General features: G+C 46.9%; 3 protein-coding genes, 1 non-coding gene and 1 pseudogene across 8 annotated transcripts; all 5 read right to left on the bottom strand.

Annotated features, from left to right (window-relative positions):
- Positions 1–1,462: 1,462 nt before the first annotated feature.
- Positions 1,463–36,889, bottom strand: Nap1l4 (nucleosome assembly protein 1 like 4). Of its 2 annotated transcripts, XM_041666593.1 has the most exons (16): positions 36,814–36,889; positions 26,694–26,724; positions 25,046–25,104; positions 24,052–24,151; positions 21,445–21,586; positions 21,199–21,285; positions 19,311–19,442; positions 17,976–18,047; positions 16,084–16,223; positions 12,800–12,945; positions 10,819–10,841; positions 10,313–10,432; positions 9,533–9,562; positions 8,630–8,686; positions 6,888–6,923; positions 1,463–2,527 (listed from the first exon to the last, which is right to left on the bottom strand). In XM_041666593.1, the coding sequence occupies exons 2-15, from the start codon at positions 26,705–26,707 to the stop codon at positions 6,918–6,920; spliced, it is 1,128 nt and encodes a 375-aa protein (XP_041522527.1). In that variant the 5' UTR covers positions 26,708–26,724; positions 36,814–36,889; the 3' UTR covers positions 1,463–2,527; positions 6,888–6,917. The 2 variants fall into 2 exon arrangements, with proteins under 2 accessions (XP_041522527.1, XP_041522526.1); XM_041666592.1 differs by lacking the exon at positions 6,888–6,923.
- LOC121458186 lies at positions 17,226–17,352 on the bottom strand. Its single transcript, XR_005975824.1, has one exon. It is a non-coding gene; the product is annotated as a small nucleolar RNA SNORA54 (small nucleolar RNA).
- Positions 36,890–44,849: 7,960 nt separating the features above from the next.
- Cars1 (cysteinyl-tRNA synthetase 1) lies at positions 44,850–98,284 on the bottom strand. Of its 4 annotated transcripts, XM_041667071.1 has the most exons (23): positions 98,172–98,275; positions 83,620–83,868; positions 79,789–79,880; positions 78,393–78,481; positions 77,695–77,791; positions 77,012–77,110; positions 75,617–75,766; positions 64,576–64,716; positions 63,469–63,557; positions 61,997–62,118; positions 58,797–58,909; positions 58,116–58,244; positions 57,569–57,698; positions 57,382–57,485; positions 56,945–57,042; positions 56,517–56,706; positions 55,887–55,955; positions 53,066–53,147; positions 50,001–50,081; positions 48,720–48,787; positions 46,598–46,657; positions 46,080–46,163; positions 44,850–45,154 (listed from the first exon to the last, which is right to left on the bottom strand). In XM_041667071.1, exons 1-23 carry the CDS (start codon positions 98,194–98,196, stop codon positions 45,020–45,022), a joined length of 2,496 nt encoding a protein of 831 aa, XP_041523005.1. In that variant the 5' UTR covers positions 98,197–98,275; the 3' UTR covers positions 44,850–45,019. The 4 variants fall into 4 exon arrangements, 3 of the variants coding, with proteins under 3 accessions (XP_041523005.1, XP_041523007.1, XP_041523008.1); XM_041667073.1 differs by lacking the exon at positions 83,620–83,868 and having other exon boundaries at positions 98,172–98,284; XM_041667074.1 differs by lacking the exon at positions 83,620–83,868 and having other exon boundaries at positions 78,393–78,462; positions 98,172–98,212.
- An 11,801-nt stretch (positions 98,285–110,085) lies between these two features.
- LOC121457841 (tumor necrosis factor receptor superfamily member 26-like) lies at positions 110,086–141,823 on the bottom strand. The gene is made up of 8 exons (XM_041666873.1): positions 141,736–141,823; positions 122,063–122,150; positions 120,123–120,251; positions 119,555–119,666; positions 116,867–116,943; positions 113,652–113,786; positions 112,869–112,913; positions 110,086–110,147 (listed from the first exon to the last, which is right to left on the bottom strand). The coding sequence occupies exons 1-8, from the start codon at positions 141,781–141,783 to the stop codon at positions 110,116–110,118; spliced, it is 666 nt and encodes a 221-aa protein (XP_041522807.1). The 5' UTR covers positions 141,784–141,823; the 3' UTR covers positions 110,086–110,115.
- On the bottom strand, positions 120,922–121,405 carry LOC121457842 (annotated as a pseudogene).
- Positions 141,824–143,396: the final 1,573 nt, after the last annotated feature.

Raw genomic sequence — 143,396 nt, 5'->3', positions numbered from 1 at the left:
CTCTAGGCCTATTACCCATGGGTGGCAAATTAGGAGGCAGAGACAAGGCCAGCACAAAGAGCACCCCTTATTTGCTGCTGTGACACCAGCTGGATCACCAGGCTAACACACCTGGAAATTACCCAAGCACATCATTTTGTGCAGTTACCTGATCTTTAAATGGCATGTGAAATGGAGGATTTTAAGTGAATTTAAATGGCTCAGGTGGAGACTCAGTAAGTGGCCTTTGCTCATTGACTCCCATCACACTAGGTTGGGAGTAAGGGGCAGCATGCAAGACTGCCATCACAAATGAGGATTCCCTAGAGAATGACACAGGATGAAGAAAGCATATCATTGTCAAAGCATCTAATGCATGCCCACCTCCAAGACTGATTCTCCCACTATTTTCTGTGGCTTTGATGAGGCAAAGGACAGAGCAGTCATGCAGGCAGGCCAGGGGGACACTAGACTTGTAGGGAGAGTAAGACACTTTGTTGTTTTTTAAATAGGTTTTCTCTGTGGAATAGCCATGGCTGTCCTAATGTCCCTTTGTAGACCAGGTTGGCCTCAAACTCAAGAGATCTGCCTGCCTCTGCCTCCCAAGTGCTGGAAGTAAAGGCATGTGCCACCATAACCAGTGTAAGCCTTCTGTAACTAACTGAGCACATAAGGTAGGCATCCCAGGGATAAGCTCTTCCCCATTAGGTTCAGTCAGAAAAGGCCACCAAACTGACCTCCTAGCACGTGGGGGTCTAAGGCAGTGAAGGCGTTGCAGGTTAGAGGCAAGACAGGTCTATAGCAACATCATCTCAGTCACCCCCCTCCCCACCAAACTTTAATAAAAACAAAAACATCATACAATCCTGTGAGGTTCGCATCTCTCCTGGATCCCGATCCACAGGACACAGCCTGATTCAGGTGTTTTCTTAAGTTATATCTTAAGACGGGCAGTGATGGCACATGCCTTTAATCCCAGCACTGGGGAGGCAGAGGTAGGTGGATCTCTGTTTGTAGGCCAGCCTGGTCTAACATAGTAAGTTCCAGGCTAGCCAGGGCTACAAAGAGAAATCTTGTCTCAAAAAGTAAAACCACAATTCATCTTATTGTATGAATGTGCACGGGCATATAGACTTGTGCACTACATGCCAACAGTGCCCAAAGGCTAGAAAAGGGCATCAGATACCCTGGAATTGGAGTTACACATGATTGTTAGCCAGCATGTGGGTTCTGTTCCTCTGGAAGCCAGTGTTCTGTAAAGCTATGGCTCAAGAGCACCCTTGCCCCAATTTCTTAGGCCTTTCCTATAGTAGCATGATATTCCCAGGGTCCCAGGATGACTCCACAATCAAACAGCTCCAAGAATTAGTTTTTTACAGCTAAGCTTTTACAGAGCCAAGAGTGAAGTCTGCAGCCACTCAGTTCAGTCCATCAGGGTGGGCAGTCAGGAGGGTCAGGTGGGTTGTCAGGAAAACAGTGCTCCTTTCATGTTTCACAACTTTAATAGAATATTCTAACTATTCTGTACAAATTGAAAACACCGTATTCAGTTACAAATGTGTTATCAGGTAAGGCTGAGCACGCTCTACATGGCTGGTCACTGTGGACATGGCTGTCCTGGCTACCAAAGACCACAACGACACACACACCAACCACCAACTGGTCACCAAACCCAGGTGTGGCCCTGGTGTGCAAGCTGAAGCTGTGCTCTACAGGCCAGCCATCCCTAGTGAGGAAGGACTTTTGCCCCCTGGCTACAAGCCTAGCACACTCCGGAGGCAACAACAACACGTGGTCTGCATGGCACAGAACAGCTAGTGGCAGGAGGCAGCAGGGCTTCCTCCAAGGGCCTCACTCCATTTGATGCCACATCCTTCTGGTCAAGTCAGCAACATGGTCTCGTAAGTGGGAGGAGGAGGACAGTGAAGTTCAAAGCCCCCCAAGCACAAGTGAATAAATAAGTACAGGATGAACCAGACAGTTCTGGTCTCAGAGGCGTGTGCCACAACCCACCCAGTCCTGAAACCAAAACTCAAGGGAGGAGGGTGAGGAGAAAAAAAAAGAAAACAAAAGAAAACAAAACAAAAAACCCACACGCTCTAAGGCGAGCACAGCCTCTTCTATAGTGCTTGGGAGATAACTAGGTACAGCAGCTGGAGCAGCTTCCCACAAAGTTCAGTGGCTGGAAACCACGAGCCTCTTCAGTAGCGTACACAGAATCACCAGGCTCTGCCAATCCCAGGCACAACCCCAGCCCACCCTACATGGTCTTCAGGCACCAAGGCTGCAGGTTCTACAACTAAATCTCCTATTCTGAACTGCAGCCTAGTCTCCATTGTACAAGTTAAGCAAAGTAAGAAGGGAAGGGGGAGAGGAATCATGCACTTGGAAATGGTTAGATGTCACAGCACTGTCAACAAAATTCTGCTTTGGCAGGGACTGAGGACCCTGCCTGCGGCCTGGGGTCCTGACATCCGTCCACAAGATGGCCCCTCAGGGTCGCTGCTTCTTACTGCTGCTTGCACTCCGCCGGCTGGCTGGGTTCTTTCTGCAAAGAGAATACAAAATTTGAAGGAAATAAAACCAGCATCACTCAGCAAATCTCCCCATCCCACAAGAACCAATATTCAAGGAGCTTTTCCTTCTTACCAAAAAGATGACTCCGGCAAACAGACTTTAAGAGCTGACATGGGAATAAGTCAACTCCCCAGAAAAAGTTCCAGGAGCTTGCTCTTCTGTTCTAATACAAAGTCTAACTCAGAATGTGCTAGGGGCCACAGAAATGAACTACACAAGAGGCTATTGGTACAGACCACCCCATCTCTACCAGAAACCTCCTCTCCCAAGGTCAGTTCTGTCCTTGGTATTCAGGGAATGCTGTCCTTCCCAGCGGGCTGGTTCTCTCCAGACAGAGAACACCACCCTAACAGATTCAACTCCAATAGCTTTTGGTGCTGGAGAAAATAGCCAGGGGCTAACTCCTGTGAAGAGCCACCCACGTCCATCAGTCTCACAAAGCAGGTGTCCAAATCATGCCTGTTTTCAATCTAACACAAAAACCTGGTGCCTTTAAAACACATTCAGGATCTGGGGAGCTTTATATGGAGGCCATTTAAAGCCCGAGGCTAGACAAGTACTTCAATGTTACCTCAGAGCTAAGACATGTACTCAACTTATCTGCTGCCCAGAATCCCAGGGGATTATGACTAGAAATCACTGTGACTGTGGAGTATGGTGAGAAAAGTCTGTAATTCCAGGATAAGACAGAGAAATACCATGCTCAGGTCCAGCCTGACTCACAAACTGAGACTCTTGTGTCTCCAAGTAACAAGAGCTGGTGATGAAGCCCAGTGTTGGAGCACTTGTCTGGCATGCCCAAGGCCCTAGGTTTTATCTTCAGCACCCATCGAAAATTAATTATTTTTAGACAAGGACTATGTACGTAGTTCTGGCTGCCCTCGAACTCACAGTTCCTTAGCCTCTCAAGTGCTTAAAACAAACAAACAAACAAACCTTTTTTGTCTTTGTTTTCAGAACTCACTATGTAGACCAGGATGGCTTTGAACTCAGATTCACCTGCCTCTGGTTGTCAAGTGCTAAGATTAAAGGCATGCACCACACCACTATGCTGTTATTCTTTTTTTTTTTTAAAGATTTATTTATTTATTATGTATACAACATTCTGCCTTGATGTATGCCCGCACGCCAGAGGAGGGCGCCAGATCTCAGTACAGATGGTTGTGAGCCACCATGTGGTTGCTGGGAATTGAACTCAGGACCTCTGGAAGAGCAGCCAGTGCTCTTAACCTCTGAGCCATCTCTCCAACCCCTATGCTGTTATTCTTAAAAAAAAAAAAAAAGATTTATTTATTTATTATGTATACAGTGTTCTGCAGGTCAGAAGAGGGCACCAGATCTTACTACAGATGGTTCTGAGTCATCATGTGGTTGCTGGGAATTGAACTCAGGACCTCTGGAACAGCAGGCAGTGCTCTTAACCGCTGAGCCATCTCTCCAGCTGTTATTTTATTATGTGCATGGGTGTTTTGGCTCCATGTATGTCTGTGTATCACATATGCTCCTAGTGCCAGCAGAAGTCAGAAGAGGGGGTGGTCAGATTCCCTGGATTAGAGTTATAGAGCACTGTGAGTTGCTCCTAACTGCTTAGCCATCATCTTTCTATCCCCAATAAAATAAATTTATTAAAAGCAATTCTGACTATTAGTTGGCATGGCTATGGGGATCTAATAAGAAAAGTCTGCATTGTGTGAACATTTAAGGTTAACACCAGAAGTATTTATGGTATGACACGCCCTACCCCCAGACTACCTTGAGACACCACACTTCAGAGGAAAAATATATACACAGTGTCAAAACATGCAAGGGGGAACCTTGGCCTGGTCTGACCTTTACTTTTTTTCAATTAAAAAATTGTGTGTGTGTGTGTGTGTGTGTGTGTGTGTGTGTGTGTGCGTGTGTATGTAAGGGTAGGCATTGGATACTCTATAACTGGAATCACAGGTAGTTGTTAGCTACTGTGTGGTTGTTGGGAATTGAACCTAGGTCCTCTGTGCAAGAGCAGCCAGTGCTCTTAACAGCTGAGCCATCCATCTCTCCAGCCTCTGAACTGACTGTGACAAGAACACAGGGACATACTGAGCTCTCCAGGTTGGGACTCCCATCTCTACCTGTGTCTCATGACTTACAAGAAACCCAAGCCCCGAGATGCTACGCTATTCTTAGGTGTCAACTTGACTACACCTGGAATTAATCCAAGCCCAAGCTGTTAGGCACTCCTGTGAGGGATTTTTCTTGATTATATTATTTGAGGTAAGAAGACCCACTTTAAATACAGGCCACACTATGTAAAGAACTCTGCTTGCCCTCACTCTAGCAAATCCATTCCTTCTCTGGCATTAGTCTACCTCTTTGCAAATCTGACACATGTATAGGATCAGCTGAAGACAAGCAGCCTTGTGGACTGAACAAGGATCAGATTTTTCAGCTTTCCTTTGGGAGATAGCCATTGTTGGAATGAGTTGTTTTTCTAGAAAACCCCAATACAGATGTGTCTCAAGCAAGAGCTGTCAGAAGATAGCCAAGGCTAGACCTAGAGGCAGTCAACACAGTGGCCAAGGTCACTTACCTACTGACCTAGAGAGCATCAGGAAGGCAAGGTGTCCCAGGCGAGTACAGCAGGGACAGCAGAGAGGAAGGCAAGCGATGCACACACAGGAAGGGGTGTGAGCTCCATGGGCTGGGGTACAACTGGGGTCCACTCCCAGCACAGAGGGAAATAAAAAACGCAAATGGAACAAGAGGCATTGCAGGTGGAAAACTGGTGGAGCAGGAGTAGGTACCTCCTACCTGCTACAGAATACAGGCATCCTGTACTGTTCCTAAAATGAAGTGGCATTTTTTGACAAGAACCTAACATTTGTGTCTTCAATAAAACCAAAAGTGAGGGTGTAAAATCCAAAACACAGACCACAGCAATGTAGGATGAAGCTGCTAGGGAGCACAACCCTTACTAAGGTGGAAGAGGCCATCGGCAAGACAAGAGTGATGAGGCAGCAGGCTTAAACAGGGATGCTAAAGCTCCAAAACCCACCCCTGCCAGGCAGCGGACAGCAGTGTCCACTGGTGCTCTCGCTGAGGCAACAAGATTTTGAAGGAGATTTTGCAAATAGGATACTTACTGGCTTTGGCCTGTGACATAGTCAGAAACTAAACTGTAACTGTACTGTAACACCTGCCACATCACAAATCTTAATGACAATATGACCACTCAAGGCTAGCCTGCGTATCAATTGAGGGAGCTAGAACTTAAAATGCACAAGCAAGCAGAAACCTTGCCCACAGGACATAAGGTGCAGCTGTCAAGAGCACAGTGGAGCTGAGACTACTATGCCAGCTGGGAGCAAGGCCCATACCAAAGCTACCTGAAGGTGGATACCTCCCATGGTCTGCTGCTACTATGGCCTTTATAAACAGGTTATCTTTAATACTGCCATCAACTGCACTTAACTGCTGGAGTAAAGATGGCTCCACAGTGAGCCCACCTCTGTAGGACTGTGCTGTCATTCCGGACAATTCCTTATCAACTGTTGTCTTCACAATAAAGACAGGGGCCTACCCAGGAGGTGGGATGTGAGATTCTTACGGCCCCTCCCAGTCTTCTTCCTTCCTTCTCCTACTGCAGCATTAGTTAAACTGTGAGCACCCACAGGAAGGCCTTGTCACTGGCAAGGGTCTCTCCTCCCTGCTAGTTGTCTAAGGGTCAAGGACGCTCTCCAGACTACACAGGGAAGAAAAGGTGCCTCATACCATCATGTCCACAACTGGCTGTCACCCTCCAAACAATCTTGAAGTGGGGCTTTATAGTCTCCACACTGGCAGGGACTCCCGCCAATCTGACCTAATCTTCTGTTCACTCACTTGTCTACACAATGCCTACTTCAGTGTATAAACCCAGCAGACATACACAAATCCAGGGTAACTATAGCCAAAAGGTGTCTGAGTCAGCATAGTCATCAGGTAACTCCCCTACTAGGGCTGTGTGCCCAAAGTGGCTCCAGTGGCCATCCTGCCAGCTGCTGACCCCCCAGAACCTCTTATTTGGTCATGAGTGACAATGTTCCTTCCCACCCCCAAAGTACAACTCATTGCCTAGTTAACAAAAAACCACCAGGCCCTGAAAACAGGAGCTAAGCCTCACTGGTCTGCTGGTTTTACAAATGCATTTAGCTGTGGAGCCCTGTACAAATGCTGCTCACAAGGCCTGAGGAATCATAGCTCCTGCACAATGTGATAGACTTCATCTGTCTATGACCCAGAAGTCAAAATAATGCAAAGAATCAAGTACAGACAGCAGTTTGGAAGTTAGGTATGAACAGATTCCACCTTACCTAGAAATGCATGAATGATTAACACAAAAATTACACCTAAATGGGGAAAAAAATTGAAAGGAACTGTCAGCATGAAAGAAATGAAATGTACAGAATTATACAGGAAGCAACAGCCACATTCTCATGATACAAAAGGCTTCCAGTAGGGGCAGGAGCAGCTCCAGCACAGCAGAGCTGCACTCCTTCCCAAGGTCAGAACCTCATTCCCTCTTACAACAAACAACTCCCAGACAACAGTTTCAATGCAATTTTTGTGTGCAGATTCTAGTAACCCTTCACTTTGGAAGATGCACGTGAAGCCACAGAACCACATCTTGACCCAAGGACAGCAGGACATCCCTTGGACTGCTCACAACAACAGCTCACCATTGTGCCCCATTACTTTTGTAGCTTCTCTCCACACCCAGATAATGCAAGAGGCCGGGTGTCCAAAGGGCTTTTTACTAATCACATGATCACCCGGGTGAGAGGCTCTCTTCAAAACCAGGGACTGAGAAGAGACAGAAGGCTCTGCAGGGTGACAAAGGGGAAACAACAGGAAAAAGAAAAGGGGGAGAGGGGATACACCAGAGGCTAAGTGAGACAAGCACAGCACAAAGGCCAAGGTACACCACGTTGAAGTGTGCATGTGACAAGCTGCCCTGGTCCCTGCTAAGCTAACTGACGGTGAATGTGTCCAATCAGTGCCTACAAGGCATGAAACACGCCTCCCCATCCATCCCCAGGCTCACCAGCATAGTCTCTGTGACCCAAAGGAGATCTTAAGGAGAATAGCATCCTGGCTATGTCAACAGCCCACACCTCATTTCTCCTCAAGAACCTCCTAGTGGGTGCATGCATTTCCAGTAGGACAGCAGCCACAGCACAAAGTCATTGCAATGGCAGTTGTTAGCACACACTCCACACAGGGAAAACAAGGACAACAGACAAACATAGCCCAGAGACGCAGAGCACAGGGACACCAGGCAGGGGTGCATTCTACAGACCCCACATACTGTCAAACACAAGGCAGTATGACTGCACTAGAGGTGTTCAGGGAATTCTGTCATCAGGTGCCCACAGTCCCTTAACAGTCTCCTGAGGCCACAGAGGAAAACCACAAACTTAACAGATAAAATTGGAAACACAGCCTGTCCATTTTTTTGTTTTCTTTAGCCAATCTTCCTGTTCTGTTTTCAATCATAATCACTTGCTGAATCTTCTCAGCAAGTGTGAATGTGAAGTTCTGACCACAGTCTAATGCTCTTTACTACAGCACACAATTCCTGCCAGGTCCTCTATAGACAAACATGGGTACTTCCTGTTATAGCATTCTTCTAAGGAAGAGCTGGAAGCCGCAGGTACATACTCAAGTCTATAGAGCAGAACAACACCTCGTTGAATCAGACACCTAATGCTTCAGGCACATGAGGTGTCTTTCCTCAACTGCAGATTTTTTTAAAAAATATTTATTTACTTATTATGTATACAATATTCTGTCTGCAGACCAGAAGAGGGCACCAGACCTCATTGTTGTGAGATCTGGTGAGATGGTTGTGACCACCATGTGGTTGCCGGGAATTGAACTCAGGACCTTTGGAAGAGCAGGCAATGCTCTTAACCGCTGAGCCATCTCTCCAGCCCTCAACTGCAGATTTTTTTTTTTTTTTTGGACATAAGTATTACTAGCATCACTGCCTCAAAATGGGAACAGTTTCAAAAGTCCCACTGTGCAGTACTCAGGAAGTCCTCAAATAACTAACCTTGGGGTTAACCTCAGCATCATCCTCCTCTTCTCCCTCCTCATCTCCTTCCAATTCCTGTATTAAAAGGAGACAAAAGTAAAAGGTGACTAGGGATGTGATATGACCAAAGGGCATCACCTGAACATGTAGAAAAGTGACACACAGCTTATTCTCTACAACTAACTCAAACCAATCTTACCAAAGGAATCAGAGATAGATACTCGGTAGTTAAGCACACTTATTGTCCTCGTAGAGGGACTGAATTCAGTTCACAGGACCTATGCTCATAATCACTGGAAATTTCTCCTCAAATCTGACGCCTTCTGCACTAAACAGGAACCAGCAGCACGCAAGTGCACATATATGTATGAGTATATACACATGAGCATAAATAAAAATTTCTTTAAACCTTAGAAAATTATTTCTTTAAAAATAAAGGGGGATTATGACAGATTTAGCTGAATAGATTGATCCAGAGGCTCAGTTTCCTGTGGTTTCTGCTTTCCAAAAGCAAATCACAGTGGAGACCTGCTTTTGGGCCAGTCACTAACAATTACTCTGCATATCTTTTTGTTTTCAGAGATAATTTGGAAACACTTATGAAAACTTAAGATACTGCTTATAAATGCTTACTAAGGTACTTTGGGGGTTGGGTACTTTGAGACAAGGTTTCTCTGAGTAGTTGTTCTTGGCAGTCCTGGAACTCACGTTAGATCAGGCTGGCCTAGAACTCACAAAGATCCTTTTGTCTCTCCCTCACAAGAGCTGGGATTAAAGGCCTGTGACACCACCACCCAGCTAAGATACATTTTTATAAGTAACAAGGTCAAAATCAGAGCAAGGCCCTTTGACCTCTTCAAACAAAGACGTCAAAGCCACACAAGGCTGAGGGGAGAACACTATATATAACTTCCTCCTTACCTCCTCTTCTCCCTCCTCGCCTTCTTCAAACTGCAGGGGAAAACAGAAACAACTTAAATTTCTAGAACCATGATATAGCCCCAATACCAAACTTATAAGCACCCTGCTATGCTAAAGGTAGCATGAAGCTTGGTGCTGCTGCTACAGAAGCAGTGATGGCTCGCTCCATCCAGGTGTCCGAGAGGCACATGCTGTAGTTGCAGGCCCAGCTCAGCCCAGCAGAGCAGCACTGTGCTGTATGATGAGGGACTTTCCAGTATTGAAAGCTGCTCAAAACAAGAGTTAAGGATGGGGAGGAGTAACAGAGTTTGTGGTTGGAGCATGCTGGATAAGCTCCCTTTCTATCTTCAGACTAAAACAGAGGCAATTAGAGCCATTTGGACTCAGTTGAGAAAATGCTTCCATGAGATGTGCCTATAGGCATACCAGAGGTATATTTTCTTGATTAATGATCAATGTGGGAGGGTCCAGCTCACTGAATGTGGTACCACCCCTGAGCTGGTGGGTCATTTATTTTAAATAAGGCTGAGCAAGTCAGTAAGCAGCAATCCTTTATGGTGTCTGCACCAGTTCCTGCCTCCAGGCTCCTAAGCTTACTTCCTTGGATGATGAACTACAAGCTTTAAAATGAAACAAACCCTTCCTCCCCAAGTTGCTTTTGGTCATGATTTTTCATCACAGCAACAAATACCCCAACTAAGACTAAGGCTAAACTAAGTAAATCAGCTGCCTAGTTGCATACAGGAATTTAGGCATTTCATACCCCCCCAGCCCACATACATTGTCATCGTCCTCTATGGCTTCCCCAGTGAAGTAGAGGACAGCCCGTGGCACGATTCGCTCACGGAAAAAATGCCCAATTTCAAAGTCAGAGGCTAAGGTGAACTCGGAATCTTCATCCTGAGAGGGAAAACCAACACATTAACTCATTTCAGTAAAGACATGCTTAGCACCCTTACCCTACCTTCAGCCCTTACTCTGAATCATCTACACTGCTGGGTAACAGTCCCCACATTCAAAGCCACTTAAAATGACCTTATTAAAGTCAATGTTGAAATTATACTATGAAACAACATGAAGGCAAAACAAAAGAGCAGATGGGCTGCAGCTTTGCCATTTGTCTACGTTTCAGAGTAGGGACACTGGGGTCTCTAGTGAAGAGTAAAGGACAAGCATGAAAAAAACCAAACATTTCTCTCCCCAGGCCCAAGGTATAATGACTTCACTTTAACTACAGAAACAAATAGAGCAGGAAGGGATCGGAGTGCCTATTCAGGAAATCTTACCAGAGATTCTCCATCTCCAGACGCTAGAAAAAGAAAAGACAACACACATTACAAAGGCAACCAATGTCTTAACATCCACACTGAAGGGAACCTAGCTGGCAGACCCCAATGAGGCACCATGGCACCTTGCAAATAATTTTATAAGCCCTATGGGTTATACTACTTCAGCTAGAGAAGGCTGTGGGTCAAAAAAGTCTGCGTTTGAAGGATGAGTAGGAAGTAGGTGAACCAGCTGTCGTAGGCTGGCAGTCTGTGAACTGCTGCCATGTAGGCTGACCCTGTGCATCGTACAAATGCTGAATTGTACATGCCTATCTGTTATGGAGGAAAAATTTGTGCAGTCGGCTGACAACCCTGCAGAGAGAGTACAGCTTGTCAAGGCTGATTCATCCATGAGGGTCAGTCTACACACAAGACCATCAGAGTGGTGCTGACATTCACCAGCCCAAAAGGAGACGTGGGCTTCTTGTCATACATACTTTATGAAGCTAAAGGAACCATCACCTGACAGATGATTTAGATCTTGACTAGCAATGTGCTGAGTTAATCCAATCCTCTCTGTTCAAACCTGTGGTGCCAGCACTTCTCACACGGCTCACACCATTTTGTGTCACAGCCTGGCATCATTCATTGTTGCAATGACAGTGTTGGTTGGATGAGCACTATGCACAAGAGACTGCTGCCATGTGGGCAAGGCACAGGGTCTGAGGGCTAGAACCCCAACTCTCCAGGGACAAGCACCCCAGCACTTGCCTTCTAGACCAATCCACCCCCGCCACCATCCTTCGTTCTTGATCCTGTTATGTGCAGCCTGACGAAAATGCAGACTGGAAACTGAATGGGCTAACTTCAGAGCTGTGCTACTGTCAATCACCACCCCTAACATCATGTCTGCTTATCAATCCCACTTTCACTGATGCTTTAAAACAGGTTTAAGAAAATTCCCAAAGAAGCCAACTTCTCCCTCTCTTTCTCTCCCTCTCTCATCTTTCTTCAAGACAGGGTCTCACTATGTAGCCCTGGCTGTCCTGGAACTATGTAGATCAGGCAGACCTTGAACTCACAGAAATCCTCCTGTCTCTGCTTCCAAATGCTGGTAAGAAAGGTGTGCAGATCACCACTATGCTCAGCGAACTGACTCTTGAAGGCTCAAGAATCCTTTACCTGAGCTCCAGAGAGCCAGCCTGGTTCAACACGTCAGTGTCCTCAAAAGGGACTTCCTTACACAGGAAACTTGAGCACTGAGCTTATGGGCGTTTTTATTTACGAAATCAATATACTTTGTATTTTCTGGGCTCAAAGAAATCATAAAAATGGCCATTACAATAGTAACACCCTAATGTCCCATGAGGGGCATTTTAGTAGATAACAGCAGTGAGTTCTGGGACAAAACCAAGTCAAGTGCCCAGATCCAGCGAGGGACCCACCAAATGTTGCACACATAACTCTGTATGTGCTGACCTTGGCTACAGGGATGGACATTTATATCCAATGACGGTCCCTTCATACCCATGCTCTAATACTGAAAAAGGGTCTGTCAAAAAACTTTCTCAGAACTGCCAAAAGTGCAATAATTATTACAAGGCTCAAGGTTTCATCTTCATTGTATAGCTCAAAAACAAAAAGCTTCAGTGTTGCGGTTTTGCTCCCAGCTTTTAAAAACTGTAAATCTATGTACTTGTGTTTATCACACAGAAATTATAAATAAATCCCTGTGCTCTATTAAATTGTGTAAAACTAAGAAAAACTGAATTCACAGGAAAAAGAAGCTGTACAGGTGATTCTGAAGCTTTGCACTCTGACTGGTTTGAGCCAAGAAGGGTCCTAAAGACTGTACCTGCCTCTTGCCTAGGAAGCTGGCCTGTTCCCCTCCATGTTCAGGAAAGGGATCATCCTCTCCTGAGGTGCATACACAACTCCTGAGAACTAAGCCAAGATGAAGAAACAACTTCACATAACACACTGAGCTGACCCTGCCCACCTTTTAGGGGGCTGAAGAAGTTGAAGAAGGACTCATTGGGCACTTGCTTGGTGATGGTTCGCACGGTGCCCCGGCCCTTGTGCTTCTGCTTTTTCTTGATGGTTTTGACTGTGACATTTTTTCCCTTCTTCCAGTCAATTGTACACCTGCAGGGACAAGGCATCTGTTATAGACACTTGCTCCAAGAGAAATCCCACTACTATCCAGGAAGGAAACCACAGCCCTGTGGAACTTGACACCACTAATCTGGAAACCAAGAAAAATAACCCAAAGCCCATCTGTATGACAGTTCACAAAAGCTAGCTCAGTCCCATCATCCTGGAGTAACCAATGCTCAAAAACCTTACAGCTCCAAAATGACAACAGCATTCTCTCCACTGGGATTCTGAAATGTATCTTTGGTGCAAGACCCTGCCAAGTGTGTATAATGTTCAAGAGTGCATCACCTGCAATCTCTGAACAAACTGAGGATTACCACACTAACTTGCTATGGGACAATGGTCTTGTACTTTGTAAAGACTTGTCACTTGTACTTTCGTTGCCAAGATGAAAAGAAAGCAAGATGAGAACACCTCACTGATAAAGGTACCAAGCCACGTGGCTAACATAGACAAGAATAATGGGCCAATTTATGAGATAAAAATTAGTTAATAAAAATCCGAGCAAATGGGTCAACCAGTTATAATTAAGGTAGATCTCTGTGTGTTTCTTTGAGACCAAATGGCTGCAGGACAAAAATATCTGTCAACACTCAAGTACTCAACTCAAAAGTCAACTAAGTAAATAGGACATGAGGCGCCACTTTCTCACGTATGGTGGTATCTGAATGATGTCTGCTCAGGAACACATGATAAAGCCAAGTCCTCTCTGATGTGGGAAGTCCTTCTGTATATGTGTTGCTTTTATTGGTTAATGAATAAAGAAACTGCTTTGAGCCTATAGCAGGGTATAACAAAGTTAGGTGGAGAAAACTAAACTGAATGCTGAGAGAAGGAAGAAGAGTCAGAGAGAAGCCATGTAGCCCCAGAGACAGATGCTGGATAGAATCTTGCCGGTAAGCCACAGCCACGTAGCAATACACGCATGAATGGAAGTGGGTTAAATTAAGATGTAAGAGCTAGCCAATAAGAAGTTAGAGCTAATAGGCCAAGCAGTGATTTGATTAATACAGTTTCTGAGTGATTATTTTGGGAGTCTGGGCAGGTGAGAGCAAACAAGTAGTCTCTACACCACCTCTCCCACAAGACAAGACTGTCCTCAGGAAAATATGTTCGCTAGCCCTAATTACTCCAAGCCTTTGAATTGGGATTTTAATGAAGCCCAAATCATTTAATGACAGTAACAACACTGAGCTGGCTCTTCAACAGTCAATTTACCAAACAGTGAGACATAGCCATAGGAGTCAAATTTAAGCTGCATTTCTACCAAGTGACCTAGAAACTAAAACTGACAGGCATCAGGTGGCAGATGCAGTGCCAAATTCCAAAGCTGTCACTGGGCTGTGACCTGCATCAAATTTCATCATTTAACAAATATTAATGCTCTTAGGAATTTGGGGCTTTCATGGGCATGATGGTGGCAAAGCCTTTAATCCCAGCACTTGGGATACAGAGGCATGTGGAACTCTAAGCTCAGCCTAGTCTACAAAACAAGTTTGAGGCCAGCCAGAGGTACATGAGACCCTGTCTCAAAAACAATCAAAAACAAAACAAAACAAAAAAACAAACAAAAAAAAACACTTCAAAGTGGGCTAAACAAAAGACCAGGATTTGCTCCCCAGTACCCACATGGCAGCTCACAACCATCTTTAACTCTAATTTCAGAGCATCTGATGCCCTTTTCCGACCTCTGTGGGTAAGACACACATGTAGTACAGATACACATGCAGACACAACACTCACACAAAGTAAAAATAAATCTTAAAACTTGGGGCTGAAGCCGGGCGGTGGTGGCGCATGCCTTTAATCCCAGCACTTGGGAGGCAGAGGCAGGCGGATCTCTGTGAGTTCGAGACCAGCCTGGTCTACAAGAGCTAGTTCCAGGACAGGCTCCAAAGCCACAGAGAAACCCTGTGATGGAGGAAGGTCATTGGCTAATAAAGGAACTGCCTTGGCCCATTTTATTGGTTAGAGGATAGGTGGGAGGAGTAAACAGAACAGAACGCTGGAAGGAAGAGGAAGTGAGGTCAGAGTCTCGACAGCTCTCCTCTCGGGAGCAGACGCCTGAGACGCCATGCCCCGCTCCAGGGATGAAGCTCCGACCCAGGATGGACATAGGCTAGAATCTTCCTGGTAAGCGCACCTTGGGGTGCCATACAAAGATGATTAGAAATGGGCTAAATTAATATGTGAGAATTAGCCTAGAAGAGAATGGGCCAAGCAGTGTTTAAATGAATACAGTTTGTGTGTTGTTATTTCGGGCATAAGCTAGCCGTGCGGCCGGCTGGGGTGCTGGGGACGCAGCTCCGCTGCCCCAATTACTACAACCCTGTCTCAAAAAACCAAAATAAATAAATAAATAAAAATAAAAAAACTTGGGGCTGAGGACACAATCCAGTGGTAGAGCAATTGGTCTTACGTGTAAAGGTCCTGTGCTAAATCTCTAGTGCCAGAGTGCCACAGAATATAAACAAATAAGTCTGGCAGTGGCAGCATCTACCTTTAATCCCAGCACTTGGGATGCAGACGCAAGAGGATCTCTGTGAATCTGAGGGTTTGAAGCTAGCCTGGTCTACAGAGTGAGTTCTAGACAGCCAAGAAAGGCTACAGAGAAAAACCTGCCTTGTAAACAACAAAATCCCTTCCATCATGGTGTCTAGAGAACTCAAGACCTGGGCCCTTTCAAACAGAAACTGAGCACAAGCCTGAAAGTACATCTGAACTTCAAGACAGACTTTTTAAGTATATATGTATGCATGTATGTGTGTGTGTGTGTGTGTGTGTATAATATATATATTATTGCATATGCCTTTAATCTCTTTGAAGCAGGGTATCCTAGAATGTGGGGCTCATGTTTTCTTGACTAAGCTGGAAGCTCACAAGTCCCAGCAATTTTTCTGTTATATGAGCACTAAGGTCTGAACTCCTGATTGCATGGTCATCTCTCCAACCCCTAAGACTTTTTAATTTTTAATATCATTCTCATTTTCTATCTTTTTTCGTTGTTGTACACAGATCTTGCTGTACAGCTTAGACTGACCTTGAACATGGACCCCCTACACCCGAATCTTCACTTTGAAATTCTAAAAGCATTACTGCTTTTGTTTTAAAAAGACATGTTCTTACCCATCACAGTCCACAATTTCAGGACCTTCAAAAGAAAACGGGTCAGCCTTGTCTGGTTCTGATTTCATCTTGTATGTTTTCGTCAGGACAGGATTGGTGAAGTAGTCGTTGGGTTCAAAGTGAAACTCTAGTACAAAAGACTGAAACAAAGATGCAGAGTCAGAACTACCTAATGTCTGCAAACAGAACTTAAGGAACCATCTCATGGCTACAGACCTTCCTACTGAAATCGGCACTGGCAGCCCCACCCTTCTCCTCCCTCTCTGCAGGATCCTTCATGGAAGGAGGTGAGAGGACAGAGTCAACTGCTCCCTTGAAGCTGCTCAGTACTCAAGAGAGCACACAGGAAACAATACTTGCAGAAAAATAGGTATTCCAAAGCCACATGGCAGCAAGAAAAAAAAGACAACTCACAAGTATGCAAAAAAAAAATAAGCAAAACTGGGAGTGGTGGCACACGTCTTTAATCCCAGTACTCGGGAGGCAGAGACAGGCAGATCTCTGAGTTCAAGTCCAGCTTAGTCTACAGAGCACGCAAGTTCCAAGACAGGTTCCAAAGCTACACAGATAAACCTTGTCTGGAAAAAACAACAACAAAAGACAAACAAATGAAAACCAGCCAATCAAGGTTGGGCATATGCCTGTAATCCCAAGGACATGGGTAGTAGAGGCAAGAGGGGGCCACAAATTTGAAGCTAGCTTACTCCATATTCTGGGTTAGCCCAGGCTACACAACGAGACCCTATCTCACAATAATAAAAAGATTTACATGAAAGCAAAAGTATAACAATTGAATTTGGATGAACTGAAAGTAAAAAAAAAAAAACCACAGAGAACCTCAACACTGCCTATTCAGGAAAGACAAGAGCTTAGAGCCTTGGGTAGGAAGGGACCTTCTCCAGCCACTTGAGTAAGAGGGCAGCCCTTGACCAAGGGAGGCAGCAAGCATGCTAAGCTCCCACTACCCATGTGGGACTTCTCACAAAGCAAAGATAGATGTGCACGGCTGCCCCTGAAGGACCGCGGATAAAGAAATCCTACCCACATTGGCCTATCTCCATCTGTATACCAGGGCCTGGGGTAGAGATGAAAGGACAGATCTAGGTCCCTCTTAAGATCCTTTGCTTAGCCCCTCATAGCACGTGTGTCTCCAAGACCTGAAACTGAAAGCCACTAGCCAGCCAGTCAGTCATGTGTCACTGGAAATCCTGTAGCACTGGAATGGAACCCGCCAACCACAGCAAGACTGACAGGTTACGAACAGTGCTCCTGGGGAGAGGGTCAGACTCAGCAAGCACCAGCCCCCACACATTGTAGGTTAAGTCCATCTTCCCAGAGGCCAGACACCTCCCATATTTTAAGCCGTGTTAGAGTAGTTTTCAGTCATATCTACTAATGGTTATTTTAGGTTAAACCCACTCTCCTTAGTATCTAGATTTCTGTACTACTGTTGTTCATGTTTGTTTATGCTCTTCCTATTCTTTTAAAAAGGGATCTCACTGCTGTGATTCAGGCTAGTCCTGACCATATTCAAGTAATCTACCTCCCTTCTGGGATTATAAACTCATGCCACCACACCCTGCTACCTCCATGTGACACTTAGGAAAGTATGATGTGCTGATCATCTCAACCAAAGAAAATCTAGCAACTAAATTGGAGCCTGACAAGGTGATAACCACAGGCCAGCAGTCATCAGTCTGTATCCAGCTGACTCCTCGTCCCTGGGAAAGGATATAGTCTGTGTTATTAGCCAAAAGTCCAGCTCACACTGCCAACAGTAGCACCAAGAGAAGCCTGATGAGCACACATGCTCAAGACTGCCAACTCTGAATGACAAGAATCACACCTTTTTGCACCTTAGCCAATCAAGAAGGAGCTTGGTCAGTACTCACCATAGGCTGTCCAGGGTCTGAAAACTTGACTTTAATATCTTGCAGGTGTTTCAAGATTGGTTCATCATATTCCTAAAAGAGAGAGAACCTTGAACAACCACAATTCATGGCAGTCATAGTTGTAAGTGTCCCAGATGTTGGGCAACTGTCCTATTGGAATTCTGTCTTTGTCCAGTATTAACTTCTAGAAAGCAATGCAAATCTGTTCATTATGTATCTCTGGTGGCAGTAACAACATGTCAAGAATCAGCTGCCACCTGATTCTAGAATGGCACCATTGCTACCACCAATGCTGGCTGTAGGAAAGCCCCATGTTCTCCTGCTTGACACTAACGTTGGCACAGTGTTACCAAGATTTCTGGCATCTGAGATGACAAGGCAAAAGGCTTGGTGATAAAGAGATGGCTTAGTTTGTTGTGGGTCTTCCTGCACAATATCCATTAGTGACAATAAATATCCCAAATCTCATGCCACTTCTATAAAGATCGCAGATTATGTCGAAGCCTAACATATAGGAGCCAAGGACTTGCATGGCTCTATGCTTTCACAATGACTACTGCTTACACCTGTACTGTAAAGACCTGTGCTGTATAGTAAAGTCTAAGCAACAGTCACTGTGAAAGCACGAGAAGAAGCTAAAGGAATGGATTCTCAAAATGACATACACTTGTGACAGGTGTAGATTATTAATTTTTTACTCTGAGATTGGCGTTGAATAAAAGCTCTAGGAATTAAGCCCACTAAAGGTTATCTTCCTGATTTTAAGTTCTTTTGACATAACGGGTAAAACCAAACCAGCAAGAGGAGGTCATTTAGTAGTTATTTAAAAGAAGAAAAAAAACCCAAAGACAGTTCTGGAAGCAGGCTACACCAAAAGCTGTCACATCTCTGAGGCTGAGAGACGAAGCATGGAGCTCTCCACTGATAACGCCTCACACTACGCACCAGATCTGAACACCTAGCAGCCTATCAGCCATCTAACTGGCACAAATGAGAACCAACATGGAGGTGAGACTCTCCCCCAGCTCCCTGTTTTCACATAGGAAGAATCTCAACAAGGTCTTAGGTGCAGTGCTGGACTTTGCAGGAGACTGCCTCTCAAGCTTGGTGTGAACAGCCTTGCCAAGAACTACAAAAAGAGAATGCAGTCCCTACAGCAAAGACCACTCCCCTAGGGATCAACCCCCAAGAGGAGACTTTTCAACCTTCTAAAAGGACCTCTCAGCACCCAAGTAAGCAGTGTGTAATACTAAGGCAAGTCCCTCAACATACTGCAGGAGTTGTGCATCACCCCAATCTTTTCCCACTTGTACCCACCAAGCAGAAGCCCCTCACCTGCACCAGCTCACTAAGCATATCTACGTTTCTGAAGATGGTGAACCAGAACTCAGGGATGCCTTTGGGGGTCAGCTCTTCTGCTGTTGCTGCTTCTTTCTCAGCTATAACTACTTTATTCTTCATATCTCCCTACAAAACAGAGTCAAAACACAAACATCACTGAAAACACAAATTTACACACAGCTCAAAGTCTTACTGAAAGACATTATTTCAGGGTCCATCACACATTTCCTTTTCCTTCTGTGTGTCTCCAAACGACGGAGTTGGAAAAAGCATTCATGACACTATGTTCACATGTAATTTCACAATGAAATGTCCTATATCAAGGGGAGAAACGGAAAGGTGGCAAATTGCCACCAGACTTGTGAAAGAATGTCCAGTCTGTCTTGGTGAGCTTCCTGTCATCATACAATGAACACTACAATAGCTTCGAGCAGACACACACACGGAGTCATATCCATATGATTACTATAAGGGTGGAGAAAGCCCTCCTTCAAGCCAGGAGTGGTAGTACACACCTATTATCCCAGCACCTGAGAGGCAGAGGCATGAGGACTACCATAAATTTGAGAGCAGCCTTGTCTGCAGATCAAGTTCCAGTCAATCAAGGCTTTATAATGAGATCCTGTCACAAAACAAACCCCAAGAAAACCTGTCTGCTGCAGCAGCATTGTAATCAGAAAACTATTCAGTAATTTGGGCATGCAGTTCCCAGGAGAAAGAGCACATAAGTACTGGGCAAACACCAGCACTGTGACCACAAAGGCCACACAGCACCAGGGAAGAGAGACTTGTTTGTAACATAGCCTCAGGAAGAAAGTCGATCAAAGGAAGTTGAACCAAGTAAATTCTGATTGCTTGTTACAACAGTCTATGATGGAACAAAATGAAAAGACTGTTAAACCACCAAAATGGGCTTTTCATGGGTCATAGGGAGCAAACTAATACAGAACCACAGCTATGCTGAGTGCGGTAGCATATGCCATCTCTGAGCTTGAGGTCAGCTTGATATACACAGTGAGTTCCATGTCAGGCAGGGATACAAAACAAAACAAAAACAAAGCCATATAGCAGCAAAAATTAAACATATTTCAAACAGATCCCTAAGAAAGAATTCTACTAAACCAAAGCTACCTATTATCTAACCACAAAATTACACTGACAGGGGGCTTGGGTGTGACTCAGATATGGAGAACCTGCCTTTTGCTTATGAACCTCTGGGTTACATCCCTAGGACCTTTAAAAAAGCAAACAAACCAGGACAGAAGTTAAAATTAACTTTGCACCATGCTGGACCTTTACATGGCATTTGAATGAGACTGTCATAGAAAATGAATACAACATCATGATGCTGGTCACTCACCTACCTGCTGGTCTAGAGACAGAGTGAAGCTGAGCAGCCTGAAGTCTCCAGATGGTCCCCCTCCACGTGTGCCTACTCCTTAGTAAGGGGGAACATGTACAGTTCTCACCCATGCTAACTTCTACCTCCTCTGGGCTCAGACTTTCACTGGTGTTACAGATAGTTTTGTTCTGGAGATAGGGTCTCACTATGTAGACCAGGCTGGCCTGGAACTCAGATATTTATCTCTCTAGTGCTGGGATCAGAAGCATGTTCAATCATGTCTGGCTCACTACAAACAATTTTTGCCTGCCTAACCACTGAGAAAGGTCCACAACTCACTTTATGATAACCAACAGCACTGTCTCAGATGTCAGAGTGTCACCAAGGAACCATGCACCCAGTCAAAGAAAAGGGAACAACTGCAGGACTGCTCCACAAAGCTTTGCTGAGAGAAACAATGAGCAGAAGAACAAGGCCTTGAGTTCACCTTCCAATACCACAAAAGTAACTAGGATTAAACATTCCACAACAGAAACTCACAGCCAACTTGTCTTCTTCCTCATTCTCACTGTGCCATGCTGACTCTGCATCCGTGGGCTCCACGTCACCAGTGATGAATTCTCTTCTCTGCATTAAAAGCCAAAAGTCCATCAGCACTTTAGGCTCTCTGCAAACTCAAAAGCTAAGATATTTACACAGGACTCTGAAAAGACAAAGTCCCTGGGTGGTACTGTGTCTCACACCACAGGAACGACCACATGAGGCAAACACATCAATGGTACACACCTTGTCAAAGAGAGGTTGGTACAAGGCTGCATACTTCCTCTCCAGGTCATGAACTTCCTCGTAGAACTTGGCTTCTATGTGCGCACACCTCACCTGGAGCTGCTTCAGAGCATTAATTCTCCTTTTGACGGCTTTGGGTAAACTACAAGACAACAGGAAATAAAGCACTGAGTGCCAGCAAACAACCAGCACATAAACATACACCCTGACTATAAAGAGTTGCTAAAACTCTACATGCAAACAAGCCTAGAGAAAAGAACAGACTCGGTCAAACCAGGTGATACACGCCTTTAATTCCAGCAGAAGCAGGTGGATCTCTGTAAGCTCGAGGCCAGCCAGGTCTATTTAAGAAGTTCCAAGACAGCCAGGGATACATATAAAGACCCTGTGAGATATTGAGGGGGGAAGAGGAAGGGAAAAGAGAGAGAGGGAAGGAAGGGGGAGAAAGGGGGGGGGAAGGAGGGACGGAGGGATTAAGGAAGCCAGAAAAGACACAAACTGCCAGATGGAAAAACAGGGTCATCTCATATCAAAAGCAGAAACAGGGAATCAGTTTGTAAAACTGCTCTTTTGTCCCAACCTAACTGGTGATGAAAACAGACCAAAGGAAGCTGGGCACACTTGCAATCCCACCATGTAGAAGGACACAGCAGTAAGAGTAGCAGGAGCAGAAGGTTATTCTGGGCTACACAGAGACCAAGGAGGAAGAGTGTAGTTACAGGTAGAGCACTAACCTAACATGCAAATGGTCCTTGTTCAATTTCCAGGAAAACACACACACACACAGAAGAGGGCTGGACATGGTATCATGCACCTCTAATCTTAAGTCGATGTAGAAGGTCAGTTATTTAAGGCTAGGCTTGGCTACTAGTGAATTCAAGGCCAGCCTGGGCTACAAGAGATTCATTCTGTCTCTAAAAGAAACAAAGACTGGGGCTGGAGAGATGGCTCAACACTTATGAGTATTTGCTACTTTTACAGAAGACCTGAGTTCAATTCCTAACACCCATGTTGAATGGCTTACCCACCTAAAACTGTACCTCTCGGAAGATCTGATGCCTATAGCCTCCACTGGGCACCTGCAGTCAAATGTGTGTGCATATATATGCATTCATAATTTTAAGTAAAGAAAACCCACCAAAGAGATGGCGCAGTGGGTGAAGGCACTTGCTGCCAAGCATAATGAATGACCTGAGTTAAGTTCCTAAGAATCACAAGATGGAAGGAGAAAATCGACTCCTTCAAACTGTACTCTAGATTATCAGAAATGGGTTAATCGAGATATAAGAATTAGCTAATAAGAGGCTGGAAATAATGGGCCAGGCAGTGTTTAAAAGAATACAGTTTCCATGTAGTTATTTCAGGCATAAGCTAGCCGTGTGGGAGCTGGGCGGGAACGCAGCCCGCCGCGCCACTCTACATCCATGTACACAATAGGATGAAATAATAAACAGCAAAAGCCAAATCACAGACAAGGACCAGACACAGGCAAGCTGACAGGCACATGGGCCCTGATTTTGGCTGTCTAAAACTGCATGGACACACAAAGTCTACAGACACCCACATACAATTTCGTCTAATCACACCTGCTAAGAGTTTCTTTGCCTCTGTTCCAGAATTTATTTTTTGTTTGTATGAACACTCCTAAAATCAAAAGAAAAAAACATGCCAGACAGTGGTGGCACATGCCTTTAATCCCAGCACATAGGAGGCAAAGGCAGGTAGTTCTTAAGTTCTGAGGCCAGTCTGGTCTAGAGTGAGTTCGAGGAAACCCAGGGATACACAGAGAAATCATGCCTCGAAAAACCAATAAATAAATAAACAAATAAAAGAAAAAGAAAAAAATTTAACTTTATAAAATTACTTACAATCCCCCAAAATAGTGCCCCCAGGTTAAAACTTGTTCACAGAAAATCTGAATGCAGAGTCCATATAAGCACCCAGTGCTGGCCCAAACACCATTCAAGGCCAACCAACACATATGTGAGGCTGTGCTCACAAGCTGTCACAACTCTGTGCTCCATCCTAGTGAGCAAATGCCACTCCATATGCACACTTACAATAGCCAGAAAACCAGACATCATTCTCAACTCCTTGACTACACCCTCACTACATCTACTCTATAAAACAACAACTGCATATAAGGTACCTGTGCACTAGAGGCTGGACTCAACCCAGCATAAGAAAAGCAAAACAGGACAAAGAAATCCTGTATCCACTAATTAAAGCCAGAAAGGCCTCTAAATGGACACAAGGAAATGTGCAGTGTCTCCTCCAGTTGTAGCAACTATGCCTCGGAATCTGAGATGGCTCATCTCTTCTAGAAGGCAGAAGTGCTGCCCAGAGTAGGCATCTCATTTCTACTGTACAGCAAGGCCACAACATGGACCTCCTAACAAGGGTAAAGGTGTAGGTGTCCAGCAGTTAGCCAGTACTCTACCAACACTTATTAGCTGAGTTCTCTACAATCCACAAGGTGGCACTGTGCATCACCAAGTAGACAAGATGAGCTAGCTGATCCTGAGAAATGAAAACCATACTTGTTCCTACTCTGAGGCATGGAGATGTTTGTTCTGTTGTTTGACATCTCACTGGCAATGTACTCACGTTTCTATGTAGCTAGAAGGAGTGTGAGAGACGTTGTCAAGACGTTCCTGCAAAGCTGCCAGCACTTGTGGGTTCTGCATCACCTGGTCTGTGAGCTTTTCTATGAGTTGAAAAGACACTAGAGTTATTCAGCAGCCAAGAACCCCAACACCAACATGGATCTCAGGCTTGTCACCCTACCTACACAGGAGGCCGAGCAGGTAAATACCATGCCAAACAAGACTTTATCTTAAAATAAAAAACCACAAGAGAGCCAGGGCTATAACTCAATGGTTACCTAGTACATGAAGCCTTGGGGCTAAATCCACCACAAATGTGTTTTAGAAGTACACATTCTCAGCCAGATGTAGTGGCATATGCCTTTAATCCCAGCACTTGGGAGAGGCAGGTGGATCTCTGAATTTGAGGCCAGCCTGGTCTACAAAGTGAATTCCAGGACAGCCAAGACTACACAGTCCCCACTCCCAGCTCAGATACAGATTTTTTTTTTCATTTTATCATCATTATGTGTATGTGTTCAATCAGACATGCAATGTGCGTGAGAACAGGTGTACATGCTCCAGAGCCTGTGTGTGGAAGTCAGGGGGTCACTTTTGGGAGTTGGTTCTTGCCTTCCACAGTGGATTCTTGAGACTAAAACTCAGGGTGCCAGGTCTACAATGAGCCACCTTGCTAGCCCATCACATACAGATTTCTCATGGGCAGAGACAGTTCGTGCGAATTTATTGACACAATGACACATCTAGATTTGGCTTCAAAGTAAGCAGGAAAGGAAAGTTGAAGGTGCAAGTCTGATTAGCATTCTGATGCCCAGATCATGTAAAGGCCAGCACAGGAGCAGGGTCATGGTGTTCTCTTTCATGGCGTCTGAATTTCTAATCACTACAGACAGAACTCCTTTACTGCTACTATAATTATTGTAACAAGTGGTTCTGGAAGAGACTCACAGACACAGATGGAAACCCTCAATCACTGCTTTATCCATAGCACTGACCTGTACTACTGGCATTTTTAGCAGCTTCCACAGAATCTGCAGGGCTTCCATCTGAAAGACTAAAACAAGTTTACAAAGTATTATAAACAGAGTCCTAAAGACAGCATAATCTGGCATATTTAGTGATTTTCCAATGTACTAGGGATCTGTGCAGCAAGGAACTTCAGGTCTGATGAAGATAACACTTACTGGGTATGGTGGTACATGCCTTTAATCCCAGCACTTGAAAGAGGCAGATTTATCAGGACAGCTAGAGCTACATAATGAGACCCATGGGGGCGGGGACACAACAACTAACAAACAAAAAGGAAAAAAAGACAACACTGACAAAGGTGAGTTATCTAAGGGAGAATCCCATCTAAAAAGATCATAACCAGCAGGGTGTGGTGGCACACACCTTTAATTCCAACACTCCAGAGGCAGAGGCCTACAGAGCAAGGTCCAGAACAGCCAGAAACAGAGAAACCCTGTCTCGAAGGAAAAAAAAGAAAAAAAAAAAAATCACATCCACCTAGCTCCCCTCTCAACACACAGGCTGTTCTGCACTAATTTGCAACTGTTTTCTTTTTAAACTTTATTTAACTTTATTTCATGTACATTGATATAACGATGTCAGATTCTCTGGAACAGCCGTTACAGACAGCTGCGAGTTGCCATGTGGTGCTGGGAATTGAACCCACAGTCAGTGCTCTTAACCACTGAGCCATCTCACCAGCCCCTAATCTGCAACTCTTGCTAGAGCTTCTTAATTTCCCCTTTTAGTTTTGAGACAGGGTCTAACTCAGTATCAGTAGTCCTGGCTTCGTGGGTGCTGTGGTGACAAGTTTTTTTTATCTCATTTTTAGTATTTAAGAGTTAAAAAAAAAAAGAAAAAGAAAGAAAAAAAGAAAAAGAAAAACTTCTATGTGCCATGTGTGGTGATATACTAGTACTTAGTACTTAATCCTAGTACTTAGGAACAGAAACAAGAGGATCTCTGAGAGTTTTGCACATCTTGAAGCATACAGAGTTCTAAGCCAGCCAGGGCTACACATTGAGATCCTGTCTTAAAAAACCCACATAAAACCCAAGAACAAAAAATATGTTTATGCATATGTCCATATGTGGGTGTATGGACAAGTGCAATGCCAGTGGAGGCCAGTCAGAAGAGGACCTCAGATTCCTAGAACTAGAGCTTGTGAGCTGCCTAATGTGAGTTCTGGGAACCAAACCTAGGTCTTTGCAAGAGCTATATAAGAAAAATAAAACAACATGCATGAAAATGCTATGATGAAATCTATTATCTTTTACGTCAACTAAAAAATTAAAACAGGCACTCAACTAACACTGACCTTGAACATCCCACAAAAAAAAAATTCCTCGCACCCCTAAAAGCCACACTAGGTAGCCACCAGGATTTTATCAAGGATTTCATCAAGGGTGAGGAAGTAGGAGTTAAAAGTCAAGGAGGACAGGAAGTATATCTGCACAAGGTCTCCAAATACCAGTGTCTGAGACAGTTGGCATCTGACATCAATTTCTTAGCCAGTAAAAGGGAGCGAATGGGCCATTATCACTTGACATTTAAATTATTTTAACTTTGAATTCTAGTTTCTGAATTACAGTGGACAGCAGCACAGTCCAATAAACAAGGTTCATTTTGGCTTACCTGTTTTCTGCCATCTGAATGTCTTTGTCCCCTAAAAATGAGAAAGTTAACAGTTACATTCACCAAAAACGTATTACTCTTCCAACACCATTTAATCATGGCAATCTACCAGATGTGGCCGTTCAAACCATTTTGCAGGTGAAGGAAACAAAATGCCCCAGATGTGATCTGAAGTTATTTGAGCACAAACGTGTCTAATCTCATAGATGGGTACTATTAAGATCTAGGTTTCACAAGACTGTGCACGTCTTTAAGCTCAACAACTGGGAGGCAAGCGGCAAGCAGATCTCTAAATCTGAGGCCAGCCTGATCGTGCCTCTCCCGGAACTAGCTCTTGTAGACCAGGCTGGCCTCGAACTCCCAGAGATCCGCCTGCCTCTGCTGGGATTAAAGGTGTGTACCACCACCGCCCGGAGGGTTATTTCTGAGAAAGCATCCCATGTATCTGGCCTCCCACACAATTTCTGTCCCTCCGATTCCACCTCTCCTGAACCAGGATTACAAGCATGCACCATCATGCTGAGTTTATGCAGTGCTGGGCTTCATGGACACTACAAACTAAGCTAGATCCACGGCATTCTTACTGACACTAAAGTGATCAGACTTTGCAGGAAAAAAAAAACCAGAACCCTAACCTGCCTTCTATCTACAATAAATCTAGCAGATCTACATAGCAACTCTAACCCAAACAATTCAAAATCATTCACTGTTGTTTAAACTGTCTCTCAAATACTCAGAGTAATGATAATTCTATCTGCCCTCATCTTTTATGTCCTCTGCACTTTAAAACACTGAGAGACACTCTACCATGACTACAGTGTAAGAATGCTTGATCTCAAGGCGGCTTCTTTACTTTAAAGGTGTGATGAGTTGAGGCATCATACAAAGCCCTTCCCACTTGTCCAGTGCACACAGGACTTTCTAAAAGCTGTGCTGGTGCAGGAAAACAGGAGAGTTAAGAAAAACGGTTCCAGGGCTGGAGAGATGGCTCAGGGGTTAAGAGCACCACCTGCTCTTCAAGAGGTCCTGAGTTCAATTCCCAGCAACCACATGGTGGCTCACAACCATGTAATGAGATCTGGTGCCCTCCTCTGGCGTGTGGGCATACATGGAGGCAGAATGTTGTATTCATATTACATAATAAATAAATCTTTAAAAAAACAAAAAAACGGTTCCAACAAAAGTGATGTACAACTGTTTTACAGTTAACTCAACTTCATCTTCTATTAGGTTTTTTTTTTGTTTTGTTTTGTTTTGGTTTTTCGAGAGAGGGTTTCTTTGTGGTTTTGGAGCCTGTCCTGGAACTAGCTCTTGTAGACCAGGCTGGTCTCGAACTCACAGAGATCCACCTGCCTCTGCCTCCCAAGTGCTGGGAATAAAGTCGTGCGCCACCACTGCCCGGCTTCTATTAGGTTTTTATTGTTTCAAAATAAAATGTGTGCAGATGGCCCATGCCTTTAATCCCAGGGTTTGGAAGGCACAAGTCAAGTATTCAAGGACCGACACCCTGATCTACAAATTGAGGTTCAGGCCAGTGAAACTCTCAAAATAAAATGCACAACGTGGAGGCCCAAAGAGGCCAGAGGTCAGAGTGTATGGGACTTGTTTTTAGTTCATTCAAGATTATTGTGCTTCTAATTCAAAGGTCCCACCCTAGTTGTAAATCAGAGTTCTGTTCTCTCAAGGCTCCCCTCAACAGGTGAGGCTAGTTGCCAGACCCCTGCTCCTGAATTAGTGAAGTAGTTGGTTCCTACCTAAAACAAAACAACTAAGTTCTAGTTCCCTTTATGGAAATAACTTGGGATTCCACCCAGGGAGTGGTTTGCCTAGGGCTTGAGTCAAAGGCGTTAGATGAATGTAGCCCATATGACTTTCAATTTGTATGTTTTTTTTTTTTTTTTTTTTTTAAATATTTATTTATTTATTATGTATACAATATTCTGTGTGTCTGCCTGCAGGCCAGAAGAGGGTGCCAGACCTCTTTACAGATGGTTGTGAGCCACCATGTGGTTGCTGGGAATTGAACTCAGGACCTTTGGAAGAGCAGGCAATGCTCTTAACCTCTGAGCCATCTCTCCAGCCCCTCAATTTGTATGTTAATGCAGTCCTTTTTCTCTACTCCTACCTTTTGAGATAAGGGGTGTGTTAAGCTGTTGGAAAAAAAAAAAACATGGGAGAATTTTCAGTACTCAACTGAAATACCCTCCCGATACTATCCTATATGTTTCTGCGTTTTATTATTTTCACTCGCGTCTTTGTATTCTTTACTATATTTCTAAATTCCCACGTCTCCACTCTGAAAGAAAGGTATTTTGTCAAGGCTGTCCCCCACCAGGCCCCAGCACAAAAACACATCACCTGACTACTGTCTCTGTTTTTGTTCAAGACAGGTTGCTTTTTTTTTTTCTGTCTGGGAACACTCACTTTGTATACCAGGCTGACCTCTGCCTCCCACAATGCCGGGATCAAAGTCCTAGAATAAATTTTTGTTTGTTTTTCAAGACAAGGACAACAAGCCCTTGCTGTCCTGGACTTGCTCTTTAGTCCAGAGATCCACCTGCCTCTGCCTCCCAAGAGTTGGGATTAAAGGCGTGTATCACCACTATCTGGCTTTTTTTTTTTTGAGACTGGGTTTCTCTGCAGCTTTAGAGCCTGTCCTAGAACTAGCTCTTGTAGATCAGAGTTCTCTGCCTGCCTCTGCCTCAGGAGTGCTGGGATTAAAGGCGTGGGCCACTACCGCCCAGCTAGGATCTACATTCCTTATATCTACCCTATAAAGCTCACCACTCTCAATGCCAGCAAACACTATTGCCCCAGATGGCCAAGTCAGGGGCTTTTCTACCATACACTTTTGGTTTGTGGTCTCCATAAACACCTTAGTGTAGTTTCCCACCCTTTGCCATTCTTAACTTGGACGGCAAGATTTTCATGGAAGATTTTTGGGTTAAAAAATGAGCAGATCTCAATAAATACTGCTGAGCTGTTAACACTTGCACTTCCTACACTTTGGCTCCACAATTACAGTACCCCATTACCTTTCCATGACTAACAGCATCTTCTCTAGACCACACTCCCAGCCCAGCATCCTTTCCCAGCAATACAGTCTTCCTCTGCGCCTGGGTCTTGCCATCCATTAACCTAGAAGTCATACCACCTGAACCAATTATGAAGGTCATTTGCCTCACCACAGTGGTAAAGCAGGCCTGCCCTCCTCTAAAACACATGCATAGACTATCTTGCGCTGTCATTCTATCCCTTCCCTGCACAGAGACCAAACTCATGATAGCTCACTTAGCCATGCACCACCCATTATTGTGTTTACCAAACACTGAAAGTTATAGAGCTATCAATTTGCAGGTATGAGAGAAAACCCCATTTTATTTTAAAGGTTGGAATGATAAGTTTAATGATAGTTTTATGAAGCCACAGTATTAAGCCTTGTCAGACAAACTACTTTTAAAAGGCATCAAGAGTCAGACATACTGATGCATGACTGTAATTCCAGGACTTTAAAAGTATGGTTATACTGGCTATATGGCAAGTTACAGGCCAGCCTGGGCTACAGAAGTTATCTGTCTTCAAACCAAACCAAAACCCAGGCAATCAAGTTAGATTATAACAGACACCGTGAATCCTAAGTTAATAAAATACATAGGTTTAGATTCCATTCCAGAACATGCTGCTTTTTTATTTCCGGAAGACACAACAGTCCTATTATAGACTCATCTCCTTTATTTCCCCAAACATCAAAAACTTTTCAAAGGAAAAACTTTTTAAACTTTTGAGGCAAACTTTAAACTGGCCACTTCTTAAAGATAAAAACAAGAGCAACAAAAAAACTTTTATGCAGGTGTAGCCTATGTGCACAATACCCAAGAAGCCAGAAGAGGGCACAAGATCCTTCTGCAACTGGAATCCCAGGTGGTTTTGATCACACTAGTCATGAGAACCAAAGCCATGTCCTCTGCAAGAGCAGTCAGTGCTCTTAACAACTGCTATCACCTAAACTGGCACTCCTGAAAGGCAAAGGCTTTATATTATCTGTTTTCATAAAGTCAAAGATCCTCAAAGTCTTACCACAAGATAAGCAAATGATTATTACTATTAACCGAAACTAGCCTGAAGAGATAGGTCAGTGGATAAATGTTCTTGCCATCAAGACTGATGATCTCAGTTTGATTACTGTACCCCACCCGATAGGAGAGAACAGACTCCCAAAAGTTGTCATCAGACCTCTACATATTGCATATGCACATTATGTACATACACATAAAGAACCCTAAAGAACAATAACTTGATTCACAGCCAGAAAGATGGCAGAATGACCTAGCGAAGCTTAGGATGTGTGCTCAGGTTCTATAAGAGTACTTACTGACTTGCAGCAACTTAGGACCATGTCAAAGGAGCAAAAAAATGACCTGTTTAAAGAAGGAATCAGAAAAGGCCCCTAGGACATCCCAATTTCCCCTGGCCAGTGAGTGAGGCCAAGACACTGGACACAGTCCATCACCACTCCTAGTATGCTAAGTGTATACAGAAACACTTAAGCCCCAGGGTCAGATTCCCAGACATGCACAATGTGTTGGTAACTGGGCTGGAGATGCAATGCAGCTCAGTAGTAAATCACTGCCCAAAAAGTAGAGTGCCTAACTCCATTCCCAAAAAAGAAAGGAAAGGGCTACTAGTCAACATTCATTTACCCTTTTAATTTCTGAGTTGTTAAATACAAAAGGGAGCCAGGAAGATTACTTTGAGTTCAAGGCCAGCCTGGGATACATAAAACTGTCTCAAAACTGTTGTAGTCTCCTAACTAAAAGGGGTGGAGTATATTTGATTCACACACCAGTAGTCTTTATTTTAACTTTAAACTAATTTAAACAATACTTAATGTCTATTATCTAGTATATATGGCCTTCCTTCATCTTTTAGCCTTCATCACAAAACTTAACTAAACCAGTCTTTACCACAAAACTTAACTAAATAAATCATCTCTCTAATCTCTGCCTGTGAAGTCACAGAGTTAGAATAATAAGGTCAGCCTCAACTGAGATAGGAGAACCTCTCTCAGAAAATCACAAAATAAACCTTAAGAAGTGAGACTTAGGGGCTGGAGAGATGGCTCAGTGGTTGAGAGCATTGCCTGCTCTTCCAAGGGTCTTGAGTTCAATTCCTGGCAGCCACATGGTGGCTCACAGCCATCTGTAATAAGGTCTGGTGCCCTTTTAAAAAAAAAAAAAAAAAAGAAGTGAGACTTAGAACATAACTGCAGGACACAGAGGAAGTGAGAATGAAGTCAGGTGGTCTCAAACAAGCCAGGCCATGCACCAGGTCTGGGTTTAACACCAATACTAAATAAATGAAATAGTGACTCACCATCAGCTACATACAAGCCAGCTAGGGCCTTGTCTTTAAAATAAACAGTAATAAAACAAATGGAGACCCCTAAATGTTGACAAAGGCAGATATTGAAATAATATAGCTGCAGTCAAGGATCTACAGCCACCAACCCTTGCTGCAGGTTTTGGAAAAAAAAAAAAAACCTCACAGCCCTGACAATACTCTGATTGACTCTGTATTTCCAACCTCTGAACTACAACACAATAAATGTGCTGTTTGAAGCAAAACTGAAAAGCAAACTCAAAAAAGAACAACCACCCCCACATGTAACAGTTATTACCTGACAATGATTTATTTTGGGGATATGTGATGTTGTGTGCCCCTGTGCACATGCGTGAAGGTCAAAGGACAAAGTGTATCCTGCACCATCACTTTCCACCTTATTTCCTTTGAGACAGTCTCAATGAAGCTAAAACTAGCCTTGGGCTAGGCCACACCTGGCTTTCCACATTGGAGCACAAGTCCAAACTGAGGTTCTCATGTTTGTGCAGCAAGTGCTCTTAACCACTGAATCATCTCCCCAGCCCTAATAAAAAATATTTTACAATTCTTTATTACATATTTATTTATTGTGTGTGAGCGAGGGTGTTTGTGCCATGCACATGGAGGTGAGAGAACAACTTCCATGAGTAGGTTCTCTCTTTTCACCAGGTGGGGTTAGGGAACACATTTAGGTCATCGGGCTTGGTTGCAGGCACCTTTGCCAACTGAGCCATCTTGTTAACCCATAACCTTTTTAAGCAATTAGATTTAAGCAACTGAAGGTGCTAGGTAGTGCTAGAAGATCATTCTTTTTCTGTTCGCTTTTGAGACTTCTCATCAGTATTTTGCACAATGACTGATGAAGGGAATTCCAGGGGGGGGTAGAGCATGTCCACTGACTCAGTGCAGAGTTCAGGGCTCAGCAAAGGACTTGGCAAGAGACAGGTAGGCAGAAATCTCTGCTCAGTTAATCCCTGCTGTTACTTGTAAGTACAATGGCACTAAACAGGAATCCTTTGCATACCTTGGCCTATCCTAGGCAACTCTGGAAGACACAGGATGAAGACATTTCCTTAGTCACACTTGCTTACAATATCTACTACTCTGAAGTAACTGAGTGTGACTTCGAACATAAGGCTCAGGGCCAATCTCACCTCACTAGACTAAGTTTCCTGGACACAGGATGGACAGACACTCAGTTACAACAGTTGACACAATAGACAAGAAGAAATTTAAGAGTGGACAGCACACAGGATCAAAAGGTAAAGTTCACAAAGCTATCTTTTGTAGTCTTCTCACTATAAAAAATACAATGTGGCCGGGCGGTGGCGCACGCCTTTAATCCCAGCACATGGGAGGGAGGCAGAGGCAGGCGGATCTCTGTGAGTTCGAGGCCAGCCTGGTCTACAAGAGCTAGTTCCAGGACAGGAAGGAGAAACCCTGCCTCGAAAAATCAAAAAAAAAAAAAAAAAAAAATCAATGTGCCTCCTGTTACTCCAAACTCACCCAAAGTAAAATTCAATAGCAGACCAAAGCGAAGCAGCTGAGTTTCCTTTACCAAAGACAAGAGAGATCCGGCTGCTAAAAACGAAAGCAAACCTATGCTACCACCAATTACGCTTCAAAAATGCCTAAAAGTTCAATCCAAGATTCCACTACTTACCCATCAAAACAGGCCTGATCAACAGCAGGTCTTCCAAGTGTGGTTCAGGGAGCCTCCATATACTATCACTAACAGATAGCCCCATGCAAAACTTTGGGGGTAGAAGAGGAAGCCCCTGCGGTTCCCCTAGTAGCTTCCTCCCCTTACAGTACAAGCAGCAAACTGACATCAGCTTCAATTCTAATGCCTGAAATGCACTTCATCTTTCTTGCTTTAGTGCTGGCTGGCCTCGAGCTTCCTGCTTGAGCTACCTCCCAAGTGCTGGGTACAGATGGAAGGCAGCACACCCACTTATACTTCCTTTTAAATAAACAAAAAGTTTGTACTCATGGGTTAGTGTTCCCCAACAGCTCACGATCACTGCCTCTTTTCAGAATATGTCACTTGGGGATCCAAGCTGTTAAAGCATTCACCTACCTGTTTACTTCATACAGAGAGCAACCTTTAGACCTTCAGGATTTAAACTACTCTTAAAATTGTAGTTTATTTTATGTGTATGGGTGTTTTCCCCGCTTGTCTGTGTACTACTTGCAGAGGCCAGAAGATGGCATCGCATCCCTAGGACTGGAGTTAAGAGACCATTAGGAGCCACCCTGTGAGTGCTGGGACTCAAACCTGGGTCCTTCGCAATACTACCCAATGTTCTTTTTTTTTTTTAATATTTATTTATTTATTATGTATACAACGTTCTGTCTGCATGTATGTCTGAAGGCCAGAAGAGGGCACCAGATCTCATTACAGATGGCTGTGAGCCACCATGTGGTTGCTGGGAATCGAACTAAGGACCTTTGGAAGAGCAGGCAATGCTCTTAACACCTGAGCCATCTCTCCAGCCCCCTACCCAATGTTCTTAACCACTGAGCCACCTCTCCAGGCCCTAAATTACTCTCTTGTCCAGAATTTTTTTCTTCCAAAGCAAAAATTTTAGGTACTCTGGCATTTTTTTTTAAACAAGTAAAACGCAAACTTTTGTACAGACTTTAAACTACACAGCATGAAGACAGCAAGCAGGGACTCAGTACTCTCGGTTACCTCTCACTAAGAGGCAAATAGTTTAAAAACTGAGTCAGGATCTTGCTGTGTTGCCAAGTCTGAGTTCTAGAACAGCTGGGGCTATAGATTGTACACCACGCCTATCTTAGTTGGGACATTTTAAGATTCAAACACAAAGTCATACTGAATTGTGAACTATCTCATCCCTAAGAACTGCATCTCTGCAGAAGTATAAACCTGGCCAGGCGGTGGTGGCGCACGCCTTTAATCCCAGCACTCGGGAGGCAGAGGTAGGCGGATCTCTGTGAGTTCGAGACCAGCCTGGTCTACAGAGCTAGTTCCAGGACAGGCTCCAAAGCCACAGAGAAACCCTGTCTCGAAAAAAAAAAAAAGTATAAACCTGTAAACTCTATTTTCTCAACTACACAAATCCAAACAGCCAAACCCACAAGTCACAATGACCATGTTTTCCGAGGAAATCTCAAAATACATACATCTTTTCCAAAATTTTGGTGGTCAAGGTTATTAATCCAGAAAACGATTCACCAGTTATTCTATACATTTGAAAAACAGGTCAAGATTTAAAGTTAACACATCGGCCGGGCGAGGTGGTTGCACGCCTTTAATCCCAGCACTTGGGAGGCAGAGGCAGGCGGATCTCTGTGAGTTCGAGACCAGCCTGGTCTACAAAAGCTAGTTCCAGGACAGGCTCCAAATAAAAAAATAAAATAAAGTTAATACATCAAAATGTAAGGGTTTAGATGTTATAACATTGTGAACCAGTAATATTGGTCAACCAAGGGGAAAAATGGCTCACAACAGAGTTTGACAGTGGCCACTTTAGACAAAGGCATTAAAATGATGCAACAGCCCCTGCCAGATGAGCCATTCCTCTTTAATTTTGGACCATATCCCAATCCTATCACTGCCCTCTTTTCTCTGAATCTCACTGTTCATCTGCACAGAGTTTATTACAACAGCAACTGAGGTTAAATCCACTTGAGTTTAAATTCAAGCTACCATCACAGTCAAACCATCACGCTTCACATAACAGGGCTTTACTTTGCAATACAAACCGAACATTCCTATGCCAAAAATTCACAACACTACAAAGCCCACTTCTCTTCGAGTTTTATGTCCGATTCTGGACTTGTCGGATTAGGAACGCTAATCTGCCAAACCTACAAATATTCCATAAACTAAACGGCTTCCGAATCCAGGCGTTTCATGTTGAGGCATACTCATTCAGCCTGTTGCACCTATATCACAGATTATTGTGAATGGAGTTAAGGCACATCAGGAGCTTTAACGAGCCCCTGGTGTGTAGTAAGCAGAGATTAGTCACCAAGAGGAGGCAGCCACTATGACAAGGCGGCGGCAGTAATTTAAAAGCATGTAACTTTTAGGACCAAGAACTTCAACTTGGGCCTTTTTGCTAGGGAATTTGCAGACGCCTGTCATAGTGGCGTTCGTGAAGCAAGCTACCGCAGGAATTCCTCCGAGGTAGCAAAGCCAAGCAGAGTTGGAGGAAGCGCAAGCCGACGGCCCCAAGGATGCCCCTGGGGAGAAGGGGTGCTGCTAGCGACCCTGCACCCTTTAGGGGCGGGCCCACGGGTCGGAAAGCTCCGTGTGTCACTAAATTGGCTCCGCCTCCGCCGCAGGCTCCCAGAGTAGGACCAGAGCGCTGTGTGGAGACCGTGGAAAGCCCGGAAGGGCGAGGCGGTGGCCCGGCCGTGAGAACGCCGGGAACCCCTTCCTTCCCAGGCGCGGTTTCCAGACGAGGCGCACCCAGGCCCACCTCGCCGGGGAGACCTTGTCCCCCTCAGGGAACCGCCTGCGCGGCTTCGCGTGCGCTCACAGGCGGCGGGAACAAAGCGCGCTGACCTTCAGCCGGGGGCGGGGCGGCACGGAAGAGGGACGGGCCCGCCATCCGCCGCCACCCGCCACCCGGACGGCTGATGGAGCCGCCGCTCGCCTCTGCTGGCCTCCATGGCGCGTCGGACCGCCCGCGCCACCCTCCCCCCGCCTCCACCGCCCCGGCCCCTGTCCAGCCGCCCGCCGCGCCGTTACCCGCCGGGAACTCACCTCGCGCCTCCTGCGGCACTGGTGCCCGTGTAAAGCTAGCTCCGGGGCTACGCCGCCGTGGCCGCTAACAAGACCACCTGCCACTGGCCGCGTCGCCAGGCTCCGCCCTCTGCGAACAAAACGGGCTGTGAATTGGCAATAGAGCTGTCTGTCAACTGCGCCTCGGCGCTGGTAGAGGCGGCATCCAATCAAAAACCGTTGAGGGAGTACGGCGCCGCGCTCAAGCCCGCGAGCTATATGTAAATGAGGCGTGACGTATATCCCGGCGCACGCGCAGTTCCGCGCCTTTTTAAAGGGGCTCCTGGGGCGCTTTTAGGTCCTGGGGCTCTCTTGTATTTTGAGCGTACAGCAGATTCCAAGATTAGTGTCCTGGGCCTGTCGGCAGTGCTCTCCCCAGGTTACCTGCTGCCCCTGGCCCAGGGAAAGCACCGCTTACCTCCCAAAGCCTTTCGGACCTCAGTCAGGTGGCGTGTACCTGCCCTGCGGGTGCCCTGCTGATCCTCAGAAAACTTCAACACACCTGATAAAAAACAAACTAGCTGCAGACGCGCGCACGTCTTCCTAACGTCTACAAACAGGGGCTTTGAAAACAACTGGGTGTGGTGGGGCGTGTTAGATGAGAGGTGGAGGTGAGAGCCTGAGCCGGTTGTCACTTTTAGCTACACAGCAAGTTTAGGGCCAGCCTAAGCTAAACTACATAGCAACTTTAGGGCCAGCCTAAGCTACGTGAGACCTTGTCTCCTAAGTAAAACTCAAAAAAAAAAAAAAAAAAAAAAAGAAAAGACTCAGTGTGGTTGCTGAAGTCCAGGGTTTACAGCGCTGAGTCTTATTCTATTACTTCTCTCCCATTGAAACTAACACTATAGAAAGTTTCATTTACAAAACTAAAAAGTTAATAAGTTCATATGTTTTTGCGTAATTTTTTTTTATGGTTTTTCGAGACAGGGTTCCTCTGTGGTTTTGGAGCCTGTCCTGGAACTAGCTCTTGTAGACCAGGCTGGTCTCGAATTCACAGAGATCCGCCTGCCTCTGCCTCCCAAGTGCTGGGATTGTTTTTACGTAATTTTATTTGGGGAGTGGAATGAATAGGACGTGGTTAAAGCAGACAAGCATAGAAAATAGTTTAGCAGCCAGGGACTCCATTTGGTTTGGGCTGTACATACATACACCCCTCTTTTAATCCTCTTTTAATACTGCACTTGGCAGTCTCTGAGAGCCCCAAACATATAAAAATTTTTAAGTCTTAAAAAAAAAAGGACCTTGGGCCTTGAACACTTTCTCACTTTAGGGTCCACTGTCACAGAGTGTTTCTGGTCTGTTTTATTACTCTTTTTGTATAAATTCCTTGCTTCTTTGCATTGTGTGTATCTTTATTTAGATTCCTTGAAGAAAACACTCAGATCCCAACAACTGGTAAACAAGCTTAAGATACTTAATTATTATTTTTCAGACAGGGTCACACTACGCGACCCTAGCTGTCCTTGAACTCACAGATATCTGCTTGCTTCTGCCTCCTGGGTACTAGGATTAAAGAGTCACCACCATACCTGGATTAATAACGCTTTATGAATATAGACTGAAGCACTGGGGTTGAGAGGCGCTCAGCAAAGAGGCACAGCCCAAAGCATGGGCATGGGGGGGGGGTCTAAAGCATTGTACTACATAATTTTTAACTTTACTAAATTTTAAGTTTAATCATTATTATTATTATTATTTTGGTTTTTCGAGACAGGGTTTCTCTGTGGCTTTGGAGCCTGTCCTGGAACTAGCTCTGTAGACCCGGCTGGTCTCGAACTCACAGAGATCCGCCTGCCTCTGCCTCCCGAGTGCTGGGATTAAAGGTGTGCGCCACCATCGCCCGGCTATTATTTTGTTTTTTGAGACTGGGTTTCTCTGTGTATTCCTAGCTGTCCTGAAACTTGCTCTGTGGACCAGGTTGGCCTTGAACTCAGAGACCCACCCGCCAGAGCCTCTAGAGTACTGGGATTAAAGGCGTGTGTCACCACTTCCCAATTTAACTTAATATTTAACCGTAAATCCTTTGAGTAGTCTGACCTAGAGAGTCACAGGGCTCCTTCAACAGCTGCTCTTAAGGGAGGGTAAGCCTGGCTTCTAGCAGCCTGCTCCCAAGTCTTAGTATGAACAGTCTTTCATCAAAGACTGTCTCTCTTGATCAATATCTACACTTAGATCCAAAGCATGAATTATTTATCTCTGTTTAATATTCATGCTAACTTTGCTTCTTGTCCTGAAATTCTTTTCTATAGCATAGTCAGTTTTACCTGAGTGGAGGTCCCTAAGAAGGAAAGAAATGCATCAGGCTACTGGTAGCAGTACTGGGCTGTCTCTCCACTGCTGCTGACAAGGGGACCAAGGTGGTATTCCTCTATGTAGCCTGGAGCCAGAGCAGGGACTTGGGTACCAGCCTCAGCCTCCCCATGTTGGTTTATAGAATTTAGCTAGCAAAGAGGTTCCCAGGCAGGGATGAACAAATGATCATTTCTTAGAAATTAATCCTTTCATCAGGTGAAGGATGCTTTAGAAACAATTTCGGTCTGATATTTTTAGCAAACAATTTCTGCCCTGTACTGTTTATAACAGAAAAAAGTTTAAAACCACCTGAATGCTCCTAATGAAGGCGTTGACAACAGGAGGGGTTGCTGTCTGAGTTTTCACCTGTCAAACAACCTAAAGCAGAAAGGGTTTAACTCACAGTACAAGGTACACTCAGTCCATCACAGTGGGGATGTCAAGGTGACAGGACCCGCTGGTCATAGTAAGTCCACAGTCCCAAGCAGCAGTGCTGGTGCTCAGCCCACTTTCTACTCTTCATACAGTCCTGAATCCCCCATCCAAGGAATAGTCCTGCCCAGAAATAAGAGGGGTCTTCCCATATCAATTATCCTATTGAATAGAATCCCTGGGGTCAGGGATTATAATCTCCTAGGTGATTGGCAATGCTGACCATGATAGCTGGTTACAGATTTCAGCGGTGTCTAGAGTGTGTCCCACTCAGTCAGCTATGCTATACATGGGGACACTCCTGCCTCTTCCTTCACCACCAGGCTTTGCCTTTGGTAAGAGTGAGAGAGGGGGAAAGAAGCAAAGTCAAAAGCAACTACAGAAGAAAGGAATACCAGCATTTTCAAATTTGAGGGTCTGTTTAATAGTCTCAATCTCCTTTCTGTCCATGGTGTTTACCCCACCTTGGGGTTAGTGTGGGTGGTGGAGCTGGTGCTGGCTCCTGAGCTGGATGGAGGTGAGGGACTAGCAGGTAGGCAACATTCTCTCCAAAGCTTCCCTTTGAGAATGCCTTCCTGAGTTGCTACAACCAAGCAGCCCAAATTGGATGGCTTACTAACCAGGAGCGAACTTTGGAGAGTAGAAGACTGAAATGAGCATATGGTAGCGGAGCTGTACTCTTGCCAGGATTTGGGGTACGTGGAGCCTCCCTCCTTGTATCTTCCAGCTCCTGGCGTTCCCAGGCCTTCCTTGCTTGGTGTTTGCAGCCATGTAATGCCAGCTTCTGTGTGCACATGATCTTCCCTTGGGTCCCAATCCTAGGCCCACCCTCACGATTTCATTGTGATGGGATTAGACCTCTAGGGCCATCTCCAGATGTCACATGCATAGGCAAAGGAATTAGGGGTTGAACATAACTATGGGGGGGGTGTGCATCTCACCCGATGCTAAAACAGGGCTTTGGTAGTTGCTATGTCTGGCTGTAAAGATGCTATCAGGCAGAGGTTAAGGGGTAGGGAGTCCTGGATAAGACTCCTAACAAGCTGGTGCCCTTGGGTAAGTAAGTACCTGTGCCTGTTTCTCCATGTGCCTACTTGGGGGAGGTTTGGAGTAGCACTAGGTGAGTTGTCAACATGAGGCCAGTATTAGCTGTTCTCATCGGCTCCTGTCCACCTATGTAATAGTAACAAGGGAAGGAATCCAACTACCCAAGGTCCTAGCAGCCAGAAACTGCAGCCAAGCATATCCCTTTAGTTCTACCCCTCAGAGTGGCTCAGTCCCACACAGGCCCCGTGCTCAGGAAAGCAAATGCTGAGGGCAACTGAGCTGAAGACCAATTCTGAAAACTTTTCCCTCCAAAGCCATTAAACCCAGGGCTTGGCATATGCTAGGCAAGCACTCAACAACTGAGCTATACTTTTGGGTGATCTCATTAAATGGCCCAAGCAGGCCTTGAACTCACTCTGTGGCTCAGACTGGCCTTAAACTAATGATCCTGCTGCCTTAGCCTCCAAAATAGCTGGGGATTGCACAGCCTGCACCACCACACCTATCTTGAACAGCCCTTTGAGCGGCTAGAAGGGCCAGTTCAGTTCACAGGTTCACTTCTGGCTTAGATGTCACCCGAAGTCCACCTGCCTGCATCTGGAGCTGTCCACACCCTGGCTGTCCACTCTAGGCCTCTTAAGAGTTTGGAAGAAAGTTGAGAACAATGTCAAAGTCCCTTCTGTCTACATGCTCCACCTTAGCCCCTCCTAGCTCCAAGAAGCCTTTGCTTCCAGCCAGAACTCCCACCATCGCTGTTGCCGTCTTCCTCCACTCAAGTCATTTGATTATGTGGTTCTCTCAACACCTGTCCCTTGCTCCTACCTCCACACCCCTAGAAGTGTTGGGGCTTTTGGAAGAAGGATTCGGGAGCCTTACAGTAGCCAACAGCCAGCAGTATGGCACAACATAGGACCTATGACTATCTCAGGTTGGCTCATGTCCCTACCTAGTGCAGAAGAGCCCACAAAGGAGGCATCCTTAGGGGCAGGTGCCTCTGTCCCACTGATGTGACAGTGATTAGATGTGAAGGTCATGCCAGACTGTAACCCTAGCTAACAGGATATCATATAGGTACCTAGTGGGCCTGGGTACTCTGGCATCTTCTGCTGTGAGTACCTGGCCTAGAATTTCCCAGCAGGAACTTGAAGACCTCACAAAGTCAGCCCCCTGAAGAGAAGCTCTTTGGACCCTACAAGACGTACAGCCATTACCATCTTCATTAGAATAAGTGTGACTTCCTGCAAGAGATTCCAGATTGAGCCTGTTAATGTCCCCTCACAAGATATGGTGAGGAGGGCCATTAGACCCTCACCTGGGATACTTTCTTCTGCACTCTCCTCCCTGTATGTAATTCTGCTTCAGTTGCACAGCTTGGCAGATGCTAGTGTACAGAGGGTAGAAACTTAAAGCTCAGGGGTCAAGACTCCATCAGTGAATCAATGGGGAAGCCATGCTGGAGTGAGATCAGTGATGGTGGCTGTTTTGAGATTGTCCATGCTCCTGTAAGTCTAGTGAAGCCATTGTTCATCAAGCTAGTCTTGGGTGGAGTTGCTTTCAAGTCTGCCATTGGTGCAACGGTCTGTTATAAAATTAGCTAACAAGCTGGGTATGGTGGCTCATACCTGAAATTCTATAACCTAGGAGGCCAAGGCAAGAGAACTGCCACAATTTCCAGGCAAGTGAGGCTACACAGTGAGTCCCAGGCCAGTTTGAGCTACAGGGTGAGGATGTCTAAGACCAAATTAACAAAACCAGGGGACAAATTCACTTGCCTATAGGAAGACTGTTTAGCGCTTGGTGGTCTAGAACTTACAGAAATCCTAAAGGTGCGTGCCACCATGCTTGGCTTTAAGGACATTCTTTAGTGTCCTTTAATGGACATGGCGATTTTACAGTTAGGGCAGAAAGTGATGTTTCTATGCATGTTTACCACATAGCAATTGGATCAACACATCTGTCACTGCAGACATTTGTGTTGGGAACAGTGACAATCCTGTCTCCCAGCTATTTTGAATACTTTATCTATGTGTGTGCTTGTGCATTTGTGTACAGGTACCCATGGAGGGCAAAGGCATTGGAGTTCCTGGAACTGGAGTTACAGGAGGCTGTGAGCCACCCGAAGTGAGTGTTGGGTACTAACCCAGGGCCTCTGGAAGAGCAAACTATGCTCTTACCTGCTAAGCCATCTCTCCAGCCCTACTAGGTACTTTGAAATACTGAGTTTTCCCAGCCACAATTACAATACAGGATGTTTTCCCACACACTAGCTACTCTTTGTATTACTTCTGAGCTCTGCTTGTTAAATCAAACATTAGTTCACACTTTTTCTCTGCTACAGAGAGCAGGGGAGAATGGCATCTGCTTCTTGTGGCCACTGTGAGGAAGTATCACAAACCAGGAGCTTGCCGTACCAGAAACACATTCTCACTGGCTGTGTAGAACTGGGGTTAGAGCATGGCCTGGCACCCCCTGGAAGCCTCTGCCTCTGTGTTCCTGTGTCCCTTTCTCTGCATGTCTGGGTATCTGGGTTTCATCTTCCAGCAACACCAGTTCTATTAGACTCCCCCCCACACACTTTCCAAATGTTCCATCTTCCATGAGCAGTGCATGAGATCAATGCCAGTGACAGACATTGGCAGTAAGAGTGCTTGGGTCTATAGCATGTCACACAGCAGGGCCTAGTCTACAAGAGCTAGTTCCAGACAAGCTCCAAAGCTACAGAGAAACTATCTCAAAAAAAACCAAAAAAAGAAAAAAAAATCACTTGGGAATCAGCCATGTGGGATTTTTGAAGATCTGCTACTTTTTCCCTTAGCATAATATACTTGAGACCCAGCTATGTGTCACTAGATTGTCCCTTGTTCCTTTGTGGGCAGACCACTTCTCATGACTGTGCCCACTGCTGGAGGAGAACACTTAAGGTCGAGGCTGCCCAGCTGCTGCATTCTGCCAGTTTCCCCATCTGTAACGCCTGGAGGGACCCGGTGTTGGTACCTCCATCCTGCTCTGTCCAATCACAATGCACTGCTGTTCCTTTCTTTGCCTCAGATCATAGCTGGGGTGTAGCTCAGTGGTCTTGCCTGTGTGTGTAATACCTATGGATGCCAACAGCCAAGCTGCAGCTCATTCACCCCTCTGTACTACTGCAGCTGAGACACGGTGAACCTCTTCTTAAAAACTGCCTGACTTGTGCCATTGTGGTCTCTCCAGCCCCCACCCTTTCTGGGAACTTGTCTTATCTCCTCATGGTGACAAGGGTAAACCTGAGATGCTTCTAAATAGAGCCCAAGGAGGGACTGTGTTGACCTGTGAGGCTCCATCATAAAAGCCACCCAGTGCCTTCTCTCTCAGGACAGCCACTAGTTGAGATGTAGTCACTCTAGAGACTCATGAGAGACCACAGACATACAAGGTGCACACCTCAGAAGACCCCATCTGATTATGACTATCTGACAGACTGTATGGTCTCCTGCAGACTCACCCCGCTATACTCTACAACATGTGCCTATGGTACCCCAGGCTGGTACAGGTGTCTCCAGGATAGTTCTCAAAAAAGTCTGTCACAAGGACAAAGAGGCAGCAGATTTATAAAATCATCAGTACAAAAAAAAAAAATCATCAGTACACTTGAGCTCTGTGGCATCTGGAATCCACATCTGCCCCCGGTGTCTCTGGACAGCTCCAGAGGTACCACTTAGGTTCTGGCTGCTGTCCATACTCTCTCTCTTTTTTTTTTTTTTTTTTTATCAGAGAAGACCAGACACATTCAGCATGGGTGCTAATTCTTAGCAGGGGTGAGCAACCAGATGGGAAAAGGTGGGGAGGAAACACACTTGAGGCTGGACCTACAGACCATTTATCGCACAAGCCAGTGGTGCTGATCTGGGCTTGCTGTCATAACAGCAGTCCCAGGCAGCTTGCCAGAGCCCTATCCCACAGGGTAACTGTCCTGCTGCCACCGTCAGTTGCTCTGGGAAACATGCAGTGTGTGTTCATTGGAGCTAGAAAGCCAACTGAGCAGCCTTTGTCTGAGGCTCAGGGGGATCTGTTGGGCTGATTCAGTCTTTTTCCTACTCCAATACCACCAAATGTGCCAACGCAGTGGAGATTAGCCCAGCTCGCCAGTGTGAGGGAAATTCCTGGGCAGGCTGGCTGAAGGGGCTCAATTGACTAGGAGGCCTGTGTTGTAAGCTGCTGACCAGGCACCCACAGGCCAGATCTCCAAGTGCTGAGAGGGCAGAGCAGGCTTCAGTGTTCAGAAGAATTTATTATCAATGTCCCAGAGCTGCTGCCACTCTGTCTGATTCAGGTATGAGAACAGCTGTAAACATGACCAGGGCACAGGGCCTGAGTAAGTGTGTCTCTCGGTCCATGGTGGCCAGGCTGGCAGGTATACCCATTCGGGGCTGCTGTGGCATCACTGTAGGCTGCCGTTCTGCAACATCTGCAGATACTCCTTGTACAGTTTCTCCTGGGCTTCAAAGACCTTCTTCAGCTTCTTGACCTGCCCCTTGCTCAGCTCTTTGCCTTCAATGTCGTGGGTAGGCAGACCCTGCAAGGACCACACAGATGCCATCAGTTCCCTTTTCCGTTCATGCCTCATCCCTGCTGAGAGAAAACACCTCTCTCCCTGACTTGACTGTATTTAGACTCAGGGTCAGCATCCAGGCCCTTGTTTATCTAACGTGTTTCTGAGGTGGAACACATCTCAGGATTGGAACTGGCTGTGTAGCAGTGGCTTATCCCTTTAACCCGGGCACTCAGGAGGCAGAGGCAGACAGATCTCTGAATTCAAGGCCAGCCTAGATTATAGAGTGAGTGCCAGGACAGCCAGCCAGGGCTACAGAGAAACCCTGTCTCAAACAAAACAAAACAAAAAGATAGGGGCTGCCTTCAAACTTGAGATCCTCCTCCCTCTATCTCTGAAGTGCTGGGATCACCAGTGTGTGTCACTACACCTCTGTGTGGCCGTCCGGTCATCACCCTCAGTCCTGATCTGGCAGTAGGATTCTATAGATGAGACTACAGAAAAGTGGTGGAAATCTGAGCACTCTTCTTAAGGTGAGGAGCAAAGTCTACTAGGCCTACAACTTCTCAGCTGAGAGGTGGCCAGGGAGAGTTATGTAATGATGAATCCAAGAGTCTTCAGGGAGACACCAAAGGGACACCAAGACCCTCCAGGGTGGAGGCAGGGTTATGACCTTGCACTTGAGGCAGTTGGGAGGGTCCCCACAGAACCTGCAGATTCCTTTCTGTCACCTTAAACTGGACCTGGGGTCATATTCCAGTGCCAGAGCTCACCATACAACTAGCAGAGAGAGCCTCGCTTAGCTTTTGCCCTGACAGGAGCTGCATGGTCCTAGCTGCCCTCACAGCCTTCTCAAACGGGAGGCCCACTAGCCCAAGGCTGAAAGTCCCTGGACTCCATCTTGGAGGACGTGGGAGACCAAAGTTTGAAGAGTGAGGTGTTGTCTTACATTTTCATCGAATTTGGAATACTTGTTGATTTCTGACAGGAACATCTCACTGGGTGGAATCTTCATCTTGGCCAGCTTAGCTGCCTAGAACACACAACACACAGATGTAAACATACATGTCACACAAGCTTGCCCACCACCATGCTGCCTACTGTACCACTTCTACCACATGGCTTCCAAGCTCTTAAACTCAACATATGCCCAGCAGAAAGACTGGGAGGGGCAACCAATAGGAGGGAGCAAAAAGACGACCTAAGCATCCAGAGGCCTGTGGGCCTGCAGCAATCCTCAGATGGCAGGACTGTGGCATTGCTGGCACTGGGGACCCACCAAGGGTAACCTTTCCTTTGCTGATGCCAGGACACCAACTGAGGGGTGGAGGCAGAGGCCAACTCCCTCCGGGAGACTCCTCGGGGTGCCTGTACCCAAAGAAGGCACAGAGCACTGAGCCGCAGGGGTAAAGGTGTGATTTTTGCCCAGGAGATCCTGCACCCCAAACAAACAAGCGAAATAGTTACTTCTTGCTCCTGTTTCTTCCTGGCCGCCTCCTCTTTCTTCCTCCTCTTCTCTTCTTCAGCCTAGGAAAGCAGCACACAACTGAGACATGAGCCCACCCTGCTGTCCTGCCAGGCCCTAACCCATGGTGCTTGTCCTTAACCCTGTATGTTAGCCCTCAGCCACCCAACTATCAGCTATGATCCTTTTTCAAAGGTCTCAAGGGAGAGCTGCCCTGAGCCTGCTCTCCAAGCTGGTGTCCACCCGATGGTGCCTGCCTGTGCCTGGCCCATGGAGCATAATGACCCCAAGGTACCATTCATTGTATCCAGAATTATGAATGATAGTCTTTTTTTTTTTTTTTTTAAACAGTGTCACACTGTATAGCTCAGGTAGCCTGGAACTCACGGTAATCCCTCTGGCTCGGTCTCCTGGTTACTGAGGTTACAGAGGTGCATCACTACACTTACCATGACATGTTTCTGATCTTTCTCCCTTTTGGCACCCAAGTCCTTAGATGCAAGGGCCCTACCCATCACTGAGAGTGGGGACAGAAAGAGGGACACTTGGAGGACAAGCAGACAGAATGAGTGGGGCAAATGGCAGCACCTAGGACACGTGGCACCAGAGAGCCAGGTAGCACACACACACTTCCTAAGCGATGAGCTTCATTTTAGCTGAGCGATCCCTTTTAAGAACTGGTCACTTGTTCCATGCAGTACTGTCCTTCCTGTCATGGCAGCCACTGCAGGGCAGCAGCCATGACTCTGAGCTGTCCCAGAGTGGACCTCCTCAATGTGACAAAGAACTTCAGCAAATCGAAGCATAGCTGGCATCTCACCGAACACAGCAAGTTCATGCAGACCATAATCCAGGTTGTGACTTCATACCCTGAGGGTGATCAAAGCCTCCAAGGCCAAGTGGGCATCAAGTTCATCAAGAAGAGGATGGGGGCTTGTAGTGTCAACTCACTTGCCAATGACCAGAGCTTTGCTCCTAGCACCTTTTTAGGTAGGCCACGACTACCTGTAACTGCAGCTTCATGAGGATCTGACACTTTGTTCTGGCTTCCATGGGCACTCATAAATATGTGGCATACACTTACATAGACTTGGACATAAATGAGAATAACATCGAACTTTAAAAAAATATGGGGATGGAAGATGACTCAGCAGTGAATAGTACTCGCTGCTCTTGTATGATTCCTAGCACCCATGCTAGAACCCAATGCCTATTTCTGGCCTCTGCGGGTACCTGCGCACCTGTGGCAGACACTCACACATATGCATACACAGATAGGAAGAAATATGCTTTGTTTCTCAGGGGTTGGGATGTATAACCCAGAGAAACCAGAAGGAGCTGAGCAATACTAGCAGCCATGAGAAAAGCTGCCCCAAAGGCTGAGCCACCCTGCCTACTGCCTCCCCCCATAAATATTCACACCGCACTAGAAATAAACAAATGAAAATTTAAGCACAAACAAGCGAAAATAAGAGGTAACTTGTAATGGGAATTGTGGTGCAACCCTGTAATCCTAGCACTTGGGATGGCAGGAGGATCAGAAGTTCAAGGCCAGCCTTGGCTAAATCCTGAGCTTGTGCAACATGAAACCACGTTTCAATAAAATTCAATAAAATAAAAGGCTAACTCGACCACTGCCACCCTTTATATTTTGTCGAGACAAGGTCACGCTGCTACGTAGCCTGGAACGGACTATGTAAACTCGACCGGTCTCAAATTCACAGAGATATGCCTGTCTCTGCCTCTGCCTCCTGAGTGGTGCTGGCATTAAAGGAATGGACCAGCACACCCAGCCAAAGGAGCCCCTTTCTGAAGTAGTTGCCTACCCAGTTAACTTTTCTTCATGATATTTATAAGAATCAGAATATTTTTGTTTGTTTTGTTTTTCGAGACAAGGTTTCTCTGTGTGGCCCTGGCTATCCTGGAACTCATTCTGTAGACTAGGCTGGCCTTGAAGATTTGCTGCCTCTGACTCCCCAGTGCTGGGATTAAAGGAGTGTGCCACTATGCCCCAGGAATTTTAACCAAAGCACAAACATCCACTCTTAAAGCAACATAAAGACCAAACAGCGTTAGTGTTTTCATTTTCAGCAAACTCAATGGCCATCACTTTGCTTTACTAACCCTTTTCTTCTCTTCCTTCTCTTTCAGTAAGGTGTCTCTGTCTACCAACTTCACCACTGTTGGCAGTCCTGAAAGCAGAAAGTCAGTTGAGACCCAGGGACCTGTACCCGCCTGCCAGGCTCTACCCCAGAGCCTGTTAGCCAAGGCCCCAATACCACTCCTGCATGGGGACCTGGGACCCTTCCTTCTGGTTCACACAGGCAAAATCAATGCCAGGTGAAGAAAATTGGTAAAAAGAAAACAAAACAGGGCCGGGCATCAGATCAGGGGTAGAATGCCTGTCTAGCACTGTCCACGGCCCAGCAATTCCATACCAGTGTTGCAAAATCACAGAATCAGGGTAAAATGGGAAGGCCTTGCCTGTCTGGAGTCATCAAACTCAACCCAACATTTTAGCAGGTGTGGTGGCTCACCCCTGCAATTTCAGCACTTGGGAGGCCTAGGTAAGGGAGTGCCATGAATTCAAGCCTAACCTGGGCTACACAGTAAGATGCTGTCTGAAAACGGAAGTAAGAACAGTGCACTTCTGCCATCTTTTCCCTTCCTATCAGGAAAAGAGATACTTAGGTGTGCTGAGCAAACCCTTGGAAGGAAATGTGCCGAGAGTTCAAGTCAGCCATTGCTGTTAGGCACCTTCAGACAAGCACAGGGGCCTGGACAAGCTCTTTGTTCCCACTCTGTACAAATCGTTGAATATTAAAAAGTTAGAAGGAAGCAGGGAGCCGGGCAATGGTGGCGCATGCCTTTAATCCCAGCACTCGGGAGGCAGAGGCAGGCGGATCTCTGTGAGTTCGAGACCAGCCTGGTCTACAAGAGCTAGTTCCAGGACAGGCTTCAAAGCTACAGAGAAACCCTGTCTCGAAAAACTAAAAAAAAAGAAAGAAAGAAAGAAAGAAAAAAGGTTAGAAGGAAAAAAACATTTCTGTGTAGCAAAAGGCCCAAAAGTCAGAAAGTACACGGTGAGACTGGGGCACATACACTACAGCTTGTCTCCCTAAAAGTGTGAGAGAAGGCTACAAGTAGAAAATGAGTAATGGCTGCCCTGGTCCTTGGTGGAAATGAACATGTCACCACAATGAGTAGTGAGCTAGGCCTCCTGGAAGAGATGGAGGTAAGGGGACACCTGCTCTGCCTAGGATTCTTCAGCCACACATGAAAGTACCAATGCCCTGGTACCTCTAGACTACCGCTGTGCCACATGCCTCCCAGCATCCTTCTCACCACCTACCTATACCTAGCTGCTTTCTCTGTCCATAGGGAGCAGCTGTAGGAATCACCCACCTTCATGGTCTTCAAACCGCACCCCGAGTTCAGGTAGGATATCATCCCGGAGAGCATCACTGAGCTGAAGAACCTCAAGGACTGTAGGCAAGAAAGAGCAACTCCCTTAGACTACAGAAGGCCTAGGCCCCCAAACCCATGCTTCCTCCAGTGCTGGCAAGTGAGTACTGGCTGCCAGATTTGGAGAGAGGATAGGGAAGACAGGAGGCTACCCATGCCACACCCCCCACAGAAGTCCAAGGTCCCACAGCCATTCTCATGGTGAGCCCACAGGGTCCAACAAGGACAGTGAGATGTTCTAACATTGCAGCCCAGGGCTGGGAGCCAGGACCTGTCTGAAACACTCTGTGGACTGTTCCCAGAGATGCTGAGCAGGGAGAAGTCAGACTGCCTTGAGCCATTGCCCCACAATGACAAAGCCCCATAACTGGTCATCACTAGCCTCGCCCGGCTCAGTACTGAGGCCACATCCCCTCATGCAGGACTCCAGGCCAATGCTTCACATATCCAAGGTCTCTGCCTTGAGCCATCCTGATGTCCTGAAGGACTCTTCCTTCCCCTAATATTGTCACCTCACCGGGCCTACCCCAGCAGTTTTGTGCATGTGTCTGAGGACTGAGAGCTACAGCTCTGAATGCCCTGCCAAATCAGACTGTAGTGGAGTGACAGGTGTCCATTGTCCCAGCTGGGGTCCTTCTAGCTGCTGACTGCCTCATTTAGAGATGTCAGCCTAGTCTGACCACCAGGAACAGATATGGACAGGAAAAGGAACCCGCATACAAGCACATGGATGACACTGCATCTGGCTCAGCAGGGAGCTCGGTGAGCCTGGTCAGACCTGGCTCAGTCACAAGACTTGGCTACCCCAAGGTTGAACCACAACAAACAGGAAAGACTGAAAGCCAAGAGCAGGAGACAGAGAAGCTGAGCAGGGGAGCAGGTGGGAATCAGAGGACTGTGGGTGTGGTCACTGAAGGCTTAAACATTCCTGGCCTTTGAGTCAGTTTCTCTGCTGGGCTAGGACTTTCAGTGACCAGATGCATTACCCTCTCTGTGGTGGGTTAAAGGGTAGATACTGGAAGGCCAAGAGCTCAAGGAAGGGACTGGACTTTGTAAGGTCAGCCCCATGGTTCACAGCAGACACTACACAGATTCCCAATCTGCTCAGGCTGAAACGCCAATTCCCCTTGCACTTAGGAACTAAGAATCCTAAAGCTTTTGATCCTAGACAGTCTTCTGGCCTCAACAGATCTGCTTTTCCCTGAAGGAAATGCATCCAAGGGTGACAACCTCACAGCTGTGCAGGGCATGGGTCAATCAGGCTGCCAGTCCTGTTGCAGGATCTCCTTAAGAGGCAAACTGTTTAAAAATGTGGACATCTGCAGTCTGTGGGCTCCCTTCCAAGTTGGCTTTAAAAATGACAGAGAGGCTGGGGAGTAACAGCTCAGTGGGTAGAAGGTACTTGCTACATAAGCACAGAGATTCATATTCAAATCCTGGCACCCACGGAAAAAGCCAGGCACTGTGTTGTAAGCTTACAGTCCCAGCACAGGAGAGATGGAAATAGGGAGGTCTCTGGTGCATGCTGGCCAGTCAGCCATGCTGAATCAGTAACTCCAGGTCCCAGTGAGAGAATCTGTCTCATAAGGTGGATGGCTCCTAAACTTGACCTCTGGCCTCCACACACGTGTGAAAAGGCACACGCAAGTTTTTTAAGTGGAAGAGGAGGAGAGAAAGGTAGAACTAGAAAGGTAGAGATAGATACTGATCCAGAAAGTAGGAGGTAGGAAGCCAGAACCTGTGCTGCTGGTCAGGAGCATGGCTTAGCGCAGGCCCCACAAAGAAGCTGGCATCTCCTTAGTACTTGCCATAAGGGACCCAGGTGCCCTATACTCCCACTCCCATGGGCAAGCCTAGAAAACCGAAATCCACTTCCATTGAGTGCCTGGCGTGCTGACCTCGGCAGCACCATTCACAACTATCAAACAAGGAACAATGAGAAAGTGAGAGCTATGGACAGGAGCCAGCAATCCACTGAGCCTCGAGAGTGAACAGAACAGATGTGGCATGGACAGACAGACCTCAAAGACGCCATGCTCCATGACAGGCTGAAGTGGGGCAGTCTGCACAGCCACAGCAGCACTGTGTGACAGTGAGGGGCGCACACAGGATTGATGGGTGGTGGAGCTGCACAAGAAAGCTGCACCGAATGCAGGGAGCTGATCTGAAGATTGCTTTTGTTACACACTATCCACCTTGATAAATTATATGCCTGCCTGAGTCTAGTCCCTTACTGGGAGAAGCCTGGTGCTGCCACCTACATGACACAGAGGACAGAGCGAGGCTTCTGGGATCCCCAATGTCATGGAAGTTTAGGTTTGAATCTGGCTGCTGAGTTTGGGGCCAGGATGGAAGTCGACTAGAGGACTGCGCAGGAGAGGCTCTTTTGAGTTAGAGGCCGCCCTTGCCTTGTTGGACAAGGTTCCAAGTCAGGGTACCTCCCGGGGATACTGGTGCCAGCAGCAGGAGATTCCCCTGGCACAAATGATGGTGTGGCTCTTGGCACCCTGAGTAATCCTGTGTCTCTCAAACCATACACCTCCTCACTTTGGCGATGAAGGGATGGGTGTGCACAGACAGCCTGGCTCCACCATGCACCAGGCTGGGTAGAGACATGACTCTAGCTCCAGCCCCAGCATGAACTTTTCCAAGCAACCTGAGACTGCAGCAGGAAAAGCCACTCGTGGGTCACCGGGAACAGAAAGGAGACCCAATGTAAGCCAAAGGGTAAGTGCATGCTAGCTGTAAACAGTCCTCTATCCTGCCTCTGTTTAGAACAAGAGCTATGCAGACTCCTGGACCTCAGGACCAAGGAACGGTTCTGCCTGAGATGTTCTAAGTCACAGGAAACTCTGACCGAGTACAATGCTGCCCTGAAGGGCCAGTGGAATAAAACAGGTTCAGCTAGGCATGAAGCTATACACACTTAAAGAACAAGGCAATTATCCCAGGGAACCCAGCAGAGGGTGAGCAGCAAGGGCGAGGTACCCAGCATGGGGCCTCACCTTTTTTCTCTCGGGCAATCTTTCGCACGCCTTCTCTGAATTCCGACAGTACCTGCAGGTAGGGCATGACGGTGGACTCGAGCTGTGGAAAGAATGACTTTGAGTCACAAGAGCCGTTGCTGTATTTGTAGAAGAATACCTAGCAGTTCAGTGGATATGCCACAGGTTACATGCCACTGTATCCTGTGTCCTGAAGCCCACAAGTCCTTGTCACATCGGGGTAAGAGACTTACATGTGCTAGAGCGGAATTAGACCCTATCTACAGCCCTCTTGGACAGCTTGAGGAAGCTAGTCACCATAATACTGACCTCAGCTCCTAGTACTTAATAAAGGTGATGTGGGCCAGGGAGAAAAAGAAAAGCACCTTTGGGCTTCAAGCTGGATACATTCAGCAGACACTACTCTGTCCACTGCTGACACATGTGTTTTCCTCAGGACAGACACAGTTGTCAGACACCTATCCTATCCGTCTCCAATGGGTTGTGGGGATGCACTGACCATTTGTGGTCACCTGTGGGCCTGCTGAGGGCTAGTCATCTTATTAACTTACACACACACACACACACAAATTGCTATACAAAGGGCCACTACCTCCAATGACACTGAGGATAAAACCAGGGGACCCAGAGCCACACCTAGAAAGACCCAATCAGGAATCTGAATCTAGAACCATCTTTCAGTGTATTTCTCTATCTCCAGGACCAAAAAGGTCTGGAACTTCTAAGCAGGGTCTTCCTGTGTCTCAATTAGATAGCAGCTCAAGAACCAAGAAAAGGAAGTGGTAGAAACAGTGGCTGGAAGGAGAGACCTGAAGTCTGAGCAAAGTAGGCCTGACCTTCCACCAAACAGACTGAGGGAAACTGTCTCACTACAGCAGCGGCTCTGGACTTCTAGAGTGGAATTAGACCCTATCTCCAACCGCCTCGAACAGCTTACTTAAATAGGCCAATCACCACACCACCAACTTGGCTCCCAGGACCCAAAGAGGCCTCTTGGCAGAGGGCAGGGTCTGTCTCCAACAGTTCTGGGGCTGATATCCTGCAGCCTGGCTTCTACCTGGGTATGACAGGTTTGGGCCCAAGTCAGCCTCTCTGGCTCACACAGCACTTTTAACCTGGAAGTCACCTCTGATCTTCACAATGGGAGCCGTGGGACAGGATGCATGGCCTCACAGGCTTACCACGCTCATTAGTGGCTGCTGTTTCCTATAAGTCAACTTCAGGGGCTAATGAGACCATCTGGGATGTATAATGTGACATACCCTAAGATGTCTCCCAGGGACCATAGCACTGCTAGAGACTAAAGGTTACTTCTAAGTTCAGAGGCAGAATGATTTCCATGGGAGCTATGTCTTGTTTTCTGCTTTCAGAGAAAAGAGCAGGGCTGGAGAGATGGCTCAACACGAGGACCTTGCAGAGGATCCAGTTCCTAGCACCTATATCACTACCACCTGCAACTCCAGCTCCAGGGACTCTGATGACCTCGTCTGAGGATACCTGTAATCATATGCATACACCCTGCCCCTAGATACACACAATTAAAAAAGAGAGCTGGCAGCATGTTTGTTAAGAACATAGAGGAGCTTTGCATGAATTTCTAAAAAGCTCCAGCCTCCATCAGTGATTCCTATCAGTAAAGTCCAGAAGCCACCACCCCAAAAACAGCTCACTCTGAGACTAACAGGCCTCTTCCTTCATGGGACTCAGCGTTGACAGCCCTGTGAGGAGGAGAGACCACCTGGCTGCTCTTCGGGAGAAAGCAGTGCTGAGACAGCTTCGCCTTGCCATGTGTACTGAGCTACTGTTGGCGTTAGCACAGCAGATGCTCTGTCTAAATATTTATATCCGCTGTCTTAATTCCGTAATTAAAGAGCACTCTCCACAGAAGGAAGGTGGAGGGGAATCTTAAATGAGCTGTCCTCAGCTTGCAGAGGACCATTCCTGACACGTGTGTCTGTCAGCCCACTAGACCTGCAAATGCTGAAGCCAGCTGTGGACATGGGTCTGCTCTAACAGGAGCTTCCTTGTATGCTTAAGGATGGTACGTGGATGCTCTATGGGACCATGGCTTTCCATTTTCTTGGCACTGGCTGCTGGAACAGAGGCCTGGGCTATGTGGTGGGCTCTGGGCTGGTGTGAGAACTGGACCTAGCCTGGCACAGGGTTCTGCCCAGTTCTGAGTGGCAGAAGGAGAGTGGGAATTCCCCCAAGATACCAGTGTGGTATGTGATCACATGACCTTTCAGAGTATGCCCACTGATTACAGCATCTACACTCCACATTCTCAGGTTGACTACTTGGAGGAAAAACAGTTGTGTGTTTGTACTGAACATGTACCATCATTCCCCAAACTACACAATGTAACCATCTGCACAGCATCTATAACACAGGATTATAAACAACCTCTAGGTGACTTAGAATTTCCAGAGCAGGACTGAGGAGACAGCTGTTGGGAAAGTGCTCCTGGGAAAGCATAAGGACCTGAGCTTGATTCCCACCACCTACATGAAAAAGCCAGGGTGATGGGACACGCTTATGATCCCAGTGCCGGGGGTGCAGACAGGTGAATACCTGGAGCTTCATGGCAAAACAGTCTAGCCTAATAGTTCCAGGTCAATGACAGACCTGGACTCCAAAAACAAGGAAGGTGGTTTCTGAGGCTGACCTCTGACCTCTCTCACACACACAAAGACACACAGGCAGACATACATACAGAGAACTACTGTGAAAAGAGAGGTGGCCTCGAGGTATTGCAAACAGGGGAGAATCAGAGGGGGGCAGCAGTGGGCCACTTGGGGACCCTTTTGGGCACTCTACTTACATTCAGGTTGGTTCCAGGTCCACCAACTGGGAAACCCAGGGGGCTCTCCTCCTCTATGGCCCCAAAGATCTGAGGGAAGAAACAGATAGGATTAAACTGTAGGGTGAAGAAGATGTATATAGAGGTGAGGTGTCACCTATGGCCAGTAGCTCAAGAACTGTCCTGACGTCTCTGGGGACAGGCAGCCAGGTGGGTCCCCATGACTGGTTGCGGAGAAACAGGAAAGAGCAGCCATCAAGCCCGATAACCGCATCCCAGGGTACCTGCATCCATTCACAATGTGCCCTGGCTCAGAGCTACAGATCCAACCCTCTTCTAGCTAAAAGTCACCAGAGACTAATGACAAGGACAAAAGGGCAAGGCAGGGAAGGTCCCTCTGGCCTGGGAGAGAGTGCTGTCTCAGGGTATGGTGGCCTGGAGCCAGAATTGCTCTGCACAAGACTTGCTCACAGTCAAGATCTTATCACTGGCCTTGGCTTAGCAGGGACCAACAGCTGTGACTACAGAAGGCTCTGAGGCTTTAACCACAGTTCAGAGAGGCCCCGGACCAGGATGGTGTCAGGCAGCTCGGGCAGCCTCCAGCATCACTCAGCAGCTAAGGTTCCCCCACGGGCCCGTCGCCAGGCTCACCTTCAGCATGTGGGTGAGGTACATGGCAATGTTCTCCAGCAGAGCCCGGTTGGGCCTCCTCCTTTCAGCCTTCCTGGCTGCTATGTAGAGGTTGCACTGACTGACCAAAGCCCGCATCTCTTCCATGGCAGTGCGCGTGTCAATGTTATCACACAGGGCTTCATGAACTGCTGTCTTCTTGTCATAGAAGCTGAGTAAGGAAGAAAAATGAAAGCAATGGTCAAAGCTGACGCTCCACCGCAGCAGTTCTCGAGCCTAACAATCAGAATCACTGCCATCAGCAGGCACTGCACTTCTGACACATGACAGGGCTGGCCTCATCATCAGTTACAGGACAAGCCATGGCAGAGACCCTCAGTTGGTGGCCCAGATCTCACACACACACACACACACACCCCAACCCCCCCAAGGAAAAGGCTCCACCTTACTTCTTATTGAGCTCCACTTCTTCAGCTTCCCATTTTTCAAACTGGCCAGTGATGTCTACAGGAGCTCGGAGGATGTCTTTCACATTTAAGAAAAACTCCTAAAGTTATAGAAGTCAAGTTAATGGCATTTGAAGAACCTTCTACCTAGAGAGACTTGACATTCTACTGACATGTTGTCACTTGAGGGGAGATCTGACTGCACAATGCATGCAGGTCCAAAAGACATAGAACACTTCTTCCTTGGGACAGAAATATGACAACTCCCGGGGCAGGAAGCCTGAGTCAGAGTGAAAGTTCCCACATGTGAACATGGCCTTCACTCTGCAGCTATCAGTTCCAGGAAGGGGCACCAAATGACATCACTGTGCCCTGGCTTATATTAGAAGACCCACACCACTCACAATGCCCTCCACCTCCAGCAAGAACCGGGTACTCACGTTCATGAACTTTTCATACTGAAGTGCAGACTCCATAGTGTTGCTGGAATAGTCCAGTGTGTCTTTCCAAGAGTGCATGAGGAACGCCAGCCGCAGCTGCCGAGCTGGGGAGCAGACACATGGCCACCATTATTCCTGAGCAGCTGCCGGTGCCCGCACCATGGGTTCCTGCAGGAGTTCTGCTTACCTGAGTGTTTCTTTAAGGCATCTTTAATGGTGATGAAGTTTTTCAGTGACTTGGACATCTTGCAGCCTGCTATCGTCAGGTGGCCCGTGTGCAGAAAGTACCTGACCCAACAGTCATTTTCAAAGTAAGCCTGAGGACAAAGAGACAGGAGGAAGGCTTAGCTGCTGTAGTGAGGCTTCACCTGTCAGAAGGTTCTGGACAATGAATGCATGGTGTCTTGCTGTATGTACCATGAATGAGGTAGATGCCACCTCTTCTAAGTGGGGGGGGGGGCACCAGGGGCTTGAAGGGAATGCCCTGGTGACAATGCCAGCAGGATACAGCAGGATACAACTGGTTTGACCCTAAGCCTGACTGTTACCGAAGGCCAAGCTGTTACCACTGGGATTCAGCCAAAATGATTAGGACACAACTCTCCCTCAGATCCCAAGATGGAAGTCAAGTTCATCAGGAGGCTCGCTCTTCCTTCAGGTGCTGCTGCTGTCTCAACAGCAGAGCAGGAAGGACACAGGGCTCCTTTTAAGCACAGCAATCTGTTTTTACCTACCTCTGACTGCGCCAGCTCATTGTCATGGTGGGGGAAGCGGAGGTCAAACCCTCCGCCATGAATGTCCATTGAGGCTCCCAGGAGTGTGCCTGCCATAGCAGAGCACTCTATGTGCCATCCCGGACGACCCTAAGAGACACAAAGGGCCTTGCTGACCACTCCAAACCTGCCCAGGACTTTACTCCTCAAGGAAATGACCTTTAAGCCTCTGCAGTGGTTTCAGATCTTCACAGGACAAACTATTTATACAGTTCAAAGTCAGTCTCTATGGCTGTGGCTTAGCTAAATCCTGGGAATTATTTCTAGATCCCCAAGCACTCAACAAGTGGCAAATAGTCACACACACAATACTTGTCACAAGGTTGTCACATAGTCATCTGGATTTCCAATGCCAACAACATCAACTTAACATGCATAGACACCCAGAGCAGAAGCCTGAGGAAACTAATTGGATTGCACCCACTTAGAGATCAGGAAACCGAGTCCTGAGAAGATAAGCCGCTAACTTAGAGGCCCAGCATCTGTGAGCCTGCAGCTCTTCTTCACTGCCCTGACACCTGGTCTGGCCCCAGTACCCACCCAATCGCCAGAGCTACCTATTAGAGGACTAAGAAAGCTATGATAGCAGCCTATGACACCACCACTTCTCACTGTCCCTGATCCCAACAGTGGCTCACTCACCTTTCCCCAGGGGCAAGGCCAGGATGGCTCTCCTGGCTTGGAGGCCTTCCACAGGGCAAAGTCGTTAGGAGAACGTTTCTCACTGAGGCGGTCAGCGGAGATGCTCAGGTCACCTGTGAATGTGAACGGTTAAGAGAAGCGGGCAGGGTCATTTACAGGTGCCTATAGGAGTGTCAGCACCTTACCTCATAGCCACTCTGTGTGTCTATGGCCAATCTTTCTCGTTAACCAATTAACTCGTGACAGACATGAACAGCAATCACTACCTATCAGCTCTTAAGTCTGATTCTGGGCCAGGGTCTCAGCTACTTTGGCAGTCCTAGAGATATACCTGCCTCTTCAGCTCTGAACTCTATATCTGTATGAGAGGTTATTGCACTCTGGGCTGAAGCTAAGGTGTGCAACTCACTGGTGCACCCAGGGTCAACAACACACATAGCTGCCAGTACGCTGGTTTCCAGAAGCGCAAAGGCATGGTTGAGTTGCTGTGCACCACTTTGTGGAAGTGGAGGTCAGTGGTGACACTCCCTCTTGCATTCTCAAAGCACCAGGTGAACGCCTCGGTCCTGTGAACAAGGTGCCTGCTGGGTGCATTTCCAGGCAGAGGCTCTGAGACCCCCCATGGGGTAGTGGAGGGAACCATTAGCCAGAGGCACTTGAACAGCAACACACAAGTAAAAGATGGCTGGAGAGCCAAGAGGATAGCGCTGTCACCAAGTACATGAAGGACCTGTAGATAGAGCTGCTGTGGAGAGGGGAACTTGGTCCCCAACATGGATGAACAAGCCTATGTTAGGTGAATGGATAGAGTGAATGCCTTTTTCCACCCCAGACTTAGGCCCTGGACTGCAAACATCTTCCTGATCCTTGTATCCAGGGGGTCCTTTGGAAGCCCTGGAATAGGAAGGACACTTGCTAACTTGGGGTCTGAATGCAGTTCCATCTTTCAGGAACTGAGTGCCCAGGCTTGATGCCCCTGAGCTGTGGCAGAGGGAGGCACAGCTAGGGCATCCTACAACACCAGCTCCAGATGCGGGACATGCAATGAACGCAGAATACTTGGCAGGACTTTGCCATCACCTCCTGGCCCAGAGACAATCTGGTGTGCTCATCTACAGAATGAAAATAATCTTTTCAAGAGAAATGCTGATACATGAGGCACCCAGGACAGACCTCAGCCTGGCTCCAGTTCTTCCTGCCGTTCCTCTATCAGCAAGAAGTAGCCAGAGCCACAGTTCTTGAGGCTGCACATCAGCTCTTTCAGCTGGCCTCTTTCGCACTTTAGGTGGCAGCCAGGTTTTCATGTTTCTGTATGCGGAGAGCCAGCTTCTAGCTTACAAAGTCCTCCACTAACCTGCGTTTACCTTTGCTCCTCTGCTGGCTCTCCATGCACTGCCCCTCTCTGCTAGTTTTCTGCCTGACTGCCTGGCTCATTCCTTTCTCTTGGCTTATTCACAGCTACACATGCTCGGTGGTCAGCATTACACCTGCCTCCTGTGCCTCTGAGGGACTCAGGAGTAGAAACCTCAGATAGCTTGCCAGTCTCCCATCCCTGTAGCACAAAGGCCTGCAGACTTGCACCTTGGTCGGACAATAAAAGGATTGTTTGGGACTACTCTCAAACTTTCTACTGTACCTGGCCTGTGGTCTGGGGCTTAAAAGGAAAGATCCCAGAGGCTGGAGAGATGGCTCAGTGTTTATGAGCACTGGCTGCTCTCTGAGAGGACCTGGCTTCGGTTCCCAGGTCCAAAACCACCTGTAATTTCAATTTTAGGGGGTCTGACATGGCTATGTTCTGACCTTCTCAGGCACCAGGCGCACATGGTGCTCAGATATACATGTAAGCAAATACTATATACATTAAAACAAAATTTAAACAGAGAAAGATGCAGTTTGATTCCTTCAACCATGCATTTGAAATTTTGTTCCGCTGTTAACCATTGCCTCCCAGCCTCTGTGTTTCTGCAAAGGACGTAAGGCTGCTCTAGGCTGTGCTGGTGTCTGGCCCTGAAGCCCTCTCAGCTTTATCACTATAAAGCCACCTCTTTAATACCGAACACGACACCTATTCACCACCGGGCCCAGTATCAATGCTGAACTGGCTTAGCTTCTCTCTTGTCAAGGTTTCCGTGTGTTGTTTGTTGAACTTTTCAATTCTGATTTTTTTTTTTTGGGGGGGAGTAGGGTTTGAGACAGGGTTTCTCTGTTTAACAGCTCTGGCTATCCTGGAACTCACTCTGTAGGCCAGGATGCCTGCAAACTCACAGATCTGCCTCCTGTGTGCTGGGATTTAAGGTACGCGTCACCACCGTCCAGATTTTTTCTAATTTTTTTATTTTCTGTTTTTTCAAATTCTGATATTTCTTAGAATAGAGCCCCACAGGTGATATTTCTATAAAAAGCCTACATTTTCATGGCTAATTCAACCTCTAGAAATAAGGGGTCAGTGGGAGATATATCTGGCATCAAAGTTTCTCCTCATCTTAATGGTGTGCTTTCCCAACCTTGGGTTTTGTGAGACAGTCCTTAGCTTCACTGTGGGTAAAGACTTCTGAACAATGTTGTCACGTGATCCTGCCTGATCCAGGAAAACGCTGACACCCATGTTTAAAACACTTGAAATAAGATCGCTAAACAAGGTGCTAAACATGGCTCAGAGGTTGGGAGCACTGACTGCTCTTCCAGAGGTCCTGAGTTCAATTCCCAGCACACAACCATCTGTAATAAGATCTGGTGCCCTCTTCTGGTACGCAAGCATACATGCAGGCAGAACACTGTATGTATACAGAATAAATAAGTAAAAATAAATAAATCTTAAAAAAAAAAAAGATCGCCTAACACACATTACTGCACACACATTTAAGTCACATACTCTGTCACAGTAGGGCAGGCCCTGAGGCCTCCGTGTCAGGTGCCCCATCAGAATAGCTTAGGGCCAGGGCCAGGGCCTCTCTGACAAGTGCCTGCCACAGCAGCTGAAGGCCCAGGACTCTCAGTGCAGTGCTAACTTCTGTTTCTTAAGTGACACCATCTTGAGCAGAAAACCCCTGAGACTCCTTTAGGGGAAGCAGCCTGCTCTCCATGTGTCTGTGAAGTGTACATGGGCACCCACCAGGACCCAGAGGTAGAGACCTGGTGTAGGCTGTGAGTGAGGAAGAGCAGCCTAGCTTTGCTTCCACACATGCTGCAGGAGCTCTCACCTTCTCCTTCCTGAAGAGCTTTCTGGTCCCCAACGGCCTCAGGCACCAGTTTCCCATAGGAGTGCTTTTCACTAGCAGCAAACTTGGCTGTGTCGAAGTAGACTGACCCATTCGAAGCATAGCTGGAAATAAGAGGAAAGGTACTCTCAGACACACCACAGCACTTATGGGAAAGCCTGGAGGGTCGGGAAGGGCCAAGGACCAAGGCCACCAAGTCTCTGCCCTCTGCAGCAGGTCAGAAGCCAGAGTTGCAAGGGCTGAGTAGGAACAACAGGGATGCTGCCTGAGGCAGAGATGGCCAGCCTCAGTGTCAGGCAGGGTGTCCCACACAGACCCTCTGCTTGGTGCACTGTAGCTCACAACCAGATATGACACACCTTCTCCTCTCTCTCTCTCTCTCTCTCTCTCTCTCTCTCTCTCTCTCTCTCTCTGTGTGTGTGTGTGTGTGTGTGTGTGTATTCTATCTACTTTGTGATCCTGTCATGTCTCTCCATGTATCTCTAGCATATTCTAACACAGGAGTGTCCTCTCTGACTCAGGCTTGCCACTTGGCTGGACCAGTGTCTCCTGATGCCCTGCAGCCATGTGTCACATGGGGTGAGGTGGCACTGTCACTTCGGAGGTAGCTCTGTAGCACGCACCGTCAACAGTCCTCTTTTCTCTAGCCTGTGCAGCCAACGAGTAGAGAAGTGACCTGAGGCCAGGTCCAGTAGTACAGCAGCAGTGGGCGCCTAGCGCTACCTGCAGCACCAGGGTCTCATGCATAACTCATCCTAATGTTGGCAATGTGGGCAAGTTCCCACACATGTCAGTCAGCATTTCTAGCATGTCGAGCATGCTGTAGCAGTAACCCTGAGCTGGGTAATGTCTGCACTAAAGTCACAGCCAGGTAACAGGACACACACAAAGGGTTTGAATAGTAACGATGTTTCCAGGACACCCTGCAGTGTCCAAGCTTACTATCATGCCACTCTGGCCCCAATGACTTAACCCTAACTCTAAAAGCTTTCAAGCAGAAACAGGGCCAGGTCTTCCTGGTAACAGCCAGGAGAGGCCACTGGGCCACTAAGAATTCTCATTGCTCAGTAGCATGATGTTCCCCACCCTGACTGACTTAGCAGGAAAAGAGACACATGGTAGACAGAAAGACCTTTCTTTCCAGTCTGGGGCCTACAGGGGGAGGAGCCTTAGGACACCTGAGCACAGGCCTCCCGATATTCAAAAGAATGGCTGTTGGGAGCTAGCTTCCTGACTCAATTTTCCCAGTTAAACGCTTGTGACTGTGGCATGTACCGTGTATGTCATGAACCATCCTTATAGAAATCCAAGTTCTTGAAGCAGAGCTGGAGTGAAATGCAGAGTTAGTCAGGTGCTGTGCTGAGGAGGGAGGTGTGGCCCCGCATCTAGACTCTCCCTGTGGAGCTAACTGGCCTGCAGGGGAGGGGAGGGGAGGGGAGGTTTCTCATGCTTACCCATAACCATTGTCCACAATCGTTTGGACGAAGTTCACTATTTCTGGCACATACTCGCTGACCCGGGTCAGGACATCAGGAGGGAGAACCTGTGGGGACAGAGTCTCAGCGCTTTCTCCCGACCAGTCTCAAGACCTCAGCCTCCACTGAGTACACTCCCTGGAAACCACATGACTGCCAGAATCAACAGCACAGACACAGCATCCCGACTACTTAGGGGGACCATGGCAGGAGGATCACAAGTTCAAGACCCACAAGGAAAGCTCATCAAAACCCTGTTTCAAAATAAAAGGAAAGGGCTAGAAAAATGTTTTAGCAGGAAAGGAAACACAGGGAAGACTGAAAGACTTGTCGTTCCCTGTCTGGACCAGCAGGCGGAGGAGGGTTAGGATACCTGACATTGGCCTCTGGGCAGTCATGAAAACTGTGACATGGACTTGTCCTGCCTCTCAGAGTCCTTCATCCCACTTGATCCCCCATTTGCTTGTGTATCTTTTTTTCTTTTTTTTCTTTTTTGGAGAAATCTATCTGCCTCTGCCTCCCAACTGTTGGGATTAAAGGCTTTTTTTTTTTTTTTTTTTTTTTTTTCGGTTTTTCGAGACAGGGTTTCTCTGTGGCTTTGGAACCTGTCTTGGAACTAGCTCTGTAGACCAGGCTGGTCTCGAACTCACAGAGATCCGCCTGCCTCTGCCTCCCGAGTGCTGGGATTAAAGGCGTGCGCCACCACCGCCAGGCTTGGCTTTTTTATTTTTTGAGGCAGGATCACACAACACAGTTCGGACTGGCCATGAACTTGAGATCTTCCTGCATCTGCCTCCTGAGTGCTGGGAACACAGGAGTGTGTTGCCACAGCTGGCTTCCACTCCAGGTTTCTGACTTCTTTTCTAGGAAGCCCTAAGTGCCAGGCATGGGAATACACACGAGACCACTCAACAAGGAGAAGCATCTCCTCACCCCTCATTCAAGTTCAACGTTTACTTAACCACTCACCGAGCTTGCAAAATGAAGACACTGTGGATCACAGGCTTTGTGGCTTTACCAAAATCAGAACTTGGAAAGCAGGGCTTGGCCTGAGAAAGCAAGGACCAGGCAATCCAAGACACTCACATTCAGGGCTTCCATGTCTTTGTGGAACTCTTCTTCCCAGAACTTGGGCAGTTTGGAGAAAATAGAATTGTCAGTCACCTCACTGCCACCTGTAGAATCCAGCCAGTCAGAAAGCAAGTCCTTTGCTTCCTCCAGCAATACCTAAGAGAAAGGACATCCACACATGGGCTAAGTTTCATGCAAGCACACATGGCAATATGGCAGGACCGATCAGCGCCCTGAGATCAAAACCAGCCTTGCAAAGCAGGATCCATGAGTTGCCATCTCCCACTGTTGGTGTGGAAGATGTTCCAACTGTACTCGTGCTGGCTGAGAAAAATGACTGTCCTAGCCCTCCTAGGATGAATGTCTTAAACATTCAGCAGTATAGGGTTGTGAGTACACTGGCAGTCTGCACTCTATCACAGAAGCACGAGGCAGCCGGGCAGTGGTGGCGCACGCCTTTAATCCCAGCACTCGGGAGGCAGAGGCAGGCGGATCTCTGTGAGTTTGAGACCAGCCTGGTCTATAAGAGCTAGTTCCAGGACAGGCTCCAAAACCACAGAGAAACCCTGTCTTGAAAAACCAAAAAAAAAAAAAAAAAAAAAAAAAAGAAGGAGCTAGACAGAAGAAACAGGAAAATAATTTATAGGACAGCATCCTGTCCTCAGTTCCCACTGACGTTGGGAGTCGGCAGCCAGCAGGGCAGCCCCAGGGGCTCAAGGAAAAAGTGTACCCAAGTAGCATATGCTGCAAACCACCTCTGAGACCACACTGAAAAGGACACCATTCCAAACAGTCAACAGCTGGGCCTCCCACTAGACCTCCCAAACCATGCTTCTCAAAGCTGCAGAAGCAGAGACGACTCAGGCTAGTCATGTCCCATCTAGGTGTGACTAATGAGAACTGTCTTGTCCAGGGCAAAGCTGGCTCCATGTGCGTCCCCAGGAAAGTGGGTGCCATCGGAATCTAGTCTGTTCAAAGGTTGTGGTACCAAAGCTAGTATGTGGTCTGAGGCCTACAATGAGAGTATTCTTGGGAACTGTGGGAAGGCAGGCCACAGAGCCCAGTCAGCACCCACCAGCAGGGGTCTAGGGGATGCAGGAAACCTGTGCTTTTACAAAATGATTTATTTTTAGTAACATATATGCATCTGCCATGTGAGTGCAGGGATAAACAGGGACCAGAAGAGGGCATCATATCCCCAGGAGCTATAGTCAAATCAAAGGTCGTTATGAGCCACTGCGTGGTTGCTGGGAACCAAACTTACTCTTAACCACTAAGCCTTCTCTAGCCCAGGAATCTGCATTTAACAGCTACAGGTGATGGAAACAATGGATGTTCAGGAAGTGCTGGGCAAAGGATGGAAGTCATGAAAGCAAATCTGACCTCAGTGACAAGGGACTGAAGTGCAAGAGGGTGGATGGCTGAGACACCTAACAAGTTTTAACAAGAGACCACAGTGTATGGTCGGGAGCTGTGAGGGAGCTCTGTGTTCTCACCTGTACTACCTGGAAACCCACAATGCAGCAACCACACAGAGGCTAAAAGAAACTGAGACACTAGACCTCCCAACCTGTAATCCTAGCACCTGGGAGACTCGGGAAGGAAAACAGAGGTTAGCCTGGGCTACAGTGATTTTTAGGGTAGACTGTCTGAGCTCAGACAGAAAGCAGGTGGCTAGATTTTAACAGCTGTCCCCAGAAACAGGCCACTAAGTGAGGGACAGAGATAGGCTCAGGAATCTGGCCTCCTGGGAAGGAGGCATGAAGCTGAGAGAAAGCAGAGGTAGGCTTTCAAGCCCATGTTGGCCACCCAGCATCCAGTACCAGTGGCCTGGGTATTTCTAGGAACTAAGTCACCATGACAGCAGATGAAATACCGTATAGCAAAACCAACCATACCCAGATGACCTCCAAAGGTATAGCTACGGAAGTGATAAAGACTGGATTTCAGTTCCAGCACCAGTGGTGAGGACCCACGTGAAGTACAGAGAGTGCTACGTCACCACACAGCAGGTATCAGGCAGAGAGAAAAGCACAGGCTCCTCTTAGCTCTAGACTCTAAAGGGCCTGGGAGGTTGTGACAGCAGCCAGGAGAGCAGAGTTCAGCCAAGAGGACACATGAGTTGACAGCCATGGAGCCAGTGTGAACAGCAAAGCCAGCAATGCGACGAATAACTAAAGAGACTGGGTGGTTCAGTAGGGACAGCTTCCAGAGGGCCCGTCACCATGCTTACTTCCAGGAGCCCCACCAAGTTCTCAGAGTTGATAGAAGAGAGATGAGCTTGTGTTGCCTGTGGGATGACGGAAGGGGGAGGGACCCTTTTCAAGTAGAGAGAAGGCCTGCCTAGCTGACTGCCTTGGGTTTCATGTCCCCCAGAAGCCATGCTGCAGACACAGCCAGCGCTGATAGTATGAGAAGTGAGGCTAACAGGTGTTCAGGTCATTGGCCTTTGACAAACACATTAATGTGCTCTGTGGAAGTGCCAGAGGCGACTTTCCTGACACATGCCCTCTCTTTCTATTCTGTCCCCAACAGTGGATGATACCTTGACCCTGAACTTTTCAGGCTCAGGAATTATATGGAATAGACTTCTATACTTTACAGCTTACCAAGACTCAGGTGTTCTGGTACAGTCACACACAATGACCTATGACACTTACTTCAGGAGAGGAGTGTGTATCAAAGAAGGTAGGGTTGCCTCTCAGCACTGATAGGCTATGAAGTGGAGGAGATGGAGCTTAGAAGGAAGTCAGGTCACTAGGATGGTCCCTTCCCATCTCTGCTTTCCAATAGCCACAAAACGCTAGGTGGTGGTGCTCACTTTTATTCCAGTACTTGGGAGGCAGAGGCAGGGAGATCTCTGAGTTTGAGGCCAGCCTCGTCTACAAGAGTGAGTTCCAAGATAGCCAGGGCTACAGAGAGAAACCTGTCTCAAAACAAACAAACAAACAAACAAAAACAACAACAAGTTCAACAGCCACAAAATTAGCAGCATCCTCCACCTCCTGCCATGCTCTGTGGGCCTACCCCAGACCCAAAGCATCAGGGCCAATCAAGGACCCAAACCCCTGAAACTGAACCAATAGGACTTCTCTCCTCATAAGTCAGTTCCCCCGGAAATTTATGACAGTAACACAAAACTAACATAAAACAACCAATCCTATTTTTAAAAAAAAAGAAGAAAGAAAACCCCCTCTGAGAGCTTATGAGATTAGCTTCATTCCACTTCCAGTTTGCTCTCTCAGCTTCCTGCTCTGGCTGCCTGATGCCATGCCTCCCCATCATTATGGACTTTCCTTCTGGAACCATAAGTCATCACCCTGTATCACTATCACCAAACTACTTCCGGAAGTTGCCTTTGTTCATGGTGTTTTATCACAGGAATAGAAACGTAACTGCTACAAGTAGCAATGAACAACTGGAGATCAACATCTTTCCTTTAATGTGCACTGGTGTTTTGCCTGCATGTATGTACGTGTAAGGGTGTTTAATGCCCTGGAACTGGACTTACAGACAGTTGTGAGCTGTCATGTGGTGCGGGGAACTGAACCCAGAAGAGCAGCCAGGGCTTTTAACAACTGTCCAGTCCTGAGAGATGAACGTTTTGAAAGGTATTCTTTAAAGGAGCTCCATCTAGAACAGTCACGAAAAGGTGCTTGAGAAAACATGCCATCAATTAACTACAAATTTTTTAAAACACAGCCGAGCCAGGTGTATCTCTGCGAGTTCTAGGCCTGTCCGCTCTACACAGTGAGTTCCAGGACAGCTAGGGCGAACAGAAAGGTCCTGTTTCAAAATAAAATAAAAGACAGCATAGGGGCTGGAAGCTGGCTCAGTGGTTAAGATCACTTGCTCAGCCATGGTGACCTAAATTTGAATCTCAGCACCCATGATGGGCAGCTCACAACAGTCCCTGCAGATCCTGTCACTGCAGAGCCAAGGGTTTGACTTCCTCTTCTGACTTCTGCACAAACATGCACACAAACCAATAAACAAACAAACCTAACCCAGTTACCAAAAGCCCCACACCTATGATGGTGGCAGAGTATTCTGGACTCTGCTGATGACGTAGCCGTGGGGACTCGCTCAAGGCCAGAGCAGTTCAGAGTGGTGCCAACCGCTTAGAAGACTTCTTAAGAATCCATTTGCTGTATGATCTGGCAAGTGCACTTATTGTTATTTACCCAAAAGAGCTGGAAAGCTAGGTCCTCACAAAGCCCCCACACAGCTGTCTATAGTAGCTTCATTCATAACTGCCAGGCCTGGAAGCAAGACATCCTTTAGATAAACAAATGGGTGCCTCTAGACAGCAGGATATGGAATATTAGTCCGTGCTAAAAAGACATGAGCTCTCAGGCCACAAAGACATGGAGGAGACTTAGAACACATTTCTAAGAGAAGCAGTGGTACTGTGAACTAATTACAACATCTGTTTCTGGTTTCTTTTTTATTTAAATTTAATTTTTTAAAATATTTTTTAAGATTTACTTTATTTACTATGTATACAGTGTTCTGTCTGCATGTTTGCCTGCAGGCCAGAAAAGGGCATCAGATCCCATCCTAGATGGTTGTGAGCCACCATGTGCTTGCTGGGAATTAAATTCAGGAACTCTGGAAGAACAGTCAATGCTTTCAACCTCTGGGCCATCATCCAGTCCCATCCCTGGTTTCTTACACAAAGCCTCTAAATAGTTTGGAATGCCCTGGGAAAAGGAGCATCTTTTGTTCCATTGAGGGGACAGCCTGGAAATGGGGTCTGCTTATGAGAGAATTCCAGCTGCCAAGGTTACAAAGGGACCAGACGGAGGCTGGCCTTCCACAGACTAAAGCCTGCCTGCATCATGAAGGCTCACAAGAAACTGAAGAAAGTGGGCTGTGGTGGTCACATGTGGAATCCCAGAATTTAGGACGCTGAGGCTGAAGCCAGACTAGACTGTGAAAAGACCCTATCTCAATAAATAAAAACAACAAACGACAACAAAACCCACAAAAAAGTCAAAAGACACAGTTGGGAAGTTGTGGGTGGCTGAAGCTGGTGCACACAGGAGTGATGGCCTTGGCTGGGCCTCGTCCCTGCATGCTGTACTAATAAGCCAGTAAATATATCTCAGTTAATTCTAGGAGATCTGGAATGGATCCTGGCAACTGACTGAAGCTGAGGAGGACTGCGGGGATACTAGATTCATAGCTGACTGGTCACAAGGTCAGTGACAGCTTATGACTTGGGAGTTGGCAGCTGAAGTTGTGAGGCCTTAGCCTCACAGGCTGCGGCCTTCTTCACTGAGTGTCAGAACTGAGGGAACTGCAGGGTGTACAGCAGGTGTCTCTGGAGGTGGTGTGTACTGGAGGTGGTATGCATTGGAAGTGGTGTGTATTGGGGGTGGTGTGCACAGGAGGCGGTGTGCATTTGAGGTGGTGTGTATGGGGAGTGGAGGGGGAACTCTCAGTGTGAAGCCAGGCTGGAAAGGCACATTCTATGCAACTGCAACTCAGTCACACCTGGGGAAGGCTTGTCTACAGAGACACATAAAGTGCAGCAGCGACCAGGAGCTCAGAGGAGAGAGGAGCAGGTGGAGTACACACAGCTTTAGGTCTGTGATGACGGATCCAGGTCCTCACCCATGGGTCCAAACCCACAGGACAGACAGCACATGTGATCACATCTGTAATCCCAACGTTCAGAAAGCTGACCACAAAGCCAAACAACCACTTGCTACAGCAGGCTGCCAGATGGTAGCAAAGGCAGGACTCTGGTGGCGTGCAGCTGATGGGGACAGCTGTGCAGGGAGCAGGAAATACCTAATACCTCTCACTTTCTATGTGACTCAGAGTCTATTCTAAGAAACACTTTGTGTTTGTTGATTTGTTTGAGTCAAAGTCTCAGGTTATAGACCAGGCATGCCTTGAACTCTCAGACCTCTGCCTGCTGGGTCCAAAGGCATAGTAAAAAGAAGACCTTTAAGAACCAAATAGATAGGTTTGGTAGCACAGACTTACAATCCTAGCCAAACTGAAGGCTCAGGCATCCAAACAGCATTCAAGGCTAATCTGGGTAACTCAAGGAGACTCATCCCCCACTCCAAAAGGGGGAGGAGAAAAGGTGGGTGCTCGGTAGCCAAGTGCCCAGGAGACACTGTGGTTTCAGCTCCAGTAAGGAAGGAAGAGAGGGAAGGCAGGGGGTCTGGTTAGAAAAGGAGAGGCAAACAATCCAGCATGGGAGGACCTTCTTCCCAGGAGACTCTAAACCATTGTGTCACTAGGATGGGCTGTCAAGAGAACTAGCAAAGACACACAGACTCCCAACAACACAGCTGAGGAACAGGAGGCGTAGCACAAAGACTACAGAATCCTCTCTGGCATAAGACAGTGTCCCCAACCTGACACAGGAAACCAGCCTCCAGCTCAGGTGCACAGGACAAACACACTCGGCTGGGTGATGAGTCTTACCCAAATAGCAACTAAACTAATGTAAAAAGTGCAATCCAGGCCGGGTGGTGGCGGCACGTGCCTTTAATCGCAGCACTCGGGAAGCAGAGACAGGCGGATCTCTCTGTGTTCGAGGCCAGCCTGGTCTACACAGTGTGCTTCACGAAAGCGTGAGATACATAGTGAAACTCTGTCTCCAAAACAAAACAAAACAAACAAAAAGCAAAGCAACAAAAACCCCACTTAAAACAGAGAATGAGCTCCGCCTATTAAGGAATAAGATAAAACAGAGTAGAGAACGAAGGCTGGGATGGAAAGATGGCTGCTCTTCCAGAGGACCCAAGTTCAGTTCCCGGCACTCACATGGCAGCTTAAACAGCCTGCAATTCCAGTTCTAGGAGATCCAAGTTCCTTGTCAGACTTCACAGACTCCTGTGGGCACGTGGTGCTTATAAATTCACCCAGGCACATGCATATAAACATACAAATACAAAAAGTCTAAAAAAAAATGAAGGAAAAGAGGTAACAAAGAATGGACAAGGGCCAATGATGCAGACAGATCCAGTGAAGCACCAGACCAAGTACAGGCTGGTCTGGACCGTTTCACATGCCACAGGACACCATCGAAATTTGCTTCCTCTCAGACTGGCAGTAGGTGCCTCCTGCTGGGCTGGACAGCACAACTGACGGAGTTCACATAGGACATGCAGAAATATCCTGGTGCTATAGCATCCCCTACCTAGGCGAAGGCAGAATCCTCCCTCGGCCACTCATAAAGCAATGTGCACAACCTCCAGGGAAATTCTGAAACTTTACAACCTTTGAGAGAAAACACAGGAATGGTGGGGCAGATTTCTTCATACAAAATAATGTCATTTCCCAAAGTGTAGCATGAATAATAAAACCTAGAGACAGATACAGGGGTAACAGCTGAAGATCAGAGAAGCAGAGCAGTAAATCAATAGAGAGACCTTTTACCAATGCTCAAACTGAAGGGGTGATCCTCAGACAGCCTAGACTGCATTGTGCCTCCACCAAACCTCAGACTCCACACTAGGGCGAGTTCCTGTCTCTTCCGCTTTATATTTCTCTTTCCGTCCGACCAGATCATTCCTATCTCCACCTCCCTAGTGCTAGGATTAAAGACGGAGTAACTCCCAAACACTAGGACTAAAAGTGTGAGTCACCACCACTGGATCTGTTTCTCGATTGGTTTTGTATAGCCCAGGGTAGCCTTGAACTTCAGAGATCTGTCTGCCAGGTCTCCTGAGTCCTAGGATTAAGGGTGTGTGCCACCACTCCCTGGCCTCTAGTGGCTTAGTTTTGCACTCTGATCTTCAGGCAAGCTTTAATTATTAAAATACAAATCAAATATAACTATAAGGGCTGCCAACAGTACAGCAGGCTTGCAATCCTAGCACTCGGGAACTGAGGCACGGAGAGCGTGAGGTCCAGGCCAGAGTTCTAGCCTAGCTTGGGATATACATTGAGACCCCAGATTCAAACAACAAACAGGGATAAACCTGGATGAAAACTAAGGCTCTCTGCTCACTGAAAGGCAGTGGCAGGAAGACTGTTAGACAGGAGTGTCAGCAATGTAGTTAAGTGAAAAGCTTTAGTGGGCAGAGGAGGAAGTAGAATGCTTATGAACCATTCAGAAAAAAGTCACCAACCGCAGTGGAAGGGACATGATAGAAGCCCAAATCACCTCATCCAAGAAGGCAGCAGAACTGTCTCAGGAGACTCTGGGAGAGATGTTCAAGTCACAGATGTTATCTCTAAACACTCATTTGACAAAGGAAAGAAGGGGACACCAGTAAGACAGGTGAAGGTGCACATGCTGAGTATGGTCACTGGCAAACTCACAAGCATCTGCAGAAGAACAAGGCTACCACCCTGAGGAAGGCCAGGTTCCCTCTGCTGAGCATCTGGTACCCAGCCCTGCTGCAGCAGCCCCCACGGGCTCTGCTCTAACACTGAGACCATGGGGATGGAGCCCTTGCTTTGCTTCCTGGAGTCTCAGCTGTTGACTGTGCTGAGTGGAGAAGCTGAAGCCCTGACTGCTGAGGCTCCTGTGGGCTTCCCTGGGAGATGCAGTTCCTACACAGCTGATCTGTCCAGGGCAGCATGTGCTCTGCCTAGGTGTAGGCTGATTCAGAGCTGTGTGTGGAATCCTGCAGCATCTGCCTATTCTCAGCATGATGGTGTCCTAACTATATCACTGTGACCAATCGCAGAAACAATACAACTGCACACTGAGTCCCCAGACCCTTCCGAGACCCTGGCAATGTGTATGGTCAGTGCTGGGGACTCCCAAGAGTCACCCAAATATATGGTCTAATATTCAGCAATTCCCTTCCCTATGCTAGACTATGTCCTAAAGAAACTCTGAGGCGCTTGTGGAGATAACATATTACAGCTCCCACTCAGACAGGCAACACCACTGGCAATCATAGGCCACAAAAGGGACTGCCTCCCATCCACCGGGATGGCTGTACCAAAGGCACAGGGCAACAAGCACTGCTGAGAATGCACATGTGCTGTGTAATCAGGATGGCATTCCTCAGAATGCTGAACAAAGAATCAAAGTAGGATCCTGAAATTCCACTTCCGGCACAGGCCAAATGCTTTTAAAAGCAGGGTCTTGAATAAGCACCTGCACACTATGTTTTCAGTAATACAACAGCAAACAGCAGGACAACATGAATGTGCACAGACATGGGCGTGCATAGCCAGGGTCCACGGCACAACAGAAGCTCCTACACTGTAACATGGACAAAGCCAGAAGACACGGGCATGCATAGCCAGGGTCCACGGCACAACAGAAGTTCCTACACTGTAACATGGACAAAGCCAGAAGACACTGTGCTGAGAGAAGCCAGCAATAATAAGAATTAGGATTCCACTTACTCAAGATTCCTAAACAATCAGACAAAGAAGGCAGGATGCAGTGCCAGGGTCTAGGAAAGGAGCTGGGCAACCAGTCCTTCATAGGTAGCTTTAGTTTGAGAAGGTGTGGGTACGGTGGCACGCAAGTATGGCCGATCCTGGTACTGAGATACGTGTGCTTGCAGGGTTAAGATGGCAGTTTTGTTTTTTTTTGTTTGTTTGTTTTTTTTTTTTTTTTTGGTCTTGTCTGTTTGTTTTTAAAGAGAGGGTTTCTCTGTATAACAGTTCTGGCTGTCCTGGAACTTGCTTTGTAGACCAGACTGGCCTAAAACTCACAGAGATCTACTTGCCTCTGCCTCCTAAGTGCTGGGAATAAAGGCGCCCACTACCACTGCCCAGCTAAGATGACAGTTTTTATGTTACATATATCATCGGAACTTTGTACGTACACACATTTCCATACACAGCACAGACTGACCTGAAACTGGCTACAATCCCCCTGCCTTGGCCTCCTGAGGGCTGGAATGTGACTTTTTAAAGATGGGAACTGGTGGAAGAACTGGGGAATGACTTTAGTGGGACTGTTGGTCACCTGACTGCAGGCCGCAAAAGCATGAGAGAGAAACTTGTGAAGCACAATTAATAAAATCTCAGAGACTGATATTGGGGTTCAACCTGAAGCTCTGAAAAACAAACAGCCAGCCACTGGCTCTTACCTCGGCCTCAGTCTGAAAATGGCGATCCTGCCTCCAGGAATCTCAGAATGAGACTGTGTCTGAGAGACACTTCTTCCCATGTTATAATCCTTTGTAGGGCTGGGATTAAAGGCATGCACCACCCGGTTTCTATGGCAAATTAGTGTGGCTACTGGGATTAAAGGTGTGTGTTACTGGGGCCTGGTCTATAAGGCTGGCCAGTATGGCTGTTTTACTCTCTGAACTTCAGGCAAGCTTTATTTATTAAAAAAAAAAAAAATGAAATGCCACTACAAACTTGCCCCAGAGGAATGGCAATGTGGGCCCACCTCAAAAATACAACCTGAGGTAAAGCACATGGCCCCATCATCAACAGCAGACTCTGTCATGTAGGAACACAGAAGAGAGAAACCCGAACAGAAAGAGTGAGCAAGAGGTAGGATGGTCAGTCAGCTCAGGCGGGGGCCCCAAGTCACTAACACAGAAGCCCAGGTCTCTGCCGCGCACACCTTTGTGCTGCTTGACGACCGGCAGCCACATTCCTCCTGTCTGCTTTCCTTGAGTTACAGAGTGGCCAGCAGGGGGTGCTAGCAGAAAGGGGAAGGGCCCTGTGTCCAGAGAGCTGCTATGGTAGGACAGTAGGCAAGTGTGAAAGTCCCAGCTCCACTGCCAACTACAAGTTGCTGCTCACTTCACCTTCAATTGCTGGCTCTGCTTTCTGCTACCAAGAAATGAGAGGGAAGATCCAGTGGATAATTATGGAAAGGGAAAACAGGCGGCTGCTCCCCTGCATTCTAAGTAGAAGTGGTAGGAGCGAGCATGGGGGAAAGGGAGCCATAATCTGGGTTCACAAGGGAGCCAGGTTCGTCTCCCTGGTGCTGAGCTCCATGCCTGGGAATGGGACTACAGAGGCTGGGGTTCCCAGGTAGGATGGGATACTGACTGAGCACATAAGAATGGAGCCACGGGTCTGGGTCACATTGACTCTGAATGTGGATCAACCATGTGCAGAATATGACGTTTTATACAAACCCAGAAGAGCTCACCTGCACATGGCTGTCTACTTCCTCTCCAGAGGGGCTGGAGTGCATAGCCTGCTCCAGTGGTTCTGTGGCAAGCTTCACAGAGTTCTGGATCCGCTCCAGCATCTGCCTCTTGTCGGGGTCTGTTGTCTCGCTTAACTTGACTGAAAATGGCTACAACCATAGAATACACCAAATATGTCTGGCACGGCACAGAACACTGCTTCCTAAAGCTGACTCAATGCATCAGAGCACTGCGTTCCCCACTCCCAGACTTCAGCTCCCAACCCAGGCAGATCTGCTACCCTTCTTCACGTGTGGCTACACAGGATGCTTAACTTTATTAAGCAAGTTGTCTCCCATGCAAAATGGGTACAAAATGTACATCCATCAAGCCCCAACAGCTGGTGGCTATCTCCCATGTCAAAGGTGCTCCAGCTCCCCCAGCTCTCAGTCCTGACAGTTCAAAGACAGCTATGCTCTAACTTCAGGCCTAATCCTTCCCAGGGACAACGCTCTGAGCATTCCAGCATTTGTTATTGTAGTTGCTAAGGTTGGTGTGTGACAGGAATCAGAACGATCCATTCTTACCATAAGTATGATTGCTTAAAAGAAAACTGTTTCCCATAGGCTCTGGGATCTGAACACTTGGACCCAAGGTGATGGTGCATGCTTGCAGGAGAAAGTATGTCACGGGTGTGTGTGTGTGTGTGTGTGTGTGTGTGTGTGTGTGTAAGGCTCTAAGAGCTTGAAGCCATACTCTCCTATTCCAGTTTGCTCTCTGTTTTGTTCTTGGGTTTGAGGATGTGAACTCTCAGTTTCCTGCTTCTGCTAACAGGCCTGCTAACTGTTGCCAAGCCTCCCTGTCATGATGGGCTCATCCCTCTAGAACCATAAGCCAAAATCAACTTCTCGAAGTTGCTCATCATGGTGTTTTAGCACAGCAATAGGGAAATACCTAAGACACTGTAACATGAGAGTTTACACATTAAAAGGAGGCTCACTCAGAATAAAGGTGTGAAACTGGAGAGAACACACTTCCTCAGTGGGGGTTACAGCACCGGGGATGTGACAAGAACTTACAGATCAAGTGTCTGCTTTGTGGTAAAAGTGGGCATCATATCGCTTGTGACCCCAAACACTGAGGACAGAGAGCAGTTCTGTCAGGTACTACCAAGAGGGATGGAGATAGAGCAGATATTTCCCCTAAGTGTCAGGAGTATCACCTACTCCACACCATATCCTGCAGGACTCTGCCCTGGAGACTGTCTCATGGGCCTGGCAGGGGCGACACCAGCTTTGATACCCTAATGCAGCTGGTCTGAGTACTGTCTTAGAAACGACTGCCAGGTCAAACACCATCCCAGACAGGGGCCTGCCCAGGCACAAGAAGGAGGCAGGGTGGAATCCAGGGCCTACCTTCAGGGCAGCATGGACATCCTTCAGGATCTGGGCAGCCGAGGGTTTCTGTTCACGATACTGTTCAAACAGGTAGTTCTGCCGCGCCCGCTTGATGATCTGCCAAGGTGAGAGACTGGTTAAGACAGAGTCCACTCCCTCCCACGTGCAGAACATGGCTCACACTGCAACTCTGAGTGATGGTGAAGGGCCACGGGGACAGACACAGGTCCCACACAGTGTGGCACTGTGGGACACTATTACCACCCTCCACCTGTACCTGCAAAGTGGGACTGAGGTCTGTCAACTTCTGGGTGTCTAAGGACAGGTCACTGAGGCCCCAGCTTCCTCAGCTAGTGAGATAGAGTGGGCCTGCTCCGTAAAAAGCCAGGAATGATGGACTCTTAGCCAATGATCAGAATGTGCAACATCTTGCAGCATCTGCATGCCTGTGTGCAAGATCCTCCATCTGCATCACCTGTGGTATCAGCTCACAGCAGGGACCTGAGCCTGTCTGTCCTCCAGCTCATCTGTTCATTCATGTAGCCCAGGCAGACCTGCAACTTCCAAAGCCGCCCAGATTGGCCCCACACTCACAATCTGCCTCCTATGTGATGTTCTGCAGCTGTTTTTCTTATCTGAAAGTCCTGCTTCCTCTCAAGTCACCTATTCAGACCCGAGTGCTAACTTAGGCACCCCCTTACCTTATCATCAATGTCCGTGATGTTCATGCAATAAAAGACATCGTACTGGAAGTAATCCCTCAGCACTCTCCTTAGGATGTCGAAGGAGATGTAAGACCTACAGCAGAGGAAAGCACAGTTCCTCAGTTGGCACACGCTGCCCATGAACTGGACACTCCAGGAAGAACATGCACAGGCTGAGCACCCTAAAACCAGAAACATCCCCAAATCCCAAGTTTTCTGAGCACCCACATGATGCCACGAAAAGAAAACTTCCACGCTATGAAATAATGTTTCATGAACAAAACTGTTAAGATGCCATGTTTCAGTGTGGGCTCCGTCCCCAAGGCCTCTTGTTCATATGCAAACAGCCTGAAATCGGAAAACCCTGCAATCCTCAGCACTTCCAGCCCAGGCTCCTGGGCTAAGGAAACTCAGCTTGTTAGGACAGGACCCATGACCTTTACCCCATCAGCCATCAACTCTGAAAAGTCACACCCACAAGTGTGTGTGTGTGTGTGTGTGTGTGTGTGTGTGTGTGTGGCAGGGAAGGGGTCACAACTCACTACACCTAAAGTCTGCATGTTGTGGACACATCACATGTCCACTGGGGTAGGGATAGTGTGGGCAGACTCCAGGAGGGCAACCACAAGCTCTGTGTACGTCCCTTCTGCTGTCTTTAATCCTCCAGCAGTGTAGATCTCCAGGCCCAGACCTACCTGGCATGTCCCATGTGAGATGCATCATACACAGTCGGCCCGCAGCAGTACCACGTCACCTTCTTCCCATCTTGAGGTATAAATACATCCTTGTTAAAAAACAAGGAATGCCATCACCAGAAACTCAAGAAACTCCACACACAGTAAAAGGAGCCACAAACAGTCCACTAACCGATTGCCTAGGGAGCCGGGCTCTGGCTTTGAATTCACTATCCTCCTGCCTCCACCTCCCACATACTTAGATGATAGGCCTGAGCTAAACCATCAAGACCCTCCTGTCTCCTGTTTTACTGATAAAGTCATGGCACAGTTAGTAAGCTGTGTGGTGGGAGCCTGGTGAAGGCATCCTCACCCCATCCTCCCTGGAACCTTCCTCCTCCTCAGAGTGGGGAAGGGGCAAAGTTGCTGACGTGAGATGCAAGTTACAGGAGCTGCAGCTAACAAGTTCCAGCCTGACGACAACCTGCTCCAGACAGCCACTTCAGGAGCTTGGCACTGATGCTGTCTTCTCCAGACAGAGTACAAGGCCGCGAGCTTCCTCTCCCACAGGAACTTGGCTTAGAGGCCAGAGCACCTCGATATTCTCAGACTTCTCTGGGAGTGTCATCATCAGTGAGTCACATAAGAAGATGGGACCTGTCCCAGACCTATCTCCTGCTTGCTAAGCATGTATACTGACCAAAAACTCGGCCAAAGGACTGGAGAGATGAGTGCATACTGCTTCAAAGGACCCGAATTCAGTCCCAGAACCCATGCTGGGGGGGCTCACAACCAGCTGTAATTTCATCTCCAAGGGATCTAAAGCCTCTGTGGACACTGTATTCATATGCCCACCCCACCCCCCATATACATGTAATTAAAAATAAACCATTAAAACAAACAGACAACAACAAAAACCAAGCCCACAACTGGAAAGCTCTCTGAAATCTGTGCCACCACAGCCATGAGCTAAGCAGAGAGAACCATGATGAGCCTATCAGGTCAAGAGCCAGAACTGGCATCCTGGCACATGTTGGGCTCCAAGCTCCAACACCACCTGGCAGGCTGGTCACATTGCCTACTCTGCTTGGCTTGGGACAATGTTGATAGCCAGGAGCCCTCCTGAAAGCTGCCAGCACTTGGCTTGGCTGTGATGGTGACCTTGAGCACTCACGACTGGGCAATGCCAGGAGGCCAACAGGCAGGCTTTCCCAAAGCACTGTATACAAAGTATTTGTGCCCTAGTTTTAGAGCACAGCTGTCTGGGCTGCAAAGGTCACGGCACAGCAGTAACAGAAGGTGCAGAGTCCATACCACAGCACAGGAGTAACAGAAGGACCCTGGACCAAGATGAGGGAACATGCCATGTGGTTAACAGGCTATAGTTTGCTCTGCAAGGGCATCTCATCCGTCTTACCTTGTTCCGGGTGAGGCTATTGTACAGGCGAAGCTTGCAGGGCTCAGTCCCTGCTGGAGGGGACCACTGAGGCTGCACTCGCCGGCCTTTACCTGGAGGCAGAAGAGCAGACAGGTCACACAGCAGGTCACAACTAGCTCTCAACACCTGGGTTGAACAACAGAACTTTACTTTTGAGACAAGTTCTCACTTTGTAGCCCAGGCCTTTCTGGAATTTTCTGTGTAGTTCAGGCTGCCCTTAAACTTAGGATCCTCCGGCCTTAGCCTCCCTAGTGCTGGGATTGAAGGCGTGGTTTGTGATTTTCAGTTCACCTTCTGCACAAACAAGGCGTGGCTGCCGCCAGCCCTCGAGATACTTGCCTGGGCAAGGTAAGAGTCTGGACAATTTGTGACACACAGGCCACCTCCAAGTCACCAGGTGCAACGAAGGTCGGGGTGAGAATGGTCTCCAGCCCTTCCTTATCTCTGTCCTTAGCCTCCCCAAATCTGGCTTGGCTGATAGCCAGACTGACCCTAACCTCTGGATACAAGTCTGTTGCACCTCCACCCCCACCCAGGCTGATCCACACTGGCTTGACAGGCTCCACGGCCCAGTCCCTTTCTCTCAGGCAGCACCTGCTCTCTGGACACCATATGGCACAGTCCCTCCTTGGCATGTGCCTGAGACCTATAGGCCCTTTCCCAAAGACAGCTGCCTCTAGTCCCGAGAAAGGCTGCCCTGGTCTGCATGCCTGGGAACTCTAAGGTGTCACAAGGGTAATGCTTCAAGTCTCACAATCTCAGTCCAGTAAAGCTGACTGAAGCCCACTGGGAAACCATGTGATCATCCACAGCCTGCTCCTGTGCTCGGCGGGGGCACACCTGTCCTCCTCCTTAGCCCTGCCAAGAGCCAGGCCCTGTGCTGCTCCCCTCTGTGGGTCTGTGTGTATGGATCACACAGGGCCACCTGTGGTAGACCCTAATACACTTTTTTAGTGCCCAGTCCATCAGCCCCCCTCACCTCTGCTGAGCACAGGGAGGTCTTGAGCTGGCCTGGTTGGTCCTAGTCTTCCCTCACCATGGATACTTCTCTTGCCTTCAGTCACCTCTGACTCCTATAAGCAACTGCTGATACCTGTGCCTGCTAACCTGTTGATTCCACTTCGAGAGTCATAGAGAAATTTGTTCTGGGCACAGGCCTTTTCCAGGCTCCAATCCCTGCCCAGGTCACACTAGATAGAATAGAGGACACTCGTAACAAACAGGCTAAGGATAACAGGGAGAGGGAGTGGAGACATTGTCCACTGCGTGGGGGCAGATGAGGGAGACGACAGCAGCCAGCTGCAAGCAGGAGCTCCTTCCTCCCGGTGAGTTCAGGATCCAGTCACAGGTGGCCACAGACTGGGATGGAGGAAAACCCAAACCTTCATCAGACACCAAATGCAGTCTCAGCTCACTCTGAGCACACCTCAGAGTTTCCCATCCTTACGGGAAAGTCTCACTCTGTGATGTCACTGTCCTTCCTCATAAAACCCACAGGTGACACCAAAAATGAAGGTGCTGCTGCAGTCCCACGGGAAAAAGACATTGCCAAGGGCTACTACTCAGGGCTGAAGGTGAGTCCCTGTGAAGCTGGGCCACATTCGGCATTCAGCTCTCCTCACGGCTACCACAGTCTCACAGCCAGCGACAGGCTTCAAGGCCACCTGGCAGGGACACACTCCAGTTTGAAAGGGGGCACAACAGAGAAGATACACAACAGCCTGCCGCGCACAGGCTCCCTGGGTCAAGAGGGCACACACAAGTGAAGTTATCAGGCTCTTCCTGAAACCTCCCAACCCAACGACCATAGCAATGTCAGTGTCCCCAAAGCCTCCTAGGTGCTGTCAGCCTGGAACAGCACCACTCCAGGCTGGGCACTGTGGTGGCATGTTCAGCATGGTCAGAGTGCCCCTGAACCAACAGGTAGCTCTGCAGCACAGACAGCTACACTTTGAAAATGGGATGCAAGAGGCCGGAGGTCCAGAGATGGAGAAGCTGCTGGGAAGCAACAGACTGGCCCAGGAGCATGAGGTAATGCTTGAGCCACCTGCCTGGGAGAACTCAGAACCTGAACCTCCCTAAATACTCTGCCCTGGCTTCCGGCAGGCCCTTTCTGCAGTGACAGTATGTCTGCTGCCTCCAGAGGAGCTGGGGGAAGCAAGGGGCCAAACGGGCTGAGCCCCAGTTCCAGGTAAGAGCTCCCAAGCAAGCTCAAAGCCCCGGGATGGAGTGGATCACCATGCTGAACCACAGAGGGTGACAAGGTGAAGGGAGAAAGGAGGACGGGAGGCTGGTGCGAAGAGGGCTGGCTCCTCTGTAAGGGGACCATGAAGGCTGAGAAGAACACAGGAATTTTCCATGTCTGAGAGGGCCCTTTGCTGCTAAGGCCTCAGCCTTAAGGAGAAGAGGCTAGTGAAGGCAAGTTAGAGACATCATGACAGGGAGAGCTCCAGTCCTCAGAGCCACACTGAAGCAGAGCTACTATTGATCCAGAGGCATGGTGTGGACACTGGACTCTGGAGCCTGGGCCTGCCAAAGTCAGGTAGCCCAGCTCTAACCTGCCTTCCCTCCAGCTAAGCTTCTGAACATTTTGCTTAAGGGACATCTGACCTAACACGTTTTTCACATGGTCCTGATGGCCTCATAGGCAGCTGTGTGCTGGAGGAAGCAGGGTAATCCTGTTAGTGCTGTCCTTAGCCCATCCTCCACACAAAAGCATCCCCCAGAGAAGCCTCAGTAGACAGCAGCTGACTGGAGTGGGAGACCCTCATGGTCATGAGGCCCTGAGAAGTAATGTTCCGCTGTGTTCACTGGACGGACAGTGGTGTGTCTGTTCAGTTCTCCCCAGGACCATACAGGAAGCCTACAGGGGTGGTTGCTGAAACCAGGACCAGGTCCTTGATCTCACTGAAGTTGGGGCATAGTGTTTAGACAATCTGACTCCCTACGCTTTTTGGAGAAGACACCTGGGACACAGTGTTAGACGTAAGGACAGCAGATGTCCAGGGAAGACCGCCTGTGCTGCCACATCTCCCACCTAGGGCTGGAGTAGGGGGTTTACTTGGGATAATCCATAAAAGACCCCAGGAGACCCCTCCACATGTTCCAAGGTCCCCACCCCAAGTCTGCAAAGCTTCAAGGAGGCCACCAGCAGGGACTACCATTAAGTCAGCACTCAGCCCTCTCCACATAAAGGAGGAGAAGTGTATTATAGCCACGAGAAACTGGGGCTCAACAGCCTTAGGCCATTCAGAACTGAGCACCCATGGACAGGAGGATTGCCAAATGGCCAGATGAAGGTGACCAACTATTTGGGTCCCAAGTGAGAACCTCCAGTAGAGCCTCCCCATTCTAACAACTGTGCCCAGGGACACCAGCAGCACCCACAGGCATGGCTGACTTCATCTTAAACCACAGGCAGGAGACTCATGTCTGCTTTTTTAAAGGTTCATCGTCAATGAATACAGCTCTAATATGTAGTGATGTCACACGTGAAGAGAAACAAATGTCACCTATGGAACTAAAGACAGGAACCAAGAGGCACTACCAGCAAAGCATTAACTGAACTCCAGACAGGCCTGTAGCAGCATGCAGTATGGCCCTGAAGTGGTCCCCGGTGACGTGATGATGTCTCTGAGCCCTGCCATTCTGGGTACGCAATATAACCCTACCAGACCCAGAAAGCATGGCTTCTGCCCCACGGGAACACTTTTGACTGAAATATGAAGGTGAGTCTCCAGCAGGATACCCACTGTCCTGTAGCACCGCATGCCCTTGACCTTGGAGCAGAGGTTCACTGCTGTTACTCACTTGCTTGGAGCCTGCAGGGCTCGCCTCTGCCTTGGGGGCCACCCAGGAGCGCTTCTATGTGTCTGAACCACCGAGCCACGTGGAAGAACCTCGAGTCATCAGTAGGGGCTGAGAGCTGCCTGAACACGTCCACATCTGCCTGGGACAGGGAGTACCCCTGGACATAGCTACGCGTGCTGAGGTGCTGGTCCAGGGCCTGCACCCTGGCTGCCTCGTCACTAATGCTCAGAATGGACCTGTAGTCGGCAGCTGCAAAGACAGAGGGCATAGGACGTCAGGCCAGAGGGCAGGCAATACATGACATCAGGCAGGCAGGAGTAGGCAGAAGGGCACATGATGTCATGCAAGCGGGTAGGAGAGGTGCAACATCAGGCAAACAGGCAGGGTGTATGGGAACAAGGAAAAGGTCACAGAACACCAGGGATGTGACAGAAGGCCGCCCAAGAAGAGGAGCTAGAGAGAGTGTATGTCAAAGCCCTTTCCTGAATGTCAGACATCCAGAAGAGGAAGGACCACAGTGTGGCCATGCAGACCAGTGGCTGGCAGGAGGAAGGCAGGATGACAGTGGAGCAAGTCAGATGTCCTCCTGGAACTCATGGGAAGGTTTCAGATGCATACAGAGGTGGTCTGCAGCATCCTGAGTGCTCTGACTGCCAGGGATTGCGTACTTTAAAACGACTAACTTTGGGTAGGACACGGTGATGTACACCTTTAATCCCAGCAAAGGCAGAGGCAGGTGAATCTCTTAGCAAGTATAAAGCTCTTGTTTTGATTGCCAGCACCACAAAATAAACAAATTAGTTCATGAAATGGTTACTTTCCTGCTATGGAGAGGGTAGGAGCTGCAGAGCCCTCAGCACGTGACATCACCATGCATAAGCCTGCAGATGCGGGAACAAACATGGCTTCTAGAAGCAAGATGTCACATCCCCAGGTTGTCCAAGCCCTCTCAAGAGTCCTCAGGGCTGCTAGAAGGAGCTGCTCTGAAGACACTTGACCCCTTCACTGACGCACCCACTACAAAGGGTACAACAGTCATGACTCCCACCACCCACAGCTCAGAGTGTGGAGGACTCCAGGGTAAGGTTCTGCATGGGTTACCTGAGGACAGAAATCTAAGCTGAGCCATAGCATCCTGAAAATTAAAAAATACCAACTGCCCGAGACCACAGTTACGTTAGGCATGGGCTGATTAGACCCGTACCATCGAGATGTCTTATTTAAGGGGAAACGTATGGACGATAAAACATTAATATGGCCCTGAAGTAAGAACCAGATGCCTGGTTGAACATTTACTCCATACCCTGGCTAGTTTTATGTCAGCTTGGTTTAAGCTAGTCATTTGGGGAAAGGGAACCTCAGTTGGGAACATCTGCCACTGGACCAGCCTACGAACAAGCTTGTAGTTCCTTTTCTGATTTAGTGATTGAGAGCCAGCCCACTGTGGTGGGGCCACCCCTGGGCAGGGAGTCCTGGAGTGTGTAAGAAAGCAAGATGAGCAGCCAGCAGGTGAGGGACCTGCCTGCAGGCTGCACCACCACTGTCACCACCCACTGAATTCTGTTCCCTCAATATCTACTCTGCCACCCAACCCCACCCACCTCCTCATCCTTCCTGTGGCCAGCCCTTCCCCGCAACTCCAGCAGACTCCATAGACACAGGAACAGCCCACATCTTTCGAAGCACAGACTATAACTATAGGCACAGATACAACCAACATCAGTCAGAAGAACGTGAGGATAGGCTGAATCCAGAACCCAAAAAACTCAGCTGAGACATCCTACTGGACCTGAACATCCTACAGACATCCTACAGAACCTGATTGGTTCTGCCAATCACCAAAACCCTTACCCATTCAGGCTGGAAGACAATGAAGGAGATAGATAGTAAAGAAACAAAACACCCATCCAACAAAGACAAACACAAGAATCAACACCCAGACCTATAATCGGATGAGTGAATGGCTGTGTAAGAATACGTTTAGTAACAGAAAGGGGAATTCGGCACCAAGAGAACCCCGTGATCTACAACAGCAAGACCTGAACATTCCAGCTCAGCCAAAGCACAAGAAAATGATCTTCAAGATAACTTTATGAAGATAATAGAGGCCTTTAAAAAGGAAATGAAAAACTTCCTTAAAGAAATTGAGGAAGAGACAAACAAAAAGGGAAAGAAATCAATAAATCCCTTAAAGAAACCCAAGGAAAAAACAAACAGGTGAAGGAAATGGCTCAAGACTTCAAAACTGAAATAGAAACAATAAAAATACAAACTGAGGGAATTCTGGAAATGGAAAATCTGGGTAAGCGAACAGGAATTACAGATGCAAGCACCACCAACAGAATACAAGAGATGGAAAAGAGAATCTTTTGTTGAAGACACAGTAGAGGAAATAGATTTATCAGTCAAAGAAAATGTTAAATTCAAAAGATTCCTAACACATACATCCAGGAAATCTGAGACAGCATGAAAAGACCAAACCTAAGAATAATTAAAATAGAAGGAGGAAAATCCCAGCTCAAAGGCACAGAAAATATATTCAACAAAATCATAGAAGAAAACTTTCCCAACCTAAAGAAGGACATGCCTATAAAGGTAGAAGAGGCTTACAGAACATCAAATAGGCTGGACTAAAAGAAAAGTACCCCCACCACATAATAAAACACTAAACATACAGAATAAAGAAAGAACATTAAGAGGTGCAAAGGAAAAAAGGCAGACTTATTAGAATTATACCCGACCTCTCAATGGAGACCCTAGAAGTCAGAAGGGCCTAGACAGATGTTTTGCAGGCCCTAAGAGACAATGGATGCCAGCCAGAAAGACTACTAAACCCAGCAAAACTTTCAACTACCATAGATGGAGAAAACAAGATATTTCATAACAAAACCAGATGTAAACAATACCTATTCACAAAGCCAGCCCTACAGAAAGTACTAGAAGGAAAACTCCAACCCAGGGAAGTTAGCTGTACCCATTCAAACACAGGCAATAGGAAATCTCACACCAGCAAAACCCAACACACACACACACACACACACACACACACACTCTACCACTCAAAGACAGATATTACCTCAGAGTTATAGGCTGGGAAAAGATTTCCAATCAAATAGACCTAAGATGCAAGCTGGTGTAGCTACCCTAATAATTAACAAAATAGATTTCAAACTAAAATTAATCAAAAGGATGAAAAAGGACATCATTCATCAAAGGAAAGATCCATCAAGACAAAGTCTCAATTCTGAACATCTATGTTCCAAATATACAAGGGCACCCACATTTACAAAACAAACATTGCTAAAGCTTAAAGCACACATCAAACCCCACACACTAAGAGTGGGAGACCTCAACACCCCAATCTCACCACTGGACAGGTCTGCCAAACAGAAACTAATCAGAGAAATAAGGGTACTATGCCGGGCGGTGGTGGCGCACCCCTGTAATCCCAGCACTCGGGAGGCAGAGGCAGGCGGATCTCTGTGAGTTCGAGACCAGCCTGGTCTACAGAGCTAGTTCCAGGACAGGTTCCAAAACCACAGAGAAACCTTGTCTCGAAAAAACCAAAAAAAAAAAAAAAAAAAAAAGAAATAAGGGTACTAGCAGATGTTATGACTCAAATGGATCTAACAGGTTTCTAGAGAACATTTCACTCAAACACAAAAGAATGTATTTTCTCGGCACCTTATGGAACCTTATCTAAAATTGACTACATACTCGGTCACAAAAAAACAAAAAACAAAAAACCAAAACTCAACAGATACAGAAAAATTGGAATAACCCCCTGTATCTTATTGGATCACCACAGGTTAGATTTCAGCAACAACACAAACTACAGAAAGCCCACGAACTCATGGAAACTGAACAACTCTCAACTGAATTACCACTGGGTCAAGGGAAAAAAAAGAAATCAAAGACTTTCTAGAATTCAACGAAAATGAATGCACAACATACCCAAACTTATGAGGCACTATAAAAGCAGTGCTAAGAGGAAAGTTCATAGCACTAAGTGCCCACATAAAGAATTTGGAGAAATTTCACACTACCGACTTAACAGCACACCTGAAAGCTTTAGAACAAAAAGAAGCAAACACACCCAGGAGGAGGAGATGGCAGGAAAGAACTGAGGGCTAAAATAAATAAAATAGAAACAAAAAGAATAAAAAGAATCAATGAAACAATACAAAGAATCAATGAAACAAAGAGTTAGTTCTCTGAGAAAAAAAATCAACAAAAAAGACAAACCCTTATCCAATTTAGCTAAAAGGCAGAGAGAACACCCACATTAACAAAATCAGAAACAAAAGGGGGGACATGTCAAACACTAGAAATCCAGAGAATCATTAAGGTATACTTCAAAAACCTATACTCCACAAAATTGGAATATCTAAAAGGAACGGACAATTTTCTTGATAAGTACCACAAACCAAAATTAAATCTAGACCAAAAAACAAACAAATGAAAAAAAACAAAAAGACAATTTAAACAGACCTAGAACCTCTAAGGAAATAAAAGCAGTCACTAAAAGTCTCACAACCAAAAAAAGCTCAGGACTAGATGGTTTCAGTACAGAATCCTACCAGACTTTCAAAGAAGAGCTAATACCAATACTCCTTAAATTGTTCCACACAATATAAACAGAAGAAACATTACCAAATTCTTTTTATAAGGTTACAGTTACCTGATATCCAAACCACACAAAGACTCAACAACAAAAAAGAATTACAGACCCATTTCTCCCATGAACATTGATGCAAAAATACTCAATAAAATACTGGCAAAGAGAATTCAGGAACACGTCAAAAATATTATCCACCATGATCAAGTAGGCTTCATCCCAGAGATGCAGGGATGGTTCAACATATAAAAATCTGTCAATGGGCCGGGCGATGGTGGCGCACGCCTTTAATCCCAGCACTCAGGAGGCAGAGGCAGGCGGATCTCTGGGAGTTCAAGACCAGCCTGGTCTACAGAGCTAGTTCCAGGATAGGCTCCAAAGCCACAGAGATACCCTGTCTCGAAAAACCAAAAAAAAAAAAAAAAAAAAATCTGTCAATGTAATCCACCATATAAACAAACTGAAAGAATAAAAGACATTATGATCATTTTGTTAGATGCTAAAAAAGCCTTTGACAAAATCCAACACCCTTTCATGATAAAGGTCTTGAAGAAATCAGGAATATAAGGAACATACCTAAACATAATAAAAGAAATATACAACAAGCTGACAGCCAACATCAAATTAAATGGAGAGAAACAGAAACTCAAAGCAATTCCACTAAAATCAGGACCAAGACAAGGCTGTCCACTTTCTCCATTTCTATTCAATATAGTACTCAAAGTTCTAGCTAGAGCAATAAGACAACAAAAGCATCAAGGGGATTCAAATTGGAAAGGAAACTATTGCTATTTGCAGATGATATGAGAGCATACATAGGTGACCCCAAAAGTTCTACCAGGGAGCTCCTACAGCTGATAAATACCTTCAGTAATGTGGCTGGATACAAGATTAACTTTAAAAAAATCAGTAGAGCCGGGTGATGGTGGTGCACGCCTTTAATCCCAGCACTCGGGAGGCAGAGGCAGGCGGATCTCTGTGAGTTCGAGACCAGCCTGGTCTATAGAGCTAGTTCCAGGACAGGCTCCAAAGCCACAGAGAAACCCTGTCTCAAAAAACAAAAAAAAAAAAAAAAAAAAAAAAAATCAGTAGCCCTCCTATATACAAATGATAAACAGGTTGAGAAAGAAATCAGGGAAACAACACCCTTTACAATAGTCACAAATAATATAAAATATCTTGGGGTAACTCTAACTGAGCAAGTGAAGAACCTGTATGACAAGAACTTTAAGTCTTTGAAGAAAGAAATTGGAGAAGATATCAGAAGATGGAAAGATCTCCCATGCTCATCAATCAATAGGATCAACATAGTAAAATGGTCATCTTACTAAAAAACAATCTACAGATTCAATTTTGATCCCCATCAAAATCCCAGCACAACTCTTTACAGACCTTGAAAGAACAATACTCAACTTCATATGGAAAAACAAAATACCCAGGATAGTTAAAACAATCATGTACAGTAAAGGAACTTCCAGAGGTATCACCATCCCTGACTTCAAGCTGTATGTATTATAGAACTACAGTAATAAAATCAGCATGGTATTGGCATAAAAATAGACAGGTGGACCAATGGAATCGAACTGAAGACCCTGGCATTACTTCACACACCTATGAACACCCGACTTTTGACAAAGAAACCAAAATTATACAATGGGAAAAAGAGAGCATCTTCAACAAATGCTGCTGGCATAACTGAATGTCAGCATGTAGAAGAATACAAATAGATCCATATCTATCACCCTGCACAAAACTCAAGTTCAAGTGAATCAAAGAACTAACTCAAGATAAATCCAGTTACACTGAACCTGACAGAAGAGAAAGTGGGAAGTAGACTTGAATGCATAGGCACTACTTCCTGAATATAACAACAGCAGCACAAACACTTGAGATTGACAATTAATAAATGAGACCTCTTGAAACCAAAAAGTTTCGGGAAGGCAAACGACTCTGTCAATAAGACAAAACAGCAGCCTACAGAATGGAGAAAGAGCTTCACCAACCCACTGCCTCAGAGAGGCTAAGTAACAGGAGGTCCCAAGAAGGGATGCATGGATTTCCCTAGGAAGGGGAAATACAAGGGATATCCTGGGTAAACTGGGGGCGGGGGTGGTGGAAGGTGATGAACATGAGGGATCAGGTGGGGTGGATTGGCAGGATGGAGGGAGAATAATGAAAGAGACGTCTTGGTGGGGGATGGACATTTTGGGATGGGGAGAAACCTGGTGTCAGGGAAACTCAAGGGAATCCACAAGGATGACCCCAGCTAAGACTCCTAGCAATAATGGAAAGGGTGCCTGAACTGGCCATCTCCTGTAATCAGTTTGGTAACTACTCTAATTGCAGTCAGAGAGCCTTCATCCAGTAACCCATGGAAACAGATGCAGAGATCCACAGCCAAGTACCAGACCAAGCTCTGGGAGTCCTGTTGAAGAGAGAAAAGAATTGTACGAGCCAAGGGGGTCAAGGCCACCACAAGGGAACGAACAGAAACAACTAACCTGGACTCAGGAACTCACGGACTCCGTACTGTTTGGTTGAAAGCATCACCTCAGCTCCCTAACGCCCCTTTATACAAAAAGTCCAGATTGTTTGGCTGGGAGCTTCACCCCAGCTCCTGGAATAAGCTCCCTCCCATGGGAGTTGCCTCAGTCTAAAGCCCGCCAAACGGTGACCACTCCTCAGGGAGGATCAAGAAAGTCCACCAAACAGTAACCCCCCTCAGGGAAGGTCGGGACTACTCCAACAGGCTATTTAAACTGACCCCCCCCACCCCAGAGAATGAACACGTGGTCTCCATGTTTTGCATGGTCTCCCCTTCTCTCTCTCTTCCCCTCTCCATGCTTCCCCGGGGCTACCTGGGAGCACTCCACTAAACATGGACATCTTTAATTCGATCTAATTTGGTTTGATTGGGATTATTTGCATCAGCAGAGAGGGGAGAGGCTCGTCTAAAGAAAACGCCTAACATGTACTGACAGCTAAAGAGTCCACATGGGACCAACCGAGGTTCTCTACATATGTGTGACAAGTTGTATAGCTTGGTCTATCTGTGGGACTCCTTGCAGTGGGATCAGGGCCTTTCCCTAAAGCTTTGACTGGCTTTGGGGAGCCTATTCATCATTCTGGGTTGCTTCATTCAGCCTTTAATACAAAGGAAGGAACTTAGTCCTACCTCAACTTAATATGCCATGCTTTGTTGACACCCTGGGAGGTTTGCCCCTTTCAGAACAGGATCAGAGGAGTGGATGCAGAGGCAGAGTGGGGGGAACAGGAGGAGAGGAAGGAGGGAAAACTGTGGTCAGGATGTAACATAAGAAAAAAAAAAGCAAGTGAAGCAAGTCAGTAAGCAGCCCCTCCATGACCTCTACACAGCCACTGCCTCCAGGTTCCTACCCTGTTTTGAGTTCCTGCCCTGTCGGCCTTCAGTGATAGAGTGTGAGCTGACAGAACCCTTTCTTCCCTCAGGTGGTGTTGGTCATGGTGTTCATCAGAACAACAGGAACCCTAAGACACTGCAAGCCCTGCTGCATCTTTTTTCACCTGAGCCATTAGCCCTCATGTTCCCTCTAAATAACAAAACCCCCCTGCTGACAGGACCAGAACAGTGCTCTTAGGTCTTGTCCCCGTGGTAGAAGTCAGCGGGGAGGATATCTCACCACATACCAGATGTCTGGCTGTGTGTGTCTCTGAATGGAGAGGTAACGATCAGGCACTGCCCCCCAGACTCAGCTTCCTATGCTGGGGTAGAGCAAACAGGCAGCACCAGATGGAGCCTGGCCCCAGCGCACAAATGAGCAGCACCCAAGCCCATGTCCCAAGGATTTCATTTGCTGAGGGACTACAGGAAAGGCCTAGGCTCATCCCTCACAGACACCTTCCTACTCTGACAGACTCGAGTGGGCAAGCACGTGCTGATGACCTCCCACTCCGCCAAACCCCAGAAAGCCACCCGAGCCATTACTGCCAGGAGATGACGACTCAAACAATCCTACACCCTTGCAGAGCCTGCACCTCCCTCCTCTAGTTCCTTTTTCCCCTGCTATGCCTGGTGCACACTGACTGGCCCAGACCACAGCTCCTGGACCAGACAGCCGAGTGCAAGCAGGGACATGTGTTTCTTCCCAAGTTACTGGAGCTTCATGGGACGGAGAGGTCCAGAGAATGAAACATGAAGTTACAGCAGAGTGGCCGTGCCAGGCCCAGGACAGAAGCCTCCTCCAACTCTCAAGGTGGACACAGCTAAACACTGGCTCTCCAGACATCCCTAATAGTGACCGGATTAGCCTGATGGGTCCCCACCGACCTTGCTTCCTCTTAAACGCACAGAGCCACCTTTCCAGGGGACTCAAAAATAGCCAAGGCGCTATGCAGCCACAGGAGCCCAAAGCTTCACAGTCCCCTTTAGACCAGAGCATCCCATCCAACCAGCATCTGGACCTAGATCCCTCACCACAGTTCCCCGCACAGCAGTATGGGCCCAGCCCCCCCTCACTTGCGGGTCTCCTTACAAACCAGGCCTGCAGCCCAGCATGGCCTTCCCTGCAGAGAAGGACAAAGTCTATCTCTGTCTCCCATAAATCTTGCCTCACACAGGCCCCAGGGATTGCACCTAAGGTTCTTTTGGGAGGTATAAGCGTCCACTGTCAGAGCCTCGCACTCTTTCTCCCTGTGCACCGCCTCCTCCCCTCACTGCCTGCCACTCTCCAGCTGCTTGGCTCACTGTGGTCTCTCCAGCATCCAGAACTCAAACTGGACTTTTTCAGACACTTGGCAAAGCTGTGAGGGCAGGACTGTCAGAGGGCTGGCACTCTAGTTGTATCTTTGGGGCTCACTGTGCCTTTCTCAGGAAGGACCCCAATACAGAGCCAGCATTGGGGATGGCTAGCCTTCTCCCCCATGGATGGCTTCTCTGGAGACTGCTACCCAAAGAAGGGTACTTTTCACTCAGACCTGCCAACTGCCACATAATGCCAAGCAACAGACAGACCCCATCCCTGCAAAGGTGTTAGGGCGAGCTGGGGACTCCCAAGAGCCAGTTCTTCCAGCTCCCGTGCCCAGTTTCAGCTTCCCTCCCTTCTTCAAGCATGTGGCTCTCAGGACACCGCTGTGGGCTTTGAAGATCAGCTTCTTGTCCTAGGCCCTCAGCCACAGGTGAAGGAGCAAGGTGTGTCTGTTGCTCTCCAAGGAGGGCCCTCCAACTGCACACTTGTGACTCTGCCACCATGCCACTTATGTGAAATTAACAGGATATCCCTTCCCAGATGAAGAGGCTACGCAGGGAGGAAGGCAGCCCCTGCCTTGCTTGGCAGTCCCTGAGCGCCACCAAGACAGGCCCAGGAATACCCCCAAACATTTACTCCCTCCTTGTGGTCATCGCTTCTCTTTTCTACTCTAGGCACCCACCAAGTTCCCTAATAAGTAGAGCACCCACACCGCCCTGACAACTGCAATGCTTTAGAAAGTAGGGAAACAGCCCGTGGAAGGCACAGGCCGCAGGATGCTCAGGGAGATGGGCCTCACCCGCAGGCTGAGCACCTGCCCTCTTCAGACTGAACCACACTTAACACCACCCACCTTGTAAAGCCTCGGAGGCTAAGTGCAATTACACTTACAGAACGCTTTACAAACCTCTGGCAAAAAGCCAGCTGCCCTGCTTGCTGTCATTACTGTAATTGCTCCTGCATTATGATGACTGTAATCACTGAAGAACTCCAGAGGCCCCCTGGAGGAATGTGCCAGACCACAGGATCCCAAAGGCTCTGTGTGGAGCAGCCCAGACCACTGTGAGGGAACAAAGCCCAGCCAGGAGAGCAGGGTATCTGAGAAGTGTGAGGAGGTCCTTCTGGGAAAGGGAGCTGTGCAGATACTCCTGGAGGAACAGGTCAACTTTCTCGGGGGAGCTGGTTAAGTCATCCTCCAGTTGTTCATTGCTTGACAAGAGAATTCCTCCCAGGCCCACTCTGCAAACTCGGCCTCACCAGGACTTCACCCATCACACACCATGCCAAATTACTCTGCCTCTACAGAAGGGCAGGCCACCACCAGGTAGATCTGCAGCTCATCCCCTGAACACACAAAGAGCAGAGCATCTGATGGTGGGACTGTCCCAAAGGTGGACAATAACTAACACAGCGTATAGAGTCTTTACCAAACAGTCACTAGATTGCAAACGTCTGTGTACTCAGCATAGTGAAGAAGCCACATCACTTCAAATGACCCACAGTCCTAACATGTGGAAGGACAGTGGCAGCATCTGGCTGGCTCCTCCGGCATTTCCACTGTCTCTGTCCCCTTTCCTCCCTAGGAGCTCTCCCAGGTACAGTGGAAGAAAGCATGCTTGGAGCAGCTTCCTAAGCTCCCAGAGGGTAAGCCTCAACTGGAGGGGGCTACTTTGTCACTTGCTCCTGACCCTCTCTGCCTGTTACTGCTGCTATTGCTAAGGGCCCCTCAAAGCTCTCACCTTACAGATGTTCCAACAATACCGATAGCTGCAGATTGCTCCCTCCCAGGAACAGCATCCCTCAGCTTCCTCTAGCTGCTCTTATTTCTCCCATCTCACATGTTCCCTCTGGGGTTCCCATCCACCTTGGCCGCCAAGAGCTGCACCTCAAGACACTGGAAAATGCTCAACAGTCACGAGAAGTTACTGCCATAAATGACAGCCTGGGAACATGAGGGCACAGCTGAGCAAGTATTTGTAGTCTTCAAATGGGTCCATTTTGTTCTGCTCGCCTACCTTCCCATACTTGCTTGGCAACAGGAGCCAGCCTGACCCCTCTAAGAGAACCTACAGAAGAGCGGTAGCTGAAGTCCCTGCACCAAGGGATACCTGGCCCAGTCTCTGGTTGTGGTAACAGCAGATTCAATGGCTTCACCGCTATGGTCATCAGGATGCTCATCTGCACAGGAAGGATCCCAAGGAACACAGACACCATTATGGCTCTGCCAGGACTTATGCTGAGACAGACTACGTGTCATGGTGTGATTATAAAGACTATCTGGTTAAACTAGGGGAAAAATCAGGTTTCCGAGATGAGCTCCAACTACCAGAGGTCCTGAAATCAGCCTGCCCACTGTACCCCGTGTTACCTAGAGCTTGGGCCATCTCTGAGGAAACATGAAGGAAAAATCAGTTGCTCAAATGCTCCCAAGCCACAACTAAAGACCATCTCTGGAGTGCCTGTTTCCAGTTCCTGAGTGGTATTGTGTTGTCTGGAGACAGGATCTCATGTAATCCAGGCTGGTCTCAAACTGGTGTTCCCCCTGCCTCATCTCCCAGAGCATGAGAATTACTGGTGTACACCCACACACAGCTTTGTTGGATTTGTCCCAAGAGGTCATCTTCTCTGAGTTTCTTTTCCCTGTTTTGTTTGTTTGAGACAAGGTTTCACTATGTATCCCTGACTATCCTAGAACTTACTACGTAGACCATGCTGGTCTTAAATTTGCAGAGATCCTCTTACTTCTGCCTCCAGAGAATTAGAATTATGAATGACAGGCACATGCCATGACACCCACCACCTCCTATTCCTAGACTTTCAAGGAGGCTGACTTTGGATCATCTTCCCTAAGGATGTGTGCATCTCCCTTGTGTTCTCTCTCTGGTTTTTCAAGACATGGTTTCTCTGCGTAACAGCCCTAGCTGTCTTGGAACTCACTCTGTAGACCAGGCTGGCCTCGAACTCCAGAGATCCACCTGCCTCTGCCTCCTGAGTGCTGGGATCAGAAGTGTGCACCACCACTGCCCAGTCTCCCTTGTGTGTGATCTACGTGGAGATCTTATTTCTAGTATCTTGTTTCTAATTTGGGGCTCATGGTTCCAGAGGGCTAGATTCCATAACCATCATGATGGGGAGCATAGCAGCAGGCAGGCATGGCCCTAGAGCAGTAGCTGAAAGTTCACATCTTGAGACACAAGCAAGAGGCAGTGATGCCTAACTGGGAATGGCAGAAGCTTTTTGAAACCGCAAAACCCACCCCTAGGGACACACTTCCTCCAACAACACTACCTCTTAAATCTGCCCCAGCATTCAAATACACGAACCCATGGGGGCCATTCTCACTCAGACCACAGCAAACAGATATTTTTATTTAAAAGCCGAAGAGGAAGCTGCATGTGGTGTCACAGTATCTGTCATCCCTACACAAGAGCTGGAGGCAGGAAGATCATTTATCAAGATCAAGGCCAGGACAGACGGTGGTGGCATACACCTTTAATCCCAGCACTTGGGAGGCAGAGGCAGGTGAATCTCTGTAAGTTCGAGGCCAGCCTGGTCTACAAGAGCTAGCTCCAGGACAGGCTCCAAAGCTACAGAGAAACCCTGTCTCAAAAATAACCAAAAACCAAACAAACAAACAAAAGATCAAGGCCAACCCTGGCTATATAAAACCCTGTCTCAAACAAACAAATGCCACAGAACCTCATTTTTGACAGGCCTGATTCTTACACACCAGGTACCATTCCAAATCCTTCCTACAAACTCATTCAACGCCTACACCACCCTCTGAGGCAGGAACCATTTCCTGTATCATTGTGAGTATGGATGGGCATAGTTGTCATCCCAGACCTGTTGGGCAGCTCAGGGTGGAGCTGCTGGCCATGCTGCTGTGTTACAGGAGTCTAGGTGGACGTCTAAGATCTGCTCTGGGTGGTGGAAACAGCTGGAATCCAGACACACCAGTTGAGTGGAAGGCTGGAATACGAAGGAAGGTACCACTGTCACTAGGCACAGGCTAAGCGGCCATGTCACCTGGGTGCCCCACACCACTCAGGCGGTCAGAAGCACCCATCTAAAACCCAGGACAAAAGAGCACCACAGAGCACCAAAGAGATCTTGGTACACCCTGGTGGCAGGCAGCTGAGAGGTCAGAGCTCACATCTAATTTCTGCCTGTATCACAAAGACTAAAACCTACACCAAATATTCGGCCTTGGAAAGCTTGCTTCTGACCTTTCAGGATCTGTTCTTTCTAGAACTTTCTTTCTGAAAAGACAATGAGAAAAGACACTTCTGAGATATGCTAAGGTTCAGGTCTCCCCTTGGGTGACAGAAGTGACTGCCTCTTGAGGGAGCCTCCCAGTAGGCAATAAAGCAGACAGTGATGCTCTGACTAGACAGGTATGTCCCTGTGGTGACTGCTGGCCACACTGGCGATTAAAGCCTTCATAAAGCCCCAAACTCTTTCATGTATGTGTACACGGAGCCCTTGCTTCCTCTGCCCTACTTCCCTAAGTACTAACCTTGGGTGCCCTTCCGCCCACCTGCTCGGGCAGAAGACCAAAACAATCTTTGGGCCTCTGCCTCACCCCCAAAGTCCAGCCAGGGCAGGAGGATGCGAGGTGAGGTCTCATCCAGGCACCAGCTGGAGACAGGCTATTTGATACAGGATCATCTAAGTATTCAAGGACACCTTAACTTTAACCCAATCAAGAAACTGAGGCTGAGGAAGGGATAGACTTATAGAACAGAAGTCAGGTCCCCACTAAGCAGATACTCTAGCTTCATGGAGTCATGGCAGTCACCCTCCAGGTCCTGTGGCCTGCCACTGCCCATTGAGAGCTTGGCCATACACAGAGCGTTGGTCTGGCACTGTCCACTTGGGTCATGACTGCTCCCAGAGTCTTACCCAAGGACTTGTCAGCCCGGAGTCCGGGGTTGGCAACTACCCACTCGAGTCGCAAGTCAGCCCCAGATCCCTGGCTTACCACTGCTCACTCCAGTTCATGCCAAATCCAGATCCCTAGCCTGCCACTGCTCACTTGGGCCATCACTGTTCCCAGAGCCCTGGCCTGCCACAACCCATTTGGGCCAACGCTATCCTCAGATCCTTAGTCAGGACACTGCTTCTTGGGCCATTGCTGTCCCGAAAGCCCCAGCTTGGCATTGCCTACTCGGGTCATGCTAACCCCACAGTCATTCCGCGCCACTCACCCTGCTCCGCGGAGGAACCTGCCATCTCTGGGAATTCCAACCCGCGTCTGCGGCCACAGACTATTTCCAGAATCTGATGCAACAGCGGCGCCGGAAGTCCTGCCCTACCAGTCGTCTTCCGGGAACGTCCCGTAGCTAGGCAACCGCGGCTACGCTGGCGTGAGGCAAGATGGGAGAATACTTTGGCACCGAATGGCTAAGCGGGCAATAAAGCACAGACCCTGGCCATTGCAGGAAGAGGACTGAGAGTGGCCGAAAGAGGAACTGGACGAAGCGAGGGATTGGGAGGGGCGAGGAGCTGGGAAGAGGGGCGGGGTGAAGCGAGTAGAGGGGGAAGGAGGCGCAAGGGAAAGGGCGGGGCAAGGAACCCAGCGAGTGAGGGGCGGGGCGAGGAAGATGTCATTCTCTCCAAAGGAGACGCCCCAAAAGGCCACAAACCTGGAAACAGGCCCCTCCCTGATACACACTCTCCCAAAACCTTTCCTGTATATATGATGTCGCCTCCCCCCTCCCCTTTTTTTTTTTTTTTTTTGGTTTTTCGAGACAGGGTTTCTCTGTAGCTTTGGTGCCTGTCCCGGAACTGGCTCTTGTAGACCAGGCTGGCCTCGAACTCCCAGAGATCCGCCTGCCTCTACCTCCCTAGTGCTGGGATTAAAGGCGTGCACCACCACCGCCCGGCGCCTCCCTTATTTTAAAAACATAGCCAGAAAAAAGAAGAAAGAAAGAAACACAGGGGGCTGGAGAGATGGCTCAGAGGTTAAGAGCATTGCCTGCTCTTCCAACGGTCCTGAGTTCAATTCCCAGCAACCACATGGTGGCTCACAACCATCTGTAATGAGGTCTGGTGCCCTCTTCTGGCCTGCAGGCAACACACAGACAGAACATCGTATACATAATAAATAAATATTTAAAAAAAAAATAAAAAATAAAAAAAGAAAGAAACACAGCCAGCTGGGCTGGAGAGATGGCTCAGCGGTAAGGGCTGCTCTTCCAGAGGACTGTGGTTCAAATCCCAGCACCCACCCACATGGCAGCTCACACCTCTCTGTAACTCCCGTTCAAGGGGATCCAACACCCTTACATATATGCAGGCAAAACACCAATGCATAAAAAATAAAAATAAATTATGTATATATAAAACCCCAGTACTTTGTACAATGAATATGTCAAAATACAAACAACAAAACCAAAAAATGTAGCCAGCTACATAGTGAGACGGCATATCAAAATTTAAAAAATAGCCGGGCGGTGGTGGCGCACGCCTTTAATCCCAGCACTCGGGAGGCAGAGGCAGGCGGATCTCTGTGAGTTCGAGACCAGCCTGGTCTACAAGAGCTAGTTCCAGGACAGGCTCCAAAACCACAGAGAAACCCTGTCTCGAAAAAAAAAAAAGAAAAGAAATTTAAAAAATAAAATTTCTGGGTTTTTTGTTGGTGGTGGTGGTGGTTTTTTTGTTTGTTTGTTTGATTTTGTTTTTAAGATAGGGTTTCCCGCCGGGCCGTGGTGGCGCACGCCTTTAATCCCACACTCGGGAGGCAGAGGCAGGCGGATCTCTGTGAGTTCGAGACCAGCCTGGTCTACAAGAGCTAGTTCCAGGACAGGCTCCAAAACCACAGAGAAACCCTGTCTCGAAAAACCAAAAAAAAAAAACAAAAAAAAAAGATAGGGTTTCCCTATGGGATGGTCTGGCTGCCTGGAACTTGCTCTGGAGACCAGGCTGGCCTCGAACTCACTGATCTTCCTGCCTCTGCCTCCCTAGTGCTGGGATTAAAAGCATGCCCCACCACAACCCGGCTAAAATAAAATATTTAAAAAAGAAAAAAAAAAGCTCTGTTTTGAGGTTGGAGAGACGGTTCAGTGGTTAAGAGCACGGCTGCTCTCCTGGAGGACCCGAGTTTGAGTTCTAGTAGTCACATGACTGCTCACAACCGGTTGTAACTCCAGATCCAGGGGATCCTACACCCTCTTCTGGCCTCTGTGGTGACTTTGCATGCATGTGGTCAAAAAAGCATATGTACAAGCACAACAAAACAAAAATATACAAATAAATCTAAAAGAAAAACCCGTATGTATCTGGAAACCATGCCCTAATCCTAGCAACTCAGGAGGGAGAAGCAGGAAGTTCAGGGATTTCAGGACAGTCATGACTACATAGTGAGAACCTGTATAAATATAATACAGGTATCAATATAAATAGATAGATAAACAAACTGTGTGTGTATATATATATATGTGTGTGTGTGTGTGTGTGTGTGTGTATTAAACTGATCAAAACACATATTGCTAACTTCTACAACTTTCTTGAAAAAGCATCATATCTTTAGTACCAGTACTTTATTTTCTGTTTAATTTTTTTGAGACTTTATTTTTATTTCATGTGTATAGATGTCTTTCTGGCATACATTTCTGTGCAGTGCCCAAAGAGGCCAGAAGAAGGCAACAGACCCTCCGTAACTGGAACTGGAGGAACCAGTGGGTTATAAGCTGCCACATGAATGCTGAGAACCAAACCCAGGTCAACTGGAAGAACAGCCAGGCTCTTAACTGCTGAGCTATGTTTTCAGCCCTGTGGCACCAGTACTTTCAAAAGTAAAGCCCAGAGCAGGGTAGCGGCATGTGCTTGACATCCTAGCACTTGAGAAAACGAGGAAGGAGGATTGACGCAAATTTGAGGGCAGTCTGGGCTACACAGTTTGAGGCTAGCATAAGCTAAGAGTGGGACCCTGTTTTAAGAATTAAAAAGGGGAGGAGGACTGAAGAAATGGTTCAGCAGTTAAGAACATTGGCTGCTCTTCCAAAGATCTTGGGTTCAATTCCCAGCTCCCACGTGGCAGCTTACAAAAAAAAAAAAATCCAGTTCTAGGGGATATGACACCCTCACACAGACATACATTCAGGCAAAAACATCAGTCTATACTCATAACATAAAAACAAACTGTTAAAAAAAGAATTAAAAAAAAACCAACTATCACTAACAACAAAAAGAGGTTAACTTTTGTCAGGGAAAATGGTGGTGAACACCTGTAATCCCAGAGATAGAAGCAAGAAGCTTAGGAATTCCTCAGTTTCAAGTGAATTCGATGCCACTTGGGACCACATGAGACCCTGTCTCAGAAAAAAATTACTAAAATTATCAAGGCACATATTACTAAACCATACAACTTTGGATGAAAGAATATCATGTGAATAACACTGCAAAAACATTAAATAGTAGTCTTTTCTGTGAAAAAGTGTAAAACTAAAACTTTTGTTTAGGACAAGGAATCCAATCTTTTTATCTCCTCCACCTTGAACAAACCTTGATGCGAATGTTCTCAGCTCTTTACACACTCACACACAGTTCCAGTTGCATTTTTTGGGATGTAAGTGAATTGAGTAATGATTTCTTACCAATTTTCTTCATTTCCTTAGCACCTTCTTTTAATCTTTAAAGACATTTATTTATTATACATACAGGGTTCTGCCTGCATATATGCCTGTGTGCCAGAAGAGGGCACCAGATCTCATTATAGATAGTTGTGAACCACCATGTTGATGGGAGTTGAACTGAGGTCCTCTGGAAGAGCAGCAAGTGCTCTTAATCTCTGAGCCATCTCTCCAGCCCCTTCTTAGCACCTTTTTAATAATAACTTTTTAGATTTATTTTGTGTATGAGTGTTTTGCCTGAATGTATGTATGTATATATGCCATATGTATGCCTGGTGATAGTTTTTTGTTTTTTTGTTTTTTTTGTTTTTTTTTTTTTGTACCCTGATAATAGGTTTCTCTGTCAACACAGTAAGCCAGATAAAGCTGAATTTTATTAGGTTTATTTATCAGGTTTATTAGGCCAGGCACTCTTGGGTGACTTTCTAGCACCCCCAGAAGCAATGCCAGGTGGGGGTGGGGGAAAGGAGGAGAAATCACGTGGTAGGTCTAGAGGCAGACACTTAAATACCCTATAGGTATGGTCTTGAAGTTCAGGAGAGGAGCCTAGACTTTTGGTGGTCTTTCTGAGGGGGTGGGGTCTGGAGAGGGAGGAGTGGACCTGAAGTAGTTTCCAGATGAACACCTGGTACTACAGAGGTCAGAAAAGGGCATCAGATACCCCTGGATGGGATGTTTATGAAACACCATGTAGGTGCTGGGAATTGAATCCAGGTCGTCTACAAGAGTAACAAGTGCTCTTAACCTCTCAACCACTAAGCCAACTCTATCACCCCAACTTTGCACCTTTAAAAAACCCAGACAATGGAAAAAAACACACAGTCACAACCTGTGTTAGGATAAAAACTGAGTAAACTCCCTGTCTCTGTGTGCTTGCTGTGGCGATGCCAATCATCTCAAAGGTGCTGTTTGACAAAGATCACAGGGCTCTGATGACTTGGACTGACCTTTCACTGCCCTGGGTGGGCTTCTGCACAACTCTTGCTTATGTGTTTGACATGTTTAGTGTTTGAATTCCTCGATGTGAAGGGCTCCTCACTGAAGGCTAGAACTGGGACCATGTAACAATTCTTATTGAAGCCGATGTTAAGAATAAAACACATGGTGATTCCCTGGGAGAATTAGCTGTTGTTGCCACACATTGGAGTGACATCTGTTGTGTCCCATATTGGGAAGCCATCTGTTGGGGTCCAGCCTCAAAGGTTTTGACATTCCAGGGTAGAGGTATATGGATTAGAAATGCTAGACAGAATAAACCGAGATACAAATGAAATACAGAGATATAGAAAAGTACCCGGAGGACAATCCATTGAATACTGAATGCTCCTGTGTTTATTTCTTATGATCTTTAAACACCTCAATCCATAAAGGGGAAGAAAGCAAAAGACTTTTTATCATGATACAAGGAACAAATTTTATCATGATTACCATCTTAATACCCAAAATACCAAGGTCAATAGCCATTCCCTAGGTCAAGATATCTTTGTTAATAGCCATACCTTAAGTCAAATCTGCTATCAATAACCTTCAAAAAGCAAGAATAGGCTTAAACTTTCTGAAACTTATCCCCTTCTTTGGGCCCCCACAATTAGCTATGCAAGAAATTGAGTCTTCTATAGAACTTATATGGTATTAGGAAGCATGAAACATAGGATTTGGAAAAAATCATTAAAGAAGAAAACCTTAGGGAAATTTTAGAAGCTGACAAACTGTAACTAAATCATTAGATTATTATGTTTTGCCTTAGAAACACGGAACTAGCGTGAACAAGGAAAAGATTCTTGATTAAAAAATTAATGACAAGCAAATTAAACAGCTTTAGAAATCTTGATGTTCTTTTAGTCTCTGCAGGATTGTGATAAAGATAGGGACCATACTGAAACAGGGTTTATAACAGAGACACAAAGAGAAACACTCTAGCTCAGTGAACTGCCTGGCTCCCTGAGCAGACTTGTCAGACCAGAACTTCTCTGACTGTAGAAAGAATCAAGAGAAGAGCATTGGATTTCAGAGGTCATGGGAAACAATGGTGGTCTTATGTTAGATATAAAAGTAGGAATGTAAACAAGGAACAGAGGAATTAGATTTCCATAGATCAGATATTTGTTATAGTAGATCAATAGAACAATTCAGGAAAAGCTTGATATAGCAAGTATTAGGAACTAACTTCTGATCCATTAACTTAGTCCACTAACTTACATCCTGTCTACTTCTTTGTAACACAAGACTTTATGACACCAATTTTAAGGAAAAAGATACTGAGTTAAAAGAACTGATTTTATCATAATGCTAGATTTTAGTTCTCATGAAATTGGCTGTTTGCTCTTTTGTTTCTTTTACTTTGATATGTTTATGTAATCACTTTAGAAATGTTAAAAAAGTATATACCGTGAAAAGACTTTGTAATCAATGATTAAAGTATATGAGGAAATGATTTTGTTTATAAACAAATCCTGTGAGTGACACAGGTTGTCAGAGTAGGACAAGCCATACTGAGATGTGCTTCCTCTCTGACCATCTCTCTCAAAATGACACTCAGAAGTGTCTCATGTCTCATTTCTCAGTCGCTGCTCTTGCATCTACCCACTTCAGACCCTGCCCTCATCCGGAGCTGGATTCCAGCATTGATCTTCTGCTTCTGTGTGCCATTATGAACAGAAGTAAAATTTGTCTTGCCAAGACTATAAGCACTGCGGCTCGGATGGTGTGGAATCCTGGCAGTCAGGAGCCAAGGAATACGAACGACATGCTATAGCTCCGATGGAAAAGCGTTCTGGCAGGCGGGGGCTAGGGAATACTGAGTACCACAGCTCGGTGGAAGAGTATTCTGCCAGTCGGGATCAGGGAATTGCATAGGTCTCAGTAAACATAGCCTGGCACTCAGGAAAGGCTTCCCCAATGTAACAGCTCCGCTGAGGCAGGAGAAGGCTTTCCCAGTGAAGTTCTTATGGTTGTGCTCAGGTGCCCGCAATGTAACAACTGAAAAGTTGAATGCATTTACAAAACTTGATTATGAGAGGACTTGGGAAACCAAGAGGTCTCATGACTAAGAATTGCTCGGGCATTTGATTCCTTCAAGGAAATTTGGTTCCTCCAGATAAGAGGTTTTGGTATTCAGAAATTGGCATGCTAAGGTATAACAATAAAAAAAAAAACCTTTTGCGTTTGCAGCACAGCAGGCAGTTAGTTCACCAGAAGCCAAAGTCTCTCCTGGTGTCACCCTAATTCTTCCATAGCCCGCATAAAACAGAACATGCACAAACCACAACTGAGAAAAAAAAATGCCTCCGTAAGATCAGCCTGTAGGCAAGCCTGGGGGCATTTCTTTTTGAGACAGTCTCTCTCTATTGTAGCCTTGGTTGTCCTGGAGCTTACGTGTAAACCAGAATGGCCAGGAATTCATAGAGATCTGCCTGCCTCTGTTTTCTACATCCCCATGTAGAAATTAATGGTGTGTGCCACCATGTCTAGCTGCATTTTGTTGAAAAATGACTGATATGGGAAGGCCCAGCCCACTGTGGCCGGTGTCACCCTAGGCAGGTGATTCTGGGATATGTAAGAAAGCCAGCTGAACCAGCCATGAGAAGCAAGTCAGTAAGCAGCCTTCCTCCATGGCCTCTGCTTCAGTTCCTGCCTCCAGTTTCCTGTTTGAGCTCCTGACCTGATTTTATTTCATGGTGGATTACTAGGTGTAAGATGAAACAAACTCTTTCCTCCGCAAGCTGCTTTTGGTCTTGATGTGCAACACAGCAATGGAAACCTAACTAAAACACATCCATACATGGCAAGAAAAATATGTTTCATTTAAAGAATTAACCATCACGTCGGGCGGTGGTGGCACATGCCTTTAATCCCAGCACTCGGGAGGCAGAGGCAGGCAGATCTCTGTGAGTTCGAGGCCAGCCTGGTCTACAAGAGCTAGTTCCAGGACAGGCTCCAAAGCGACAGAAAAACCCTGTCTTGAAAAAAATAAAATAAAAAATAATAAACAACAACAAAAAAGAATTAACCATTATATTAAGAGAAGTGAAATGATCAAAGCATACACTGTCACATTGTACAACTGTGGGCAGAAGTACCATGTTGTTAGCACTAATATTTCAAAAAGCTCAAAGCACATAAGGAGGTCTTGGTGACAGTCACCATCCCTAGTCCTGAGGTAGGTGCAAAAACACAGCTGTCAAAGGGAATGAGAAATAGTTTATTCTGGTGTCAAATTTAAATGTCTGTGGCCCCAAAAGCACAGTTTTAGGTACCCCAATTTCTTGGTTTCATGGAACTTTGTAGAATAGAGCAAAAAGTTAAAAATCAAGGCATTCTTCAGACACCTTAGTGGAAATGCTGTGTCTGTCCCAGCACAGTGGCAGGTCTCAGCGGGGCTTCAGGTGTAGGACAGCATTCCTAGGCCTCGGATTGGTGGAGCAGAGAGTTCTAGCAAGGGAATGGTTCCAAAGGCTTTGACCTGTTGTCAGGATGTTGTGTGTTATTCTTTTTTATTTTTTTATAAATAAATATTTATTTATTTATTATGTATACAATATTCTGTCTGTGTGTATGTCTGCAGGCCAGAAGAGGACACCAGACCTCATTACAGATGGTTGTGAGCCACCATGTGGTTGCTGGGAATTGAACTCAGGACCTTTGGAAGAGCAGGCAGTGTTCTTAACCACTGAGCCATCTCTCCAGCCCCATGTTATTCTTTTTTAAAAAATGCTGCAAGATCCCCGCGGCAGTAGGCAGCAGAAATGCTGTAGGTCCCAAATGGTGGTGGCGGGCCATGTGGTGGCAGGCAGCGGGCTCTGGGAGCAGCCAGTCCCAGGCAGAAATGGCTGCCGGTCCCAGAGCGGTGGCCTGAGCGGTGGTGGCGGACCATGTGGCAACAGACAGAGGGCCCTGGGAGCAGCCAGTCCCAGGCAGAGACAGCTGCTGGTCTCAGAGCAGTGGTGGTGGGCCATGTGGCAGCAGGCAGTGGGCCCCAGGCAGAGACGGCTGCTGGTCCCCGAGCAATGGCTGGTTCCAGGCAGGGAGACACATGGCGGGAGGGCAGAAGACAGAAACATGGATAGACACGACATACAGGGTGAGGTTGAATGTTTATTCAGGGGGTTATGGAAGAGGAAGGGTGAAGGGGGGGGGAGAGAGAGAGAGAGAGAGAGAGGAGGAGAAAGGGACAGAGAAGGGGGGAAGCAGAGACGTGGGGAGAGAGGCAGAAGCGAAGCTGCCTCTCAGAGAGGAAGATGGAAAAGAGAGCGAGCTCAGGCTGGAAGCTGAAGATCAGCCTCCCTCAGCGGATGGGGAGGGGAATGGGTGTGGCTTGTCTCTTTAAGGGACCAAAACCATAACATTGTGGGGGTCTGCAAACATCAGGATTGGCAGAATAATGATCTACATGAGGCAAGGAGGAAATCCAGTTGTACAGGACTTAGTAGCCTTGTGGGGTCCAAGGCTCTCGGATCAACTCAGGCAGGCATAAGAGTCCACACAAAGCAAGATCTTTATTGAATTGGGCAGCAAACGATGACCAGCCAGGAACAACAGTACAGACTCGGAAACTGATTGCACCCCCAAATGTTTGTTTCATCAAGTATTTAAGCAGAAAAGCCACAAACATCTGTGCCAAGTTACAGGTACGTTTTCCCAACAGTCAGAATTCTGGGACTGTTCTGCTCTCTTACCTTGCTCTCATTGGTTGGTTCACTCAAATGTGATGGGGCAGCAGGGAGTGGGCGTGGCTTGTCTCTTAAAGTGACCAACAATCATAACATCCCTGCCTGGGACCAACAACCACTCAGGGACTGGCAGCCATCTCTGCCTGGGACTGGCTGCTCCCAGGGCCCGTTGTCTGCAGCTACATGGCCTGCTACCACCGCTTGGGGACCTACAGCATTTCTGCTACCTCCTGCTGCTGGGGATCCTACAGCATTTTTATTTTTTCCATTACAATATAGTGCACACCTTTAAACCCTGCACTCATGAAGCAGAGGTAGGTGGACCTCTATGAATTCAAGGACAATCTGCTTTACAAAGTGAGTTCCAGAGCAGCCAGGGCTGTTATACAGAGAAATCCTGCCTCAACTCTTCCCCCCATACACCCTCAAAATATTTTTTTTAATTTGGACCTAACATCCTGTAGAGGGCATGAGATCCTTGTGCTCACAGAGAAGCATTATGGAAACCAGGAATTTTAAAATGCAGGGTTGTACCCTCAACGGGGAATATGTACATCTGTTTTCCAACCAGAAGGCTGGAAATGGGTGCAGTTAACAGCCCAGTGATCTGTGCTATCTGCAGGACCAGGTCACTCTTCAATCTCCCAGACTGTTACGTTTGCTTATTCCAGACTCTTTCTCTTTAGACCCATATCTTGAGCATTGTTTCTGAGTCACAGAACCCATCTTTTCGTTTTTTTGGAGGTTTTTTGTTTGTTTGTTTGTTGTAACACCTGATTCTGTGTTACCCTCTCAGTACAGTTTGCGAGCTGGACAAGGGCCTAGAGATTGAAAGAACACACAAGAGACCTGGGTCATTAGAAAGGAGATCAGCTGAATGCCGTTTATTCAACTTTGGGGAAATCCTTAAATACCTAGCTGATGCACAAGGAATTCCCCCCAGGCAGATGGGAAATTGCCACACCCAAGATAGAGTAAACAATGCACCACAGGGAGCACAAAAACTAACAGAATGTTTTAGTTGGCTGACCAGAAACTGTCAAGTAACCCCAGGAGCAGGGGCAGATCCAGGCCCTACAGTTTGTTTGTTTGTTTTGGTCTTTTGAGATTGGATTTCTTTGTGTAGTCCTGGCTGTCCTGGAACTCACTCTGTAGATCAGGCTGACCTCAAACTCAATAGATCCACTTGTCTCTGCCTCCTTAATGCTGGGATTAAAGGTGTTGTAATGGAAAAATTAAAAATGCTGCAGGATCCCCAGCGGCGGCAGTAGGCAAGCAGAAATGCTGTAGGTCCTCAAGCAGTGGTAGTGGGCGATGTGGCAGCAGGCAGCAGGCCCTGGAAACAGCCAATCTCAGGCAGAGACTGCTGCTGGTCCCCAAGTGGTGGCTGGTCCCAGGCAAGGAGACACATGGTGGGCAGGTAAGAGACAGAGCATGAATAGGCACACCATGCAGAGTGAGATTGAATATTTATTCAGAGGGTTATGGGGGGAGAAGAGCGGGGGGGGGAAGAGAAGAGGAGAGAGAGACAGAAAAGGGGGAAGCAGAGGAGTGGGGAAAGAGGCAGAAGCGAAGCTGCCTCTCCAAGAGGAAGAGGGAAAAGAAAGCGAGCTCAGGCTGGAAGCTGAAGATCAGCCTGCCTCAGTGGATGGGGTAGGGAGTGGGCGTCACTTGTCTCTTAAAAGGACACAACAATCATTACAACTACCACCTGGTTAAAATTTTAAACAGTTAATTAACCTACATAGACAGTTTTTCTTGAGAAATTCTCATTCACACGAGCTCCCTCTGCTTGAGAGGAATCAAGTCTAAGGCTAGTTCTTAGGTAAATGCCTGGGGGTTGGATAGCTTAAAAGCACAGACACTGTCCCCAGTGCCCATTGTGACACAGTCCTTGGTTGCTCAGGCAGGCCTTCAAGGGGTCTTTGTTGTGAGCCTCTATGGGTAACAAAGCACCTTATCTGGTCACACCCTGATGTAGAATGCAGGGGTGTGGTGACTCAAAGCACATTTGGGTCCTCCTAACCTTGGCTCCTAGGAAGACATTCTGAGTACCAAGATCCCAAACTGAGTCTAATCTATAAGTTCAGAACACAAACATTCACGTCTTTAAGACCACAGTGGTCTTCAAGGAGGGAAGCCCTCTGGCCACACAAACTGCTAAGCTTCACATAAGAGAAGGGCATGTCACATATTTAGAGTTCACAGTGGGGTGGGTGCAGGCTCCAAATTCAGCTGGGCTATATGGAATGTCTCAGTCCTGCACCAAAAGACACTTGACTTTAGCTTGAGGGCCTAGCAAATACGCATTTTTAATAGCTAAATTGTCACAGCTTGCAAACACATATATATTATTAGTCTTTGGGAGGCCAGACTCAAGTTTAGAAACAGCACTTAATAGGCAGAAGTTTCTGCCCTGCCAGCTGCTCCCAAGCAACCACACAGAAACATATTAATTATAAATGTTTGGCTAATAGTTTCAGGTTATTACCAACTAACTCTTACATTATAAATTAACTCATATTTTTTATCTATGCTTTGCCATGTGGCTTAGTACCTTCTCTTCAGTACTGCATGCCTATCTTGTTTCTCTCTGTGTCGGCTCACAACTCCCAGACTCCACCCTTCTTCCCAGCATTCTTAGTTTGACTCTTCTGCCTAACCTCTACCTGTCCAGCTATTGGCCAGTCAGCTTCTTTAGTAAACAAATCACAGTGACATATATTCACACAGTGTAAAGGAATATTCCACAAACACTTCCAAGCTTGTCATGTTCATTGTTTCCTCTATGTCCATGCTCAGGAACATCAATGACCTTAAATCCAGTGAGCTTCGGGAATGCCACATGTTTACTCATTAGAACTTTGTAGTGTATTCGAGGCTGGAAAAAAAACCATAAAAAAAATCAATAATGTGGGCTGTTCTTCTGTCTATGTGTTGCTTTTATTGGTTAATGAATAAAGCTCTTTTGGCCAATGGCTTAGCAGAGTAAAGCCAGGTGGGAAGTTTGAACAGAGATATGGAGAGAAAACAGGTGGAATCAGGAAGATGCCATGTAGCTGCCGAAGGAAAAGGACCTGGAACCTTCCCAGTAAGCCACACCCTTGTGGTAATACACAGATGGATAGAAATGGCCAATGACTCAGGCATATTTCTGGCTAGCTCTTATATCGTGAAGGTGCAATTAATATAGTTTCTGTGTGATTGATTACTCGGGTCTGGGTGGCCAGAAAATGAATGAGCAGCCTCTGCTTACAAGTATGTGCCAATGTGAGGCAACTGCATCCACATAAAAACTGAGAGAGCTTGGGAAGGAATTCTAGACACAAAAGAACAAAGCTAAGCACAGTTTCTTGGTAGCTGCATTTTTTTTCAGGTAGACTCTGTTTGTTGGCAGCAAGCAGAGGCACAGCTCCTTTAAGAGAAGTCTTCCTGACTCAGCAGCAAAAATTGAACAGCTTCTTTAAGATCCGGCTTCCTGATTTGTGCTGGGAGAAAGAACTCTCTCTCTCTCTCTCTTTTGGGAGGTCCTGTACTTAAATGGGGTCTGTGAGCAGTATGTTACAAATTGCTTAATGGAGATATAGTCCTGCTGCATCCCTGGAGCTGGGATGGTGTGCATGACTCAGAGAGGCAGTAAATATGCCTCCGCTATGTTGGACTGGGTGGAACAAACAGGCAGGGCTACGAAGTTGGTCCTAGTCACGTCTGCTTAGCTTTTAAGAAAAAAAGCTCTCCTGGTGAGAAAATGATTACAGATATGTAATAAGAATGAATACAGATATGTCAAATTCAGATGACAAAGACCTCTGAATGGGTCACAGTGTTGGATAAATGTGTGTAGGCTTGGGAGAGAGAAGAAAAAGAGTATAGACAGCTATAAAAAGAAATAGTTTTAAAAATAAAACGAAGTCTTTTTTTTTTTTTTTGGTTTTTCAAGACAGGGTTTCTCTGTGGTTTTGGAGCCTGTCCTGGAACTAGCTCTTGTAGACCAGGCTGGTCTCGAACTCACACAGATCCTCCTGCCTTTGCCTCCCAAGTGCTGGGATTAAAGGTGTGCGCCACCACCGCCCGGCAACGAAGTCTTTAAAGAGACAGTAAAAGTAATATAAAAGAGTACAGTCATAGATTAAAGAAGTGAAGAAAAATAAGCCATGTAAAGATGGAATATACATAGAGAATCTGAATTAAGCATACCAGGTTCCCCTAATTCCACAATGGCCCCCTCTGTCAAGATATCTCTTTCATTGCTCTCCCTCTCCATCCCTGCCCCAACTGGACAGACCATTTACTTCCCTCATGTTCCCATCCCCCCATTCTCCTCCTCTCTACCCCACCCCCACCCCCAGTTTACCCAGGAGATCTCATCTATTTCTCCTTCCCAGGCCAAACCATGTGTCCCTCTTAGGGTTCAGGCAGTCTTTTATAAAAACAAGATATCTCTCTTTGATTTTCTGTGCCTCAGTGTCTACTTAGTGTCAAAACCACAAGAACTTCAGTCTCTTTCCAGCTCAGACTTCAGCTCAGATAAAGAGGACACAAACACCATCTAAACCCCAGGATGCAGGATGCCCACACCTCCCTGGCCTTCTGCTTTGCTACTCTAACAAGAGCTAAGCACTCAGCAATGGCTCACCGCCATGAATTTTTAGTAAGGGAATGCAGGCATAGCACCCACAGAGCCTGGGAAACTGGTGTTGAAGGTGGAGGAAAGAGGGTCAGGAACTCTTGGTCAGGCTCAGTGTTAAGAAGCACTCATGGGGGGGCGGGAGAGATGGCTCAGAGGTTAAGAGCACTGACTGCTCTTCCAGAGGTCTTGAGTTCAATTCCCAGCAACCACATGGTGGCTCACAATCACCTGTAATGAGGTCTGGAGCCCTCTTCTGGCCTGCAGGCATGGAGGCTGAACACTGTGTACATAATAAATAAATAAATCTTAAGGAAGAAAGAAAGAAAGAAAGAAAGAAAGAAAGAAAGAAAGAAAGAAAGACTCACTGGAAGAAAGAAAGAAAGAAAGAAAGAAAGACTCACTGGCTGGTCTTCCAGGGAGCCTAGGTTTAGTTCCCAGCAGGCTCAGTAACTCCAGTTCCAAGGGATCTAGCACCCTCTTCTGGCCTCCACAGACACTGCATATGTGTGTATGTATGTATGTATGCATGTATGTACGTATGCATGTATATATACATACATATACACCATATATATGTATGTATGCATGTGTGTATGTATGTAATGCATATATGTGTGTGTGCAGGGAGAAAAACTCATGCACATACATTTTTTAAAATGATCTATTTATTACCTATACAGTGTTCTGTCTGCATGCATACCTGCAGGCGCCAGATCTCATTACAGATAGTTGTGAACCAGGGTGTGGTTGATGGAATTGAACTCAGGACCTCTAGAAGAAAAGGCAGTGCTCTTACTTAACCTCTGAGCCATCTCTCCAGACTCCATGCACATATTTCATACTTTAAAAAAATCTTTTTTAAATTTCAGAGTCATATTCATCTAAATAGCAAGTGTGAGGCTAGCCTGGGCTATAGGAGATTCTGACACCCCCTCAAAAAACAAACCAAAGAATTCCCATCACACTACTTACAGAGCTGAATCACCTCTTCTGAAGCATGTGGTAAACGTAGACACCCTGGTGCAGTGGAAGAAGAAGGGAATGGAAGAAGAAATGTCTTGAATGCATATCAAATTTATACTGGTGTTTCCAGAACCTGGCAACACCTCTGAACCTCTGGCTTGGGAGGGGATTTCAGAAGCCCCTTTAGCCTATCTATCCCTCTGTCCCCTGTTCCAGGCTGGGACACCCTGGAAGGTGCTCCCTGCCAACATGACCCCTTAACCTGAGACGTTACTTTTGGCACTATTTGGGGCTGTCTGCAGTGAGAAAATTAGACCCTTGTCAAGCACACTGCCTCTTCTGAGACTGAACAGATGACTCAGAGGTTAAGAATGAATACCGCTCTCACAGAAGACCCCAGTTTGATTTCTAATACCTATGCCAGGCAGCTCATAACCATCTGTAATTCCAGCTCCAGGGCATCTCATGCTTTGGTTTCTGGACACCTACCTATACATATGTGGTGTGTGAATTCATGCATGCATGCACACACACACAAACACAGCTGCACATGACTATTTCTCATGGATATACAGACTGCTTTCACAATCTCTTTTTTTCTTTTTCTTTTTTTCTCTTCTTTTTTTGTTTTTGTTTTGTTTTTTCGAGACAGGGTTTCTCTGTACCTTTTGGAGCCTGTCCTGGCACTTGCTCTGTAGACCAGGCTGGCCTCAGACTCACAGATTCACCTGCCTCTGCTTCCCAAATGCTGAGATTAAAGGCGTGCGCCACCACTGCCTGGCATTCACTCACCTCTTTTATAAAACCTGGTGGTGATGAAAAAAGCTATGATCTTGATGACAGCAGCTATGATGACCATGACAGCAGCTGTGATAATTACAGCTTTCTCAGCTCCAGATAGGCAGAGACAGCGACAGCTTGGCATTCCTGGAATGGGACAGAAGGCTGCTGAGGCAGAGCTAAGCACAACCATCTTTAGTGGGGTGACAAACCACAGAAGATACTTTCTGTCCAGGCTCAGAGGCCATGGATCTTGCTAAGCTCCTTGGAAGGAGCAAAGGGTGACCTCACCAGAACAGCGATAGGTGGCTCTACTCCCCAAAGACTACTCAGACCATTCAGGAGTCTTGGCCTTGCGCTTTGTGAAATCACAGCCCAGGGAGATCCAGGATGCAGATACATGGGGGAAGGAACAGGCTAGAGGGAACTGTGGACCCCAGGCTCTGACTGCAACTTCATGAATGACTGACGGTTAAGGAAGCCAGTCTTTCTCCCATATCTCAATCTAAAGGCTTTCTTAGTCTCAGATAAAATCTTTCTATTTATTACTTATTTATTGCTTTTTTAATTAAGCATCCTTCTAAAATTGTTACTCATTATTTATTTACCTTATTTTAAATGTTTAACTATTTTTATATATAGGTATTTGTCTACAGGTATGTCTGTGCACTGTGTGCATGCAGTGCCTTTGGAGGCCAGAAGAGGGCACCAGATCCCTTAGAATGGAGTTACAGATGGTTGTGGGCTCCCATGTCGAGGCTGGGAATGGAACTTTGGTCTTCTGCAGCAGCAACAACTACTCTTAGCCAATGAGTCATCTCTCCAGCTCCTACTTATTCATTTTTTGATACAGGATCTTGCCATGCAGCCCAGACTGGCCTTCAATTCACAGCGATCCTCTTGCCTCAATAGCATATGCGATGAAGTTACATACCTGTGGTGTAACACTTAGATTATTTTATTTTATTAGCATTAAATTGCATTTTATTATATTTATATGCTTGTGTGTGTGTCTACATGTGTGTGTGCATGTTGCACTCATGTGCATACACACACATACATGCAGAGGTCAGAGGACATCACATGTCCTGTTCTGTTACTCTCTGCCTTACTTACACCTTGAGACAGGGTCTCTCTGCCTCAACCTGCAGCTAGACTGACAACCAGTGAGCCCCAGAGATGGAAGCTTTTGCCCACTGAGCTCCCTAGCCCCATTTTTAAAACAAACAGTTTAATGGCATGTGTGTGGAGGTCAGAGGATAACTTTTTTTTCGGTTTGTTCTCTTCATTCATCTTTATGTGGGTTTCAGGTCCTAGGGATTGGACCCAGGTTGCCAGGCCCAAATGGCAAGTGCTTTTATCTTCTGAGACTTCGTGTCAGCCCCTCCTTGCAGGATTTTTTTATGTGTGTGTTTTGCCTGTATGTATATATGTGCACCATGTGTGTGCCTAGTGCACAAAGAGGTCGCAAGAGGGCATCTAATGGTTGTGAGCCACCACGCAGATGCTGGGATTGAACCCAGGTTCCCTGCAAGAGCAAGTGCTCTGAATCCCAGACCCATATCTCCAACCCCTCCTGCTTGTAGTTTTTAATGAAAACTTTCTTTAGGAGTTGGGGAGGTGGCTTGGTTGGTAAGATTCAGGCCACACATGTGAGCATCTGGGTTTGTATCTGTGGCACCCACACAGTGCACATCTGCACCTCAGCTCTGGAGTGGGAGGGTAGAGACAGGCAGATCCTTGGAGCTCAGTGTCTAAGCCAATCTGGCCAAGTTGGTAAGCTCCAAGTTCAGTGAGAGGCATAAAGTGGAGGGGCTGGAGAGTTGGCTCAGTGGCTGACGGCACAAGCTACTCTTCCCGAGAACCCAACACAACCCCTTCTAACTCCAGCTCTAGAGGACCCAAGATCCTCTTTCAGCTTGAGCGGGCACCTGCTCACACAGCGTTAATCCATATACCTGCACATTACATTGTGTGTACATACGTATGTTAAAAATAAGTCTTATAAAAGGGAGAGCAATGGAAGAAGACAATGTCGGCTTCTGACCTTCACACACAGATGCACACATGCGCACACATTTACACATACATAAACACACTACACATATGCATAAATACACAAAAAACTTTCTGTGGAAGTGGACAAGCTGAGTTTGAAAGGTAAAGCAACACATCACAGCTCTCAGAGGTGTTCAGACTACATTATAGAGGGAGGCAAAAGAGGGTTTGAGCCCTTGCACATCAGGACCTGCTGTGAAAACAGTTGGTGACAGGTACACAAATAGAAGGCCCAGACTCACAAGGACCTTGGTTTGAGACTGAAGTACCAGGAGGGGTCGCTGCAGCTCGACTCTGGGATTCTGTTCACTGACTAAGACGAGATTCTTACATTTTGGGTTGTGAGCCTAACCTGTAATGGCTGACCCATTCTCCAGCCCAAAGACAGGATTTTTGACCTGCAGTCCCCAAGCAAAATTCAGCCCATGGCTTGCTTTTGTAAAGTTTTATTGGCACATGGCCAAACACAGCCATTTGTTCTTAATCTCTGGCTATTTTCCCTACTGTGGTAGAGGGTTTTTTGTTTTTTGTTTTTTTTTGGTTTTTTTGAGACAGGGTTTCTCTGTAGCTTTGGTGCCTGTCCTGGAACTAGCTCGTGTAGACCAGGCTGGCCTTGAACTCCCAGAGATCCGCCTGCCTCTGCCTCCCAAATGCTGGGATTAAAGGTGTGCGCCACCACCGCCCAGCCGTGGTAGAGTTTAATAGTAACTATAAATACCAACGTCACCTTCTCAGCTGTTTCAGCTTAGGTTTCTATTGCTTTGGTAAAACACCATAACCAAAAGCAATTTGGGGGCATCATCCTCTGTGGGCTAAGCCCTCCCACATCAATCACTAATTAAGAAAATGCTCTATAGGACTACCTACAGGCCAATCTGGTGGGAGATCATTTTCTCAATTGAGATTCTCTTTTCCTATCACTCTAGTCTGTGTTAAGTTGGCATAAAAAACTAGCCAGTACACCAGTGAACATTTTTTTGGAGGAGGTATTTGATTCAGGGATTCTCTATGTAGCCTTGGCTGTCCTGGTACTGGCTCTGTAGACCAGGCTGGCCTTGAACTCAGAGATCTGCTTGCCTCTGCCTCCTGAGTGCTAGGATTAAAGGTGTGCACCACCACCGCCTAGTCCGTGAACATTTTTAATGAGAGTTTAGGAAACAGCTCCTTACCTGACTCTGAATCCAACGTGTCACACAGTGTGTCCACTGTGGCGTTACATTGCCTGATGACTCTGCCGTTCGGACATCTGGAAGGAAAGTGGAGGAGTGTGTTACTTCCCACCCAGGCAGCCCAGAACACTCTCCTCACTATCCACAGGGCTAAGAAGGACCAGCCCCATCCCAGCACGGCCTGCTACGCCTTGTCATTCTGGCAAAAGCACTCTGAAGAGATTAGAGTTTAGGGGTGTCTGTTATATTTAGGGAAGGACCCTCTGCCCTCCTGGATAGAACTCCAGCTATGAAGACCTGACCTGCTGTCCTTCCACATAGAGAGAAGTTTGCCTAGAGACAAAGGCAGTGTGGGCAGGGAAGAGGCAAACATGCACAGACCATCAAGAGCCTGTATCAAACTGAAGTTGAAGGCAGTCTTTACTCACATAGTTTAGTGTTTTCTGAGTTATATTTACGGGTACGTAACCTACCTCACAGATGCCAGTTGTTGCCTGGTGTGGTGGGAAGCAGATGCAGGGTAGGTTCTTATGAGTTCAAACTAGTCTGGTTTACATAGTGAGTTCCAGGCTAGCCAGGGAGACCCAGTTTCAAAGGGGTGTGTGTGTGTGTGTGTGTGTGTGTGTGTGTGTGGAGATGGCTCGGTGGTTAAGAGCATTTGCTGCTCTTCTAGAGAAAGTAGGTTCTAGTCCAGGCTAGCCAGGGAGACCCAGTTTCAAAGGTGTGTGTGTGTGTGTGTGTGTGTGTGTGTGTGTGTGTGTGTAGATGGCTCGGTGGTTAAGAGCATTTGCTGCTCTTCTAGAGAAAGTAGGTTCTAGTCCCAGCATCCACACAGTGACTCACAACCACCTATAACTATAGTTCCAGGGAATCCACCATCCTCTATGGACCTCCATGGGCATCAGACATGCAGGCAAAGATTATGCACATAATAAACAAACAAATAACAGATTTAAGCTATTATACAAGAGGCCTTATTGCTATAGATACCTCCCAAAAATGTCCTCCCAAGCTCACGTGCGCCTGAAGCCTTGGAACTTCACCTTGCTTGGAACAAGGTCTTTGCAAATGATGCTAAGTGAAATCGGAGTCACACTGGGTTAAGGATGGGTCTTAACCACGTGATTAGGGTCACTTGATTGCAAGAGGAAAACAGAGACAAATGCAAAGTCTACATGGAGAGGGAGGTGGCAACTAGAGTGACGAGTCCATCAGCAATCGCTGCCACCACCAGAAGCTACAAGAGGCCAGAGAGGAGGCGCCCAGAGCAGTGGTTCTCAACCTGGGGGTCTCAATCCCTTTCACATGGGTTGTATATTAGATATCCTGCATATCAGATATTTACATTTTGATTCATAACATTAGCAAAATTACAGTTATGAAGTAGCAGCAAAATAATTTAATGGTTAGGGATCACTGCAACATGAGGAACTTTATTAAAGGGTCACAGAATTAGGAAGGTTGAGAAGCACTGACCTAGAGTCTTCAGAGGGAGTGAGAACCTGTGAACACCTTTGATGTTGGACTTCTTGACTCCAGAACCAAACAAGAATAACTTTCTGTTTTCATTCCCTGCTTATGGTCATTGGTAGGTGGCCACCAGATTTTTTTTTTTTTACTTTTTTTTAAAAGGCAGAATTTCACGTAGTCCAGGCTAGCCTCAAACTCATTATGTAACCAAAGATGACATCAAACTTCTGGTCATCCTGCCTCCACAAGCACTGGGATTACAGACATCATATCTGGTATATGTGGTGTTAGAGATTGAGTCCAAGGTTTTGTGTGTGCTATAAAAGCACTCTACCCACTGAGCTACGTTCCTGGTTCCACTGAATTCATTTCTAAAGTTTATTTTATGTTTAGATGTATGTGCATGTGAGAGCAGATGCCCACGAGACCAGCAGAGGGCATCCAACTCCCTAGAGCTGGAGTTACTGGCTATTATGGGACCCCTGAGGTGGGTGCAGTGAACTGAACTCAGTTCCTTAGAAAAGCAGATCATCATACCCCTGAGCCATCTCTCTAGCTCTCCTTCCCCATTCTAAATGAACAGTAAGTCACTTTTGTCATCCTCTCTGCCTAGAGTTCTTTCCCCCCGAACTTTCTGTGATTTCATCTCTCCCTGATTCATTGAGCCTCTACCCAAAAGTAATCTTTTGATTTTTCCAACTGAGTGTGCAGTGGCCCCCAGGGTCATGAACTCACTCATCACCAGTAGTGTTTTTTCAGACAATATCTCTATCCCAAACTGACCTTAAACTTGCTGTGTAGTTAACCTTGATCCTCCTGTCTCTATTTTCCCAGTGCCAGGATCACAGGCTACACCACCACACCCAGTTTATACAGTTCTGGAGGTGGAACTCAGGGCCTTGTAAATGATAGGCAAACCCTCTACCAACATAACTTCATCTCCAGTCCATATTAGTGGTCTTATGCTATGTATGTATCTCCATTGTGTGTCTCTCACTGTTGGGGCTCAAAGGTTGTTTGTTGAGTGAGTTAATGAGTGAGTGAATGAATGAATGAGCCCTGACTCCAGGCAGCTTCCAGGAGGAAGCACCCTTTGTTTGAGTTCATCTGTGCGGCAGGCACTACCCTAAAGAGCCCCTCTACAGTAAGACTCAGAGGCTAGGGGACTAGAGGCCAGGAGTGGGGATCGATCCTCATTGTCCCTCCCCCAGTTGGTACCTGCTGCACGGAAGGCACTTCTCCACACAGTTTTCAGAGTTACAGTAGGTTCCCTGCTTACACCGGCACTCACGATCAGCCGTCTGGGAACATTCGGCTACCTCCTCCTGGTCTGTGGAAACAGGGTGGCTGTAAGTCAGTCATCAGGGTGGGAGTCTGTCCCAGTGTACAACGTTTTACCACGCAGTTCGGTCGTCCTCCCAGGCTCTTCATCCTAGGCACATAAATGTCTTCACCTTGTCGTGTAACACAGGGACCGCAAAAACACAACAACCTGCCTCCCTTTTCTTCCTTCCACAGAGTTTCAAACTGGACAGCAGAGGAATGGGAGGAGTACCCAGCCCCAAAGCTTCCCTTCAAGGAAAGGTTCTACCATGGAACGGTGCTCCCAGCCCTAAGAGGGGGAGGAGGGAGAAAAAAGCCCATTGGGCCTTTATGTCAGGTAAAGAGTGTGAAGAAGCCAGAGTTGGCCTTTTTCGTTACCGGCCTGTGGCTCCTCTCCCTAACAGTCTGCCTGCTTTAACTATCAGCGGAGAGGCTGCCCTCATGACCACAGCTGCACACTTACCATCCCGGCACTGAGAGCATTGAAAGCAGCCAGTCTCATTGTTATTGTGCTTCATGAAGTATCCAGCTTCACATGGGACACATTCGCTCTTACCGTGGTCCCTCTGGCATGGCTTAAGGACGTAGGTGCCTATGTGAGAGGAGAAAGAGGTGTTTGGGGGCCTAGCAAAGCCCTGGTCCCCAAAGCCCTTGGTGACCAGACCTCCTCATACAACCCACTCCTGGGCCCCCAACCTCCATGGAACTTTCTAGTTGGATACCCAACCACAGTCTTCATACTAACTTAATGTGTGGAATCCCTGCATTAGTCCTTGGCTGAGACTGATGTTCTGCTGGGTTTCCAAGAAAGGGTGTTCTTCTTCTCCACTCCACAGTCCTAGAGAGCTTTGCTTACAAGAGGCCTATGCATCCATTTCCCCCTCTCATGCCAGGTTGCTGCCATGATGGTTGCACAAAACTCCAAAGTCTAAAGATGGGATCCTTGGCCAAGGTCCCCAGCACATTAGTTACACTGTGACCATCTTCTCAGCCTATGGCAGAAGCACAGGAAAGACAGCTACACACTTAGCAGTATGAGCTCTGGGCATGCGCTGGCTCCCATAGTTAGATCAGTTAGATTAGTCCCATCTCACTATTTCTGCAATATGCTTGTAGGGATGTCCCCCCCACCCCCGCCATGGCTATGTACCCACAAGTGTGTACAGGTGTGTATACAGACCCAAATGGGTGTCCACAGACCTGTGTGGATATAAGTGCATGCGTAGGTGTGTTTGCAAGTAGGTATGCATGTTGTGGAATAATTTTTTTTTTTTTTTACTCAAGCAGTCTTTAATGAAAACTGTATGAGACGCCCCTACTCCTGCATCTTCTCAATCGTTTCTTCCTTGTATTTGCCCTTCTCCTTTCCTACTTGTCGAGACTTGGCTTTCCTTTCCAGGATCTTCTTTCGGTGTTTGTCCAGCTTTAGCCTGGTGATCACCACCTTGCTGGGGTGGATGCCCACGTGGACAGTTGTGCCATTAGCCTTTTCCCGCTGCACCCGTTCAATGTAGATGACGTATTTCTTCCTGTACACTTGGACCACTTTGCCAATCTGCTGGCCTTTGTAGTGTCCCCGGACAACCTGAACTTTGTCATCCTTTTGAATGAGCGAACATTGTACTTCTGTCTCAGCTCTTTGGAAAGGGGGGAAGACATGATCTTCCTCCGAATGTGAGAATGTGCATTGAAATGCCGTTTGCGGTTCTTGCTCTGGTCAGAAGTCACAAATAGATTGAACTTCATTTTGGCGGCTGCAATCCAGCGATGGCCGCAAGAGGAAAGAGCTGGAATAATTTTTTTGTACACTGTGAAGATTTGTCACTTGGATTGGTTTAATAAAAAGCTGAATGGCCAATAGCTAGGCAGGATTTTTGGGACAGAGAGGGTGCTGGGAAGTAGAAGGGCAGAGATGTGGGATGAGGCAGCCAGAGGCCGAATGAGTTGGACACACAGCATGGGATAGAGGTAAAAGCCACATGGTAGAACGTAGATTAACAAATATGAGAAGTCTTTCTGCAGTTTATTTGGGAGCTGGCTGGCAGGACAGAGAAAGACTAGTTACGGATGCATACAGCTGCATGCTGGTAGTTGTGTGGGAGGAGGGCGGGGTCCAGGGGCAGACACAGCATCTCCTTGCTCTTCTGTAGAACATGCCATGCCCACCTCTGGAAAGGCACAGTCTCTGGTTTCTGTCCTCCAAAGCCAGGGGCAGTTGCTTGGGTAGGGGAGGGGTGGATGGGAGGACAAGGAGCAGCTGGTGGCTAAGGTGACACCCACTTCCTGTTTTCAGTCAGATTCCACCTCTCTCTGTACAGTCTCTCCTAGCTAAAGGCCTACAGTACCTTTTCCCATCAGAAGACCGGCCTTGTGGACCGTTCTAGAAAGCATTCTGGAACTCACCAGCAGGACATAATTGGCAGCAGAAGGTATCAGATTTGAATTCATCTTCCCCACATTGGCTTGGACTGCTTACACTGCAAACTGTTGCCTAGAATCAGAAAGGGGAAAACCCATCCATTGGTGACTCTCAGCACAGAAGAGGTAGAGACTTTGGCTCCCACATGGACCCTTGTGCAGAGCAAACACAACACTTATGCTCAAGTCTCCCTAAGTCTGGTTTTGTATCTCTGCAATTGGTGTGTGGCCTATATGACTGTGAGTCTTTTTTTTTTTTTTTTTTTTTTTTTTTTTAGTTTTTCGAGACAGGGTTTCTCTGTAGCTTTGGTGCCTGTCCTGGAACTAGCTCTTGTAGACCAGGCTGGCCTCGAACTCACAGAGATCCGCTTGCCTCTGCCTCCCGAGTGCTGGGATTAAAGGTGTGCGCCACCACTGCCCGGCTTTTTTTTTTAGCTTTTTTTTTTTCTTTTTTGTATTTTCGAGACAGGGTTTCTCCGTAGCTTTTTTTTTCATCAAGAATTTTTTTTTAATTTATTTACTTATTAAAGATTTCTGTCTCTTCCCCGCCACCGCCTCACATTTCCCTCCCCCTCCCCAATTCAAGTCCCCCTCCCTTGTCAGCCCAAAGAGCAATCAGGGTTCCCTGTCCTGTGGGAAGTCCAAGGACCACCCACCTCTATCCAGGTCTAGTAAGGTGAGCATCCAAACTGCCTAGGCTCCCACAAAGTCAGTACGTGCAGTAGGATCAAAAACCCATTACCATTGTTCTTGAGTTCTCAATAGTCCTCATTGTCCACTATGTTCAGCGAGTCTGGTTTTATCCCAGGCTTTTTCAGATCCAGGCCAGCTGGCCTTGGTGAGTTCCCGATAGAACATCCCCATTCTCTCAGTGTGTGGGTGCACCCCTTGCGGTCCTGAGTTCCTTGCTCGTGCTCTCTCTCCTTCTGCTCCTGATTTGGACCTTGAGATTTCTGTCCGGTGCTCCAATGTGGGTCTCTGTCTCTGTCTCCCTTCATCGCCTGATGAAGGTTAATATTCAGGAGGATGCCTATATGTTTTTCTTTGGGTTCTCCTTATTTAGCTTCTCTAGGATCACTAATTATAGGCTCAATGTCCTTTGTTTATGGCTAGAAACCAAATATGAGTGAGTACATCCCATGTTCCTCTTTTTGGGTCTGGCTTACCTCACTCAGGATAGTGTTTTCTATTTCCATCCATTTGTATGCAAAATTCAAGAAGTCCTTGTTTTTTACTGCTGAGTAGTACTCTAATATGTATATATTCCATACTTTCCTCATCCATTCTTCCATTGAAGGGCATCTAGGTTGTTTCCAGGTTCTGGCTATTACAAACAATGCTGCTATGAACATAGTAGAGCATATACTTTTGTTGTATGATAAGGCCTCTCTTGGGTATATTCCCAATAGTGGTATTGCTGGATCCAGGGGTAGGTTGATCCCGAATTTCCTGAGAAACCGCCACACTGCTTTCCAAAGTGGTTGCACAAGTTTGCATTCCCACCAGCAATGGATGAGTGTACCCCTTTCTCCACAACCTCTCCAGCAAAGGCTATCATTGGTGTTTTTGATTTTAGCCATTCTGACAGGTGTAAGATGGTATCTTAAAGTTGTCTTGATTTGCATTTCCCTGATCACTAAGGAAGTTGAGCATGACCTTAAGTGTCTTTTGGCCATCTGAACTTCTTCTGTTGAGAATTCTCTGTTCAGCTCAGTGCCCCATTTTATAATTGGGTTGATTAGCCTTTTACGGTCTAGTTTCTTGAGTTCTTTATATATTTTGGAGATCAGACCTTTGTCAGTTGCGGGGTTGGTGAAGATCTTCTCCCAGTCAGTGGGTTGCCTTAGTGTCTTAGTGACAGTGTCCTTTGCTTTACAGAAGCTTCTCAGTCTCAGGAGGTCCCATTTATTCAATGAGGCCCTTAATGTCTGTGCTGCTGGGGTTATACGTAGGAAGTGGTCTCCTGTGCCCATGTGTTGTAGAGTACTTCCCACTTTCTCTTCTATCAGGTTCAGTGTGTTCGGACTGATATTGAGGTCTTTAATCCATTTGGACTTGAGTTTTGTGCATGGTGATAGATATGGATCTATTTTCATTCTTCTACAGGTTGACATCCAGTTTTGCCAGCACAATTTGTTGAAGATGCTCTCTTTTTTCCATTGTATACTTTTAGCTCCTTTATCGAAAATCAGGTGTTCATAGGTTTGTGGGTTAAAATCAAGGTCTTCTATTCGATTCCATTGGTCGACTTCTCTGTTTTTATGCCAATACCAAGCTGTTTTCAATACTGTAGCTCTGTAGTAGAGTTTGAAGTCAGGGATGGTAATGCCTCCAGACAATCCTTTATTGTATAAGATTGTTTTGGCTATCCTGGGTTTTTTGTTTTTCCATATAAAGTTGATTATTGTTTTCTCCATATCTGTGAAGAATTTTGATGGGGATTGCATTGAATCTATAGATTGCTATTGGTAGAATTGCCACTATGTTGATCCTCCCAATCCAAGAGCAGGGGAGATCCTTCCATTTTCTGGTGTCCTCTTCAATTTCTTTCTTCAAAGACTTAAAGTTCTTGTCATATAGATCTTTCATCTCCATAGCTTTTGATTCCTGTCCTGGAACTAGCTCTTGTAGACCAGGCAGGCTGGCCTTGAACTCACAGAGATCCGCCTGCCTCTGCCTCCCGAGTGCTGGGATTAAAGGCGTGTGTTACCACCACCGCCCAGTGCTGTGAGCCTTTGGTGTCAGTGTATTGCTTATTCTAGCATGTGTTGTTTTCAGTGGCCACACCTACACTTTAAAGGTTCTCTTATTCACTTATGCGTATGAGTGCTTTGCCTGTGTGTATGTATACGTGAATATCAAGGCCAGCCTTGTCTACAAAGTAAGTTCCAGGACAGCTAGGATTGTTACACAGAGAAACCCTGTTTTGAAAAACCAAAATAAAATAAAATAAAATAAAATAAAAAAATAAAAAAGTGGGTCATCACATGGGGCTGTTAAGTCACCTGACCAGTACTCCCAGCTGAGGGCAAGCAAGGAACTTCTTTCCGTTCTTGCTTCCTCTCTCCCTGCACAGGTGTGTCTATTTTTCAGGCCTTGCATCACCCACCTTTGTTTCTTTATCTCTTGTAGTATTCACATTGCTTAACTTGCTGTTAAAAAGGGCCCCAAGCATAGCAGTGAGAAGTTGTTTCCTGTCCAGAATACTAGAATGTCAGAATAACTTGACAGATAACACCCACATTGGAGAAACTGCTACAGGTGTGAATTACAGTCTGAAGAGCTTGAATTTTATATTAGCCAACATAGGCTACATAGATGCCTTTAAGAAGAGCTTGAATTTTATATTAGCCAACACAGATTACATAGATGCCTTTAAGTAAACACATAAAATAATCTACTGATCAGTTTATGAAAGTGTGGTCAGAGGCATGCAAGAACAAGCCTCTGGGGCTAGGAGCTGACTCAGTCAGTATCTGCATCAAAGCATAGGGACCTGAGTTCGGATCCCTAGCATTCACCTGGGCCCGTAGAGCATGTCTAACTCCAGCACTGAGGATGGAGACAGGCAGATCCCTGAAGCCCATTGGAAGCCAAGCATAGATTAGCTCTAGGTTCACTGAAAGACCTGTCTCCCTGGCTGTAGTGATGGCTTAGCAGTTAAGAGCACTGGTTGCTCTTCCACAGGACCAGGGTTCCATTCCCAGCACCTACATGGTGACTCACAACCATCCATATTCGAGTTACAGGAGATCCAACATCCTCTTCTGACCTCTGTGGGCACCAAGAACACATACGATACATATAAACTCACTCACGCACACATAAAAATAAAATATTTTTAATCTTAAAGTTTATTTATTTTATGCATATGAATATTTTGACCAAATGTGTGCGCCACATGTATGCCTGGTACTTGTGAAGGTCTCCAGATCTCGAAAAAAAATTTTGTGGGGTTTTTCAAGACAGGGTTTCTTTGTGGAAAAGCCAGGCTATCCTGGAATGTGCTCTGTAGACCAGGCTGGCCTCAAACTCTCAGTGATGCCCCTGTTTCTGTCTCCTGAGTAGTGAGGTTAAAGGTATGAGCCACCACACCGATTTATTTATTTATTTAAAAAATGATGAGGGCTTGGTGATGCATGCCTTTAATCAGAAAGCAGGCAGACTTTTGGGGGTTTTAGGTATCCAGAACATAGTAAGACTCTATGTCAAAAACAACATTTAAAATTTTTTCACTTTCTATATGAGCATCTGCCTACATACATGTATGTGCGCTATGTGTATGCAGTGCCTGCTGAGGCCAGAAGATCCTTTGAAATTGTAGTTAAGGAGTGTTTTGAGCTTCCATTTGGGTGCTGGGAACAGAACCTGGGTCCTCTGCAAGAACAGTCAGTGTCTAATTACGACTTTGCTGTACGTATCATCTAATAAGCTTTAAAAAGAACAGCGAATACTATCAGCCATTGTGCCATCTCTCCAGGCCCCAGGATATCCCAAACCTGCCATTCTCTGTTCTCGGCTTCCCAAGTGCCATGATTACCGTCAAGAACCACCACAAACAGCTTCCTTTTCTTAAAAATACCATGCTGCTAGATCTCTTTCCCCTCTGCTCGTGTATAAGTGTGTGTACACACATGCCACGGTGTACATGTGACAGTCAGAGGACAATCTCACATGTCAGTCATGGCCTTCCACCTTGTTTGAGACAAGATCACTCCTACACTTCACTGCTGAACACAACAGACTTGTTGGCCCATGAGCTCTAGGGAGTCTCCTCTGCCCGCCATCTCCCCATATGAGTGCTGGGATTACAGATGCACGTGCTAAGGCATCTGGGGTTTACCAGGGCTTGGGGGGATCTGAACTCTGGTTGCCATGTTTGCATGACAAGAGATCTAACCACTGAGCAATCTCCTCATCGCCTGAAATTTTTTTTCTTTCTAATTCAATCCGATAATCAACAAACACTTACAACCTATTTGTCTACAGTGGATGCTACTAGGCTCAGTTCTATTCCTATCATCTTATTTTACACATTTCTATCTGTGCACGTTAATGCTGATGTCAACCTGACAGAATCTAGAATCACCATGGAGACAACCCTCTGGGCATGGCTGTGAGGGAGTTTCTAGATTAGATGGTTGAGGGAAGAAGGCCCAGAATGTAGGGGGCATCATCCCATAGCCTGGGGTCCCAGACTGAAAAAAAAAGATGGAATCTGGCTGAGTACCAGCGTTCATCCCTCTCTGCTTCCTGACGGTGGAATCAGTGTGATCAGCTGCCTCATGTTCCTGCCACCAAGCCTTCCCTGCCATGGACCGTGATTTTAAACTGTGAGGCAAAACAAACTCTTTTATCCTTAAGTTAGTTAAAATGGTTGTGTGTGTGTGTGTGTGTGTGCACGTGCATGTGTGAGTGTGTGTGTGTGTGTGTGTGTGTGTGTGTGTGATGTGAGTGCAGTGCCCAAGGAGGCCAGAAGAGGTCATTAGATCCTCTGAAACCAGAGGCACAGGTGATTATGAGCTGCCTGACATGGGTGCTAAGCATTAAACTCAGGTCCTCTATAAGAGCAGAAATTGCTCCTAACTGCTGAGTCATCACTCCAGCACATGCTAAAGATAATTTTGAGCTTCTGATCCTCCTGCCTCCATTGCCAGGGTTCTGGGCTTGCAGCTGTGAGCTACTGATATGGGATTCCCCTCTGTATGCTGTGAATACCATTGGTTAATAAAGGATTGCTTTGGACCCATAGCAGGGCAGAAATTAGTTAGGTGGGGAAAACTAAACTGAATGCTGGGAGAAGGAGGCAGAGTCAAAGAGAAGTCATGGAGCCACTGCCAGGATAGACACACTGAAACTTTGCTGGTAGGCCAGACCTCTTGGTGATGGACAGATTAATGGAGATGGGTTAAATTAAGATATAAGGGTTAGCAAATAAGAAGCTAGAGCTAATGGGCCAAGCAGTGATTTAAATAATAGTTTCTGTGTGGTTATTTCAGGAGTCTGGGCAGCCAGAAACCAACAAGTGGCCTCCTTACAACAAACTACCATCCCTTGTTTATGGGGGATGTATGCTTACTGAACAGGCACTCTACCAACAGAGCCATAGTCCCAGCTTTTTTTCCTCAGTACTTGAAATTAAACCCAGGACCTCATATATGTTAGGTAAACAGTCTACCACTGAGTTACATGCCTGGTCATTTTTGTATTTTTTTATTTAGAGATAGAATCTCATTAAATGTCCAGACTGGCCTTGAACTCATTCTGTAACCCAGGCAAGACTTGAACTTGCAGTCCTCCTGCCTTCTCCTGAGTAGCTATGGTTACAAGCCTGTGCTTCAGACCTGTATTTAGTTGCTTTTGTTTTTGAGAAAGGATCTTGGTAAGTTGCCCAAGTGGCTTAGTCAATGTTCTGTTGCTGTGAAGAGACACTATAAGCAACTCTTAAAAACGAAAACATTTGGCAATCTTACCAAAAGCAATCTACAGATTCAATGCAATGTCCAGCAAAATTCTTCAAAGACCTCGAAAGAACAGTACTCAACTTCATATGGAAAAGCAAAAAAAAAAAAACCCAGGATAGCCAAAACAATCCTGTACAATAAAAGAACTTCTGGAGGCATCACAATCCCTGACTTCAAACTCTACTACAGAGCTACAGTACTGAAAACAGCCTTATATTGGCATAAGAACAGACAGGAGGACCAATGGAACCAAATACAAGACCTGGATATCAATCCACACATCTTCAAACACCTGATTTTTGACAAGGAAGCAAAAAATATCAAATGGAAAAAAGAAAGCATATTTAACAAGTGGTGCTGGCATAACTGGATATCAACATGTAGAAGAATGAAAATAGACCCATATTTATCACCATGCACAAAACTCAAGTCCAAATGGATCAAAGACCTCAACATAAAGCCAGCCACACTGAACCTTATAGAAGAGAAACTGGGAAGTACACTTGAATGCATTGGCACAGGGAACCACTTCCTAAAAAGAACCCCAGCAGCACAGACACTGAGCAAAACAATTAATAAATGGGACCTCATGAAAATGAAAAGCTTTAGTAAAGCAAAGGACACAGTGTTGTTCCTTTGCAAGACTACAGCTCCCAGCGTTCCACTGGACTCCAGCGCATGCAAGCACAGGACACATTTCCCAGAAGCCTTTGCATTCCCCGTTAAAAAGCAAAGGCCGCCACGAGTTCCTCCCTTCTCTCCTCCCGCCTTTCCCATCGTGTTCGCACACCTTTTACCTGCCTGTTACCCCTCCCCCATTAAAGTGCACCCACGTGGGACCGCCGAGTGTCTGTGTCTTCTTCCTTGCATAATGTCTTCACTCTCTAACCCGCAGAATTAAGAACAACATTTTGGTGCCGTCGTCGACTCGGTGACCTTTCCGTCCTGGTGCCTGAGGCTTTTGCCTCTGGGCTTCACCGGCACAAGGTCTGAACCGACCGCCTGCAACCACCTCCACCTGTTTACCACAGCCATCCACCACCGCCTGATCCGTGAGTTAACCTAAGTTGGCTTCCTTCCCCCCGGGGTGCTCAGAGACTGTCCGGTCGGCTTTCTTTGGCACATCCTGGGCAAGGTCGCTGACCTCCCTCCCCCTTTCCCCCCCTCCCCCCGGCTTTTTGCCCTCGGCTGAAACCTGCCTCCGTCCGCGCCTGGAAGCTTGGTGCTTCCAGCTTCTCCCTCTCTTTTTTTTCTAATCTTTCTCTTTCTTCCTTCCAGCCCGCTCCAGTGCGGTGCCCTCCAGGCTGTGCGGTCAGCCCCAAAAAGCTTAATTGTCTCCTCCCAGCCGGGGCTTTTTTCCCCCATCGGTAGCTGGGTTCGGGCCAATTAAGATTTAACACGCTCCTCGAGTACTCGGACGCCTGTACTCGTGGCTGCCGTGTTCGTGGTACCCCGGTACCTTTTTGTGGACAGGCTTGCGTTTTAGTCATGGGCTCTAAGTCTTCTAAGCCAATTCCCCCATCCTCCCCTCTCGGGCAGCTTCTGGAAGCTCTTGAGCCTCACGCCCTCATCCCCTCCATAAAACTATCTAAGTTGACACGTCTTTGTTCCAAAACTTGGCCTAAGTACAATTTACAAGGTTTTATCCGCTGGCCTTCCCAAGGGTCATTTGACCCCGATACTCTGCGAGAATTGGCCAATTTCTGTCACCGATCAGCTAAATGGAAAGAGTTAATGTACATTATGGCCTTCTTCTACATGGCCCTAAAGACTGACTCTTCCACTTCTTCACACTGTTCACCTGCTCACATGTTTTTGGCAATGCCCTCCATCCAGGAACCCTCCGCTCCCGCCATGGGCTCGCAACCCTCCGCTCTGGCCATGGACCCCGCTGACCTCATGGGATCACCCCTTCCCGCCCTGCCCAATTGGGGGCCACCTCCCCTATCCCGCCTTCTTCAAAGGTTTCTTTTAGGTACAAAAAGGACTCACCTACACCTTCCCCCCATGCCTCTAAACGTTCCATTTCTAGGTCTCCAGGAGTTCCGCATAAATAACCTTCTGGGTTGCCTTCCCGCTCCTCTAAATCCCCCGAAAAATCCCATTCCCCCTGTCTCATATATCCCAGCCTTTCCGATCCAGCTTCACCCAATTTCTCCCGCAGTCAGACACGATCGCGCAGGCAGCTAACAATTTCTTCCCATCACAGGAGGCGCAGGCTGTCTGAATCAACTTCGGAATCCTCCGAGTCACCTCCCCGCCCCACCCTGCCGCCTCGGTCTTCCAAAACCCTCTTAGGCCCTAACCCTACCCGCAGCCTTGCGCCTAACTTCACCCCTCCCCTCACGTGCTCGCGTCCTGCTGCCACAGCAGAGTCTGGCCCTGATCAACTCAAACCAGCTATCGTCCTGCCCTTGCGGGAGGTAGCTGGTGCAGAGGGGCTAATGAGGGTCCACGTCCCCTTCGCCTTATCGGAACTTTCACATATTTCTAAGCTACCAGGGTCGTACACAGCTGACCCCACTAATTTTACAAAAGAGTTTCAATATTTAACCCAATCCTACAACCTAACTTACCATGATATTTATATGATTCTCTGTAACAACTTGCTTCCTGAGGAACGCCGACGGGTCTGGGAGCAGGCGAGATTGCACGCTGATGAAGTTCATCAGACTCAGCCTTCTCATCCCCCCCTCCCCCCCACCCCCGGCGCAGGAACCCCACTGGGATTTCAACTCCCCCGGGGGCATTCTGGCCAGAGACCGATTCCTAACTTGCCTCCTGGTGGGATTAAGGAAGGCCGCTCTCAAACCAGTAAATTATTCTAAACTCGCAGAAATTTTCCAAGACACTAAGGAAAATCCTTCTGCATTTCTTGACCGCCTTACTAAAGCTATGTTACAATTCACAAACATGGACCCAGAATCCATGGAGGGCAGACAGCTCTTGATGACCCATTTCGTCAACCAGTGCTACTCAGACATCAAGGCAAAGCTCAGACGTTTGGAGAAGGGTCCCCTAACCCCACAGGCACAGATCCTGGAGACGGCCTTCAAGATCTACCACGCGAGGAATGACAGGACCCGGAATCATTGCCATGTGATCACCGCACCCGCCAGGCCAGCCGAGGTGATGGACTCCACTACCTGCCCTCCTCGCAAGGCTCCCCCGCCCCCCGGGGTGCATGAACCGCCAGGTCCATGCTTCAAGTGTGGTAAGACAGGTCACTGGGCAAAGGCATGCCCCAATCCCCATCGCAACCCAAGGGGCCCCTGCCCAAGGTGTCACAGGGAGGGTCATTGGTCTGCAGACTGTCCTCGTGCATTCGATGACGCGGGGGCAGCTGCCCCAGAGGACTCCCAGGTTGACCTATTGGGTTTGACCCTGGAAGATTGAAGGTTCCTGGGCTCCTCCATCGACAACCCAACTGCTACGCCCATCTGCAACCAGGAACCGCGGGTACTTCTTACAGTGTCGGGACGCCTCATCTCTTTTCTCTTGGACACCGGAGCAACATATTCGGTTCTAAGGGAGTTTTGGGGGCCAACCTCCTCCTCAAGCTCCCCTATCGTCGGGGTAGGGGGACAGCCTTATCTACCTCACCAAACTCCACCTCTCAACTGCATATTTAGAGGTATCTTTCTCACTCATTCATTCCTAGTTCTACCAACCTGTCCAGTCCCACTCTTGGGAAGAGATCTTCTGACCAAGCTGGGAGTCTCCATTTCTTTTGTGCCCCCAACCCGTTTCATTTCAGATTCGTCGGTGACACAGCTGCTGCTTCTCCTGGCCCCACGATCCTCTGATACTAACATGCCTTTTCCTCTTCCAGTTTTCCAGGTGGACCCTCTCGTGTGGGACATCCAAAGCCCAGCTGTTGCTAAACACCACCCCCCGTTGTTATTCAGTTAAAAAACCCTACTGGGTATATCACCCAAGCCCAGTACCCCCTTCCTTCCCAAAGCCTCAAAGGACTAAAACCTATAATCTCTGATCTCTTGAGGAAGGGGCTGCTTCGCCCCATCTCATCCCCCTTTAACACTCCTATATTGGCTGTCAAAAAATCTAACGGAACTTATCATTTGGTTCAGGACCTCCGGCTCATCAATTCTGCTGTCATTCCTTTACACCCAGTGGTACCTAATCCTCTCACGCTTCTGTCTAACATTCCTTCAGGGACCTCCCACTTCTCAGTCTTAGACCTAAAGGATGCATTTTTCTCTATTCCTCTCAGCCCTCAGTCTCAGAACATCTTTGCCTTCACCTGGACAGATCCTGATACTAATTTCTCCACACAACTAACCTGGACCGTCCTCCCTCAGGGATTCCGGGACAGCCCACACCTCTTTGGCCAGGCTCTGACCTCTGATCTGCTCTCACTGTCCCTCCTTAAATCAAAACTGGTACTCTATGTCGATGACATCCTGCTATATAGCCCATCTTTGGAGACAAGCAGGACTGACACCGCCACCTTATTAAATTTTTTATCCAAAAAGGGCTACAGAGTCTTGCCTTCTAAGGCTCAATTGTCCACCACTCAGGTAACATATTTGGGGTTAACCATAACCCCAACACAAAAAGCTATCACCCTGGACAGAAAAAGACTAATTCAATCTCTTGCAGTTCCTTCCACCAAAGAAGAGGTTCTGTCATTCCTGGGAGTGGCTGGTTTCCTGCGATCCTGGATTCCCTCATTCTCTCTCCTCGCCCGCCCCCTATATGAAGCAGCTCTCGGCTCTCTGCATGAGCCCCTCCTTCACCCCATCACCAAACCTTTCCGGAGACTCCAACAGGCCCTTACCCAAGCCCCAGCTCTCCATCTTCCGGATTTAACCCGCCCTTTTTCTCTTTACGTAGCAGAAAAAGAGGGCTATGCCCTGGGAGTCCTAGGCCATCAACTGGGACCTTCCTTCGCACCTGTAGCTTACCTGTCAAAGAAGATGGACCTCACCACTCGGGGCTGGGCACCCTGCATACGGGCTTTGTCAGCTGCTGAACTTCTTATTCGTGAGTCAAAAAAGCTAACCTTCGGAGCACCCACTACGGTTTTCTCTCATCATAACCTGTCTAACCTCTTAACTTACAAAGGCCTACAGACCCTACCTCCTTCTCGAGTTCTTTCTCTTCAGGTGGTGCTGGTGGAAGATATGAGTCTCACATTCCAATGCTGCCCACCTCTCAATATTTCAAATCTTCTACCTCAACCTGGTGTTAATGATTCCCCATCCCATTCCTGCATTGAGGTCCTAGAGGACCTACTGCCCCACCCCTCACATATACAGGAGGGCAGTCTGTCCCAGGCTACTCACACCTGGTACATGGACGGCAGCTCCTTTCTATGTGACGGGACCCGAAAGCAGGTTATGCCATAGTGTCAGACACAGAGATAGTTGAGGCAAAGGCACTCCCTGCTCATACTACCAACCAGCCGGCTGAGCTGATAGCCCTCACCCGTGCCTTTCAGTTAGCCGCGGGACAATCTTTAAATGTCTACACAGATTCTAAATATGCTTTTCATATCCTGTTATCTCGCGCGGCCATCTGGAAGGAACGCGGGCTTCTCACAGTGAAGGGAGGGTCTATTACCAACTCAGAGCATATTATGGACTTACTAAGAGCTTCCCATCTCCCTAAAGCTATAGGAATTATTCACTGTCGGTCCCATCAGTCTGACAGTTCTACTGTTTCCAAGGGAAATAACCGGGCTGACAGAGCAGCTAAGACAACAGCACTTAGCTCAGATCTGCCTCAGTTACCTCAGGGAGTACTTACAGCACAGCCCACAACCTCGTAGACACCTCCTAACACTCAACAGATCCGTCCTACCTACACCAGCTTTTTCATCCCAATGAGAAAGCTCTGCTTCATTTTGTAAGAACACATATCAAACCCATGCCTGAGGACATCAGGTTTCTAAAAGCCACCTCCTGTCAGATCTGCCAAAAGTCAGATCCTAGGACTAAATATCGTAGCTTCCCTTTCCCTACCCACCAAGCAAGGGGCTCCCTTCGGGAACTGACTGGCAGCTGGATTTTACTCATATGCCCACAGTCAGGAGAATTAAATATCTCCTGGTTCTGGTGGATACAATGTCTGGGTGGGTTGAAGCGTTCCCCACCTCTAACAAGAGAGCCCAGACAGTCTCTGATATTCTTCTCCGAGAGATTATTCCTCGGTTTGGACTCCCAACTTCTCTTTAGTCAGATAACGGTCCAGAGTTTACTTCTCAGATTTCTCAAAATCTGTCTAAAGCGCTTGGAATACCCTGGAATTTTCACATACCGTACCATCCTCAGTCATCAGGTAAGGTAGAACGAACTAACCGCTCTTTAAAGGAAGCCCTCGTTAAGATGTCACAGGAACTTCACCTCGACTGGGTAAGACTCCTGCCCCTAGCTCTTCTCAGGCTCTGAGCTCTTCCAAGGGGCCCCCTTCTCATTTCACCCTTTGAACTCATGTATGGGCAGCTGGTCTTAACCCCCGGCTTCTCATTGGGGACCTCTCCCCTTCCTGACCACCTGCTCACTCCCCTCCTTTTCCACTTACGTTCACTACTGTGGGACTTCACAGATCACTCACTACCTTGACCATGTGCTAATACATGTCCACCGCTGGTTAAAATAGGAGATAAGGTATTACTCTCACCTCCAGGCCAGCGCCCTTCACCTCTTTCCCCTAAATGGCAGGGCCCTTTCAGAGTAATTCTTTTAACTCCCACAGCTGCCAAGCTTGAAGGAATTCCCCATTGGATTCACCTGTCACATCTTAAACCGTTTATCTCCACAGCTCAAGATAATCCTTCATACACGGTAACTCAGACGGGACCTTGTTCTCTTAAGTTCCAAAGGACACTGGATTCAGTCCCCTCTACTACAGTCTAAGGAAAACAGTGGTCCCCATCCGTCGCTGTGTTAACACACCCTCCCTTCTTTAAATTCATAAATAACCATCTAGCTGTCGTTACAGGTACCGTCATCAAATACGGAGTCAAGGACTCAGGTGGAAAGCAGATTCTCAATAAGGTTCTTTGACATAGCAGGTCAGCCGCTGACTGCAGCAGTGGCCCCTGAAATGTTAAGGAATATACGGCTAAAATCTATTTCTTTTAAGACACTTTCTTTAAGCTTCAGGATGCCAGCCCAACCCACCTAAACAAATCAAACACAAGCGGATCATTAACGGAATAAGTATCATTTAATTTTTTTTTTTTATCATTCTTAACCTGGGACATCCTAAGACTCCTTCACCCCAGATCTCCTATCCCCCCCCACCCCAGATCTCCTCCCCCCCTTTTTAATTTTTTTCTTTTTACTAATGCAACTTTTGCCTTCCAGCATCTTAATGATGACCCAGCTACTCAGGAAAAGCCAGACAGATTTCTTCAATCAGCCACCTCAGACGACAGCCAGGACTTCAAATGCCAGCAGTACAATCAGCCATCCCAGACACCAGCGATCAGCGACACCAGCGACCTCAGATGCCAGTGGGACATCGCCAAAAATAATTGGACATTCCCTGGACCCCTCAACGCCCAAAGCCAGCAGGAAGCAGCCATGAGAGACCGGACTACACTCCCATTCCCTACCCTTTAAGGTCCCCCAATTTTTTTAAATCAAACCAAAAGGGTGAAATGTTGTTCCTTTGCAAGACTACAGCTCCCAGCGTTCCGCTGGACTCCAGTGCACACAAGCGCAGGACACATTTCCCAGAAGCCTTTGCATTCCCCGTTAAAAAGCAAAGGCTGCCACGAGTTCCTCCCTTCTCTCCCCCCGCCTTTCCCATCGTGTTCGCACACCTTTTACCTGCCTGTTACCCCTCCCCCATTAAAGTGCACCCACGTGGGACCGCCGCGTGTCTGTGTCTTCTTCCTCGCGTAACGTCTTTACCCTCTAACCCGCAGAATTAAGAACAACACACAGTCAACAAGACAAAATGACAGCCTACAGAATTGGAAAAGATCTTCACTAACCCCACATCAGACAGAGGTCTGATCTCCAAAATATACAAAGAACTCAAGAAATTGGACACCAAAAGATCACATAACCCAATAAAAAAAAATGGAGTACCGACCTAAACAGAGAACTCTCAACAGAGGACTCTCAAATGGCTGAAAGACACTTAAGGAAATGTTCAACATGCTTAGTCATCAGAGAAATGCAAATCAAAACAACTCTGAGATTCCATCTTTCACCTGTAAGAATGGCCAAGATCAAAAACACTGATGACAACTTATGGTGATGAGGTTGTGCGGAAAAGGGAACACATCTGCATTGCTGGTGGAAATGCAAGCTGGTATAACCCCTTTGGATGTCAGTGTGGCGATTTCTCAGAAAATTGGGAAACAACCTTCCTCAAGACCCAGTAATACCACTTTTGGGTGTATATCCAAAGGATGCTCAATCGTGCCACAAGGACATGTGCTCATCTATGTTCATAGCAGCCTTGTTTGTTATAGCCAGAACCTGGAAATAACCTAAATGCCCCTAGACCGAAGAATGGATAAGGAAAATGTGGTACATTTACACAATGGAGTACTACATAGCAGAAAAAAATAATGACATCTTGAATTTTGCAGGAAAATGGATGGAGCTAGAAAACATTATTTTGAGTGAAGTAGCACAGACACAGAAAGACAATTATCACATGTATTCACTCATAGGTGGTTTTTAAACATAAAGCAAAGAAAACCAGCCTACAGCCAGGCGGCAGTGGCACAGGTCTTTAATCCCAGCACTTGGGAAGCAGAGGCAGGCAGATTTCTGTGAATTCGAGGCCAGCCTGGTCTACAGAGTGAGTTACAGGACAGGCTCCAAAGCTACAGAGAAACCCTGTCTCGAAAAAAAAAAAAGATAAAGAAAAAGAAAACCAGCCTACAAACCACAATCCCAGAGTATTTAGACAACAATGAGAACACTAAGAGTTACATAGATCTAATCTACATGGGAAGTAGAAAGTAGAAAAAGACCAGATCTCCTGAGTAAATTGGGAGCATGGGGACCTTGGGGGAGGGTTGAAGCGGGGAGGGGAGAGGCAGGAAGGGGAGCAGAGAATAAAAATCAATTTAAAAAAAGGAAAACATTTAATTGGGGCTGGTTTACAGTTTCAGAAGTTTAGTCCACTGTCATCATGGCGGGAAGCATGGTGATATGGAAGCAGACATGATGCTGGGGAAGTAGCTTGAGAGTTCTACATCCAGGAAGACAGAACTACTTGGCCTGACTCAAGCTTTTAAAACCCCAAAGCCCACCCCCAGTGATACAGTTCCTCCAACAAGGTCACACCTCCTAATCCCTCTCAAGTAGAGTCCCACCCTAGTGACTAAGCATTCACGCATATGACCCTTTGGGTGGCTTCTTATTCATTCCCCCATACCAGGCGAGACTCAAACTCCTGGACCAAGTCTTTTGCCTTGGCCTCCTAAATAGCTAGGCTACAGATGTGCTTCCTTCTCAGACTTTCTTCGTTTTGTTGTTCAAAGGGCATTGATGCCTTTGGAGATTGAAATGGGGGAGGGGTCACATAGCTGAGTTTAAGACGGACTGCCTGCCTACTGTGGGCAAGGCTTTGCGTGTGGTTCCTAGCACTGCCAAATTTCTCAAAATAAAATAATAAGATTGAGGGGCTGAAGTCCTCTTGCCCTCTCTCACTTCTCTTCCTCTCTCATCCTCCCTCTCTCACCCTCCCTCTCTTTCCTCTCATGCCTGGTACAGTCTACTGGTCATGTCCCATCTACTACCCTCTCTCCCTATTTAGGACTTTTCCGGATGCTTCTGTCTGTTCTCTCCCTCACATCTACAATAAAAACCTTCTCCTCAACCATACCTAGGGTTGGTCATGTCCTCATTTTCATTCAGTGTTCTCCTTTATTTATTTTGTGTGTGTATGTGTGTGGTACACATGCAGGTGCAGGCACACGCGTGGGTCCCTCGCCTTTGCATGCCTGTGTATGGGGAGGCCAGGGTTTGGTGTTGGGTGTCTCCCTCCGTCTCTTTCCACTCAGCTTACTGTGGCTAGGTCGCTCACTGAATCCAGAGCTTGCCCTAGGAAAGCCCTGCCTCTAGGCTTCCAGAGGAGTGGGGTTACAGGTGGCCTACAATTTACATTGTTTATAGAGAACAGAACTTTAGTCCTCAAGACTGCATGGCAAGAGATTTATGGCTCTCCTCTTTTTTTTTTTTTTTTTTGATTTGTTGTTAGACATGGTCTCACACAAACCAGGCTGGGCTCTCACTACACAACTGAGGATGACTTTGAAACAGTGACTCTCTTGTCCCTACTTCCCCAAATGCTGAGATTACAGGCTGGGCAGTCACGTCCAGTTTAAAGCACCAAATGATGAAACCGGGAGATGGCTCAGTTGGTAAAACACTTGTCTAACAAGCGTATGGACCTGGATCCTTAGAACCCAGGAAAAAAATACTGAACATGCTGGCACTTTCTTGTAAGCCCAACAGTAGTGCTCCCTGGACAGTCTGACAAGGGAAAATCAAAGCTTGAAAAAGAACAGCACTGTCTTTCTGCTAGGTTTCCTTTCCGTTAGGTTTCGTAAACACAATTCAGGCTGCTTTTCCCACAGTAACTCACTGCAGCTGCCGTTCTGAAAGCAAAGGAAGCCACCAAGAGGAAGGGGAGGGTTATCCTTCACATTCTGATATGATGGCTGAAAAAAAAAATCCGAAAACCACAAAAACCTCCATTTGGTACTCCATCCATCTTGATACCTACTAGTCATCTGTCTGACACCAGTTTCTGGAAGAGGAGCCCTTGGTAACCCTGTGCTCTAGAGTTGGTGGGACCTGGGAGAATGGAGCTGATAAATCAGCTAAAGTTCACACAACTGCCAACTTTATTTAGAGCATCAAATAATTTATTCTCTGCTGGTTAAGAGGAGTCACATGAGTAAAGTGTACCATCACAAGGACAAGACGCATGTGGCAAAAACACGTTTTGCCGAGGAGGCAAATAAACAAATGACAATAGCCAGTTGTAATGGGTAATCCGAAGTGGACTCACTGATACCTTCTACACCCGGGACGGCAATGGAAACACCTTCCGAGAACAATATCATGCTTTGGAAAAAACTGAGGTCACAAGACTCTTGTCTTGTTTTCTTGGAGTTTTCTCATAAGCACTCAGAATTCTCACAGGACTCCATTCTCGGACCGTGTCCCAGCAAACCTGATTTGGTGTTCCCCCACCTAGAAATGTACGTAACCATCCTCTTGTTATGTGAGGACTAACTCTCTTCTGCTTCTGTAACCTGTTCATGCAGACATTCAGGTTACCTTGACTACCTAATCTTGGCAGATCAAAACAGCTCTTAGCCTGTTTCTGCAGATACTCAAGGTCTTCTTATGGTTTTGGCTTAAAAACAAACAAACAAGCAAACAACAACAAAAAAGTCCTCACCCCCTCTTCTCATTGAAATCTCAAGTTTGGCTCAGAGATTGTTGTCACGCTAGCAGTAATCAACAAATCTTTTCATTATAATTGGATTGAGTCTATGGTCTCTTTCCAGGGTTCAAGAACTTCACAACATTGAGAAAGTGCCCAGAATCACATGCCCATCCATGAAAGTCCCCAAGGGATTTAGTCTGAGGACACATGATGCCCTGGGGGTTCACAGAACTCCAGAGGTTGCTGAGGTCCACTGACTGAAGGCCAGCAGTTTGGGAGGCACTACTTTCTAGGAGAGAGAATCTCAGCAGACAGTTAGGCAGAGAGTGCCATTTTCAAGTGGTGACTACTTTCACTCTTTTCGAGTGAGATTAACCCAGAACCAGCCTGTTTCTGTCAGCTTCTCACACAGATTAGCTACTGTAGCAATGCAAAATATTAATATCTTTTTTTTTTTTGAGACAGGATGTCTTATAGTCTGGGCTGGCTTTCAACTTCCTGTGTAGCTGAGGGTGACTCTGAATTCCTGATCCTCCTGTGTCTTGGGGTTACAGGCCTATGTACCCTGACAACACAATCTGGGGAGGTAATCACACTTGGAAAATGCTAAGGGGTAGTCAGTTTTGGTGGCTCAGAACCAGGATTCCAGCAGTCAGGAAGTGAGACAGGAGAAACATGAGGTAGAGGCCAGCCTGGGACAGACATTATGCATCTGTCTCAAAAGAGGGAGGAGGAAGGGACGGGTGACATAGCTTAATGGGAAAGGTGCTTGCCAGCAAGCCTGACAACCTACGTTTGATTCCTGGGACCCACAAGGTTGAAGGAAAGGATCAACTCCTGACAGTTGTCCATTAACCACCACAAATGAGCCTGGCCCCCACACCCCTCACACAAAAAATAATATCATAAAAAACATTAAAAATAAGAAAACGAGGGGCTGGGGTGATGGCTCGGCAGCTAAGAGTGCTTGTTCTTGCAGAAGACAGCTCACAATAATCAGTAACTCTAGGTCTAGGGGATTCGATGCTCATCAGCCTGTACTGGCCCCCTACACATGTACACAGACTCACAACATGCACATAGCCTGTACTGGCCCGTACACATGTACATAGACTCACAACATGCACATAGCCTGCACTGGCCCCCTACACATGTACACAGACTCACAACATGCACATAGCCTGCACTGGCCCCCTACACATGTACACAGACTCACAACATGCACATAGCCTGCACTGGCCCCCTACACATGTACACAGACACACAATACACACATAACTAAAATAAAAAATAAGCCTTTATGAGGTGAGAAAGGACAAAGGAGTCTCAGAAAATAATAAAACCAGTTTTGTAAAAAAAAAAATTAGATATATTGACTCATGATTTTAGTCTCAGCACTCAGGAAGCAGAGGTGTACAGATCCCTGTGAACTGGAGGCCAGTCTGGTCTACATAGTGAGCCCTGGGAGGCCCTGTCTAAAAAAAGAAAGAAAGAAAGAAAACAAAGTAGAAGAAAAAGAAAAGCTAGATAGCAAAAAAAAAACAAACAAACAAAAACAAAAACAAAACAAAAACACCAAAACACTGTTTGTAGCAAAGAAAGCTAAGGATATAAATTAACTTTGTCTCATTAGGTGTTGAATCTTCTCATCTAATCTTCTACCTCCACCATGCAGGCCAAGAGCTGGAAAATGAGACCCATTATTACCTCTAGGCCCAGTCACACATACTGCTCTGGGAATGACAGCCTGCCAGAACCCAGCTGGGGTTCCCATCCCTCTGCTGTGCCTCCACTCACCCACAGAAGCAGCCCCTGCGGCAGCAGCAAACGTTCCAGTCTGGCCATCAGAGAAAGAGGTAGGACAGGGCAGGGTTGGGATGCTGAACAAGAGGCTTAACAGTTGCAGCCCAGGCGCAGCCCTAGCCAGCTAGGAGGCATTTAAAACCACTCCTTGCCTGAGTTCTTCCGGTGAGGGCCACACCCAGGTTCCTCGACTTCCTTGAGATGTCGTTGATTTGAAATTTACAGAAAAGTTCCTCAAAACCTCCACTCACCAATCCACAGTACCAACAACCAGCAAAAGGTACTTTAGAGCCAAGGTGTTTGGAAGCAGAGGCAGCCTAAGGGATGCATGCACTGATTGACAGTCTACCCAGACACTGTAAAGAGGAAGGAGAGCCTCCCATATGGCATGCCCCTCCAGAGACCCGGGCTGCAAAGTGCTGGTTGATATCAAAAGACAAATACTGCCTAAGTCTCCTGCTGGGGACCCAATAGTCTCAGGTCTACTGGGGCAGGAAACAGGATGGAGTGCCAAGACTGGAAGGAACTGTGACTAAGAGAGCGGCTCACGGGGATACAGTTTCAGTTTAGGAAGACAGAGAGTTCTGAAGGCGGATGGTGGCAGGACTGGCTTGATTGCACGATGTAATGGATGGGATTTGTGCTTTGGAGCTGGACGCTCAGACATGGTCAGAATGGTTTTAAAATAAAGAAACTGAAGTCAGGCAATAGTGTTGCATGCTTTGAATCCCAGCACTTGAGAAGCAGAGTCAGGTGTATCTCTGTGAGTTCAAGGCCAGCCTGGTCTAGAGAGCAAGTTCCAGGACAGCCAGAGCTACACAGAGAAATTCTGTCTCAAAACAAAACAAAACACCAACAGCATCACAAAAGAAAATTCTTTATGAAGGAGAGCATACTTGCTGGTTTTGTGTGTCAACTTGACACAAGCTAGAGTCATCAGAGAGGAAGGAGCCTCAGTTGAGAAATGCCTCTATGAGATCCAGCAGTAAGGCATTTTCTCAATTAGTGATCAATGGGGGAAGGGCCCAGCCCATTGTGGATAGTGCCAGCCTTGGGCAGGTATCCGGGTTATAGAAGAAATCAAGCCCAGAAAAACAATGGAAGCAAGTCAGTAAGCAATACCCTCATAGCCTCTGCAACAGCTCCTGCCTTTGCATCCTGCTCCGTTTGAGTTCCTGTACTGACTTCCTTCCCTGATGAACAGCAATGCTGAAGTGTAAGCCCAATAAATGCTTTCCTCCCCAACTTACTTTTTGGTCATGCTGTTTCATTGCAGCAATAGAAACCCTAAGACATAGATGGTGATTAACTAATACAGAGACCTGGAGTTGATAAGAGGCTTCAGAATATTCCATACCCCACCTCCCAGGGCTGAGAGATCATTGTGGAAAAGATGATGGAAAGAGTGTAAGAAGGTAATATCCAGTGTGTGTGTGTGTGTGTGTGTGTGTGTGTGTGTGTGTGTGTAGAGAGAGAGAGAGAGAGAGAGAGAGAGAGACAGAGAGAGAGACAGAGACAGAGAGAGACACAGAGAGAGAGAGAGAGAGAGAGAGGGCAAGGAAAACAGAAAAGGAGCTGAGTTTGGTGGTGCACACCTTTAATCCCAGCCCTCAGAGGCAGGAAAATAGCAAAGAATTCAAGGTCAGCAAGGTCTA

Source organism: Microtus oregoni, unplaced genomic scaffold (genome assembly GCF_018167655.1).
Source record: "Microtus oregoni isolate MIOR12 unplaced genomic scaffold, Mior012 000016F_ref0000370, whole genome shotgun sequence".
NCBI lineage: Eukaryota > Metazoa > Chordata > Mammalia > Rodentia > Cricetidae > Microtus > Microtus oregoni.
The sequence above is the reverse complement of the archived record's forward strand: the minus strand, read 5'-3'. Positions and strand labels throughout refer to the sequence as shown.

What these genes read in the sequence shown, in the direction of transcription:
- Nap1l4 (XM_041666592.1), bottom strand. An exon ending in ACCAACCTCTCTTTGACAAG is followed by an intron (nt 21,286 to 21,444) that starts GTGTGTACCATT and finishes CTTTTAATGCAG; the next exon opens with AGAAGAGAATTCATCACTGG. An exon ending in CTTCTTCAGCCCCCTAAAAG is followed by an intron (nt 10,842 to 12,799) that starts GTGGGCAGGGTC and finishes TTCTTTTTCTAG; the next exon opens with CGTCTGGAGATGGAGAATCT.
- Cars1 (XM_041667071.1), bottom strand. Translation starts at nt 98,196, where the DNA reads ATGGCAGGTTCCTCCGCGGAGCAGG. An exon ending in TCTCACATGGGACATGCCAG is followed by an intron (nt 77,792 to 78,392) that starts GTAGGTCTGGGC and finishes CCTCTGCTGTAG; the next exon opens with GTCTTACATCTCCTTCGACA. An exon ending in TGCCTTAAAGAAACACTCAG is followed by an intron (nt 57,486 to 57,568) that starts GTAAGCAGAACT and finishes TCTGCTCCCCAG; the next exon opens with CTCGGCAGCTGCGGCTGGCG.
- LOC121457841 (XM_041666873.1), bottom strand. Translation starts at nt 141,783, where the DNA reads ATGGCCAGACTGGAACGTTTGCTGCTGCCGCAGGGGCTGCTTCTGTGG. An exon ending in AAGTGCCTTCCGTGCAGCAG is followed by an intron (nt 116,944 to 119,554) that starts GTACCAACTGGG and finishes CTTTCCTTCCAG; the next exon opens with ATGTCCGAACGGCAGAGTCA. An exon ending in CACCAGGTTTTATAAAAGAG is followed by an intron (nt 112,914 to 113,651) that starts GTGAGTGAATGC and finishes CCACTGCACCAG; the next exon opens with GGTGTCTACGTTTACCACAT.